The 140,387-nt window shown below is 34.5% G+C and overlaps 16 protein-coding genes and 1 pseudogene across 26 annotated transcripts; 7 read left to right on the top strand and 10 right to left on the bottom strand.

Moving 5' to 3' along the window:
* Positions 1-6,113: 6,113 nt before the first annotated feature.
* On the bottom strand, positions 6,114-8,724 carry LOC122297806 (bidirectional sugar transporter SWEET1). Its single transcript, XM_043107996.1, has 6 exons — positions 8,381-8,724; positions 8,184-8,220; positions 7,772-7,867; positions 7,144-7,423; positions 6,775-6,894; positions 6,114-6,603 (listed from the first exon to the last, which is right to left on the bottom strand). The coding sequence occupies exons 1-6, from the start codon at positions 8,412-8,414 to the stop codon at positions 6,406-6,408; spliced, it is 765 nt and encodes a 254-aa protein (XP_042963930.1). The 5' UTR covers positions 8,415-8,724; the 3' UTR covers positions 6,114-6,405.
* Positions 8,725-19,663: 10,939 nt separating this feature from the next.
* LOC122297235 (pentatricopeptide repeat-containing protein At3g29230-like) lies at positions 19,664-23,571 on the bottom strand. Its single transcript, XM_043107226.1, has one exon. It carries the CDS (start codon positions 22,174-22,176, stop codon positions 20,350-20,352), a length of 1,827 nt encoding a protein of 608 aa, XP_042963160.1. The 5' UTR covers positions 22,177-23,571; the 3' UTR covers positions 19,664-20,349.
* A 153-nt stretch (positions 23,572-23,724) lies between these two features.
* LOC122297236 (psbP domain-containing protein 4, chloroplastic) lies at positions 23,725-26,026 on the bottom strand. The gene is made up of 5 exons (XM_043107228.1): positions 25,561-26,026; positions 24,693-24,796; positions 24,426-24,537; positions 24,008-24,235; positions 23,725-23,931 (listed from the first exon to the last, which is right to left on the bottom strand). The coding sequence occupies exons 1-5, from the start codon at positions 25,880-25,882 to the stop codon at positions 23,867-23,869; spliced, it is 831 nt and encodes a 276-aa protein (XP_042963162.1). The 5' UTR covers positions 25,883-26,026; the 3' UTR covers positions 23,725-23,866.
* A 1,163-nt stretch (positions 26,027-27,189) lies between these two features.
* LOC122295399 (probable glucuronosyltransferase GUT1) lies at positions 27,190-31,166 on the bottom strand. Its single transcript, XM_043104407.1, has 8 exons — positions 30,715-31,166; positions 30,245-30,391; positions 30,067-30,131; positions 29,425-29,494; positions 28,674-28,892; positions 28,024-28,167; positions 27,766-27,901; positions 27,190-27,687 (listed from the first exon to the last, which is right to left on the bottom strand). Exons 1-8 carry the CDS (start codon positions 31,078-31,080, stop codon positions 27,458-27,460), a joined length of 1,377 nt encoding a protein of 458 aa, XP_042960341.1. The 5' UTR covers positions 31,081-31,166; the 3' UTR covers positions 27,190-27,457.
* A 981-nt stretch (positions 31,167-32,147) lies between these two features.
* On the bottom strand, positions 32,148-33,934 carry LOC122295741 (peroxidase 43-like). The gene is made up of 4 exons (XM_043104846.1): positions 33,553-33,934; positions 33,252-33,434; positions 32,932-33,097; positions 32,148-32,678 (listed from the first exon to the last, which is right to left on the bottom strand). Exons 1-4 carry the CDS (start codon positions 33,796-33,798, stop codon positions 32,254-32,256), a joined length of 1,020 nt encoding a protein of 339 aa, XP_042960780.1. The 5' UTR covers positions 33,799-33,934; the 3' UTR covers positions 32,148-32,253.
* A 5,391-nt stretch (positions 33,935-39,325) lies between these two features.
* Positions 39,326-45,092, top strand: LOC122295706 (auxin efflux carrier component 6-like). Its single transcript, XM_043104796.1, has 7 exons — positions 39,326-39,854; positions 40,278-40,906; positions 43,232-43,439; positions 43,582-43,667; positions 43,837-43,994; positions 44,253-44,329; positions 44,452-45,092. The coding sequence occupies exons 1-7, from the start codon at positions 39,427-39,429 to the stop codon at positions 44,516-44,518; spliced, it is 1,653 nt and encodes a 550-aa protein (XP_042960730.1). The 5' UTR covers positions 39,326-39,426; the 3' UTR covers positions 44,519-45,092.
* Positions 45,093-51,856: 6,764 nt separating this feature from the next.
* On the top strand, positions 51,857-55,528 carry LOC122295353 (alcohol dehydrogenase-like). The gene is made up of 10 exons (XM_043104359.1): positions 51,857-52,070; positions 53,050-53,186; positions 53,535-53,581; positions 53,729-54,054; positions 54,159-54,241; positions 54,332-54,407; positions 54,566-54,627; positions 54,725-54,820; positions 54,921-55,082; positions 55,176-55,528. The coding sequence occupies exons 1-10, from the start codon at positions 52,034-52,036 to the stop codon at positions 55,290-55,292; spliced, it is 1,143 nt and encodes a 380-aa protein (XP_042960293.1). The 5' UTR covers positions 51,857-52,033; the 3' UTR covers positions 55,293-55,528.
* Positions 55,529-62,059: 6,531 nt separating this feature from the next.
* On the top strand, positions 62,060-69,110 carry LOC122295349 (tRNA(His) guanylyltransferase 1-like). Of its 5 annotated transcripts, XM_043104350.1 has the most exons (13): positions 62,062-62,345; positions 62,610-62,741; positions 62,876-62,920; positions 63,365-63,534; positions 63,695-63,780; positions 64,228-64,335; positions 64,421-64,677; positions 65,387-65,518; positions 65,598-65,642; positions 65,869-66,038; positions 66,420-66,508; positions 67,600-67,707; positions 68,564-69,110. In XM_043104350.1, exons 1-13 carry the CDS (start codon positions 62,242-62,244, stop codon positions 68,705-68,707), a joined length of 1,590 nt encoding a protein of 529 aa, XP_042960284.1. In that variant the 5' UTR covers positions 62,062-62,241; the 3' UTR covers positions 68,708-69,110. The 5 variants fall into 5 exon arrangements, with proteins under 5 accessions (XP_042960287.1, XP_042960286.1, XP_042960288.1 ...); XM_043104353.1 differs by lacking the exon at positions 68,564-69,110 and having other exon boundaries at positions 62,060-62,345; positions 66,409-66,508; XM_043104352.1 differs by lacking the exon at positions 68,564-69,110 and having other exon boundaries at positions 62,060-62,345; positions 67,537-67,673.
* Positions 69,111-70,768: 1,658 nt separating this feature from the next.
* On the top strand, positions 70,769-73,687 carry LOC122295352 (alcohol dehydrogenase-like). The gene is made up of 10 exons (XM_043104358.1): positions 70,769-70,928; positions 71,386-71,522; positions 71,723-71,769; positions 71,917-72,242; positions 72,345-72,427; positions 72,537-72,612; positions 72,789-72,850; positions 72,948-73,043; positions 73,149-73,310; positions 73,407-73,687. The coding sequence occupies exons 1-10, from the start codon at positions 70,892-70,894 to the stop codon at positions 73,521-73,523; spliced, it is 1,143 nt and encodes a 380-aa protein (XP_042960292.1). The 5' UTR covers positions 70,769-70,891; the 3' UTR covers positions 73,524-73,687.
* A 3,335-nt stretch (positions 73,688-77,022) lies between these two features.
* On the top strand, positions 77,023-80,666 carry LOC122295351 (alcohol dehydrogenase-like). 3 transcript variants are annotated; one of them, XM_043104356.1, is made up of 11 exons: positions 77,023-77,501; positions 77,645-77,816; positions 78,256-78,392; positions 78,723-78,769; positions 78,909-79,234; positions 79,337-79,419; positions 79,515-79,590; positions 79,755-79,816; positions 79,914-80,009; positions 80,127-80,288; positions 80,387-80,666. In XM_043104356.1, the coding sequence occupies exons 1-11, from the start codon at positions 77,421-77,423 to the stop codon at positions 80,501-80,503; spliced, it is 1,359 nt and encodes a 452-aa protein (XP_042960290.1). In that variant the 5' UTR covers positions 77,023-77,420; the 3' UTR covers positions 80,504-80,666. The 3 variants fall into 3 exon arrangements, with proteins under 3 accessions (XP_042960290.1, XP_042960289.1, XP_042960291.1); XM_043104355.1 differs by having other exon boundaries at positions 77,024-77,479; positions 77,667-77,816; XM_043104357.1 differs by having other exon boundaries at positions 77,024-77,501; positions 77,667-77,816.
* A 1,888-nt stretch (positions 80,667-82,554) lies between these two features.
* LOC122295354 (alcohol dehydrogenase) lies at positions 82,555-85,709 on the top strand. Its single transcript, XM_043104360.1, has 10 exons — positions 82,555-82,851; positions 83,329-83,465; positions 83,772-83,818; positions 83,959-84,284; positions 84,396-84,478; positions 84,574-84,649; positions 84,814-84,875; positions 84,977-85,072; positions 85,174-85,335; positions 85,436-85,709. The coding sequence occupies exons 1-10, from the start codon at positions 82,815-82,817 to the stop codon at positions 85,550-85,552; spliced, it is 1,143 nt and encodes a 380-aa protein (XP_042960294.1). The 5' UTR covers positions 82,555-82,814; the 3' UTR covers positions 85,553-85,709.
* An 8,635-nt stretch (positions 85,710-94,344) lies between these two features.
* Positions 94,345-95,132, bottom strand: LOC122295777 (protein TRACHEARY ELEMENT DIFFERENTIATION-RELATED 6-like). The gene has a single exon (XM_043105013.1). It carries the CDS (start codon positions 95,083-95,085, stop codon positions 94,555-94,557), a length of 531 nt encoding a protein of 176 aa, XP_042960947.1. The 5' UTR covers positions 95,086-95,132; the 3' UTR covers positions 94,345-94,554.
* Positions 95,133-97,936: 2,804 nt separating this feature from the next.
* On the bottom strand, positions 97,937-101,961 carry LOC122297526 (protein trichome berefringence-like 7). The gene is made up of 4 exons (XM_043107620.1): positions 101,585-101,961; positions 100,671-101,507; positions 99,564-99,722; positions 97,937-98,388 (listed from the first exon to the last, which is right to left on the bottom strand). The coding sequence occupies exons 2-4, from the start codon at positions 101,483-101,485 to the stop codon at positions 98,085-98,087; spliced, it is 1,278 nt and encodes a 425-aa protein (XP_042963554.1). The 5' UTR covers positions 101,486-101,507; positions 101,585-101,961; the 3' UTR covers positions 97,937-98,084.
* Positions 101,962-103,853: 1,892 nt separating this feature from the next.
* LOC122296099 lies at positions 103,854-111,571 on the bottom strand (annotated as a pseudogene).
* A 2,393-nt stretch (positions 111,572-113,964) lies between these two features.
* Positions 113,965-118,801, bottom strand: LOC122297744 (serine carboxypeptidase-like 42). 2 transcript variants are annotated; one of them, XM_043107894.1, is made up of 11 exons: positions 118,783-118,801; positions 117,876-118,501; positions 116,899-117,006; positions 116,660-116,752; positions 116,297-116,389; positions 115,850-115,935; positions 115,404-115,682; positions 115,174-115,307; positions 114,651-114,743; positions 114,423-114,540; positions 113,965-114,322 (listed from the first exon to the last, which is right to left on the bottom strand). In XM_043107894.1, the coding sequence occupies exons 2-11, from the start codon at positions 118,120-118,122 to the stop codon at positions 114,155-114,157; spliced, it is 1,419 nt and encodes a 472-aa protein (XP_042963828.1). In that variant the 5' UTR covers positions 118,123-118,501; positions 118,783-118,801; the 3' UTR covers positions 113,965-114,154. The 2 variants fall into 2 exon arrangements, with proteins under 2 accessions (XP_042963828.1, XP_042963829.1); XM_043107895.1 differs by lacking the exon at positions 118,783-118,801 and having other exon boundaries at positions 117,876-118,186; positions 118,449-118,600.
* Positions 118,802-127,061: 8,260 nt separating this feature from the next.
* On the top strand, positions 127,062-133,873 carry LOC122297262 (vacuolar protein sorting-associated protein 45 homolog). Of its 3 annotated transcripts, none has more exons than XM_043107275.1 (13): positions 127,062-127,331; positions 128,213-128,414; positions 128,583-128,662; positions 129,028-129,255; positions 129,363-129,488; positions 129,606-129,686; positions 129,778-129,919; positions 130,036-130,226; positions 130,889-131,044; positions 131,183-131,290; positions 131,367-131,488; positions 132,037-132,147; positions 132,769-132,902. In XM_043107275.1, the coding sequence occupies exons 1-12, from the start codon at positions 127,242-127,244 to the stop codon at positions 132,119-132,121; spliced, it is 1,611 nt and encodes a 536-aa protein (XP_042963209.1). In that variant the 5' UTR covers positions 127,062-127,241; the 3' UTR covers positions 132,122-132,147; positions 132,769-132,902. The 3 variants fall into 3 exon arrangements, with proteins under 3 accessions (XP_042963209.1, XP_042963207.1, XP_042963208.1); XM_043107273.1 differs by lacking the exon at positions 132,037-132,147 and adding an exon at positions 133,463-133,873 and having other exon boundaries at positions 127,065-127,331; positions 132,769-132,900; XM_043107274.1 differs by lacking the exon at positions 132,037-132,147 and adding an exon at positions 133,463-133,873 and having other exon boundaries at positions 127,067-127,331; positions 130,036-130,214; positions 132,769-132,900.
* A 3,188-nt stretch (positions 133,874-137,061) lies between these two features.
* Positions 137,062-138,437, bottom strand: LOC122297488. Of its 2 annotated transcripts, none has more exons than XM_043107556.1 (3): positions 138,083-138,437; positions 137,705-137,897; positions 137,062-137,600 (listed from the first exon to the last, which is right to left on the bottom strand). In XM_043107556.1, the coding sequence occupies exons 1-3, from the start codon at positions 138,215-138,217 to the stop codon at positions 137,269-137,271; spliced, it is 660 nt and encodes a 219-aa protein (XP_042963490.1). In that variant the 5' UTR covers positions 138,218-138,437; the 3' UTR covers positions 137,062-137,268. The 2 variants fall into 2 exon arrangements, with proteins under 2 accessions (XP_042963490.1, XP_042963489.1); XM_043107555.1 differs by having other exon boundaries at positions 137,062-137,615; positions 138,083-138,434.
* Positions 138,438-140,387: the final 1,950 nt, after the last annotated feature.

The raw sequence follows: 140,387 nt of genomic DNA, 5'->3' as shown, positions 1-140,387 counted from the left end.
ATATTAACTAATATATATATATATATTTAATAGTATATGTATTACATGACTTGTTTAGTATATTTTTCATATTATATTACAGTTATAGGCTAATTAGATGACACTCTCTATTCTAGCACTATAAATGACACTATATATACTCAATTTTAGTTTTTGTATCATTATAATACACTCTAATTGCTAGTAGTATAGATGACACTATATATAATAGTAGATATCCTATTATTAAATAATATTATAATAATAATATAATATAATAAACACTATATATATGCATGTGATACATATAACCCTATGCTATGATACCATATATATGTTATATATAATAGGTTAATATATGTACTTGACTATAATACTAGATGTAATATGCTATTTTATACTATATATGTTACTAAACTATATAATATATGTTTGATTATATATTATATAGTTATATTACTCTATCTCTAAACTATATTATATTTACAAGTTATTATATTAAAAGGTATAGTGCAAAAAAAATACAATAAGCAACATTTTAATTTGATGTTTGAACAGTTTAAAATAACCGTTCAAACGTATAAGAAAACGTTCGAACGGTAATTTTCACGTTCGAACGTTTAATTAGAGGGGGAAAATTTTCCCGCTAATCTATTTGACGTTCGAACGTTCATTAAATAACCGTTCGAATGTCAATGTTCTATATTTACACGACAGAACCTCACAATCTCGCACTCATTCCAGTCGACTTCCAATCTCTCCCACGCTCATTTTCTTCCAACCAACGCCATTATTCTTCAATCCAGCCCTCAAATATTACTAATTTCTATCAATCTTTTATATTTTCGGATTAAGAGATTGTTTTTACCGTTTGGTGAAGAGTATTTAAGTTTTGGGCATTGGGTACGGGTGGATTTTCCGGTTTATCTCTCCAAATCAGGTATTCTCCTTAAATATATTCTCATTTTAGATTTTATATAAGTGTTTTCGTTTACTATAATGAGTTCGTCATATAGTTTGCTGTCTTTTGATGTAATTTGGACTGTAAATGTTGAGGTTTTCGGAGGTTGAAGACGACTGTAATCTGGAATTAATCCGTTCGAACGGTATTCGTGTTCCGTTCGAACGTATGTCCTTAGATCGAACGGTGACTAGAACCGTTTGAACGTTATGTTGGTCAGTGTTAAAATAATTAATACTTTAAATGCAGGAATTGAATTAAAAATTAATTATTTATAATCTACATTTAATAATACTTAAATACTTAAAAGATTAAAGTAATCAAATGAGAATGAATTAAATTACAAATCATCTAAGATTTAATAATACTTAAATATTTAATAGTTGAATTATTCAACTATAGGTTAATACAAATAGTTTTATTTTAATAACACAAAAATACTTAATCTTTGAATTAATAAAATGAATTTTAAATAAAATACAAATAATCTAGATTTAATAATACTTAAATACTTAAAAGTTAAAAGTAATCAAATAAATTTGAATTAAAATATAAATTCTGAATTATAATTAGTAAAATGAATGTTAATTACAATACAAATAGTTATAATTATTAACTAGAATGTTAATTACAATACAAATAGTTATAATTATTAACTAAAATCTTAATTAAAATACAAATAGTTATAATTAATAAAATATTTTGAAAGATGTAAAACAACTATCTAATTATTTAATAATATAAATACTTAATTAACATATCTTGCATTATTTGTTTGATACATGTTATATTGAAGAATTGGTTGCAAAACAACAAGAGTTAGAGGCTCAATTGGCAAGACAAGGAGACATGGAAATTCGCCTCAAACAACATGAAGAAGAACAAGCAGAGTTCAGGAGAGATATGCAACTCCAAATGCAACATCTTATGCAACTCCAAATGCAACAGCTTATGCAACAGTACAGGTCTCCAACCAACTAATGGTTTTTTACGTCTAGCTTATGACATTATCTAATTATGTATGAACAATGCTAGTATCATGGTTATTTATTTCTTCGCACTTATGATAAAACTTTTGTGAGTAATTAAACAGATCCTAATTTATGTTTTTCAAATATTATGGATGTCTATTTAGTTTTTTTTTTTTTTTTATAATTATTGATTTTAATAAAAATAATATCAGTTCGAACGACCATGTCATGTTCGAACATTAATGGGTAGGCCGTTCAAACGATAATGTACCGTTCAAACATTAATGACCAAACCGTTCGAACGATACCAGATGTTCAAAAAAACGTTCAAACGCAGGTCATTACCATAGCGTTCGAACGTTGATCAGCACCGTTCGATCTCTTCTACCGTTCGATCTGTTCCTTTAACGTTCGAACGTAATTCTATTGATCGTTTGAACGTATCTTGATAACCGTTCAAAAGATATATTAACGTTCGAACGGTAACTGAGAAGCATTCGAAAGCCATTCTGGAACGAATTTTAACCGTAACAAAAAAGGTCATCGTTCGAACAGTATCGAACGGTCAATTTCAAAATCGTTCCAAAAGATATATTTTGGGACGAAATTGTGATTTTCATCCCAATATATCTTTTGGGACAGTGATGTTGGGACGACCTTGGGACGAAATTTTTTCGTCTCAAAAAATCTTTCAGAACGAAATCTATATATTTTGAGACGAAAATTTTCATCCCAAAAAATGTTTTTTGTTGTAGTGTCTTAAATATAACCAGCTGCTAGCTAGCTAGGTTAACGTACGGTGTGTTCTCCTTATCCATAGAAAATCAAAAGAGTGCAATTGCTCACTACCTTTTATTTTTTTGAATTTTTATTTTTGAGAATTACTTGATGGTTTATTAATTAAATTATGTCCCATAATACGATTATAAAATCAAAACCGGTATATATATAACAATGATAATTATATGTAATATGCTATCTGTTAATTTGGTCAATAACTACTTTTATTTTTCATCCTTTGGTTCGCACTTTTAGTTTTACATGAACTTTCCTAACAACCGATAATTTCGTAGATTAATTTTCTACTCATAATTTGTAGGTTATTTCCAAAGATAAATATAACCTACCACACTTTTATAACCTACCAAAGACAAATATAACCTACCACACTTTCACATTTTTATTACCACATTTATGATTAGTATTGCTTAATTGGTTAGATTAGTATGAGCTGTTAATGCTACTAAGGTCCTATTTGGATGTTGGGCTGTATTGAGATGGATTGTGTTTGTTATGAATAGTAATGAATTGAGATAATGGAGTGAGCACGTTTTATGAGACTCACTTAAGATAAGTTTAGATATGTTTATATGTTAATAAGATGAATTTAGGTGTATTTAAGAGAAGTTGAATAAGGCTGTAGGTCCAGAGTGTAAATATGTATTAAGTTGAAAAAGTTGTGAATTCCACGTGTAAAGAGATTTTGAATTGAGATGATGTTGACCAGATGACTAACACAAGAGGGGGGTAAATTGGATTATATTTAAAAAATTAACAATTATAAATCAAGTATACAATATAAAATATAAATAAAATAGGAAGCATCAATAAATATAAAGAGTAAAGGTAAGAGAGACGCAAACTCAATATGTTAACGAGGTTCGACCTCACTGCCTACGTTCTCACCTCAAGTTACCTTTTGAGAATTTTCAAATTTACTATTCAACCTCTTTCAGGTGGAGATATAAATCTATTACATATTTAAACAACACTGCTACAAAGGATCTGTGTAGAATACCCTCTACACTTACAATCACCTTACACGTGGTAATTCAACTATCCTCTGTGTATAACTCTTCCTCTGTGTAAAACACTTTCTACACATATAAGAGTTATACACATCCTTTTACTGATACAATAGCTGATGGTGGGTAGGTTATTAGAAAATACTCTTCAATGAGTGAAATAAGAACAATACAGCGCAAACTATATCTCTCTGAAAATGAACAAGATTTAAGGCTCAATGCTTAGAGAAGAAAAAATGAAAACTTTGAATGAATACTGTATGCTCTTGGTGTTGTAAATTTGAAGTTCTCAAATGATCTATTTATAAACATATGAGACTTCATATTCAAATTTAAAAAGATTCACATGTCAAAGACAACATCATTCACTTTTCAAAAAATTCAAATAAAAGTTTTTTTTTTTCATTTGTCAAAGATAACATTATTCACTTTTCAAAAATTTCAAATCTAATTTTTTTACTTTTCGCATATGATAAAAGGAGTACACTTTACTTTTCAAATTTTTCAAACAAAATCATCTACCTTTTGCATAAGTAAAAAAGAACATTAATTACTTTTAAAAATATTCAAATAAAGTATGCACATGTGAAAGATGACAATCGATTATTTTTAATATTTTCAAAATTTTCAAACAAAATCATCTACCTTTTGCATAAGTCAAAAAGTACACCAATCACTTTTAAAAATATTCAAATAAAGCATGCAAATGTGAAAGATGACAATTTTTCAAAATTTTCAAATTTAATTTTAAAAATATTCATGCACATGTGGAAAATGTATTTTAATATTTTATGATAAAATATTAATTTTGACCCTTAATCCAAATTTTAAATTTTTAAGAGATTTACAACATCACTCTATGAGTTTTAATGTGAATTTTTTTTTTCTTACTCATGCTTGGTTCCTTGATATGCCTGACTTCATTGTGTAGATAACTTGAACTTGAGACTCCTCTATTCTTTGAATTCATTTGTTATCATCAAAATCCATGTGTAGATATATAATTACACGAAACTTGAAACTTTGGGTTCAACAGATGAGTTTAGTGATTTTAAAAATTGGGTGTTTGGAAGTTAAATTTAGCTTAAAATCAGATTAAACTGAGATCAAGTTTAGAACTTCCAAACAGGGCTTAAAGGGGCTCTAATTGTAATTTTGACTAGTATTTTTCTGAAATATATCGAGATGTTGCGCGTAATTAAGCTTTCTTTGAGTGGTTAGGAACGAATCGGAGTCAAAGTGTCGAGTACTTTAAATTGTGCCAAGGATATTCGATAAAGGAATAATCTGACCAAGACATCATAGATTTAAGAGGGGATTAATTATAATACCTATATATGAGGTGGTCATGAATACGATCCAAATTGTTTGAGAGACAGAAATTCTTGTCCTTTATAATTATGATTTCAAGGAGCTCCAATTATAACAATAAATAGCTAGTCCTTTCAACCAAGCTAAGGGTTTGCTCTCGCCACAAAGGCTAATTATCCGACTTGGGGCAAAATTTCCAACATTAATAGATGTAGACACCATTAGAAGGAGATACTTTTTTTAGAAGAACCCAGATTTTTCATTTGAAGAACCGGATCATATGCCATCAAGCCATCAAACTCTTGGCATAGAGCAAAGAATCGAAGATGGGAAGATGGTAGTGTTAGCTGAATAACTTTGATACCATCTAATTAAGTCTTGTGTGAAAACTCTTGTTAAACGTGTGTTGTTTTTCATGCTCAAAATGTAATGAGTTAGGGAATGGAAATAAATTACAAGCTGTAAAAGACAGAGTACTTTGCAGCAATGTGCATGATGATCACTATCATGTAGGACTTACTTGAAGGCTCCTTGTGTTGAAGGTTTTACTTTTTTTGGTTTGGAGACAAAAGGCTACTTGACAACGTACCCTTGTGTTGTTGATTTTCCTTTATTGATTTACAAGTACCGTTACTTGACGACAGCTCTTCTTGTTGTTTTGCATTTCTGGTTCAAAAATTGAGCTCAATTTTTGAGTTTTTGCATTCACATCTGACATATATATAGCATACAACAGCTGAAATTATCAACAGTTTCAGGACTTTTACAAAAATTCCTTGCTTTTTTTTTTTTTAAGACCACAAATCTTCATGTGCTGACAAACCTAACGCATTCCTAATGGTACATCAGAAAATACAAATGGCAAGCTTTTCGATTATTTTAATTATTATTATTATTAATTCCCTCTACCAAGTACCAAGCCTTTCCAAACACTTCCTACGGTTACATCGATGAGACCTTTCATGAAAGGTCCATACATGCCGATCATCATCATCGTCATCATTACTGTCCACCATTCACAAGTGCACCGAATTAAGGACTCCTTTTCCACATATTTCACGCAAGGAAAAGACACAGTTTCTCAGATTAGTGCAGTAATATGTGCACTTGTGATTCAAACACTAATTGGAACATATATTTAAGCATGTAATATCCAACTTCTAGAGCAAAATCAGCAAGAGGCAGAGGTCTAAATGTTTAAGCAAGCCACCGAAAGTTCCCTTACATGATTGAAGCAGTACTAGATCACGCAGAAGTGAAATTTGATATTAAAAAGTTAAAAACTGAAAAATAGGATCATTGAAAATGATCAAGGTGGTTGTCCAATCCAAGCTAGGGGCTGGCTTGAACCTTGTACGCCATGTTGCATGCATGTGTCTTAGACATCATGTTCTGACTGAGCTAATGATCCGTTTGTGTTGGATTTCTTTTCTTGGTTTGGTTTTGGGAGCCCCATTTCCAAAGAATCTTCTACACTAGTACTGGATGGTTTCTTGGTCCCCCCCTTTTTGTTTCTGTATATGAAATACAAGATCAGCTGCGCGGTCCCCAGACCACAACCGAAGCCATTGGGCACCTGCACCAGCACCAGCATTTGAACATTTCCATCAAACTAGGCCATTTCGAAATGCACGCACAGAACTAAGAAATGAAAAGCATACATATGAACTTGACACTGAAGTTGGAATCAAAAAATTCCAAATGCTGCTGCTACCATAAAACAAAATTCAGAGAATTAGGTACTCACATAAACGAAAGGGTCACCGCCGAGGAGACCATAGACAAACCAAGAGGTGCCACACAAGAACACAAACAGTGACAGGAAGAATGGCATGAATTCAACACTCTTAGTCTTGATCACAGTCCTCTGCATGTATGTACATGTTAAAACAAAATCAATATATCATCTGAATTATTAAAAATTATTAACTGACCTGCTGATATTTTAAGTAAAGATATCAAACCTAATCTTATGACTTAAAGTTACATTAATTAACCAAAAAATAAAGGTGAAAACTGCAACTCTGTGGAATTAATTGAATCTGGGACCACGAGACCATTCCTTCATTAAATAAATAACAAGGAAACAAAAAAAAGGTAGAAACAAATATCTTACCATAATTGATAGGGGTGAGGCATACATGATAATGGAGAATATGGTGGTACCAAAGCCACAGAAGACCTTCCTGTTATTTTCATGCAGGGCCAAGAGAGACACCAGCGCCACCAACGCGAACACCGCCAGCACGAACATCAGCAACCCGAAAATCTTAGCTTTCTCCCTCTTTGGCGCAAATATGAGGAAGATGATCACATATATAAACTCGATTGCCGAACCGGTGCCATTGATTGTTGCCACCAAAAGATTGTCAGTGGACACAAAGGGAAGGCCATACCTATTGTTGTAACATATTTGATTTGGAGTAGAAATTCAGTAACAAGACTTGAAACGTGACGAAAACTCCAAAAACACAATAAAATAAAAAAATATTGACAGATTTTGGAGAGAAAAAAAGGGGGGGCGGGGGCAAATATGTCATTCAGTCTAATTTGCTAACTTCCAAACCTCCATCACAGGAATCCTGGATTACATGAATTTAACGTGAATTAACAGTTAAACTTCATCACTACTGTTAAACACGCACGTAATCCATGATATAAACAGACAAGCGAATAAGGTCAAAAAAAAAAGAGCAAAAGAAGGAAGGAAACACACAAAGAAACACTTGAATAAATAAGCTTACCAGGCGGCAAGGAGGCAGTTAAGCAAGGTCATCACGTAAGGAATGCCTGAAAATTCCTCTGTGGACTTGTTCTGTATGATCCTCTTGAATGTAATTCTACCACACGTACACAGATTATTCACAATCCATTCACACAAATTAAAAGAAGAAAATTAGCATTTTTTCTGAGATTATACGCCACAGAATAAGCAGATGATTAGACACATAACGCCAAATGGTTTCAAGAGAAGAGTAGGAGGAAAAAGAATCGTATAAACTTGTCCAAGAATGAAAAAGAACTGCACGAAAAACTCAGAATGATATGTAATATCAGTACACTTGTGGAGAAATAAGATAAGAAGACAAAATAGGACAGTTTACAGGCTAAAAGGGATTTCCATAAGGTAGAGACATGGTTGTCAATGACACATACGTTGGGGACAAGAAGAGGAACAGAGCAGTAGCGTTTCCTGTAGCCAGAGACAGAGAAAGAGAGAAATTAATCACGATCAGTCTAATACGCCAGGAATATAAACCTTCAACAGATAGAATGTGATAATGCTTTTCATGGGCGTCACATAATAAAATGAAAAGAAAAGAGTCCAATTTTAGGAGAAACTGGAAACCCACCAAAGATCCCGAACAAGAAATGAGCAATAGCCATTGTCTTCAATATTTTCTCCACCAAATCTTGAAAGGAGAAAGAGAACCCAGATTAGGATGGCCCTGAAAGAGTCAGATATCTCTTTTTTCTTTCTTGGTTGCTTGGCAGGAGTTTATGGGTAAGGAGAGATATAGCAGGCACTAGGCAGCAGAGTAAGCAGAGCAGCAAGTGGGTACCGAGGCGCAGGTCTCTTTGCAAACGGCAAATATGGGATTCTGAGCGGTGCAAAGCCAGAAGCAAGTGGGTGTTTATATAGCAAAATATTAACAGGTCTGTACTTGCAACTTTTGGGCTGTAAATCTGGATTATTGAATTTGGTCTTATCCGTACGTATGCTTGAGTGAGAAAATCTGTCTACTTCTCTCTCTCTCTCTCTCAGGTACGTTTGCCAACTAACATGAACGTACTTACGTGTGGATACGTATAAGGTGACGCTGTGAAAACGAAATGAGAAGGGTTAAGAGAGGTAGACGTAGATACGTACCCACCCAGAAGTGAAAAAGAAGTGTTAATTTGAACTCAAAAACGGTTTTTTTTTTTTTTTTTTTTTTTCTTTGAGGATAAGGTCGGTGTAGTTTTATTGAGATCCATGGAATCCATTGAAGGTTGGACAAGTGTTTGTTTCGTAACAGGATCATATCCTCCCTCGTTTAAAGGATTCAGTTTCGATACCAAAGCGAATTCCACGTTTGAATTCCCAACGTTAGTACGTTTTGTGTGTAATTTCATAATTAATTAATTGCTTCACAGCTAATTTTTGAAAAATATCATTTTGCTGGTATAAATCAGATGAATATAGGATGAACAACAACATGCAAACAGTGTGATATTCGTACGTAGGATCTATCTTAAAACCTAGTTTTAAGGTTTTGAACTGTGTTAATCCATGGCGGACATGATGGGGGTATATCTATATATGATCCCTATCAATGGAGTTCAAATAAAGGACAGGGAATTTTTTTTTAATTTAACCTTGAAGGTTAGATCCAACAGTACTGCTAAAATTCCTTAATTAGATATTTGTTTTGGCAATGATTGAAAAGGATCAAAATATGATATTCTTACAGCCTTTTTAAATGATCATGTCGTAGAATATTATTTAGATATTCTAAATAGAATTGTCGCATGGAATTGAGATTAAAAAACAACCCTTTATTATATAATTTATTGATTCTATCACATGATGTACTGTAATGATATCAGATGTTAGATCAATATTGCATGTGCCATGTATTATAAAATAATAAAAATTTTATATATAATTATTTTTACTGCATATTTTTTTATATATTTCACTAATATGATTGGTTGTGTTAATTATTTTTAATATAAAATAACTATTAATTTAATAAATCTCATTAATAAAATGCATAAAAAAAATATAAAAATAACTATATATAATACAATTAAAATAAATTTATAAGAAGGTTACAAATTAATCCGAGGTATGGGATTTAACAAAAATTTCTGCTACTTATCATTTTGTTTTTTTAAATTCTTAAAATCTCATGAACCCGTGATCTATTCTTTTAAATAACCTGGAAAAAGTAGATGATGAGGCTGGCAGGTACTTCAAAATTATCATCGCCCCTTGTGATAGGATATTATATAGTACGTACTTCAAAATCATCGATCGATTTCAAAAAGGAGATCAGGGACAGTTTAAATCGGTATATAAATGGAGAAATATTTTCACTATAAAGAAATTATATAATTTTTTTGTTTATAAATTAATATAGTTTAATGTAATATATCATATTATAAATTAATTATTTTTAATATAAAGTAAATCTAATGTTGGATCACCAAAAAAATAAAAAAAAACTGATCAAATGAAGTGCATGTTTGGAATTATCGTGAAAAATATTGCTTTTAACTTAAGGCTAATTATAACTTAGAGTTTAACGTAATAATCTCTACTATTAAAAAGTTATTTATTGTTTGAGATCTGTATGTTTAAAGTATTTTCAAACATATAAATTTATTTAGAAACAAATTAAAAAATTACTTTTTGATATAGAAATGATATAAAAAGGTATATATTTGATAAAAATCAAATCTTATAATAAAAGAGTAATGTTACATATAGTCGTGGAATGTATAAATACCACGCAATCGCTTTAAAAAAGAGTGGGGCTCACAATTAAAAAATTTAGTTTTTTTTTTCATGTAGGTCCCGTATTAATTCATTTTTTTCAAATATACTGTGTGGCGCTTGCACAACCACGACTGTAAATATTATTTCTCATAATAAAATAATAACAAAAATAGTCTAATAGATTTTTCAGTAATTATAATAAAAAAGAAAATCTCTTCAATGATGCATAAGTGATAGGAGAAGAATGAAAAATATTGATGGATAAAATCTTGAGTAGATTATACGAGAATAATGAAAAATATAGATAGACAAAGTTGTCATTGTGTTAAAATGATGAAGGTCATTTTGTAATGTATATAGTAAGGTAAAATATGGATTACTTTTTTTTAAGTGCTTTTGAAAAAAAATACCACTTTGATACTTTTGTTGAAACGTAATTTTCTATTTTTTTATTTTATTTAGAAGTACTTTGATGTAAAACTACTAAATGGACAAATTTTATCATTTAAGCACTTTAGATCTTTCTACCGCACTTTTTAGACCTCCCACCGCATTAATCCCAAATAGGCCCGAAACTATATCAGTTTGTAAGTTTATTTTTATATAATTTTTCTGTTGTATATAACAGTTCTTATATAAATGACATGAGCGCATGATATATATACGAATCATTAATTAATTAATCTGTTTTTATACATAATTTCATAGTCAATATATACAAATTGAAATAATAAATTTAAAAGCCTGAAAGTATATTTCCAAACGGATGCATGACGGTTTTGGAGGGTTGATTATAATTTCTAAGAATGAAAGAAATTGATAATAATAATAAAATAAAAATTCCTAATTAAAATATAGTATGTATGAACTTAAATGACTAATTAATAACGATATATAAGTACGTGGAATATTATTTAATGTCGTTTCAAAATTAATATTAATTCATTTACCTAATTATTAATCTTCACTAGCTACTACTGCTAATTGATAATGAGAAGTGTAGGAATCAAAATCCCTCGTACTTTAGTGTGGATTATAAGTTTTTGGTTGGCTTCATGTGCCGAAAGTGTTTAGACCCAATTAATGCAGCTGATCATGATCTTTCGTCATAATTAAGTCAGACAACGTTAAAAATCCACAAAAACCAACAATATATTTGTTAATATATATATATATTAGAGAATATTAATATGGAATTATTCTATCCTTAAGTCACTTGACAGAGCACATGCACCATCCATCCAGCCACTTAAATAGTAATATTTAATATGTAAAATTCAAGTTTTAAATTTATTTTTTAAATTAAATTATATATATATTATGTAAATACTTTAATGAGTGTGCTCTACACACAGAGAATAGAATTTTTCATTAATGTTTTTTAAATTTGAAAATAATTAGCATTTGAAAAGAATTAAGTACTGCTTTCTTCCCTGATCTCTTGTAAGAGGGTAGTGAATGAAAGAATTCTATGGCGTTGTGAATCCATATTCCATCGTTTAAAGTCAAAAAGTTGGGATCATGCAACTCAATCAAACTTAATTAAAAGGTTTATAAAATTCTAAAGAAAATGATAGGTTGCCTCTAGGTTTGACCGCTAGTGTATTTTAATTTTTTTAATAGTTAAGGAAGTAATTACTAATAAATTTGTATATTTTTTTAAAAATATATAAAAAATGTTTAAAAGAAAAAGAAAAAAAGAAGTGCAATTGTAGGCACACCCAACTGTACATATTGGATGGCAGAGTTGAGTAGTATGATCCAAATTCTAGGTTAGGTTTGAAAGTTTTTCAAACTAAAAATTCTAATATCATCTCATCTTATCATTATAAATTTTTTAAATTCTCAAGTAAAATATAATAAACAATTCAACATTTTCAAATCTTAAAATAAAAATAATATTAAAAATAATATTTTATTCAATTTTTAACTTTTATCTCAAACTAAAATTTCTCATCTCAACATTAAAGTAATTAACCTAAATGATAAGTACCTCTTATACGTTTTGATAGAACTGAGGGTTCTAAAGAGATATGGGTTTTACATCATCCATTGGGTTTTATAGAGTTACTTATCATTTAACAATTTCCAAACTTTTAATTGAGTTTGATTGATTGAATAGTTGTATGATCCAACCCTTTTTTTTTTTTTTTTGGTTTTGAACGATTGATTCACAAGAATAATAGTTATTTTATATGATAATTAACATTTTCCTCAATTTCTTCAAGGAAAACGTTTTTATTTCTCCTATTCTATTGTCGATCTTTACTGGTTTTACTCATGATTTTCAGCCATAAAATGGGGACATGCATTATATTTTTAAATACAAAAATTTTATGTGTAGTTATTTTTATATATTTTTTGTATATTTCATTATTGTGATTAACTGCATCATTTTTTGTAATATAAAAGAATTGTTTTGACTTATTATATAAATGAAATACGTAAAAAAAATATGTAAAATTAACCGTACCTACGTAGCAAAACTATATATATATTTACTTACATTTTCAAAAATATTTACATAACTGATGACAAAACTTAATTAATTATATAAAGTATCAAATTTGCAATTAGTCAATGGATTGATCGAGAAGCCGCCGTACGTAGTGGCGAATGAATCTGACAAGTTGTTCTCATGAGAAGATGGCGAATGATGATCTCAAATATTAGTTGGTGATGAACATCTTTTAAAGAACATACAATTAATGGAAATCAACATCTAGAAATTAGTTGGTTTACCAAGAATTTGGTTTACTTAAGAGGGCGTTACCTAATTGTCAAAACCGATCGACCTGGACTAGCTAGTAAGTATATATATATATATATATATATATATTCAAAATGATAAAAATGAGTTTTGATACCAATCTAATTACTTGAAGATCATCAAGCTAGCTAGGTTAATTAGAAAAAATAGGTGTTGTGCATTCATTTCAATAGAAATATTGATTATACTAATTAGGATTTTATGAAATTTAATTTGTCACCTCTATTTTCGATCTATCAGCTTATAAAATTTTTAGAATATTTGATGATTTAACACAATGTTGAAACTCAGGGTTGCATGGTATGTTTTTCCCCCATTTTTGATCAGTACTCAAAACATATGGTTAGCCTTTTTGCTTTGGATCGTATAGGTATTAATTCCTGGTTTCCATCATTAATTTGTAATGTTTTTAACTTTAAGCTTCAATATATTATATTGTATTTTCTGAGGTGTTTTTCAATAATATTTTTCATAAAAGCTTAGTTTTCTATATTTTTTGTAACCTCATTGCTCTTTTTGTATAAGGTATTCTTCTATAAAAATAAGGGTTTATCAATAAAGTTAGGGTACCTTCATCCTCATTTATTAAAAAAAAAAACAATGTTAAAACTGATTAAATTCAATTGGATTTATAAGGTTTTCATTTCATACCCTGACATGCTAAGATTAGTAATTTGATATATATAGATCTATATATGCACATATGGATTTATATATATGAGATGCAATTTGCATGCATGCCTAAAGTCATTAATTTCATTAACTAGCTTTCTTCGTATGGCTTTTTCCCCCTCACTATTACATAAAAAAAAAAAAAAAAAAAAAAAAAGAGTATTTGTGACTAATATTTTGTAACTAAAAAGACTATTTCTGATGAAAATTACGGGTTATAAATATCCGTTTTTCTTATAATGTCTGGCTTAAATATATTAATTATGAGGAGTTACGAGGAAAAATAATTAGCAGATGCTTAGAGAGGTGTACATGGAAGGCCAGAATTCATTACAAGGGAATTTTTTTTACTCTACCGCGACCAAGCTAGCTAGGTTAATTATATATGATGAGTTCATGAGTGGATGCAACATGGAATTTCTATGTGGCATTGTTGTTTGTGAGTGGACAACGATCAAGATCATGAAAGTCCCCTGGCTAGCTAGCTTGATCGAGAATGTACGTCCGGTGATCCTCGTGTCTTTCAGAGATCAGGAGTCATTATCCAATATATATATATATATATATATATAATTGATCGATATATTTGGCTATACTACGTGGCGATAATGACTCTAGGCTTTAAAACTAATCTACGTGAATATCATGGTCATCCTGGAAATTGGCCGCCACAGTATTATATATTATATCATATTGCAGTTGAGCATGACTTCTTGCCCATATCTTATGTTTGGATGATGAGAAAACTTGGATGATTAATTTGAACTAGTCATGCTAATTAATCTATATATAGCATTAGCATCCCATATCTATGTAGGGTTTCAGATCATTCGACTGTACTGATCATCATGACATGACTCATGTTTCACTTGTATATAACTATATTCTTTAAACTCTCAAAAATTTCAAGCTGCATGCTTTTAAATTTTCATGTACTTAACAACAATTAGCTGGTCTCCGTCGGTCGCGCGGGCTATTATATATAATATCCAGGCAGAAACTTTTGAAATGAGAAAAGCTACCTTTCTACTGTCATCAACACGATTATATATACGTACCCTAAATATTTACTATATATATATGTGTGTAGAGAGAGAAGGAATAAAAAAAAACAAATAAATTAAATTGACATGACTTGAGATGTAATATGTTAGATTATAAAATTACTTTTATTAATATAAATTAGATCTAACGTCATATCATGATAAAAATTTATGAGTTTATTTTTATGAAATTTATTTGTAACTGTAGTACTTTTCAGTTCAATTTGGGGTATATATATATATATCATGTATGGATGCATATGAAATAGTTATACATGCATGAAAATAATTAATTAAATTACCATTGTTATATATATAACTACATGATTGATTGTTTAGAAGAAAATGAATAATACTAATAATTAATTGCAACCTCAAAAGCAACCCTTCTAGCTAGCTAGCCTAAGCGCGCATTATCTTAACATGATGCGGTTCTTAATTTAGGATGATGATCATGATTTCTTTCTGCTAATGACCCATTAATTTCTATTATTAATAAAATACCCATTAATTTCTCAATCATTCGCATGAGTGTGCATGCATGGTAAAAGGGTATATATGCATGCGTGCAGATCGATCATAGATGATATATTATATAGAATTATCAATTAATGAATTAGTTTTAGAATATATAATGCAAATAATTAATAATTAAGGGTGAGACAACTATAATAATGGATATCAGATGCATGCTGCATATATATAATTATATTATATACTGGCTCGATCATGACATATAGCTTTTAGTTCTTTTTTTTTTTTTGGAATATAGCTTTAATTAAGTTCTTCCTCTAGGTGTTACGATTTAAGACTAGAGGATCACCTTATATTCTTAGAATAATGTCATAGTATTCCTAGCTAGCTTGCTGGAATTACTTTAGGCCATTCATGCATATTATTTTTTACTTATGTCTTGATAGCACTACTGAAAAAGTATTATTTATTTATAACCAATTATTTCCTATTAAAATGACTATTTTTTGTTAAAATGAGTTTATATATTCTTATCACAAATAGTCGTATTTGTATCTCTTAGATTATAATTTATTGAATAATACATGAGTTTTATAACTCCCACAAATATCTCTCTCTTTTAACAAGTCGATGATCACCGAGCTATTGCAAAAAAAATAAAATATTGTTAGATTATTTTAAGATTTGAAAAAATTGAATTGAAATTTGAAAAAATTAAATTGTTTATTATATTTTATGTGAAAATTTAAAAAAATTGTAAAAATGATATAAGATGAGATGAACCACTCTCTAAATCTAAACGAGTTCTAATTAGTCCTTCGATTGAGGGGCCGGGAATAACAACAAATTCATGCAACCATCCCAAATTGTTAGGACCATGACCTGAATGAGTGAGTTGGTTTTCAATGTACAAAAATCATGAGATATAATTAAATTCTTTTGTTTTTTCCTGAAAAAAATGTAAAAGACAAATTTATAAAGAGAATATGTTTTCATGTACGTGGACCATTTTAACTTGACATTAGATAGACTCACATAATTGGACCTATCAAAATCAAACATTGATGAGGGATAGAGAAGTGAAGGTTTTATTTTCCTCCCTCAAGCAGGCTAAGTTGCCTTCGCAGGGAGGACTCTTGAGCATGCAGATGCTTAATGGCTGAAAGTGCACCGCAGCTTGCTGTTGATATCCTTGCCAAAGGTTGGGCCACATATAAGAACATCAAGCATTTATAATATGCAATATCGGATAGGACAAGTTCACCTCCAAACCCAATTGATTGTAAATTAACCATATAGCTGGATTTAAAATAAAATAAAAAAAGAAATTGTGGACGCAACTTCAACTATCATAAATGAGCTTTTCTTTGTCCTTTGTTCTTTTAATTTGGTCAGTTTTTAGGTACCCTATGAGCCAGGTAATTAGACTGCATTGATAACAAGATTGAAACGAGATAGCTAGCCAAAAATTTCTTTCTTTCTTCTTCTTCTTGATCTTCTTCCTTCTTTTTGGTTCTTCTTTTCGGAATAAAAAAATCACGCACTTGATGGAAAATGATCTACTTCTTAAATATTCATGCTTGCATGTGAAAGGTTGACATAGATGATGGAAACAGATGAGATTGTAATTCGCTTTGAATGATTGAATCTTGAGGGCCTGCAAACAGACAACTAGACGAGTCAAATGTGATTTCATGAGATTTTTCCTCTCTCTCTCTCTCTTCTTGACTGATGATCTCTTTTTGTGCATGTTTAGGATTATGATGGAAAATATAACTTACAGATTTAAGACTTATAGTTTATAACTTAAATAATAAATAATATATTTCAAAAGTTATTTACTGTTTGATAAACATGTATCTAAAATACTTTTAAAATTAGTTATATTAATTTTTTAAAAATATACAGTTATTTGCAAGAGCTTTTCGATAAAAGGTTCAATTTAGTACTTTTTAGAAAACTAGACTTTCAATTTTTTTTTTAAAGTGATTAAAGTATTTTTTTATAAATTTAATAAATATATTTTTTTTTCTTTGAAAAAATTTTTAAAACAGTTAAAAGCATTTTTTAAGTTTTCAAACTCAATCCCAAACCTTCCCTTATAATTTCTCTGCCCTCCCGTCTCTTTCAATTGAAATTCTCTTCCTTAAACCCATGTGAAGAAGAAGATCAAAAGAAAAGGAGAGAAGAGAAGAGGAGAAGAGAAGATAAAACTGTACGTATCTGCCTCGTATTCAAATTATAGAGCCTAGCTAGAAAGGTCTTAGATCGATATTACCGTCAAAATACATGATTTTGGAGCTTAATTAAAAACAATGAAGCAAGATTGCCAAACTTGGCCAGCAAAAAAAGGTTTGCCTCCCTCTCTTTATTCACTTCGATCATTATCCAGAATCAGTTTTCAGGTAGGCGCGCATAAGTCTCGTGGATTTTATGCATGAAAAGTGAAAACAGCAACCTTTTGTGTATGATCTGCAGTATCATCCCTTACGAAAAGTAGTATTCTTTTTTTATTATACTGTTCCAGGTTTAGGAGGCCATGCCTCCGACCATCTCAGCTTGTCCATAGGATAACGAACATATATAAATAATATCATGATAAAGTAAAAAAGAGCAGAAGGTGCAAAAACTTTGTTGCACAACATTTGGAATATATTTATTAATTTCTATGATATTGACATTGATCCTTTCCCAACTCATATTTCCAATACATTCCGCGGCTGAATTTGGTCAGATATGTCGGTTTTTATTGGCATCAAAGTAATGAGCATCAGATACAAGTAATCAGAAGAAGATCGCATCATATACAAGTAGACATCTCTTTCTATCCATTTATAACTGACGCTTGTCAATATGTCCCCCATTACTTGCTCAATATGCCTTGTGCTTGATTGATTGATTGATTGATTTAACAAACTTCTGAGAAGCAAAGCCAAGAGAGAATATCAAGAAAAAGGACAAGATAGGTTGGTATTGCAGGCCTTCCGTATCTTCAACATTTATTAGTAAATTGCTAGACAAAATTAGAGAATGTGATTACAGTTTTCCTCAATGCAGGAATGGTGTGTTCTTAATATATAAGAGCCAGAAAATCATAGTTTTTGGCTTAGATTGGCTTCCTTGCAGAGAATTATATACTATCCATTATTTTTTGTTCATTGGTAATGCTATACGTACTCTGTTTCATGGGAACTGCTCCTTTCGTCTGTGCTGGTTTTTTAACCTCCCAGAAAGGTGTGAGAATTACAGAAATCTTCCATCTTTTTTGTCTGTTCTTTCCTCTTTTCACGATCTGGTTGCGTGGCTGTACATCTGATATAATTCCTCTGCCACAAATTAGCTAGACAAAGAAAAAGGAATCATTATCTTAAATTAAATTAATGTATCTTGTAGCATCAACCACAGCATGCATATAAGCCAGTGTTTATAGACATTGAGGCCAGAAAATGCCAAACTATAAATGATAACGCACCAACCGGTAACATTATTGCCATATACACGTCTAATTCTTCTAGAATTTCACAACTGAAATATGTGATTCGGAGCAAGATTTATTAATAAAAGCACTTGCTGATATGTCAAGAATTTAGACTATCATAACAAAAAAATTAAAGCAACTCTGGTTGCACAGTGATGGCATAGCTATGGCTGCCATTCTGGTTTTAACAGTCAGTGTGAGAAAAAGTCTAAATGTGAACGGAACCAGAATCCTAACGCAAAACCTCAAATGGCACCTAGAGCCCTGAAAGCCACTTCTCTAGGGCATCCAAAAGAATGAAGTCTCTCATTATCCCTGCTTATTAGATCGAAGTTGAAGCATAGGCATGGCACCTTTGTATCAGTATAATCTTAATATATCAAGAAACCGTTTTTATGATATGAAAAATGAAAAAGAAAGGGTTTTTTTTTTTATGGTTGGGGGGTTGTTAAACAAGATGCAGAATTCACAAACGGGAATCTTTTCTCTACTGAGGATCAGCAGTTTCCAGAAAAGGGCATGGCTCTGGTGGTATTTAGAACATAGTAGATTGGGGTTATGGTTCTTCATCCAGAATTAACACAAGCTAGTAGCTTCAATTCCAACTGTTGCTTAGATCCCATACAAATGGTTTTGAATTCTTTTTTTGATAAAGTAAAATAAAATTTTATTAAAACAAATAACAAGGCATAGCACAAATAGACAGGAAATATATGAGAGAGAACACCATGTTAAAAGATTTTGATTTCTAATCACAAGAGCCGGTGAAATTAAGTCATCTAGACCATTATAAGTTTGATTGCCATCCATAAATTCACAGCTTTGTAAGTCTCAATATTAACATCCTTTTATTTCTGTTGAACATGACAGAACAAAGTTCAAATGCTTTGTGCGGTTCCAATTCTTCTTCTTGTCCTGCAACTCTGACTCTGCTGATGTGAATGGCCACCAAGCAGCCACAACTTTACTGTTTCATTTCACGAAAGATAGTCTCAACAGCCATAATTGCCCTGGCAATAGTTCTTAACCTTGTCAGATTGCCACCTTTTCACCAGTAGATGTTTCAGCATTGATTTTAAGAGTCATGTCTGCCCACAGTTTTCTGTTGCTTAATTCTATGAGACACAGGACATTTAATTTAGGTTTTTTTTCCAATTCAACCTCCCCCCAAATTTTGAGCAACTATAACCTCAGTTACCTTCTCATATTCTGGCTCATAAAAGATGAGGTTTTCTTGGAAGTGATCACGACCCAGATTTTAAAGTAAATTTTCTATGATGCGAAAGTAAAAACTCATCCAAGATACTTGATTTTCTCATTGTTCATTCTTCCTAAGCCATCCACCGGGAAACGACTCTTTTTAGTGCCATGAACCATGGGATTTTCTAACGAATCATAATTCATGCAGACACTGCTTTCAAGTGTCCATTTAAACAGTATAAAACCCCATAAATGTCCTTTCTTTGCTTATGACTCGTATCTTTGGCTAGAAACTCATGGACCTTATCGCCTACTTGAATTGAGCTACAACCAGGAACTTTTTCCACGCCTTGCCGTCTCATTGCCACCCGAGATATCAAAGTATCTTTCCACTGTCCAATTGAGGCGCTCATATTGCAAATAAGCGCCAAATAGCTAGGATTTGAAGGTTCCAGCTCCATAATCTTTCTCGTTACAGATTCTAATATATCCCCTTTTCCATGAATCTTACAAGAACCTAGTAGAGTGGCCCAAATGACAGCATTTGGCTTTAAATGCATGCCTTCAATGAATTCTTTCGCTTCTTCCAACCTCCCTGCCCGACCCAGAAGGTCAACCATGCAACCATAATGCTCAATTCGGGGTACAATATCAAACTCCCCCACCATCTGGCCAAATACCCTTTTACCTTCTACCACCAACCCTCCATGAGTGCAGGCTGATAGAACAGCAATGAAAATTACATCATCTGGCTGAACTCCTTCGACATGCATCCTATCGAAGAGTGCTAGAGCTTCTTTACAATGACCATTAACAGCTAGACCCAAAATCATTGTTGTCCATGTAATTACACATCTTTTTGCCATCTTATTAAAAACTGCTTTTGCATTTTCCACATCTCCACATTTTGCAAAAAAGTCTATTAGAGCATTGCCTAAAGGAATGGTCACGTCGAACTTGTTTCTCTTTATATAAGAATCAATCCATTTGCCATGTTCTAGAGATCCCAAGTGAGAACAGGCAGAGAGTATGCTGACCAAAGTTGTCTGATCAGGCCTGCACTTGCCATCAATTAACATCTGATGAAAAACATAAAGAGCTTGAACAAACTCATGGTTATGAACATAACCAGCAATCAAAGCATTCCAAGAGATGGTGTTCTTAACTGGCATCCGATGAAAAATGTTCCTTGCAGATTCAAGATCTCCAATCATAGTGTATCCTGAGATCATAACCGTCCAAGAAACTACAGTTCTCTTTGACATCTGATCAAAAATACACTCTGCAGACTCTACATCACCCAGCCGTACGTAGCCAGAAATCATGGAATTCCAGGAAACCTCATTTTTTTCTGGCATTCTATCGAAGACAGAGCGAGCCAATTCCATATTTCCAGCCTTAGAAAGCCCCGAAACAACAGAATTCCATGACACAACGTTCCTCTCAGGCATTGAATCAAACAACCCAATAGCAGATTCTACTTTCTCATGTGCCAAGTACGCACCAATCATTGAATTCCATGAAACAACATCTCTTGTAGGCATTTCTCCAAACACCCGACTAGCCCAATCCAAATTCCGGCCACATTTAGCGTAGAAATCCAAAAGAGTATTCTGAACAAAAACACTTGAACCGAATCCTAGCTTCACAATATCACCATGAACCACTCTACCATCTTCTAGAGCTTCAAACGGTTCAAAACACCTCAGAAGAAAAGTAAAGGTAAAACTATTCGGTGCAATGGTAAACACCTTCATTTGATCGTAGACACGCCATGCGCCCTTATGGGTCTTTCCAATACAGCATTTGATCATAGTGTTAGCTGAAACTACATTCGGATACTCAGAATACTGAAATATCCTAACCGCGTAATCAAGCGAAACAAGTTCCGAGGCAAGTGCAATAAGCTTAGGCAGTACAAAACCACTACCATGGAGGCCATTCATGAGAACCTGAAGATGTGTTTGCTTCAATTCTCTGATAGTTTTACAGTTTCGCAAGAGTTTCAGCATTCTCATCTCCATCATTCCTCAAAAGACCATAATTCTAGACTCTAGTTGCTTCATAGAAAGAAAAACTGGGGAGAGGGGCATTTAAGTTATTAGGTTAAGTGTATGGGTGGTCTTGAAGAGCTTCAAAACGATATAATACTGATGATCGTTGCGGGAATCAAAGGTTGGCAGCGCGAAAAAGATGAAACTTTGAAATGACAATAACTTTGTCCCAAAACCAACAAGTAATTACAGATTACCCAGTACTTTACCATCAATCGCAAACCTACTGGAAGAAGGAACGCTACCTGGGAAATTGTTGAACAGGGTTCCTACTGCGTTGAAGAATGTGGTGACTTGGACTGTGATGGTTGATGGGCACGCCGGAAATGGGGAGATGAAGGCTGCAAGGGAAGTTTTTATGGAGATTTCTTTGTTTGGTCATCAATGGTTTCTGGGTACTGCATGCCGCATGGTCATGTCCGGGTATGCGCAGAGTGGGTTTGCGAGGAAGCTGATCTTGAAGCATTTGGCAAAATGCTAGATGAAGGAGTTTAGTCTGAAGAAGTGATTATTGCTAGTGTTCTACACCCTTTAAGGTGTATCACACGGTTGATTTCTCTTAGAGAAATGATTTAGAAAGTCGTTTAAAAAGTGTTCCCCAGTTTAAAAAAGCGTAAAAAAAATTACTTCTTATTAATGCAACTCACTTTTTTACAAAAAAAAAAAAAAAAAACACTTATATGATACTTGTACCTAGCATAACTCTTTCTTTTATGCTACCCTCGTGCTTGACAGTCACTCCCTCTAGCCAAGCTAACCACAACATTCTAATTGAAATATCCCTAATCCACCACCTCTACACCTGGCCAGACTGATCACTAATTCTCCCATGTTGATGAAGTTGGCAGTTGAAAACCTTTAGGCTCCAACTCTGGCATCAAAACAAAACCACCCACTGAGAACCATTGGAAGACTCTGCCTGCGGACTACTTCTCTGATGTTGCTGTTCGGAAAGACCAACTCCCTAGCAGATGCACTCTGATGAAACTCTTCAGGCACTATGCTATTTACATGGACTCAACAAACCTATCCACCAACTTCACCACAGTATAAGTCTTTGCTGCTCTTCTAGGAGTCACTGAAGCACATAAGCTACAACTAAAAAACCCGAAGAACGCATCCCTCAACTGTGACTGGCAATTCTTTCTCATCATTTAACAGGTCCGATCCAATCTTCAAAACTCCTCGAATACAACACAAGCAATGTTCCAAGAAGCATCAATGAAGTATCACACAACTTGGTAGTTTCAAATATAACATGCCAAAACTGACCCACTTTCCAAACATGTAGTCCTTCATTTGCTCACACACACACACACACACAGAGGTGTTCAGTATCTGCCTATCAAATTTCATGATTATCAAAAAGTTTAATTGTGAAGCATCTGAGCCTTGAAGGTTAGCGCATTGTTGCATATGCAGAGCTCTTTAGGGTTTCCTTCAATATCTGCTTTTCTACTTCAAACTACTGCCAAATAATTGCAAGAGAGCTTTAGACGAGAATTTGATATGCACCAAAGCTATACACAAGTGGAACTCAATTTTCCAACAACACATTTAACTTTTAGTTAATTTTGAATCTTTTCTTTCTCCTGTCATTGTTGTAAACTTTACAGATACTCCAACAATAGTTTTACGCAATCACTGTTCACAAAATTTTCAATTAGACAACACGAAAAGAGTCGGATATCCTCTTCAAATCACTGTAGTGCCTCTTCCACTGAAGACCTGCAAAAGTAAAACATATGAATAATTTTGCCTTGGGTCATTGAAAATCGTCTTGCATTAGGATCAATATCCATACCACTTGCAGTTACGTTGAACAAGTAGAGGCGATTTCCTGCTGCAGTTGCAGTAATAAGAGCATGAGGTGGCTCTAATTCATATTGATAATATGTTCTCCCTGAGTGTTCTGCTACATTCATACTTATAACCTTTCCTTCCACATTTTCCCCAATCACTTCTGGTCCAAATGCATCAATCACTTTTTCCGGAGGGCCAATTAGTTCGATTTTAGCATTCTCTCCAAGACCTATACAAAGACGTGAGCATCAAAATTCTTTAACCAAGAGCAAGGAAAATTCTTCCCAGAAAGGCACAACCAGTCAAAGTTCATAAAGCACACAAGCATTGGGCATTCTTACAACTGCAGAATGCTACTTCGAAAAAAAGAGTTATGGGAACCTTTTTTTTTTTTAAGTAAAAGAGTAATGGGAACTAACCATCTGCAAATCTAAGAACAGGAGCAACAATAACAAATATGCGTCCTTCCTTTGAGCTAGCAAATCTCAAATCAATTTCAGTGCCACCAAGATCTGCGATCGATACTGGAACCTGGTTTACAGTTTGTATTGATGAATCCATAGAAATAAGAATAGGTAAACCAAAAATGAGAGGGAGACTTTCTAGAAACAAAACAACTTGAATTGCGATTCAAATGCAAGTTCAAACAAACAATTAAGCCTCAGGTTTTGGTTGTATATTATCACCTCTTCCCAATCCTGAGGGACAGAAAATGCGTACGGGATGATCGGACTCCATCCAACACCATGCCCTCCAGACTTCTCATCTGGCCTGCGATATGTCCTCCAACCTGGCTGAGCATATGTTTTCCTAGTGAACTTGACAATACCGATAAACAAAACAAAAAAGGAAAAAAGACAAAGGATGTGTAGCTTGAATGGATCCAGAATCTTCAACCCTATACAATTTAGTTCCATAACGGGATTCTATACACTTGACAGTGGAAACTACAGAAAGCATTCCAATGTGTAGAACAAGTGAAAATCTTGCACGATCGAAGATTGAATAAAATGTTTATGTGCCATGCATTAATTTATAATCGATCAGGTTATAAAGGGTTATCTCTGGGACGTCCTTTTTCTATTTACTTTCTGCCTTTTCCTCGCAATTGTTAGGAGCAAATAATATTTGGAGCTGCAGCTTTCATATATGGATGGAGAAGAAGGGTAAATGGATCATTTTCTTCCCTCTTAAGTACTTCGCCCACATCTTAACTGACAAATTAGAAACAAATGGTGCTAGTCTGCTAGATCGATAAAACGATCTTTAGATGTAAACTTAGTCACTGAGAAGTATGAAGATACTACGAAGCAATTGGAGATACAACTATTAACATTATTGCAGCTTTCTTTCAAGTTGTGTACAAAATAAATACTGTTTTGTTCCTTGACTGTAAGACATAAATAATGAGTAATAATTTTCTTTCCTCGGAAAATTTTCCACTCTTGCAAGGTGAATATCATCACCTTTATGCATAAATTAGGACACAATTAAAACGACAGGGCAATTAGAATGCAGGCGAGCATGAGAATATGAAAAACTACGAAAACCAACCTTGTTCATCTGGTTCGGACAGGCCAGGTATCCGCCCAGCAAGAAGACCTTGTTTGACCACAGCCAGCCCCTCTCTTGCAGAACCCAAAATTGCCGAGGAGATTAAAGAAGTCCCAGAAACCAAAACTGATCTTCTGTTCATAAATCCGGAGCCTTTCTCAACTTCTTCAACAACCAATCCACTCTCTCCTGAACAAGCAGCAACTTTTGCTCTAGAAATCCCATTTTCCAGTGCAGAATGTGCAAGCAAATTATTAGAGGGAACTATCTGCTGGTGATATCTCCAAGAAAAGCTGCAACTACTATATAAAATTGTTCCCATGTTCTCCAACACAGATTTTAACCTTAAAAATGAAGCTTGTTCTGTTATTTGGTCTCAGGAGAGTTCGGACGAGTAGCTCCCAAACTTGGTGGATGGTATCTTGTAGAAGTTGAGGTTGGGGTTTGGTTATGTGTGGACGTGGTATCAAAACTGTGCGCAATCCGAATTTTGTGTGATTAAAACATAATTTTTTAGCCTGACGCGTGGCACGTTTCTGGGACATACCCTTTTGGTCTTTATTGCCGTCCACCCCAAATTGAAAAGGCTGGCTCAGGGTGCTTGCCTATCTTTTAACTTCTTCTTTAGTTTCTCTAGAATTTTCGTTCTATGGGTTATATTTAGGTGAACTTTCGTCACAACACTTGTGTTATTATGCTTTTCTTTAGTTGACTAGTAAACTAAAAATATATAAAATCAATTCATTTAGATCTCGTTTGTATTTAGAAATGAAATAAAATAAGATAAATTTTTTTAAGATATATTAAAATGAAATGAGATAAAATAAGATTAGATGAAATATATATTTATTTATAAAAATGAGATTAAATTAATTTAACTTTATTATAATTAATAATATGATGAGATGTACAAGTACTTGTAATACTTTTTATAATATTTTATTTGTTTATTTATTTACTAATAGTACAATTTTTTTCTGCCTTTTTTTTTTTAACCATTTGGTCAATTTTTTTTTCTTTTAATAAAGTATTTTGTTGCGTGTTTGGTACAATTTTTACTTTTTTTTTTAGTATATATTCATGTCAATATACTGTTTATTTAAAATATATTATTGGAGAGAATATTATTAAAATAAGATGAGATCCAGAAAGATGAAAATTTGAGAATAAACTTCAAATCTTTTAAGAGAAAAATTGGTAGATCAAAAATGATAGATCAAAGTGTTACGGTAAATAACATTACCATTCCCGTCATACAAAATTGTCGTCCTCTCTCTCTCTCTCTCTCTCTCTCTCTCTTTCCTTTAATATATATATATTTTTTCCCTTGGGAAGATGTCCCCAATCCAAATCAGAGAAAGCGAAGGATGCACAGAGAGAGAGAGACAGAGAGGAACTGGCTAGATCATTGACCAAACCAGGAAAATCAGCCCCCAAAAGTGTTGAAGGGCATTCCATATTTAGAACCCAAACTTTAATCTACGTAACAGGTATTGATAATCTCAATATAGCTTCAGCCACAAGCATCCAAGTTCATCATATCATCCTCCACTATTTCAAGAGCATGGTAATGACAGGGCAGAACAGACACAAGTACAAAAAGAGAAACTTGCAATGGAACTCTAAAGATTGTTTGAACTTGGGGTTACAGTGCTTATCATTGAGAATTAGATTCTTAAAAGTGTATTCGTGATGTCTATGCATAATGAACAGATTACAGAAAAAATGGGGAGGGGGCAGCACCGTCTTTCCCATTCTATTCGGGAGGAATAGATCTAACCTAAGAAATCATGTGCACGAGAGAGAGGCCTAAAACTAACGAAACAAATCAAATAAAATGCGGACTGGTATGAAAAAAAAATATACATGCAAGCAAAGGGATCATCTCTAACCATGATCAAGGCAAAGGCAAGGGAGGTTTCCAGTTAGAGAATTCAACTAAGTTTCTATTTACAATAGATCCGTTGTGCAGCCAGAATGTCTCAGCTGACTGGTGAAATTGCCTTACTTTCCTCTGAAGTTCCCACATAATGCCGTGCAATGCTGAGCATGATACCGATTCGGGAGCATAAACCCACAGGCACCTTACATGTTTACCATGGGCAATCATCTTCTCTATATGTTCATCTGAAAACCCAAAAACAGAAGCCATAACATGTTAATGGAAACTGTATGAAAACCAAGATATAATGAAGTGTCGAATACCTGGTATAGATTCTAGGTAGTCCAAAAGTTGGGGACCAATTTGAGTGGATGGCCATTTTATTGATATCTGGGTGTAGTCAATGGCATTCTGGAAAGGCAATTCTATTTGATCCGATAAGATGACTGGGATGCACTCCTGTTTAGCAGAAACACGCATTATTTTAACTGGTCCACCCTATTTCGTGTATGTGAAAACAGGGAGAGAGAGAGAGAGAGAGAGAGAGAGAGAGAGAGAGAGAGAGAGAGAGAGAGAGAGACCACAAAGTAAGACTCATAATATCTGAGAGACCAAGATGACTCCCCACGAGGAGCAAGGCAGAACTTTGCATTTCGAAGGTGTTCAAAATACTCTATCCTTCCCAATTTTTCAGGGCCACTGAACTTTAGCTCTGGAGATTCCAACTGTTTACAGAGTCAATACGCATACTTTATTAGAAAAAGAACACAAAGTAAATGTAGTCAAGATTTAGCACTTTCAGACGGAACGCACCCCCACACAAGGTGGGATTTCAAAGGATCTTGTACAACCACCGCCAGAAAATAGTTGGCACCATCGCTACTCGTGCTGTGAAAGTATAACTTTTGCCTTTCTATACGCCATCTAGCGCTTGAATAATACTAGTGAATGTTATTAACCAATAAACAATTGCATAAGCCTTTTTGTGCTTCATACAAGTCATGAGATTCTTTTATATATATATATATATATAGGTTTCGAACAATTCATGAGAATTGATCCTATCACTTTTTGCCCTGCTTAGACCGGCAAAAATTTCCTGATGCAAATGACCAAAAATATGTTTGTAGTTCAACCAAAATTCACAGTCGAATCTAGGTTACTGAATACAAAATTGAGCAAACCCGATATTTCATTTAAGGTGATAAAAAGGTATTAGATGATGACATACCTTTTCTGGAAATTTCTTGGCAAGCTCTACCAACTGAAGACGGCCAACCTTTCCTTGTGCACGACCTAAATAGTTTGCCAAATACTTCCGCTTTGATAGAGGCAAAGGCTGGACAAGGGTAGCCCCAGTTCCAGTCATCCTGTCATCAACATTTCCAGGAATTATGATATCTTTCCATGTATTAAAAGAACTTGTGTCTTTCTTATCCGTCCGGTCCCCCTGCACTAACACATAAATAAACATTAGGACCAATGATCTGATAGTCACAGAGAACCCACCCCAAAAATCATTGAAAAAAATTGCAGAAATAGACCAAGCAAATACAAAAAATTGTACATTCAAATCCAGCAACATGGAAAGAACGGACCATGAATTCAATCAGTGTCATACTAAGACATTTCAGTGGGTTGTTCATGAGCCAGGTTAACATATTAATACTGCTCAATCCGCACCACACAACACGCGAGTAATTTTTCTCTTTCAAGTAATGTCCCTCCACATTCAATTTCCATAATTCTTACACTTTCTTATATATAAGACATACATGTCATCGCATTTGAACAGAATAACATACTGCCTATGATAATTATAAAATGTCAAAAATGCCTGAAAATTTTTATACAAGGCATTTGAGCAATGTCTCCGACCAGCAGCAGAAAACAATAGTTGAAGATTACAATCTGTCAGTTTATCCCTGACTGGAATCCATTAAATGAACCTTATAACATGTCTTGGGAAGTAAGCACGGTACCTCAGGAGTCAGAATGACTGAACGATTTATGTATGTTGCCCAAGATTTAAATAAGTGAGCTCCACCACCGCTGCAATTGAGAGAAAGTAACATCATTCACATTTCAATACTAATAGTGAAGATATGTGCAAGCTCAAAATTATTTCTCTTTGCCATAACTATTATCAGAGACTTGGTTTCATTATGTGCACAGTTTGCTAGCTAAGAAAAAAGAAACAAAAAAACAGAGGTAAAAGAATTGAAGGGGTTACAAAAGGGTTGAAATGGTTACTTCAATTGGTAATTTTAACTGAGAGGAACAGGTATCATGACTTGTTGCCAAGTGTATTATTTTCTTGCCCTAACAACCCAACTAAAAGAAATATGCTAACAATAATTTTTATTTCTTTCATGACTTGTTGCTAAATGTATTATAGGCCAATTGGAAAGGCCTATAATGATCTGAACTATGAAGTCATATCTCGCTCTTACAAACTACTTTTAAGCAATGCTCCAGATATGCCATCCTTGTTTCTTCTGAGAATTTCTATCAATTACTATGTTTAAACAGTGTTATCAATCTTCGCTTACAATGACTGCCGATAGTCATCAACATGATCTTTTGGCAAAGAAGAAATAACCCAGAATCGATTCAAATTTTACCTCGGAAAAACAAATATGTGGTCACGACCTCCGGACCGCCTAAAATGTGGCATTTGACTTATGACCTGTAAAAATAGGAGCAAAATGACTGTAACGGAGGTATAGGGTGTTTTTTTTTTTTTTTTAATGTAATGAAGGATATAATATCAAGTAAACAAAGATACCCAAAAGATTATACCTTTACATAGGTCTGGTCAATCTCTTTATCATTAAGACCACCCATTATCCGAACACATTTAGCATATGCCGGCACAAAGAACAGATCCGCTTCCTCTTTCTTTGTCGTCCGATACCTAGACTTCAGAAGCAGCTTGTGTATTTTAACCTACATAATTAATCAATAAAACTATAAAAACAGAAGAGTAATGACTGCATTTTCATAAGTTTTTCATCTGAGGTTAATTTTATTTCATTTCGCTTAAGAAATCAAACTGGAAACCGATTATTTTACACTAAATTAAAAATTTGGAAACTTTTACTCGTTCTCCATGCCTATCTTTCCTAATAAGTAGCCAAATGAAACAACGCACTAAACTCTATCAAACCCAACCACAAAAAGCATCAGTTTCCTACTCGAAAGCTTCAATTTCTTTACATCAATTTTCCCAAGATTTTGCATAAATATGCTGAATTGAAGACTGAATTTACCTGAGTCCCCCACTGGCCCTTCAAGCAAGCCTCGGTGGTGATCGTACCGTCTCTCCCATACATCAGCGACTTGAGTCCATCAATCTCATCCTCGTCATAGACGTAGATCTTGAGGGAGAGGTGGGACCCGTAACCTCGCTCAGGCCAAAAGAGGGACCCACCTCCGGTAAATACGACGTGGCTCTGAGCCGTCGGGACGTGATGGTGGCGGGATAAGTCGGGGCAGGAAGGAAATGAGCGCTCGAGAAGGCGGGTGAGGAAGAAGGTGGCAAAGACTAGGAGGAGGGATCCGATTCGGTGGGTGCGGGTGCAGAGAGGGGCTTGGTGGGCCGCCAATGGCCTGCCTTTGTTGCGTATGCTTCCCATTGCTGCAAGGTTCCGAGTCGGTATGTTCGCACTTCGCAGTGGACGAAGATGATGAGCAGAGGCCAGAGACACAGAAGTTAGAACAAAAAGGAACGACGTCGTTTGGAAAAAACCCAAATGGTCTTCTCTCTGAAAAATTCGACAATTTTTTTTTTAATTTTTTTATAAGTAAATTTGGGGGAAATTTATTTATAAGCTTTATTTTTAGCAAACCCAACACAATGGTAACGTGAAAGTTTTTCTATATGAGAAATGATTTTTAGTGCATAGATACGTTGCATAATCATTTTGAAAAAAGTGAATAAATATAAGATTCACGTGAAAAATTTAATTTTTTAATAATAAACTCTATTATTTTAAAAAAAAATTATATTATACTTGTATATTCTACGACTATATATAATATTACCCAAACTTTATTATTAAGTCAGTGTGTAGAACATATTGAGTAAAGTACTTATATAATATAATATAATTTAAAAAATAAATTTTAAAATTTAAATATTACAAATCAAAATTTACTATTTACGTGTCGTGAATGATATACCATATATACCAACTTAATGATAGAATAACTAATCGAGTTTTAAATCTTATTTATTTATTTATTTTTTTTTGATAGGTTAAATCTTATTTATTTGGAGCATGTGAAAGATACCCTTTTTAACCAAGAGGAATTTGCCATGCTTCCGCAATCTTCTTTTATCATAACCCCCTCATCATTTCATGATAATTTTATACCAATCATTTGATATGACATCAATAAATATTAATGGGATGATAGTTAAAAAATGATAAATAAATATTCTTATTTAGGAAAAATACACGTGTCTTTCACATATTTAAATAATTAATTAATAATTTAATTGAGAGAAATACTACTTATCATTCTTATCAATACACTATTATATAATTTATATTTTTTATCATTTTATTTAAATATATATATATTTACATATCAATATATATTTGTTTAAATCAATTAAAAAAAAACCATATATTTGTGTAAATTGGAAATCGTACGTTATTTTCTTGAACAATGGACAATTATTTGGGAGATACGCATGTTGTAAAGTATCCGACTATTCCAATTATTTAAAACTGCTGCAAACTCGAATCAGACAGAATTCCATGTCCAAGAAATATTAAGCGAGGTAAAATACTCTCATCAAACTAATTAAAACTGCCGCAAACTCGCCTAATCTCTCCCTGCAATCCTGTCTTGACTCCAATATTACCCATCTTCACCATTGCTTTAGTAAAATCTGACTTGAAAGATGGCACAGATCTGCCAGTACTACTCCCATTATTGATGTAGGACTCGAGTACTTGGCTGGTATTCTTGTCATCATTGAGCCTAGCATCAGACGACAAGACAGCAAACCCATCCCTTATGTTGCGAAAGATTTGTTCATCAAATGTGGATTCTGTCACAGCATCCAGAGGTATACGGTCGTCGACGTTTCCAGGTGGGCACAGGGCCTTGAGTTTCGGTAGAAATTGAGGGTTGATTGCTGGGTCAGAGCTATTGCCCATGGTGAAGTCGTACAATCGCTTCTGCAGAAAGAAGCACGCAGTTGTCCCAATGGTGTGTGCACCTGCAATGACAATACATGTGATAATTTTGTGAGCAAAACCATGAAAACGCTGAGAATGTAATACTTTTAATCATGATTACATAGTTAATAGATAATGTGTCGGATCGTGAGTTGTCAATCCATTTAAAATCAATTGGTATCGGAAACTTCTCGACGTCATACCGAACCAAAAGCATAATATAATAATGTAAGAAAACTTTAGGATAAAACATTGGCAAAAGTAATATTAATGTGCATATATATATATATATACCAGAACTAAGAAGGACTAAGTCTTTATGTGAAAGTCCCTTCTGCCTGAACTTGGACTTCAGAAGTCGAATTGAGTCATCCACGTCCGGTAAGTTGGCAGCAAAAGATATATCTGAAACTCGACCGTCTCTCCGGCCGGTTGGCACCTCATAGAATGGCACGCCTATCTGCAGCACGTACGACAAATATTCACATGTTTCTCAACTTGGGTTTCGAAGTAATTATAAACATCATGTGCTCGATCAGATCGAATTTCAGGAGTAATTAACACTGAGCATATCATGCCGACAGACAAGCAAAGCTTCAAATATAAAATGTTACCAAGGATACTGCATCTCTGGCGGCCAAAGCCACGATATCTGCGCAAGAAACCGTACCGTTGCAGACGCTTTCCAGTCTTGCTTTGGCATTCTCTATCACTTCGAAACCCTCCAGGCCTACGTGTCCAGGTGCATTTCTTTCAGAGTTGAAGCCATGGTCGATCAAAACAGACGCATCGCAACCCTGTTTGAAAACAGATGAAATCAAGAAAAAAAGATATATATATATATATAAATACCTGGGAAGTTTAATTTTCTGTGTCTATATGCATGAGCTAGAGAGCTAGAGGATAGAAACGAACCTGAACAAAGCAGTCGTGGAAATGGAGCCTAAGCAGAATTGGAGCATTCCTGGGATTAGTTTGAATGGCATCTCGAACGACTGAGCGAACAATTGATTCAGCTTCTGAGCATGTCTGGGAGTAGAATCCAACTCGAAGTTGCGCTTGTGACATACATGTAAGCTGACAAAACATTAGGAAAGCCAAGACCAAGACCATAATTGGAAAGCTGTGAATGAACATTTGGAGAGATGGGAGTAATGTCATATCTATCAGATTGAAGAGGATGTGTGGAGGAAGATGAAAACTAGGACAATATAAGGTGTATATATATATAGATGATTAAGATGGGATTGGGATCCTGCTGATCATATTGTCTTTGATAAAGCTGTTTCTAGCGTCTACACGAGTTGGCCCTTTGTTTTCTTGATTTCCCCCTTTTCTGCCTATAATTATTACCAAATTTCTTCTTTTTTTTTGTTTTTTTTTTGGCATGTTGCCTCTCTTCTTAGTTAAAAAAATGGCAAAAATGAAAAATGGGAAGGAAAGAGCTGATAGTTCTGAGTAATTATTAGAAAGTATTGAAATACGTATACGTCCCATTCCATAATCGGATGTCATGTGACATGTCAGTTTAAAATTGACATTTATGCAAACAATATTATTTAATTATTACATAACAAGCAATAAAAATATATGTTCCCTAAAAATTTTCTTATGTTCCTAGCTAGATACAAAGGATCCCTCAAATACTAATAAGAATGTGATCAACTTAGCTTGTCATCTTTTGCCATGTTCACTCTCAACATTTGAGCATTTAGTATCTATTCGAGGAAGGTAAAGTTACAACTTGCATATATACAGTGTTGAATCATGTGACACTCAATTTACAAAAGTTAGAATAAAAAGATATAGGTGGCTATATAAAAATAATATACTTAAAGCTGCCTCATTTGCAAAAAAAATTAATAATGGCTTACATGATTGTAATATATATGGGTAGTACTACGTATGACTTGGTAGAGGAAAAGATAGAAGACATACAAAATTGAACAAATTAATGAAGGAAATTGCAAACCGAAACTTCAATATATAGTCATTATCCACATATGAAATCCATAAAAGACAGAGATCAGCTAGACTTGCGTGGCATTATAAAGATATAAAGGTTCAAAGGAGTGAGTGGTTAAAACCAAATTAAGAAGATAGCGATCATGACAGCTGACCGGAAAACTAGCTAGTTAGCTATATGATGATCGATTCACGTGGAATGGATCGATAACGCTGCATTTCTGATCACCTTTATTAGATGGCAAAGAAAAAGCGGTAAAAATTAATGCATATATAATAAGGATTGACAACATATCACACGATCAATCAATCTAAAAAAATAAATATAACTCAATCTATTAAGACATGATTTAAAATTTAATCAATCTATTTAATAATATAAAATTAACTTGTTTTAATGCGGGTGACAATATGCATGTGACACGATCTATGAATCTAACATGAATATGATACGAAATTAATGAATTTCAATTTAATATTAATGGGTTCATATTAAAATGGGTTGACTAAGACACGATATAAAAATGGCTCAACCTGCTATATAATCTGAAATTAACTTGCTTTAATCCGTTTAGATTTTATTTTAAAATCATTATTTTATTATTGTTAAGTTGTAATATTGATTTTTTTACTATATTAATATTTTTCTTGTCGAAATTGTAATTCCTGGCCTATACTCATATTTGTTATTATAGGATTTGTAATTTTAGTTTTATTATATGTTAAAATTTGAAAAATATTGATTTTTTTATTAGTAAATACGTAGTTTTATTTTATTTAAGATATTATGGTTTCTAATAAATATACATTTTAAGTTTTATATAAAATTATATTAATCAAGTCAAATGGATTACGCGTGTTAGTTCAACGACTCATTTACATGATGAGTTTAAATGAGTCATGTTATGTTGACCCATATTATATAAAATAAATAATAAAATCTATCTCTTCTCGTATTTTCACAACATGATCCTATTCAAAAATCTGGTTGAATTGAATTTTGGAACTATTTAACCCCCATAATGATCAATATTTACGAAAGCTAGATACATATTATGAGCCAGATGTATGGAGATTTCAAGAATCTCTAGGAAAAAAAATATATATATATATATATATTATGAGCCAGATGTTCAATATATAGCATGCATGGGGCATTTGGTTTATAAGAGATTCATGCCTTCATATATTAATTAATGGCAATATTCACTCCATGGAACCAAGCTCGATCGGCTGCACTACTTAACATATAAGAGGTCTCTAATTAATGCAAGTTAACCGGCAAGTACGAGAATACATGACAGTACTTATATAATAATAATCATAGCAATCAGTTCAAATTACATGAAGAGGAAATTCTGAGATCGATCGAAACATCCTCCAATTGGTGTAATACGTGCTGCTAATTATTAGAATCAACGTCGATATATGGTTCTCTTTATTTTTATACACGCGCATGCAAAACTCTGCACGGTAAGGGATCTATTAGCAGCTCTGATATTTACCTGATCATTGGGCCCTGTAGTACTGTTCATGTGGACGATTACCAAGAGCAATGCTGTACATGATTATCTCATAGGAGAGGCAGAGACAGAAGAGAAAGGGAGCTAACTAGGCAAAATGCAGCAGAAGTTATGAAAAAATCTACTTTTAATTCTACGTACGTATCTCCCCCCACCCCCTTTTTTTTTTTTTTTTTAAGTTGAATTACATGGGAGCTGAAAGCCTAAAACTTAAATTTCGGATTTTTATTTATATTTTTTTGTGGGGGAGGGGGTTGTTTCTGATCTAGCCCATGCGGCCAGCAGTACAGAAAAGGGACTGAGCTGGGGGCGTACGTCGCAGACAAGGCATGCGCTGCTGACATGCACGGGATCACGGATCAGAGAGGTGGGACTAGATAGCTAGCAAAAACCACATGGATGTCGTTTCGCTATCAAAACAACCCAAAGGAAGCAATACAAAGAGTACAATTATTGCTGTCCTGGCCGGTTTTTAGAGGCAACCACTTTACTCAGTATATATGTAGTACTACACCCTATCTTGATCCCTTCCCTTCGATCTCCTCATGTCTTGTCCCATCACCTTTGCACTTGCTGTTGCTGCTGGCGCTGCATCAGCGCCTTATAATTTGAATGAATTCTAATTATTATGTGAATATGTTTAAACATGCCTACCTAGCTATCTGCATCATCTCTGGACTCCACGTACGTCAACTACTTTTTCAATCCGTTTAGTGAAATATTAGCTTCTGCATGCGCTTCCATCAACTTTTCCTTTTAATGAATGAGCAACAAAAACGAAAGACCACATGATGCATTGAGCAGTAGATCCTAACAAAGTTTCCTTCGAAAAATGTGGATTGTAGATATTCAATGATATTATATATCCTTAAAAGTCAAAGCCCTGGCTGGATATGATATATATATCCTTGACAAGCAGATCTATTCCCTTTAGGTCGATTCAACTGGCAGTTTAAGTATGTACGTACGTACCTTCTATGTTAAAATTGGCTGATATTTGAACTTCGAGACAGAGCAACTGATATCAAGTGAAGGATAGCTCGGGTATCCGGAATTAATTTGCAGACATGTACGTACAAATTACATGGTGATGGCTTAAACTCGGAAGCTGTAAACATACTATGTTTGTCTGTGGAACATACGCAGCTTCTTGTTGGCTGCAGATCAGATTTGAACTATTCTGACAGAAGTGTAAAATACTTAATTCATTGAATTTTAAAAGCAAGTAAACTTTATGAGAAGCAACAGACATTTTTATGATAAATAGTACTCGAAAAGGTGGGTTAAACTTTCTTCCTCACTTTTTACAGTGGGTCTCCAAACCAACCCCAAAGTTTTACTTTTATCAAGCTCTAAAAAAATGAGCTTTTACCAGAAAGGAACAATGAGAAAGGGAAGAGAAAACAGATTAGAGCAAAAGCCCATTGATGTACATATATACAAGTAAACTATATACAAGCAAGCATGGGACCCTTGGGAATTAGATCGATCATTAACATCGGATTTGAAGATTTATTTCTAGATTCTCAATGATCGATCACTTAACACGAGGAAAGAAGTAGAATTCCATACATAGTCTATGTGTGAGAGCAAAAGAGGTTTTGAAGGTCGCCAGGACACATGATTTTAGGGTTAGCTTGCTTCACTACTGCTCTGCATGATCAGGGTCAAATCAAGTACAAAACCCCCTTTTCTTTCGAATGGTAGCTTTGCATATGGGCCGGTGGTTTGTCACTTTAAAGTTCGAAACACTTTTGAGTACTTTGGCTCCTGTCTACTGTTTATATTTTTCTTTTTCTACTTTTGAAAAAAAAATTACTTACTCGAACATGATATTTGCTGCATTATGAAATTCATTCATAGGTGATGTTATTATTAGTTTTTTAATTTTTTTTTTCTTTTTTTTTATGTATACTCACGTGTATCCACGATATCGTTTCATGTTATCGCTATGAAAGTATACATAGGAATAGGAGTGGAAAAACATATTTTTAGATTGTGTTTGTGTCGTGTCAAGTCATGAATATTTAATTTTATAGGTCAATCCAAACGTAACATGTTAAGCTAAATACGTCAAACTTTCAAATCTTAATCTAACTCATTTAGATAACGGGTCATGTCTTGTCACCAAATTAAAAATATATTAATACGACACGACTTATTTAAACCCGTTTGTTTCATATAAATTGGTTAATCTACAATGTATAATTTATTTGAACTGATTAACATAATTTTACATAAAAGTTAAAATCTATATTTATTAATAACCACAATATCTTAAAAAATATGTATCAATATTTTTCAAATTGTAACATATAATAAAACCAATATTATAAATTATACAATAACAAATATGAGAATAGATATAAAATTACAATCCCAACAATAAAAACAATAAAAATATAAGTATACTAAAAAATATCAATATTACAATTTAACAATAATAAAATTTTAATTTTAAAATAATTTATAGATGAGTTTATTTTGTATTAAGCAGGTTGGCCCGTTTATAACTTGTGTCTTAACGGGTTAACTCTTTTTAATCTGAAGTTGTTAATATCAAACACAAACATATTGTCACCCCTACATAGGAAGTACGATGTCATATTAGTAACTCGACAATCCGACAAGCCCTATTTTAAACTTATTCTACAACTGTTTTTAGTACATTTATTATAACTAAATGTTGTGTACATATACATCTTTTATAGATAATCCAACTCTTTTGTTTGGAAAAATTTGTACATATCACTCTCATATCACATCTATATATCCTACCATATTGATACAGAATTACTCATGATTATAAATCCTTGAGACGTAAAATGAAGTGTACTTCTTCTAAACATTAATTATATGATAGGAAAAAAAAAAAAAACATCATGGATAACCCTCGTTGACCTAGTATGTATCATGATAAAATTATCTTAATCAGTAAAAACGTTGTAGCTGGTGCCTCACTCATTAGCTCGTTAGTACTTTAAAATGGCAATTTCTATGTCTCCAACTACCGAGAGGAACATGATACACAGAATAGATTTTCATATTTGCCACGTGGAAATTGAGAAACCTTTTTCTTTTACATTAATAAATGTGACAATAAATTAATATATATATCTCATTAAGCTCAGTTCTAAAGTATCTCCAAAGTGAAGATACAATTCATAGAAGGGCATTCTTGTCCATAAATATCCTATATAAATGCTGACTTCCTTCTGCATTTTACTATAATGTAATCCTCGGACCACAGAAAAAAACACACTCAGAACGACCCAAAAAAATTGAGAGATCAGTTGGAGAGATGATAACTGGGAATGATTTCTACAAGGTCATGTGTGCAATGGTTCCTCTATATTTCGCAATGATGGTAGCATATAGCTCAGTGAAATGGTGGAAGATATTCACTCCCGAGCAGTGCTCAGGGATCAACCGGTTCGTGGCCGTCTTTGCGGTTCCGGTGCTGTCCTTCCACTTCATATCTCTGAACAATCCCTACCAAATGGACACCAAGTTCATACTGGCCGACACTCTCTCTAAGGTTGTGGTCCTTGTCTTGCTCTCACTGTGGGCTATCTTCTTCAATGGCAGCTTGGATTGGCTCATCACTCTGTTCTCTGTGGCTACTTTGCCTAACACACTCGTCATGGGAATTCCTTTACTCAAAGCCATGTATGGAGATTTCACTCAGAGCCTCATGGTGCAGGTGGTTGTGCTTCAATGCATCATATGGTACAGCACTGCAAACTAACATTTTCTCTTTTTTTTTTTTTTTTTTTTCTTTTTTCTTTACTAGTCACATCTTGATTCTTGTGAAAGCTTGATTTATGGGTCTCTTTCTTGATACTGCTCTCTCTGTGATCACTTTCTCTTAGTTTTAGGTGATAGTAACTTAGCTAGACCTTTCGGAGAAAGGAAGCCGAAAAGTTGGAAAAACACAAAATTAATGTCAGTCCCATCTCATAGACTCGTACCATATATTTAAAGCAGATTCTCTAACCGCAAAAGTTTATGTTAATCAGCTTAGGTTTAGCACGTAAAAGTCTTTGTTTTAGCAGTAATTCAGATACAAATCAGATGTGGTACTTAGGTAGTGTAATTCTGTCTCATATGAACGTGTGTGTCTGCATTATAACTGAGTTCTAATGCTTATAGGTACACACTCTTGCTATTCCTCTTCGAATACCGAGCCGCTACCCTGCTGATCCAATCCAAGTTTCCGGGCTCCGCCGCCGCCTCGATAACCAAATTCGAGCTTGATAATGACGTGATATCACTCGACGGCCGAGACCCTCTCCGTACCGAGTCTGAACTTGACGACAATGGCCGCACCATCCGCGTTCGCATCCGACGGTCTACATCCTCCGCGCCCGATCAGTCCACTCTGTCCCCCTCCATAGCCATCACCCCCAGAGCTTCCAACCTCTCCAACGCCGAAATCTTCTCTATCAACACCCCGGTACAACTACTACCGCACGATGCCTCATTCGGGCACGCGGACCTCGCTATTGGGTACCGCTCCGTGAGTCCCCGGTTATCTGGATACGCGTCGTCTGACGCCTACTCGCTCCAGCCGACGCCACGGGCCTCGAATTTCAACGAGCTGGAGACAACGACAGCGACCACGGCTGCGAACACTCCTGTATGGACGAGGTCCCCCGTTGCCGGTAGGATTTTCCGGCAGACTTCTCCGACGTTCTCCGGCGTGAAGCTGATGTGGGATTCACCAGGGAAGTCATGTACGCAGGGGGAGAGACAAGGGTACAAAGATGTCGTGGTTGCAGGTACGTACCCAGTACTCTACTGGTGTGTGTGCTGCTGTCGTTTCTATTTACGTGAGAAAAATCAAGCAGACATGAAACGCTTTTCAGATGGGGTACTGCACGTTTTGTCTCCGGAGGCCATGAATGTTTTCTGCATAAACCTGACAGATCAAGCTGGTCTGAGGTTGATACATCTGATAACGAATTAACTGGTTGTCTTTGTCAATTATGGAACTAAAAACACTTGCATTTTCCATGGATTTGGCTTGCATCCTGTGCCAGGACATCTCCTGTTAAAGATTAATGGTCATGATTGTTTGTTAATAATCCTACTTAATAACTTTCATCTTTTACACGTCCAACACATTTCATCCTCTCTAAATATTTATTCATTATACATATTTATTCATTAAATATAATAGTTTGTATCAAATATATTTATATATTTTGATTTTATAATATTTACAATAAATAATATATTATATACCAGAAGGAAATAAATAACCTAATAAATGTAAGTGCATTCTCATTAATATTTTTAAATTTATTTTTAAGAAAATTTTGACAAAACATTTATACGAGTAATGCTAGGTATATTTTAAAGTATATAAATTTTACATTTTAAAAAATAAAAAATAAAAACGAGTTTTAAATTAAAAATATAATTTTTTAAATAAATCTCAAATTTATTACTTTTGCTTTAAAAAAAATGCAATATTTATCCATCCTAAAATTAAAATTGTAAATATCATTTTTAAAGTTAGAGGAGATGAAAAATAAGTACAAGTACACACTAAGAAAAAAGAAAATAGAAAAAAATTTGAAAGACTACGATTATTTAGTGGTAGCCAATCATAACCATTAATTTCTTAACAGTAGATTTCCTGTTATTTTTACACAGGAAGCAAACCAGATCCTTTCCTAATCTAGAGGGAGATTTCTCTCAGTAGTGTTGGGTAGTAGGGGTCGGATGGACCATGCATGCATCTCTGCATCTTTTGGCGTTTGTTTTTTTTCCTTTTTGTCCTCAGAAATTGATGAGATCGTTGTCGTGTGGCATTTCTCACCTTCCATGAGAGGAAGGGTTTGTCCATTCGATTCAAAAATACATAGAGACACTGTTTTGTAAGTCAAAACTGATCACCTCCACGCCAAAAAAAAACAAGAGGCATGAACAGTTTAGGCACTACTGTACTTAGAACAGTGTTACTGTTCATGCAGCCTTCATTTCTCCACCTAACTCTCATAGTACCGATCGACCTCTCCTTTAATTTTGTTACCTGAAATAAGAAATCCATTGTCCAACTTTCCACAAAATAAGTCGACATTAATGATATGACCGAGAGTAGTCGTCCATGCAGTAGTAATACCAGTACTAGCTCATCAGATTGATCATGGTGAGAAAACTCAGACAAGACTCCAACATAACTTTATGTATTTTGTCTATTAATTTATTTTCCATTTTCCATTTTCTTTTATTTTTGTTTTATTAATTTGTCCACTGGTATTGAGTGCTCCTGACATGATTAGATTGAATAAAAAGATGTGGCCCCGTGCGTCCACGCTTCACCAATATTAGCAAATCAATATATAAAAATAAAACCAGCCCAAGGTGTCGAAAGGTCTCTTGAGTTATTTTTCCATCCAAACACATATATTAAACATGTTAAAAATAGAAGAGAAATAATCTAAATATATAAATCTCGTATAAATTCTTGTAAACCAGTAGATTTTACCTAAAAATGGTATAAAAAAAATTATTATTTATTAATAGAATTTACTTTTTTATAAAAAATTTATATCAGACTGATCTACTTGAGACTTATACCTAACATTACTTATAATATAATATCTTTTTATTCATCTAACATTTTGTAACAAGGGTTTGATTTTATATGGTATGAAAATACAATATATCTTGAATTCATATAATATATATATAAGACTTAGTCAGAATCTTACTTGATAGGCGCCATCATTTGCTCAAGGCACGTGTGTAATGATAGAGGGCAGCCTACTTGATTGCCTAATTGGTACTCATGAGCATTTTAGTTAAAAGAACCATTATTGAAACAGCACCCACAAAGTTCTCATTTCCTAATTATCATGATGTCTAATTAATTACATGTGTCGTCTCAAAATCAGTACTTTTCTTTCTTTCTTTTTTTCTTGAAGAGATTAACATATATATATATATAATATTATAATTAGATCTCACTACTTCTGTCATCTAAGTACTGATCTAATTGCATGTTGACCTTGCGATCGAGTTGTTAGTGTATTTGACATGGGTATTAAGTTTTTAACTACATTAATTTAAGTGACTTTCATGACTCTATATATTAGGGAAAGAAATTAGCTTCAGAGAAAGCACCAAAATTGAAATGCCGGAGGAAGAAGCTGATACCAAAGGCGCCGCACCGACAGTTCAAGAAATGCCACATGCTTTTGTCATGATGAGACTTATACTCATCGTTGTTGGAAGGAAGATTTCTCGAAACCCAAACACATACTCAAGTATATTAGGGCTCCTGTGGTCTCTAATCTCATTCAAGTGAGTTACTCATGAATATATATGTGTGTATATATATATATTATACACACACACATGAACTTTATATTTTTGAATAAGTAATTATGCATGCATGTATTTTGTGCTAGTTTATGACAACAAGCTTCCATGGATATATATACAGATGGAATATAGGGATGCCCAATTTGGTGAAATACTCGATAAAAATAATCTCAGATGCAGGTCTTGGGATGGCCATGTTCAGTTTAGGTATATTATCTTCCTTTCACGTGTGTGTGTGGATATATATTTATATTTATATATATGCATTTGTCATCTATTTTTTAGCTCATGCTTTCACGCACATTGGTACGTTAGACCAGGGATAACTGCACTTCTGAATTAATATGACATATATAATTAATGCTACATGTTGCAGGGCTGTTCATGGCTCTGCAGCCCCGGATTATCGCCTGTGGAAAGAAAAGGGCGACCATGGGGATGGCGATTCGCTTCCTTTCGGGCCCCATTATAATGTCGGCCACGTCGGTTGCTGTTGGATTAAGAGGTGTAGAACTACATGCTGCCATTGTACAGGTACAAATGTAGAAGGTTTAATTAATTATATTGTTTGCATGATTGCATTTTGTACGTACGTACGTACATGCAGATTCATTATCTCTGTATGTTGCTGCATGCCTTTTTCTTTCGGGATAAAAAACCAGCTAGATCAGGCACATATATAGCGAGATATATAGGGCAGAATATATATGTATATATCTGCATTTTGATTAGAAAACTCTGCTCTGCTGAAGTTAATTTGAAATAATGTTATAATTTGGTGCTGAATCACAGGCAGCTCTTCCACAAGGGATTGTGCCATTTGTCTTCGCAAGGGAATATGGATTGCACCCCGACATCTTGAGCACAGGGTACGTACGTAAGACTGATTTAATGATCATCTATCTTTGACCTTGATTTACATCGATCCAAAAACACATTGGATTATTAAAACTAATCTACACTTAAAGAAATACTTGATCTCCTTTTGCAGGGTTATCTTTGGGATGCTAGTTTCATTACCTGTAACTCTCCTCTACTACATATTTCTAGGTCTATGAAGGGGATTCGGAGGATTAAAATCATGATCAAGTTGGTACGTTTTCAATAATTAAAGCATGAGGAGGAGCATCCAATTAGGTATTGTGCTCATAGCAATTAGTAGCATGAAGTTGTTCAGCAACGTAACGTTTAAGTACTGTCTCTCTACAATTTCATCATATATATATATGGTCGACCATTCGTGTCCATGGTTGGCCGGCCATGATGTTGGATCGATCTGGCCAACATATTCATGACATGTCATTAACGAGATCAATGCAGGGTTCTTAGGCTTTCCATTATTGTAAAACGCTGTTAAAAATTGACGTTGCTTAGGGTGCAATATTATTAATATCAAAAGCCAATTAGAGATTAGGGTCAAAATTAGAATGTGACAGGTTGATGATCTTAAATGCCGAAAGGGAAGAAAAAAGGAACATCATGTGTGTACGTATGATGATTTAGGTAGGACTAGCTATCTAGGAGCCTTATTTTCGTGTTGGATGGTGGGTGAAGTACTTGTGCAACGTCCAAGTATGCTTTGATGACTCGACAACAAAGAAAATTATGTCATTTCCACTTGTACGTGTATTATTTTGTCTTTCAGCATCCAAATGAATCGTCACAAATCACAGTACAGTTTATTTATGGAACAAAGAAAAACTTGCCATAAAATTTTCTAAAGTTGTGTCCAAGAGGATCCTCCTCGATTATTCCTCTTGTTGCCAATACATCCAAAAAGCAAGGAGGCATTCGGATTACATGATCGGCAGCTTGCCCCTTCACACAAGAACATTCTTTTTAAAGGAGATAAATGATCGGCAGCTTGCCCCTTCACACAAGAACATTCTTTTTAAAGGAGATAAACTTTCTCGATGATCAGGCACAAGTCGTCCAACATAATAATGTTTGTTTTGTATAGAAAGTATCTTTCCTTTCAGGATGGACCATTTGTCAATCGTTCATGCCGCCTCCAAATTGGACCTATATGTAAGGATATACATGATGCTCCAATGCAATGAATATGATCAGTATCCTTAATTTTTATAAGATTATTTCCAAAGGAAAGTGTGATAACTGATAACTGATACCCATGTAGCATTGATTAGTGATAAGGGTACATAGGTGTATAAGATCCTACCTTATTTGAGAATGAGAAGTTCTTATTTCTTATAATGATCTGATAGAGCTCTAAATGTACTATTTACTAGTTTTTTTAGAGTATAGACTACCAGATACGGATTGTGCTCTCTTGGGTCATAACAAGAATTAAGTGCTTTCGTTTTAAAAGTTCTTATCATATCATTAGTGTAAGGGAATTTTTTTCCTCGGGCCAAAGGCCTAGAAGACAAGCCTTAACGCAATGAATATGAACAATATCCTTAATTCTTATAAGATTATTTTCAAAGGAAATTGTGATAATTGATACCTATGCAGTATTGATCAATGATAAGGGTACCTAGTTGTATAAGATCTCACATTATTTGAGAAGAATAAGTTCTTATAGGTCGTTACAGGAATTAAGTGTGCACTAGCATGGAGACTGTCATGACAAGTCCACCTTCATGCTTCAAATGAATATTTACTTGATCGTTCATGAGGAATTTGCTTGTTAGAATATTATATCATTGAAATGAAGGTAAAGTGATCAAGATTAAAACTAAGTAGGACGACTAATTAGATATAAAACATCATGTTAAACATTCACCAATTATCATAAAAAAAATTAAATTAAATTTGAGTTTGATCATTTAAGTTTTATTATAACACTTAGGTGTATGAATTTAGCTTGCATATATAAGAGTTATCTCTGGGGAGATCTTAATTTTAAGCTGCAAGAAGTTTTCCACCAAAATTAAACTTCAGGATTAAGTAATTAATGAGCTGTATTCTGCTTATAATTTGTAGGCAACTAGAAAGAAGAAGAAAATCCTTTTAAATGTTTGATTAATACTCTCTCTCTCTCTCTCTCTCTCTCTCTCTCTCTCTCTCTCTCTCTCTCTCTCTCTCTCTCTCTCTCTCTCTCTCTCTCTATAAACCCGGCCCATTTGATCAACTAGAACGAGAGGATATAAAAAGCTGTCGATTCCCCCGAAAAGCTTGAATGTCCAAGGAGAGCCCAATAATATGCCGGGACAAGCCTCTAGTTTTGAACTTAGTTACTGTACATATTAAGTTACCCACTTACATTTGTGGCAATACTTGTCCGGTCTTTCCTTGGGTCATCCCATCAAGAGTGCCCGTTTTTGCATAATATGTGTTGAATGCAACTATATGTTAGATTATAAAATTCTTTAATTTTAAAATAAATATAATGTATCACATATCACAAATGACATTAATTTCACGTCAATTTGGAAAATTTATTTTGTAAGTTCTATACATTTATAGTAATTCAACTTGACACTACTAGTGGTTGGACTAGCATTATTCTTTAATCACATTTAAAAAATAATTCTTTAATCATAAAGAAAAAGAAAAAAAATTCCCAACGGAAACTACTAGCGGTTGGACTAGCATTATTCATATTTATGGAGTTTGGGATATTAAAGCATTGTTATTGGATTATGCATATAATGTAAAGGATACTTTTGATGAATGTAAGATGAATTTAGATTTTGGTTATTCTATTCACATAAATTTTTATATTGGAATAGCTATTTTTTCATTATATAACAATAAAATAATATGAGATGAGTTTGACTTTGACTATTCTCGTCAAATTTTCACATTGAATTATCTATTTATTCATTATATATTAATGAATAATTAATAATTACAAAAATATTTAATTTTTTTAATCAATAATTTATTTTATTTTATCATATTTTACTATTCTACCTATTATATATTAATCATATTTTAATTAAATTACGGGTTAAAAAATTATATTTTTCAATTTTATATACTCTATTTTCCAATTCATCTATATTTTATTTTACCAAACGTTTTGAAAATATTCAGAGGAGAGAGGAAGAGTAATAGAAAAATAATAAAATAATTATTTGCTCATTTTACAGTAATTATCAAATTTGATTATAATTTTACATTTATTATAGCTAAAAGTTAAAGAATTTGGAATTGACTAATCTAATATAAACTCCTTTTCTTCCAACAATAATTTGCATATTTAAGGAATCAAAATCACGTATTCTAAACAACAAGAGGGAGATTAGGAACCGGATGTGGTGTTAGGAGAAGATTTTACACCCTTCAATAGTCACACAACATATCCCACCGTCTCAAGCCAAACAATGCTCTTTGCTCTCTCTCTCTCTCTCTCTCTCTGCCCTTCATACGATGTGATGTAGACATTGCAGACGCTTTTGCTTAGAGCTGATTGGACAAAGTCTCCTACACAATTGAAGGACATGAGATGGCTCTGTAAGAAGGTTCTTACGTGCCGTAAATGCACCTGTGAAACAACCGTGGCCTTTCCAAAACCTTCTGAATTTTATTCAACTAAAACCTCTTTTAGGAGGCGAAAATCCATACAAACTCCCAAAACAAGCAAAACAGAGAAACGCCACTCTAACAAACATAACAATAATTAGCCTTTAATAAGCGGTAGACCAAGTAGATAGGATCATCTCCAACAAGTCTCAACAAAACACCACCTCTGACTTTCGAGCCAAATAATCTGCCGCCTTATATTAGCTTCTCGGAATTGATGCGAAACAGAGAACGTAAGCTAAGAAAACATAGACTACAATTCATCCCAAAAATCCTCAAATCACATAATTTTTATTTTAAAATAATTATTTAATAATATAATTAAAGTCTCAATAAAATATTATAAAAAACAATAATTTTTTCTTTTAAAGTGAAATCTCACAAAGCAGCAATTATTTTGGGAAAATGCTTAGGTGGCTCCCGCTGGGGCCAATGGTGGTTTTTTTTCTTTTATTTAATGATTAAGAAATTTTTTTTAATATTATTATAAATTTTTTATATTTTTTAAATATTTAAAAATATTAAAAAATAATTTTAAAACAAATTGTTAGGTGACCCAGCGATTGCTTTAGCATGATCCATAACAGATGGTCTCTGATTTTTGTCCAACACCCAAATTGTCAAAGGTAACGTGATTAATGGTGCCTGTAATGATGATGATATATAGCTACTAGCTTCACTTTTTTAATATTATTATTTATTTTTGTGTCCTTTTATTCATTCTTAATTTTGAACTTTTGTAATTTGGCCTTTACACGTGTTAGCAGAATTGAACCTGATCTGCATACATATCAAAGTTGCACGTCACACTGTCTGAATATTAATGCTGGAGATCGATACCAAAACTACAATCCATGCATGTCAACATGTTACGTATTTCAATTGCTGATGATCATCATGTTGGTATATTTATTTTAATAAAAAATAATCATAATTTTGACAGAAAATAATTTACAGCTTTTTTATAATGTTGAATATTATAAGTAGAGATCATAACGTCTAGGCGTACGTGTGGTGAACAAAGACTCTTGGAACAACGACCTAGATTTGTAAAAAGTAAAAACAAGAAAAATGAAGAAAAAGTGGCAGAAAATATGGAGAATGGTTAGGCAGAGGGAAAACCACGTATTAATAAAAAATTAATAATAATTTGATTTAAGTTGAAAATACATAAAATAATAAAAAGTTCGAGATTTGAGTTTAGAGATAACTCTGTCAAACATTTAAATAAAAATTTTACGTAGAGTTATTTTTATGTACTTTTTTACATATTCTACTAATGTGATTGATTACGTATTAAAAAAAATTAATCGTATTAATTATATCAGTGGAGTACATAAAAAATATATAAAATTGACTATATATAACATTGCTCATTAATTTTTATATATTATTTGAAAAATCTCCTAAATATGCCACCCTTTTAATTTCCAACTATATGAAATTAATTTCCAGCTCCAATATTACTTGATTTATCTCGCATCAATTATGAAATTAATTCTCTATTAATAACGGCTTAATTTAGTAATTATTAATCCATTTTCCATTTAATTTTCAACTGCTTAATTACAAAATCAATTTATCTGTAAGTAACCATTTTAACAAATATTAATTACTTTTTATTTAATATCCCGCCTCATTAATTAGAAATACTAATTTCTCTATTAGGTAATTGTTTTTTACAAAATATTAGTCACTTTTTAATATTGATATGTTTTATATACACTACAAGAATAAAGCCTTTTTCCAGCAATTAAAAGTTTGATGGAAATAAAATTGTTGCAAAAAACCTTTATTTGCAACAATTTAAAGATTGATGCAAAGTTTTTTACATCAAAATTCGAAATTAGTCTTTTGCAACAATGTTTCACTTTTTACGACAGTTGCAGTTTGCTGCAATATTAAAAATGGTACTTCCGGCTCATTTTTTACTTGTTGCAACAAAATAATAACTGTAATAAAAAAAAATACTTTTGCAGCTATGTAAATTTCGACCCAAAAAGAACGTTTTCTTATACTCACTTTTTCCCACTTTTTTCTCTCCCCTTTCTCTTCCCCCCCCCCCCCCCCCGCAGTGAGTCCGTGACTTTCTTCTTCGTCGATCTGCAGAAATTTCCCTCTCTCGGCTTCTCGATCTCCCTCATCTTCTGCTGATCGATCTCGCTCAATCTCCTCACCGTATTAAACGCCGCTGTCGACCCACCGATGCCGTCCACCTCCTCAGTCGCTGGTCCCTCTCACGTGGCTTCTCTCTGTCCCAGGTAATCTCCCTCTCTCTTCACCCACAAACCCACAAATCTCTGCCTTCCTCCACGGCGCAGCTCCACCGCCACCCCCATGCTCCACCTCCAGCTACGACAGTTGCAGAGCCCCGATCCAAGCTCTCCGTCTCTCTCCCCGTTGATCTACTCTCCCCTACACGGATCTGGCTCAAGCCGTGTGTACAAGCCACGCAGCTGCCTTCCTCCACGGCGCAGCTCCACCGCCTCCCCTTCAATGCCGCCCACAAACCCAGAAACCCAGTAGAACTTGGGGTTGACGGGCTGCCGATGTGCAGCGGTTTGATATATTGTGCCAAATAAATTCCGTTCTTAGTAGAACTTGTGCCAAATAAATTTAAAAAGTCGTTGAGAAACCTGATATATTGCAGCGGCTTCCCATCAATATTGCAACGTTACTAATCGACCCAAGAACGGAACTGCAGCGATTAGAAATGGTACTCCTCCACGGCAGTTGCAGCGGACATGCTCTGTTTTTCACATCAGTAGAAAACGATGGAAAACCTCTGTTTTCCCAACGATTCACGTCCATAGCTGAGTTCCCTTAGTTGCAACGAAACTAAGGCGTCCAACGTGCGACCAACCCAGAATAGTTGGTACAGTCCAACTGCTGCGATTTATAGGATGAATTCCGAAGGATGCTATTGCTGAAACAGGGCAGTTTTGTTGTAGTGATATATAAAAATTATATATCACTCTTCATAAATTGAGCACATTAACGTTCATTTCTTTAGTATTATTCGCTAGGTTTCATGATTTTTAATCTTTTTAATAACGACATGTGAATCATATATTATGTAGTATATAAGCAATCATAAAACCTTGGAGAATTGATTCCTTAAACCAAACTTCAAAATTCAACTTAAATCTAAATAGTTATGTAAAAATCTAGTTACAAGCACAAATGCACATTAATATGTACACCAATCTATTGTGACTGATCAAAGAGTAGACTTTATTAAAAACAGTACTAATTTAAATTTTGAATATGAATAAATCAATATTAGTATACAGATTAGTACGTGACTTTACTTGTACATAACAAAACTCAATAGTTATACACAAAGATCATGACATACAAAGTTCAATTTAATTAGTCATACATAAAGATAATTTGCAAGCCGGATTAGTCTAATAATATATTGGTGGAGTTCTAAATGGTTGATATCAAAATATTCTTGCACGTAGATGTAAGTTATTTTTGATAAATAAATGATGATATTTTTTTTAATAAAATAAAATAATATCAAATAATTATTAGATAATTTCAAAATAAGGATATACAATATCCCGATTATTATGACGTGTCATGTTACTAATTGTAATGATATAACATTTTATGTTAGGGTAAGATGAAAGTACCACATTATTCATATTTTAAAAATATTTAATAATTTCTCAGAGTTTTTTAATAAAAATATCTCAATCCTACCCCACTAAAATCTTATCCTAAATTCATAACCATGGTTACATTTTTTTTTCAAACTGAGCTTAGAATAATACACAGTCAAAAAGAATTTTAAGCTTGTTCTGACTAATCATTTAGTAACTGTCAAATACTAAGAATAGCTAGCCATGCAGCAAAACCTTGAACCAGCAGGCGCCGTGGGATACTACAAGTGGTTTTGACACCGCGACAACCTTTTAGAATAGTATTGTAGTATTCTGGTATTCTTATCGGTTCTCTCCTCCTTTACCGGGCACTTGACACCTATATATAATACCTCCTCAGACACTGTCAGGGCACACATCTGACAACCAAAACAAAGCGAGCGATCCTTATAAGCATTAGCAGAGATAGTCATGTCGGGCACAGTCGGTCAGGTTATTAAGTGCAAAGGTGATCCGTCACCACCACCGCTAATCTCTCTTTTCCGCTATTTGTCAAATGCGATCTCAGTGTATTGGGTCGTGTTGGTGTTCAGTTGCCATTGATTCTACTGGTTTTTATTTTCGCTTTGTTTTTAGTTATTGACCAGTGGCCGGGTTTCTTTATGTGACAGAAAAGTATTGTCTTTTAGTTTGATTTTGATCTGTTTGGCAGAAACTCCTTGTGATACTGTTGTTTATGGGGGGATGAATTTGGGATTTGGTTATTGTACAGTATGCGTACAATCTAACCGATCACCGTTGGTTCTTCTTATTGAACTTTCGTTTTCCTTACCTTATTTCTAGTTGTTGGGGATACGATATAAGAGACATTTTCTCCCTCTATGCATGATACAAGGATCTGGTTTTCCTTATTCCTTGTTTTCGGATTAATCTTAAGCTTTTTCGATATTTCAGCAAATTTTGCCCTGGGGCTGCGATCTGCTTTAAAGATATTACTTTTAGAAAAATAATTTCTGTTCTTTTTGGTAGCCTGTCACTGCCCATTAATTACTTACAAGTTTCAAAGGATTTGAAATTTTTTATATTCTTATTATTTTTTTAAGTATTTTTTAACATCTTTAATTACTAAGAAAAAATTAAAAAAATATATAATTTTATTAATAATCATTTCTTTAATTATTAAGTAAAATAAAAAATTAAAAAAAATCAAATAAAAAAAAGTAATAAATAGATAGTAGGATGGTTGTAACTCAAATCATTTTCCTTTCTTTTTCCTGGTTAACGCAGTTCTGAAATTTCTAGATAAAGTCTTCTATATGCATCTCTCTTAATTTTTTTTTTTGTTTTTCCAAATCTTACTTACACAGGCTGATGCCCTTTTCCTTGTATCATTCTTGACAATTTGTTTTCCTTGTATCATTCTTGACAATTTGAAATCTTGATGTTATGTTGGGGTATCTGCTAACTGGGTGATGTGTTTAATGTAGCCGCGGTGGCATGGGAGGCTGGGAAGCCGCTGGTGATTGAAGAAGTGGAAGTGGCACCCCCTCAGGCAAATGAAGTCCGCGTGAAGATCCTTTTCACCTCCCTTTGTCACACTGATGTTTACTTTTGGGAAGCCAAGGTAACAGATTTGAGATACTATCTATTGCATGCATCTCAAATTAAATCTCTTGTGATTATGGGGTCAATACCTTAACATAAAGCAATGGAGGTAGTGGCATTTTAATTACTACTATCCATATTATGCAAATGGTGTTGTAACGTACTGGATTAGTGTAAAATCCTCGAAGTTTTGCCCCATTTGATTGCTTCTTTCGGCTCTCCCCCGTTTCCTTGTTATTATGGTACCGGGTTTGATACAAACATGTGCATAACAATCAGAAAACTTTGTTCATAACTGAGTTTGATCGGTTTAATTGAGGATGTATTCACTTTCTAGTTGAAACTTATATGGTCCTTTATATTTCAGGGCCAGACACCGCTGTTTCCTCGCATATTTGGTCATGAGGCAGGAGGGTACGTATATTTCTAGATTTCTAGCGGTTCTGTTTATTCAGCTCATGAGACTTCGAGTAATTATTATAGAGCTCTCATTTAAAGAAAAATACAACTATTTTTTAGTTATGTGAAAAAGTACTCATTGTTTGCTTTGCTTCTGTCCAGAATTGTGGAGAGTGTAGGTGAGGGTGTTGCTGATCTCCAACCAGGAGACCATGTCCTCCCTATCTTCACTGGCGAGTGCAAGGAATGTCGCCATTGTAAATCAGAGGAAAGCAATATGTGTGACCTTCTCAGGATTAACACTGACAGGGGTGTTATGCTTAGCGATGGCAAGACAAGGTTCTCCAAAAATGGACAGCCCATTTACCATTTTGTTGGCACCTCTACATTTAGTGAATACACTGTTATCCATGTTGGCTGCCTTGCCAAGATCAACCCTGCAGCCCCACTTGATAAAGTTTGTGTTCTTAGTTGCGGAATATCCACAGGTTCAGAGCCGTTCCTTCCATTTGAAGAATTGTAAACTGATAGCAGTGAGAATACTCTTAAAATCTTGCAGTTTCCAATGATCTATTTGGTTTTGTGGTTGAAGGTCTTGGTGCCACTTTGAATGTTGCAAAACCCAAGAAGGGTCAATCTGTGGCTGTCTTTGGAATGGGTGCCGTCGGCCTTGCTGTAAGTTTTTCTTAAATGTTTTATTGGTTTTTCCAACTGCAAAAAGATTGTGATGATTTTTCTGAATCTTTTCCCCCCCCTGATATTTAGGCTGCTGAAGGGGCAAGGATTGCTGGGGCTTCAAGAATCATTGGTATTGATCTGAACTCCAGTCGTTTCGAGGAAGGTGAGTTGATCAATTGCGCAAAAGCATTTATATACTTTTTTTATAATAGATACATTTTTCCTAAAGATTCGATTTTTATAAGTAATACTTTGTCACTATTGATATTGAGGTTGTATTTATGTACTGATGATGGCTTATATTATTGATCTCTTTGACAGCCAAGAAATTTGGCGTCACTGAATTTGTGAATCCAAAAGATCACGATAAGCCTGTTCAAGAGGTTACTTGGAATACCATGACCGTTTCTATTTTGTAACTAGTAAATTCTGATTCCAGACACCTTGTCTTTGTTTTAACAATGGAGTCTTGATTAATAGGTGATTGCTGAGATGACTGATGGAGGGGTGGATAGGGCTGTTGAATGTACTGGAAGCATCCAGGCCATGATCTCAGCTTTTGAATGCGTTCATGATGTAATGACTACATACATTTTTTAGCCTGTTTTATTATTAGAGATCAGATAAGTAGTTCAAATTTCCAACTATGTTACACTAAAATTTGCTTCTTTGTCAGGGTTGGGGTGTTGCAGTGCTTGTTGGAGTACCAAATAAAGATGATTCATTCAAGACTCATCCTATGAACCTGCTGAATGAGAGGACTCTTAAGGGTACCTTCTTTGGCAACTACAAGCCCCGCACTGATATTCCTGGTGTCGTGGAAAAGTACATGAACAAGGTAAGCTTTTCTTGTTAATTTGACATAACAAGGCAGGGCTAATCTTGTGTTCAATACTTTTGTGACTGATACCATCTCTTGTTGCTGGTATAGGAGCTTGAAGTTGAGAAATTTATCACTCACTCAGTCACTTTCTCGGAGATCAACAAAGCGTTCGATTACATGCTGCATGGGAAGGCTATCCGGTGCATTATCCGCATGGATGCTTAGAGAACACCAGGCGTGAAGTGATGGAATTACATAATATAATAGTTGCATGGGAAGGCTATCCGGTGCATTATCCGCATGGATGCTTAGAACACCAGGCGTGAAGTGATGGAATTACATAAGATAATAGTAATAATGTTTATGTTTTTTGGCAGAGAGAACGACTAGTATATGTTACATGTCCGTGGTTTTGGCGAATATTACCCATAAATATAAATTTACTTATGTTTTCCTTTGCATATGGTGATATATTCATCCTGTTTGTTCATGGTGGCCTGGTATCTTTATTTTTTCTGTTTCCCGGTAATGAAATTTGCTTACTGATCTGTATCCACTTGGGATAGAGATGCAGAGAACACCCTATTCTTCCTTTGCTTCTTCTGTTCTCCTTTAAACTGTTCCTAAATTCCTGCTCACTGGGGTTTTAGGCAATTAAAAAAACGAAATGCAGCTATGCGTTTTTTCAAGGCTCCATTGATGTAGACTCGATCAAGCTTAGGCTGAAATGTGTAAATGGTGGTTGAGACTCTGATGCTGCAGCCTTCACATGGCATGTTTTAAGTTTCATTGCAATTTGTTGCTTTCAAACAGACCTCCCAATACATAATAGAATTTTCTTTCCATTGCAAAAAATATATTAACATTACTTTAAAAAAAGAAAAAGACAAAAAAAAGAGTTCTTTGCAGTGGAGGGGAAGTAACTGAAAACAGGCCGCTGTAAAAGTTTTTATGAATTTTCAATTTATTGAACTCATTGCAACCAGTGTTTTAAATTTCGTATTGAAACGATCGATATAGTCGGTATATGCCGTACTGGCCATTAATCCGGTATAGAAATTGTACATGTTTTGTACTAGTTTAAATACCGGCCGTACCGGCTGATATTTCGGCCTATACCGACCTATGTACCAGCCCGTACCGGTCGGTCTTTACTTTTTTTTGTTTTTTTAAACTATAAGCTCATTTTTTAAATTAGGCTATTTATAATTTATATATATGTATTTATGTATAATTTATTCATATATAGATTATTATTTTAAAATATAATTAATATATATTTATATATAATTTATTCACATATCGACTATTTCGAAACGGTACAAGATACGGTACCAGTATCGAAATATTTAGTTCTAGCACCTTGACAGGTACGATATCCAATACGATATTCAAAACATTATTGCTAACACCAATCTTAGTGGAAATTAGTAGTTGTTTGAGTGAAATTTTCAGATTGAATTTAGCCTGGTAATAAATATTATAGGATTCATTTAATTTATTTATCTATTTTTTACTTTAAAATCTAAATCTCAGACAAAAATATGATTTGGATACAAGAATTTTAAATTTAGTTCGAATTTAGATTTAGATTTCAAAGCAACTATGATTTCAAATCCAAGTGTTGCCCAGATGACTAATACAAGAGGGGTGTGAATTGAATTGTATTAAAAAAATAATAATTATAAATTAAATATATAATATAAAATATAAACAAAATATGAAATAACAATAAATATAAAGAGTAAGGGTAAGAGAGAAGCAAACTCAGTATGTTAACGAGGTTCGGCCCCACTACCTACGTCCTCGCCTCAAGCTATCCCTTGAGGATTCTCAAATTCACTATTCAACCTCCTTCAGGTGGAGATAGAAACCTATTACACCTTTGAACAACACCACTACAAAGGATCCGTGTAGAACACCCTCTATACTTGCAATCACCTCACACGTAGTAATTCAACTATTCCCCGTGTAGAATACTTTCTACACGCACAAGGGTTATACACACCTTTTTTCTGATACAAAAACTGATAGTGGGTAGGTTATCAAAAAACACTCCTCAATGAGTGAAATAAGAACAATACAGCGCAAACTATATCTCTCAAAATGAATAAGGATTAAGACTCAATGCTTAGAGAAGAGAGAATGAAAGTTTTGAATGAATGTTGTATGCTTTTGGTGTTGTGAATGTGAAGCCTTCAAATGATCTATTTATAGGCATATGAGACTTCATATTCAAATTTAAAAAGATTCACATGTCAAAGACAACATCATTCACTTTTTCAAAAAATTCAAATAAAAGGTTATTCTTTTTCAATTGTCAAAGACAACATCATTCAATTTTTCAAAAAAATCAAACATAATATTTTACTTTTGGCATATGACAAAAGGAGCACACTTTCATTTTTAAAAAATTCAAACTTAATCTTTTACTTTTTGCATATGACAAAAGGAGCACACTTTCCTTTTTAAAAAATTCAAATCTAATCTTTTACTTTTTATATATGACAAAAGGAGCACACTTTACTTTTCAAATTTTTCAAACAAAATCATCTACCTTTTGTATAAGTCTAAAAAAACATCAATCACTTTTGAAAATATTCAAATAAAACATACACATGTGAAAGATGACAATTAATCATCTTTAATATTTTTAAAGTTCAACCCAATCAAGGCATGCACATGTAAAAGATGACAATCAATAATCTTTCAAAATTTTCAAATTTAATTTTCAAAAATATTCATGCACATGTGGAAAATGTATTTTAATGCTTTATGATAAAATATTAATTTTGAATATTAATCCTAATTTCGAATTTTAAGAGATTTACAACATTACTCTATGACTTTAATGTGAACTTGTTTCCTTCTTGCTCATGTTTGGTTCTTTGATGTGCTTGACTCAATTGTGTGGACAACTTGAGCTTGAAACTCCTTCATTCTTTGAATTCATTTGTTATCATCAAAATCCATGTGTAGATTTATAATCACATGAAATTTGAAACCTTGGGTTCAACACCAAGATTTTAAAAAGCTTCAAAACTTGTTTGGCTTTAGTAAAAATCCAACTCCAAATTTTCAATAATATCCAAATAAGAGATTGAAATTTTAATGATACAAATCCGAATCATCTTTCTAAAGAAGTGGCGTTAGGGCCACAGAAAATTCTACACCTTTTGTCCATTGCATAGTATAAATTTATTATTATTATTATTATTGTTTCTATTTTTTCAAATATTTTTAAAACCAACCCAAAAAATTATTAAAAAATATTTTTTTATTCATTAAATATGTTTTTATTTAAAAAATTCGTTACAAAATAAGCACACACTCTTTCGATTTTCTCTTTTTCTAAATCCATATGTCAAGCTTGTGATATTTTAATAGAATACATGAGAATCTTAAAATATTTTTAAATTAGACAAGAAATGGTGTTCTTGCAACTTTTACTTATATTATTAAGAGCAAAAAAGACAGCAGGAAAAATAAACTTTAATGTGGATGGAAACTTAAAAAAAAAAAAAAAATTGGGTGGCAAAGTTAATTTTCAAAAAGTTGTTATTTCTTTTCTTTTCTTTTTTAATTTTTAAAATTTTTGGGAGCTTTACCAGATGCCAATGGGAAGAAGTCCAGAACAAGGCCATGAACCACCAGGTAATGGGAGAAATGGCTCATCCCCTCTCTCTCTCTCTAGTTGTTAGCCACTTTTCCTCTAATGATCAAAACTTCGTTGCCTTGTGGCCCCCGTCTTCATCACTCTATATTTCTTCACTAGTCATACGGATATCCTCTTCATCGTTGATGTCAAGAACCTAATGTTAGTTTCTCTACATTTCACTCAGCATTTCTCTATTTGTTGATTTGGATTTGTTTTGATAAGAATGTTTGGATGGATGTGGAAATAATAAAATATCTTTATCTCATATGCCATCTTAGGCCTAGCCCAAAGGGTACGTTTCATTAGAAAGGAAGTGAGAGAGGAGGATTGGAGGACAAGCATGCAGGATAGGTTTCATTAGAAAGGAAGTGAGAGAGGAGAATTGGAGGACAAAGATGCAACAAGAGATAGGAGGAAGTTAGAGGGAAAGGGAGAATTGAAGGAAAAAAGGGGGAAAAGATAGAGAAATGGGGTTAGGCTTACAAAAGAGGACAATGAAGTAACATAAAACCGAATTTATCACCTATCACTGTCAGATGCTAATAAAAGGAATTAGATCGACTGAGAGATGAGGACTTCTAGGTGACTAGACGCAAGAGCTACTTCAACATCTAGATAGAAGCTTTAGTTTGATTATTTTCTCCATGCAGTAGGGGTCACTGACTTCATTTGTATAGTGAATTACGAGAGACCATAAGAAACTATAAAATACTTCTATTTAGAGTAGATTTATCCTTCAAATGACTCGTGGGCATAAAGTATGTGCCAAATCTTGTAAATCTATTTGTCTTATTCTCTATTTATATTTGTTGTATTTATTTTCTATTTATTGCAAGAGATGAACATACAGACACCGTATCATCGCTTTGGACCACCCTCGTGAACTTTAATTGACACCAACCAAGGCCTGAGTCACCGTGGGTCATGTATGACTCTTTACACCTTTGTAGCCTAATGATTACAAAACACACATTAACTTTTTCTCTGCTTGGTTCTCACCGTGCAAGGTCTAGGGGCCAACGAGAGCAATCTCGTCGACCACCTGGGAGCTGGAAATGCAACCAGCAGCCACCACAAGGGTTGCCGACGGTGTCTATCTCTGGCATGGTAACCCTCTTTCCAAACTACCATGGCAATTAAAGCACCCACAAAAGTCATCCGATGCACACCACGAATATACTAAGATGCATGTAGTTGCAAGCATGCAAGCCTGCCACCTTCCTCAGGGGGTATGGCAAGGTCCCAGTTGTCATGCCCAACGCCCAAATGGAGCTAACGGGAGTTCTCCCACCTTTTACTTGTTGTCAAGAACCTAACCCGCCAACTGCCCATGACCTACTAAGGCTACTAAAAGCCACAATTGGACACATCGGCCTTTTTTGTCACCAGCGTGATGGTCCCTTGCAATAAAAAGTGCCGGTGAGACCTTCTACACCTATCACACAACAGCAAACATCAAATCCCGACCACAGAGCAAGTTGCTTAGCCATGGAACTCACCACAAGCTCCCCACCACACTTGTGGGCACCATCTTGCCTGTGCCTTCCTTGCCCACCTAAACGATCTCGCACTAACTCTTCAGCCATGACAAGCAGCTACACCCTTGCCCAGTTTTTGATGGGCAACTATAGTTGCTTGAACAAGAGGTGGTTGAGGTGCTTCACAACCATGGAAGGCCCTCATCACACTATCTCGCTACCCTCCCTCGGTCACATCATGCTTACTCACCATGACAACCATTTCCTCACCTCATCACGGCAGGCCAGCTCCTTGCTTGCCCAGTGGACTCCATTACCATGAGCATCCATGCACAATGGTCCAATACACTGCATTGGAACAAGACAACGGTCATTAGGGGTGTGCAAAAACTGTTAAAACATATTGGAATGGACCCGGACTGACTGTCGGAGTATAACAAGCCAAAATCGATAGAGAACCAATCGGTTGGTGGTAGAAATAGGCTGCAATCGATGTTTGCCAGTTCAATTCAGGTTTGAACCTGGTTCAAACTACTAAATCAACTAATTATATATATACATTTATAAGATACAAGTACAAATGACGCCATTTCACTTAAGTAAGTGAAACAACATCATTTTAAACCTATTGTTTTGAAAAAAAAAAAAAAAACGGCACTGTTTGGTTTAATATACCAAATGGAGCTGTTTTGAGTTAGGTAACCCTGACACCCCCTTCCCCTCTATCATTTTTGCTATGCCATTTCCCTCTTATCTCCCTCTTAGGCTCTCAACTCTCTCAAATCTTTCATCTCTCTCTCAGCTTTGTCTCTTATCTCCCTCTCAGCTTTGTCTCTCGTCTCCCTTTTAGATCTCTCATCTCCCTCTTAGCTCTGAAGGGCTACCTCTCTTTCTAATTTATTTTTCTATTTTTTGTTGTGATCTTTGATTATTTGTTGTAAGATTTGCTAATATATGTTATGAGATCTCAAATTTGTGAATTTTTTTTTTTTTTTTTTTTAATTTTTACATGGGAGTGAAACCAACGGGGACACTAATATATCGATGGTAATTGGCCGAAACTAAACCGGCTGGTTTTACCCCACTTTTTTGGCTAGTTTCAGTCAATAGCACTCCTAAAAAACATGTCGGTGCGGTTTTCACCCCTAGCAATCTTCACACTCATGCAATGGCCATGCATGAGGGGTTGTACTGCAATGCGCCTAGGGCTCACAAGGAGCAAGTCCGGGCTGCCCTGCATGTTGCATCGCCCATTTATTTGGACTCAAATTCATTCTATTTGTGTTGCTCGTTTATTGGATTTTCCCAAGCTGAGTGAATTTCTTTGAAAAATTGGAGCTCCATATTTTGCTTTAGAGAGAAGGCATAATATTGCAAATAATAATATTAGTATATTTATTATTTTATTATTATTCAATCGCGTATTAATCTGTATATAATTTATATTAGTATTATTTTTAATAAAATTTATTTTTTGACTAATCACATTAGATTGGTACAGATATTAGTGCATAATTAGATTTTTTCTATTACTTTTCACATAATTTTTATTACTATTAATTACTTTTTATTATTATTTAATATTCTATTATTATTTTTCACCTATTTTGTTAATCTTATTTATGATATACATCAACATTTCTGAATGGGTAATGATAGAGTTGTCACTATTCTACCACCATTTATCACTTGTAATGTTTTTTTTAAAGTATTTTTTAATACATTTAATCATTAAAAAAATTTTAAAAATATATAATTTTATTAATAGTCAATTAAGTAAATTTTTTTTTTTAAAAAAGTTAAAAAATTAAAAAAAAATGATAAAGTGGTAGAATAGTGGTCTTTATGAATTACCCAAACTCAATCAAAGACACTGACAGACGCGATCAAGCCGTACTTAAATATAGAGGCCTTGCTGGGCTGCTTCTGCTGGCGCAACAGGTGTTTGATCATTGTTCTGTGAGACTAAGCTAGAAAGAAGGCTTTCCCTCTTTTTTTCTTCCCTTTTTCTTTTTGTCTGTTTTTCTCTGGAGCTGTGATGGCAAACAGCAAGTACGAGTATGTGAAGTCATTCGAGGTTGAAGACGAGGTCATGCTGCCCAATTTGATCGTTGTACGAATCGATGGCCGCGATTTTCGAAGGTAAAACAGCTTACTCAGTTTCCATGCATTAGGGCAATCTATAGTCTTGTGCTGCAATGGTTTTGTGACCATTTAGTCTAAAAGGTGACGCTAAACTAGAAATTGGAAGCAACATATAATAACATGCCCAATGTGGACACTGTACAAACGACTCACTGGCTACACCCGCATACCGTTTCGTGCTGTCTCTGCAATAAATTAGGAATTCTGATAATACGAATGCAGGAATGCTGCATGGAGCTCAGGTTTTTAATTATGTGATAGGTTTTCGGAAGTTCATGAGTTTGAGAAGCCAGATGATGAAAGAGCTTTGAATTTGATGAACTCGTGTGCAACTGCCATTTTGGAGGAGTATCCTGACATAGCATTCTCCTATGGATTCAGTGATGAGTACAGGTAGTACATTTTGATAGTTATAGTGTTTTCTCTACATGCATCACTCATCTTGTTATATGCCTACGATATTATAATATGACATCATTAACTTCCCTATGCGGAGCTTCATGGTTTATCGGTGATATGAGTTGCAGTTTTGTTTTCAAGAAGACATCCAAGTTCTACCAGCGGCGTGCCAGGTTTTTAATCTGAACTTACTTCTGTATCTTCTGTGGTCCTTTTTTTTGTTCGCGCCTTCTATGGTCTTTGATGTGTGTAAGTTATCATTTGTTGGGGACTGTGATGTCAGGGTGTGAATAGAGAGGCCTTTTGCCTGCCAGTTTTAGCTTATGCACACAGCCCTAAAAGAAGAGTACACTATTATCAGTATATAACAAAAAATATAGCATTCAAGGACCATAGTAATTGAAACAGCATGAGAAGTATTAACGAATCCAACAGCTAAAATAAAATAGCACAGGCAGCTATGCATACACTGGTCTTAGCATTGAGATGTGACTGCTCTGGATCCCTACCAAAGTTTGTATTTTGTAACAGTCACGTTTTTTTGCAAGTTCAATAAACAAGATCCTAATTGTATATTTATTCTCAGTGTTCACTTGCTATCTAAATTGACTCTGCAGCAAGCTACTATCTCTCCTTGTCTCCTTATTCTCCTCTGTATATGTCACCAAATGGAAAGAATTCTTCCCTGAGAAAGAGTTGAAATATCCCCCATCATATCATTCGCGTGTAATAAGTTGTGCATCAATAGAAGTTCTTCAAGCATATCTTGCATGGAGACAAAACGATTGTAAGTACTTGACCACTGGTATTAAATATCATTCAACAACTTTGAACATTTCTGTAATGAGTTTCTTGTTTGGATTTGGATTTAACTACTTCTGAGACTTTAGAGAAAATCGACAACATGGTTAGGTCTTACAATTCACATTTATCTGTTCTTTTTACAGGTCATCTCAATAACCTGCATGATACTTGTCTCTGGATGTTGGTTAAAGGTGGTGAGACTGAAAATAAAGCACACGAGTTTTTAAAGGTGCTAATTTGTATGAATCTGTCTTTCATATCTTTTTCCATGCATATACCTATAAAAAGATGTTTTACATGCATATCTTGTCAAAAGAAAATATGCATTTTACGTGTATATAAGTCTGTGTGAAAAGGTTTGCTAGCTTTTGGATTTCCAAGATTAAATGGTACTTCTTTTGTTTTAACTTTTACTTCCATTGTTTTAAGTGACTTTTGTGTCATCATTTTCTTTATTAACTTTATAATCTCGGAATTTTATTGTTAAATCCTTCAACAGAGTCCAATTTCCAGTCTAACTATATTTAACCTAATTTTTAATTCATGTATTTTTGCTTTGATTCTTGTCCGGCACTTTGCATCCAAATAAATATTTTGGTTTCCAATGTTGGCATGCATAATGACTTAAAAATATCCCCTTGTTATTCATGGCCGTGTTGTATCTTTAAACTTTCAGGGCACCCAAAAACAACAGAAAAATGAGTTGCTTTTTCAAAAGTTCCACATCAATTACAAGAACCTTCCTGCCATTTACCGTCAAGGATCCTGCATTTTCAAAACAAAGGTAATCATGTTTATCCCTAATTGCTCTTTTCTACATTGCCTTGGATATTGCTTCTAACATGTTAAGCCGGTCTGACATTGTTTAGGTGGAAGAAAATGTCAAGTACAGTGAGAATGGTGCCCCTGTTAAAAGACATAGGAGAAAGGCTAGAATTTTCCATGCTGAGAATATAGCTGGAAGAAGTTTTTGGAATGAACATCCAAGTCTTTTGAAGGAGGTGGGTGGTTTTACGGAGGATGCGGACAAAATAAAATTGGAGTATGTTAGGTTCTTCCAATTTGAGAACAAATTGATGCCCTCTACATGGATTGTAATCAGAATTGATGGCTGCCATTTTCATAGGTAAAGTTAAAATATGCATGGAAACATAGTGTCATTGTCGCTAGAACTGGGACTGCCAATTTCTTTTCCCTTTCCTGGTTCTCATTGTTGCTAATCAAATGAAGTTGGAAGCATTGTAGGGTGGGCTCCGCTCAGTTTTCAAAATGTTAGAAAACCCTGGTCACTGTATGTTTAAATATTCCGATAAATACATGAAGACCATTAGGCATGCAACCATGCATTGATGACATGGAACCTCACCAAGTTAGGGCCCTTTGGACCCACCCCTGGGTGTAAACTCCAACTGACAAAAAAAAAAAGTTCAGATGCACAATCCTACTCGTCAAAATTCGGTATCAATTAATCTAGGAGGACTCTTAGTGAGGACTCTCAAATCCACCCTTTGACCACTAGGTTGCACCTTGAAGAGGAAGCTTTCACAATTTAGGGCACATGCAAAAGTGCTGATATGTCTTATGGTCATTTGTTGTCACAAGTATAAAACAGCTTGTAGAATAGAACGGATGTGAAAATTTTTGGGTCATTCAAAATCCTACTTTGAGAAACGTCTAATCAATTAAAATGATTTTTTCTCTTAAGTGAAGAAATTATAGAGGACTCCTGCTGACCTATATGTTCCTAATCTGTGATGCATGGAATTTTGTTGCTTGGTTTTCCCGCTAAGATACTGCAAATGAGGCTCAGGGTTCAGTTGTCTGTATTGTGGTAGATTTTCTGAAGTTCATCAATTTGAGAAGCCAAACGACAAACAAGCTCTGAACCTTATGAATTCATGTGCAGTGGCTGTGTTACAAGAGATTCCAGATATAATATTTGCCTATGGTGTCAGTGATGAGTACAGGTATGGCATTATTTCATATTTTATAGTTCTAGACTTGATACTTGTAGCTGTTTCTAATCACATATTTGGTGTTATCCAGCTTCGTTTTTAAGAAGGATTCTCATTTCTATCAACGTAGAGCAAGGTCTTTCTCCTACCTTTATTGTTTTAGTTCCAAACGCTATAGTTTTTGTGGGATAATATCGTGTTGGGATGGGAGACAGGAAGGAATGCTCTCTCCTTGCCTGTTTGGTAACACTGAGGCCTATGTGGGGAAATTTGAATGTTCAATTTGCCTGAGGGAGACTTCTAGTATTTAATGTATACCTGAGCATTCAGTATTAAAACCACTTTGATTATCACCTTTGCAGTGAAATGGTGTCTGTCACTGTATCATTCTTCTCTTCCATGTACGTAATGAAATGGAAAGAATTCTTTCCACTGAAAGAATTGAAGTACCCTCCTTCTTTTGATGGACGTGCTGTATGCTATCCATCAGATGAGATTTGTCGAGACTATCTAGCATGGAGACAAGTTGATTGTGAGTATTAAGTGCATTTTACAAATTATAATAACATTGTTAATGATATTATGGTAGCGGACAAAAAAATTGGAGAGAAAAAGACCTTGAACTTTTGGGCCTAGTTTGTTTTCACAACCATCTCATCTCATCTTATCTAATCATTACAACTTTCCCAAACTCCTAAACAAAATACAAAAAACAATTCAACTTTTTCAAATCTCAAAACAAAAATTATTCTAACAATATTTTATACAATGTTTGACTTTCATCTCATCTCATCTATGTAACTAAACGAAACTGGTTTTTTAACATTTAAAGCCAAATTAATTACTTTTGCAGACAGTGTATAAACTTCTTCTGTTTTAGGGCATCGTTGTTAATTCTGTAGACATATTGCAGGCCACATTAATAATCAGTATAATACTTGTTTCTGGATGCTTGTAAACAAGAAAGGAAAAGGCAAAAGTGAAGCTCAAGATTATCTGAAGGTGCGTGCTAAGATCTGTTCACCCTCTCCAAGGATTGTTCCTTCAGTCTTGTTAGATTACTTCCTTTGTATTCGTCTTGTTCTTTAGTTTTTCTTGTCTCTTCTTTTTCTTGGTTTTCTTTCTTTTCTTATGATGTGTATTCATGTTCTAATGGAATTTTTTATGCTGCGTAAGTAGATCATATATTTTCCATATTTAGATGGGATCCTCCACAAGAAATTTAGAGCAAGGGACTCCACTATGAGAGAGAGCATATTGTTGACATATTATCATCATTTCAAACTCTTTTTGGAGAGTTTTGTTGTTTTAGTTTCTTGGTCTGCTGTAACTTAATCCCTTGCTGAAGATTTTTGTTTTAGTGCTCAGAGCTTGCAGATTTTAAACCTTTCAAGCAGTTAAAAGGTTGATTTTCCAGAGCCTTGTGGTTTAAGCTTCTTTAATTGTAAACATTAATCAACATTTTTCCCTTGCTTAATATATGTTGCTTGCATATACCGGAGCAGAGACTCCTAAAAGCATGTATGCATACACAAAAACAGTCACAATCATGCAGATTTCCACCATTGTGAGAAATATTTAAGAAGTTTCATTGAATCCTAGTGGGATTATTGAGTTTTGAGGATCATGGTCTGTATACCTTCTATGGTTTGGTCTATCAAACACCCCTAAATGACAGACTACTAAATCATGTATATTTCTTATCATTTTATATCTTCCATGTACTTCTACTCTTCTAATCATTTTATCTATCTGTTCCTGTTATACCTATAAAAAATAAAAATAAGAAATAAAAAAAAATTATCTGTTTCTGTTATGATTCTTTTGCTATTGTCTAAAGGTCATAGGAGCTCGCCCCTGGTACTTTCTCAAGTACATGGATTGTTGCCTATTCTTTTGCTGTTGCCTTCTTTTATTTTCTACACACTTGCACTATTGTCATATATGCCCATGCTATACTTTATTATCCAGTCCGTGACATTTATAAAAATGCAAATTTAGTCTGTATCATTTTGAAATCTATGTTATAGGGAGAGAAGGTATCCATGTGAATATCAGCTGTTAATGTTGCTGTCAGAATATTAATTTTCCAGGGTACTCAAGCAAGAGAGAAAAATGAACTACTTATCAAGGAATTCCATATTGAGTACAATGAATTAGAACCCATGTTCCGCCAAGGATCCTTAGCTTTCTGGGAGAAGGTAATCTTTATCTCCTTACCAGAGGTGAATTCTTCATACTACTTTCAATGCAACTTCTTCCAGATTATCTTGAACTTGTATCACAGTCCACTAAGAGATGTTGCACTGTGACGATTTGGGGTGCATGATGAAATGTGGATATGAATTGGTTCGAGTTGTTTTTGATGCTCAATCACCTAGACCGATTATCTCAGCCTGGCTTTTGAGCTCATCTGGTGAATGCTTATCTGTTTGAAGGTGATGCCACTCTAGGACAAAGTTGGCGACCACTCTTCAGAGAATGTGGACTCCATTGTGCTTGCATCAATATGGTTAAATAAATTTCTTGATGACAAATTGTTTGGCTGATAGTTGGACCTTCCAGATTAATCTACATGTAGATAGCTTTGCTGTGTGTGTAAGCATGCCATTTGGCATCTAACCTGAGCAGTTAATGATGATGGTTCTCTCTCATCACTTGTTCCACTTTAGAAGCTTACAATATTCTTCTCCGGTCCTTATTTAGGTAGATATATGTCCTTTTGCCTGTAAGCAACCAGCACTCCACACATTTTCTTGTGATTTTATTGGAAAACAACAAAAAAGATAAATAACTGTCATATAAAAGAAACTTTTGAATTTTAAAGAAAGCCCCCCAAAATTCTGTTGTATGGTACCAAATTTTCCTTTTTTCAGAATTGACCACTAGGTAGTGTTGATAGCTGAGGGAAAATTGGGACACACTGTTTGGTTGGCTTCCTTCAACTTCAATGGTTGTGTTTTACAACATCCTGTGTGTCAGTCATTTTCCAATCTTCTTTTCCAATCTTCCTTGATGGTGTATCTTCTGAAGCTCAGATTTTTGTTTTGTATACAGGAAGACATAACTTTAACTGATGAGAATGGAGCACCCGTTGCAAATTCTCACAAGAAAGTTACTGTAGAACATTGTGACATTATCAAGCCGAACTTTTGGGAAGCACACTCGAGCATCCTTGGTGAGACAACACCAAAACTTTGAAGTATTTGGTTCACAGTTTTCTTATCAACATGAATCTCCTGCAAAAGTTCCTTTGCCATTATGTTGTATTCCCTATACGTATGAGGTTACCATGCATCTGCTTTTCTATGTTCTGGGAAAGTTGGAAGTTGAAAATATCACCAAGAGAAACTTCTCCTAAACCCTAAACCCTAAACCGTTCTGAAAATATCACCAAGAGAAACTTCTCATATGCAGTTGAGCTACGTGATGTTGTGAGGTTTTTAAGTTGTAAGAGCTTGGACGTTTGAGGAGATGGTACCTGGATATATTTTAACTGATAGTTTAGACATCTTTGATTTCCATCTGGCTACTCAATTTTGTAGATACTTGTGCAAAACTTCTTTATTTTGATGGATTACAACTATCCAAACTTCATTATGAATTGTGAAGTGTTAATTCTTAACTTCCATTTTAATCATGCAAATTTCAACTGGCTCCCACGTTTTATTCCACACATCTCCAAAGCAGAAATTGAAGATAGCTGATCTTCAAGTTCTAGGGAGATCTTATACAGAGGGCAGTGCTCGTTATTCCTGATTCATACAATTGTTAAATTCCCTGAGTCTCAATATTCCCCAATAGGGGAGAATCTGTGGATGAACAATTATACTCTATACAGCTCCTAATCTCTCTAATTTCAAGCTTCTCCGGAGCAAAAGCCAATGACCTCCTTTCCTCAGCTGTAAGAAAATTCAACATAGAAAAAGCATTCATATTTTATAGACATCTGAATTGTCTTCCCTTCAATGCTTTCTATTGATGTCATATTTTTGACGCTATGATAAAAACTTGAGGCCTATGTCCGAAAATTCATGGTAAAAACTTGTATACAAAACTCACTTGTCTTCTATTTCCTTTTTTTAAAACAAGATGAGGAAGGATAGAGAAGAAGAAGAAGGTTAAAGTGAAAGAGGAAGATAAACTCCTTTCAGACAATACTTTAGGAAGCCATTCATTTTACATGTTACAATTGTTTTTCTTTATCAGTAGACGTGAATGTCTTCTCTTTAATAAAATAAAATGTTAGCGAAATGGGATTCGTGTACATAAACTGTGATCATATCATGATCTTTTATAAAAGAGTAATGTTAGAGATAGTCTTCAAATATGCAAGTCATGTGTATTCTTTTTTAGAAATGATAGGGTCTATTATTAAAAAAATAAATTCTTTTATATAAGTTTCATATATATTCACTTTTTTCGAAAGGGATGTATGGAGTTTACATCTCTTTTAAGACTATAAATATAATTTTTCTTTATAAAATATAATAATAACTTATAACTATAATGTTTCTAGGGTGATAGTTGTATGTGACTCAATAATTTTGGAGAAATGATATTTGCAGCTGTAAATATATAAGTATTATATAATTATTTTGAAAAAAAAAAATAAATGAAAATTAATTTTTTAATAATAAATTTTATTCGTTTTTAAATCGACTATATGGTATTTACACATTTCCTAATTATATGTAGGATTACTCGTAATCTTTACCTTAAGAGTTTTTCGCATGAAACCATCCCCTATGAATCCAAAAACGCAGTAAACGGGGATTTTCAATCAAATACATCCGGTCTCATTAAAATACAGTTAATTGAGGATGTCTTGTGTGATGGTAGCAGGGTGACAACTTGGCAAAGAGTACTGCCATCCATGTTGTCATTGAATAATCATATTGGTTCAACTATTTCCTTCAAGTTTATCCATGTATTTGCTTATTATTAAGATTTAAATTTATATAATTTAAAAATTAGAGCTTTCATTGATATAATTTTATATAATTTATATATATTGTAAATTGAATCCTAATTAATTAATTAATTAAGAGGACTATCCGAAAACTACAGCACCAAAACCATATGCCGAACTTCGATTTTATTTTTCAGGATATGTATGATTTTGAACTTAGAATAATATAATGTAAAAAAGTATTAATATTATAATTATTAATCAAACCAGCAGGCGCAGTGGAATACCACTATTGGTTTTGACACACAGTGACAATGCAATTTGCTTGTTTGGCATAGTGGTATTCTTAACGGTTTTCTCTTCTATCACAAGCATTGACACTATATATACCCCCCCACACAGAGTCGGAGACACATCTCACAATCAAAACAAAGCAATCGATCGATCCATCACCATCATCATCCGAGGTAGCCATGTCAAGCACAACCGGTCAGGTTATTAAGTGCAAAGGTGAGCCGCCACCAATACCACATTTCTGCTATTTTTCAAATACGATCTCATCTTATTCGGTGATCTGTTTTTCGGTGTTGGTGATTAGATGTCGCTGCTTCTGTAATTTTTTCTGCTTCATTTTTAGTTATTGACAAATGGGTTTGATTTTATAACAAAAAAGGATCTTCTTTTATTTATTTTAGTTAGATTTTACCTGTCTGACAGAAATTCTTCTCTTTTGTTAAACTTTTTCCCCTTATTTCTAGTTCTTGCGCATGCTAGCGATGAGAGACATGGTTTGGTGCTTGATTTTTATTTTATTTTATTTTTTGTTGTCCTCAAGTTGCTTCGATATTTCCGGAAATTATGTTTTGGGGCTGTAGGTTGATTATTCTTTCTTGCATTATTTTTGAAAATTAGAAATTTTGATGTTATCTTGGAATTATCTGCTAACTGGGTTATGTGTTTAATGTAGCCGCGGTGGCATGGGAAGCTGGTAAGCCACTGGTGATTGAAGAAGTGGAAGTGGCACCACCTCAGGCAAACGAAGTCCGAGTGAAGATCCTTTTCACCTCCCTTTGTCATACTGATGTTTACTTCTGGGAAGCGAAGGTAACAGATTTGATATAATATAATACAGGCATCTCTGATTAATCTCTTAATGAGAGCAGTAGACGTAAATGGCATAGATTTTTATTAATAAATTCCATATTATGCAAATGGCATATATTGATCATAACTGAATTCGATCGGTTTAGTTGAGGTTGTATTCACTTTTGTAGTGGAAACTCAAAAGGTCCTTTATATTTCAGGGCCAGACACCGCTATTTCCTCGCATATTTGGTCATGAAGCTGGAGGGTATGTACATTTCTAAATTTGTAACAGTTGTATTTTCAGCACATGGGTCTTGAGTAATTGATGTAACGTTTTCTAGGTATTAAAAAATAAAAAACTGGTTTTTAGTTATGTGAAAGAGAACTTATTATTTGCTTTGCTTTTGTTTAGAATTGTGGAAAGTGTAGGCGAGGGTGTTACTGATCTCAAACCAGGAGACCATGTTCTCCCTGTATTCACTGGGGAGTGCAAGGAATGTCGCCATTGTAAGTCAGAGGAGAGTAATATGTGTGACCTTCTTAGGATTAACACCGACAGGGGTGTTATGCTTAGTGACGGCAAGACGAGATTCTCTAAAAATGGACAGCCAATTTACCATTTTGTTGGCACCTCTACATTTAGTGAATACACTGTTATCCATGTTGGCTGCCTTGCCAAGATCAATCCTGCAGCCCCGCTAGACAAAGTTTGTGTTCTTAGTTGCGGAATATCCACAGGTGCAGAGCAGTTCCTTGCATTTGAAGAATAGTATTGATAGCATTGAGAATGTTCTTACAATCTTGCAGTTTCCAATGATCTTTTTGGTTTTGTGGTTGAAGGTCTTGGTGCCACTTTGAATGTTGCGAAACCCAAGAAGGGTCAATCTGTAGCTGTCTTTGGATTGGGTGCCGTCGGCCTTGCTGTAAGTTTTTCTTTTTAATGTTTTGTTTCTTTTGGCAACTGCAAAGAGATTGCTGTAAGTTTCTTTTTAATTTTTCTCAATTTATCACTCTTCTTTTGCTGATATTTAGGCTGCTGAAGGCGCAAGGATTGCTGGGGCTTCAAGAATCATTGGTGTTGACCTGAACTCCAGTCGTTTTGAGGAAGGTTAGTTAATTGATTGCTTAATTGATTGCACAAATGAACATATAAATACATTCAAGGTATTTGGTAGATAAAATGATCCTAATGTTTTCTTTTTGATAAGTAGGACTTTGTTCCTATGGTTGTTGATTTGGTATATATGTATTGGTGATGGCTTATATTATCAATCTCTTTGACAGCCAAGAAATTTGGTGTCACTGAATTTGTGAATCCAAAAGATCATGACAAGCCCGTTCAACAGGTTACTTTGAACACCATGACCTTTTTTATTTTGTGACCAGTAAGTTCCGATTCCAGACACATTGTCATTGTTTTAACGTTGGAGTTTTGATTAATAGGTACTTGCTGAGATGACTGACGGAGGGGTGGATCGGGCTGTTGAATGTACTGGAAGCATCCAGGCCATGATCTCAGCTTTTGAATGCGTTCATGATGTAATGACTAAATAATTTTTTTTATCCCGTTCAGTTATCAGAGATCAGAGAAATAGTTCTTCAAGTATCTAATCATGTTGAAACTAAAATTTGCTTCTTTGTCAGGGTTGGGGTGTTGCAGTGCTTGTTGGAGTACCAAATAAAGATGATTCATTCAAGACTCATCCCATGAACCTGCTGAATGAGAGGACTCTTAAGGGTACCTTCTTTGGCAACTACAAGCCCCGCACCGATATTCCAGATGTCGTGGAAAAGTACATGAACAAGGTAAGATTTTCTTCCTGCGGAAGAACTTTTGCAGTTTTCATCAGATTCAACTGTGTTCTATACCCTTGTGAATGACACCATCTTCTGTTGTTGTAGGAGCTAGAACTTGATAAATTTCTCACTCACGCTGTCACGTTTTCGGAGATCAACAAAGCGTTTGAGTACATGCTGCATGGGAAGTCTATCCGGTGCATTATCCGCATGGATGCTTAAAACTCTACATTTGTTCTGTGCATTCTTGTAATCAGAACAAGATCTTAAGTAAGTATTCATGTGATTATGCAGAGAAAACAATCAGTTTTTCGTTACTTTTATGTGGTATTGTCGAACAGTACTTGGGAATAAAATTTAAATATGTTTTCCTTTGCCTGTGTTAATATATTCCTGTTCGTTCAGAATGAGTTATCTTTATATAAATTGTTTTTCTAGCAATGAAATTTGCTTATCGATATACATTCAGCCTCTTTTTTCTTTTTATTATATTTCTTTTGTTCTCGAACTGTTCCTAAATCCTTGCGCACAAGTCAATTGATTCAAGACACCATCAAGTCAACGTGTAAACGGTGCTTGGGACACTCATGTTCCAGCTTCCCACACAACATATGTTTAATTTTCCATTGAAATTCGACTTTTCAACGTGCCTACTAATAGATGAGTAGTAGGCGAGCTGTGCAATGGTTCTTTGCCAGGTGTTAAATTATAATATAAATAATAACAATACCGCTACGGGCAACCGAGCGGCGGACCTTTGTTCAATCGGCTAACGTGCAATGCCGATTTATTAAAGAAAAAAAAAAATAAAAGAAAGAAAAGCTAACACAGATGAAAGGAAATGTGGGAAACTTTCAGATTTCAGAAACAGAAATCTAAAAGAATGAAGAAGGAAGAACTGATAGTAGTCATCGGCAAACAGGCCACTCAACATAAATGGTATGGTAGAAAAATAAGCAATTTAGGCCTACTTTAAATTATCAAAGGCAGATAGGCCAAATTGTCACGAACAACAGAACAATATGTAAACTTCGTGGTTTCAAAATGTAAATTCTTGATTTTAATCTAGTCTGTTCAACTACAATAACAATCAAAAGTAACATTAATGAGGCTCCAAATCAAACCGTTTGATTTTCTACAATATCCCTATCCAACACTTTAAGTACTATCAGTAACCATATATATCCTCGATTTCGGTTAGGGTTAGGGCTAGTGTTAGAGTTTTAGGATTTTGTGGGAAGGAAATTTCAGATCTGGGTGGAGAAGACGAAGGGGGGCTTCGTAGAGAAGACAAAGAAGAAGACGATGACAGTGGCTTCGCGGGTGTTTGTGGAGAAGACGTAATTAGCTTTTGTGGGATGTGGTTTCGTCGTCGTTGGCAACTGTGGGGATAAGGGTTTCAATGGAGAAGACAATAAAAGCATAGGAACAGGAGAAGACTCAGACGAAAACTTCTATCTTCATGGGCATGGGGATGGAGGCCTTTGTTTGGGTTTGGCTATGATAAGAGAAATGACGTAGTTTCTAATTATACCATGTCGGATGCAATGCTGTGAGGGTGTCTTAGGTCGGTTGCGAGTAGAGTTTTTCAAATAATAAATTTATTATTTTATATCCTTCAAGCTTTTAAAACTAAGGAGCTAGTTTGGATAGTGGAGTGTTTTGAGAATATTTTATTACAATTTATTATTTTATTATTATTTTTCACATATTTTTTATTATTTTATATTATTATTCATTATTATTTATTATTTTATTATTATTTTTTCACTATTACTCACATAATATCTTAGATCACTTTACTATTTAAAAATAACTTAGAGATATTTCAAATCTTGATATGAGAATGGCTTTGTGAGAGATTGCGGATGAAATTGGTTCACGGTTCACAGCAATAGAATTCTCTTAAGAATGAAAAATCTTAAAAAGGAATCTTTTAAACTTTGGAAAAATATAATTGCAAGCATAATTATGCACTAATCTGTATACCAATATGATATGATTGATCAAAAAATAGATTTTATTGAAATAATGTTAATTTAAATTTTAAGTATGAATAAATCAGTATTGATACACAGATTAGCATGTAACTGTACTTGTATATAGCAAAATTCTTTTAACTTTCTTATAAACATTCAACTGATCTTGCCCACACTCCGATTCCTTCGGGATGCTCCTTTACCCCCACTTAATATTTTAATAGAATATATGAGTCTCAAAAGATTTTTAAACTAAGAACAAAGAGGACAGGACGGAAAAATAAACTTTAATGTTGGGGTGAAACTATAAAACAAACAAACAAAAAACATCTTTTTTTGGGTAACAAAGTTAATTTTCATAGAATTTTTAATATATATTTTTTAATTTCGTGGATTTTTAAGGAGTTTCAAACTTAAGGTAGATGCCAATGGGAGGAAAGGCTTCTCCCCAATCAATTTCTTGATAGGAGTTATTTCATTATTTTTTGGCTACACCAATCAATTTTATAGATGTTGCAAAAGGTAATAATAAAAATTAGCATAAAAAATAAGTATAAGAAATTCAACAAAGAAAAGTAATTATATTGAGGTTTACTTTTTTACAAAGACTTATATGAAATTAGTATAAATTATTTCTCTAACTATACTGCATAACTATGGTTGTATGTTGCTTAATAACCTTTGCAAGGGCGTCTTCTTCTCCTACTCACCTTCAACTGCATAAGGAATAACTTGGCCAATTTTTTTAAACTGTTTATGGAGCCAGGTGCCAGGAATCCAAATCATACTCTCGTCAGTCCCTTCAAAGTTAATTAGAAGGCTCTACAAACAACTTTACGGAGAAATTGTGTAAAATTATGTGTGCCTTAAAGGTTTTGAAGTGCTTGAACGAGTCCCAGGTCTCATCATACATTGGTTGTATACTTTGATTATTAGCTTGAGGAAAAGCTTTAAAAATACATACTAACTTCTATTGGTTTAATACGTAAAAATGAAGGCTTAAATATAATTAAAACAAATAGAGTAGGAAGTAGAGCTAAAATGATAGCGGAATTTTTATTTATTTTTTAATAAAAATTGTACAGATCTTGATTTCTTCTATAAAAAAATAAGAAAAAAAGTGAATCAAAAGCGATTTCTCTCTTTCTCAATTCCAAGAGAAAGAGAGAACTTTCACTATGGCCAGAAATCTAAAAATTTCCTATATAAATATAGTTATGCTACATATAATTATTTTCATATATTTTTTATATATTTTATTAATATAATTTGTTAAATAACTATTTTATATTAAAAAAATTAATTCAACCAATTACCATAATTGGGTATATAAAAAATATATAAAAGTCACTTTACATAAATTTTTTTATAAATATCGCGGCGGAATTGAGAGACAAAAGTGAATAAAAACAAGGGGCAAAAACGTAAATATGCAAATAAAAACGAGGGACAAAAATGGGAGGGAAAAATGGTCGAGAAGTCAATGTTCAAGGAACTGAGGGGTAAAAAAGTAAAACTACCAATAAAACAAAAACAAACCGACGGACAAAAAGGGTAAACAAACAAAATAGAGGGGTAAAACTATAAATGCACGAACATAATCTTAAAAAAGCAGGAATAAAAAGGGAAAACAACTAAAAAAAGAAGGGCAAAACTGGAAAAAAATTGTGACACGAAAAATACCATCAGGAAAAGGACATTGACTATGCAGTATGCTTCCTTAAACCAGCAGGCGCAGTGGAATGCTACTACTGGTTTTGACACAGTGAGAACCTTTGAACTTGGAACCAACTTTGCTTGTTTGGCATGGTGATGTTCTTAGAGCACTGGCATAGTGGTATTTTCCTCCTTTTCTCTCACACCGAAAGAGAGCTCCCCCCATTTTCGTCTTCCTTCTTTCCGTCGACGTACCCTCTCCTTACTCAAAAACCAGACTTCAAAATAAGCAGACAGACCTGCAAACGACCACGCGCATGGTCATGGCCTCGGCAATCTGCGCTCCCACGTTTTTATCAACACCCGTCTCTTCTACAAAATCATCCATTTACACCACATCTTCTTCTCTAGCGTCACAATCTAAAACCCCGAAACTTCATCTCCCCAAAGCGGCTCCTCCACTGGGCCCCAGTCTTTTCTCTCCATGGAGTGGTTTGAAGCATCTGGGTATAATCTCAATCACGCCGAAGTCTCTCAATTCAGGTTCTTCTTCTCATCTTGGTTGGTGGGTATTTTATCTTTTGGACATTCATTATTCATTTTCTTTTTAGTCTGTTGAATCTAGCTGGAATGTGATTCCTTGCATGTTATCTTTCTTTCGTTTTAGTCAAATTTGGGACTTGGCAATAGTCTTGCCAATGCTCTTAGCGGGTTTCTCCTTTTCTTACAGGCATTGACACTAGATATACCTCCCCACGCACAGTCGGAGACACATATCTCAAAATCAAAACAAAGCAATCGATTGATCGATCATCTACATCATCATCATCATCCGTGGTAGCCATGTCAAGCACAGCCGGTCAGGTTATTAAGTGCAAAGGTGAGCCGCCAGCATTACCACTTTTCTGCTATTTTTCAAATACGATCTTATCTTATTCGGTGCTCTGTTTTTTGGTGTTGGTGATCAGTTGTCGCTGCTTCTGTAATTTTTTCTGCTTCATTTTTAGTTATTGACCAATGGGTTTGTTTTTATAACAAAAAAGGATCTTCTTTTATTGATTTTAGTTAGATTATCTGTCTGACATAAATTATTCTCTTTCGTTAACCTTTTCCCCCTTATTTCTAGTTCCTGCGCATGCTAGCTACGAGAGACATGGTTTGGTGTTCGATTTTTATTTTTAATTTTTGTTGTCTTCGAGTTGTTTTGATTATGTTTTGTGGCTGTAGATTGATGAATCTTTCTTTTATAATTCTTCAAAATTTGAGATTTTGATGTTATGTTGGAATCATCTGCTAACTGGGTTATGTGTTTAATGTAGCCGCGGTGGCATGGGAAGCTGGTAAGCCACTGGTGATTGAAGAAGTGGAAGTGGCACCACCTCAGGCAAACGAAGCCCGAGTGAAGATCCTTTTCACCTCCCTTTGTCACACTGATGTTTACTTCTGGGAAGCGAAGGTAACAGATTTGAGATAATATAATGCAGGCATCTCTGATTAATCTCTTAATGAGAGCAGTAGACGTAAATGGCATAGATTTTTTTATCAATAAATTCCGTATTATGCAAATGATTTTCTAGCATACCAATACCCAACATCTTGGTTTTCTATTTTTTTTTTTTTGGGGGGGGGGGGGGGGGGAAGTTTTGCACCTTTTTTGGCTCTCCCCTCTGTTTCGTGCAATACTTACATAGCAATTACGAACTTTGATCATAACTGAATTTGATCAGTTTAGTTGAGGATGTATTCACTTTTGTAGTGGAAACTCAAAAGGTCCTTTATATTTCAGGGGCAGACACCGCTGTTTCCTCGCATATTTGGGCATGAAGCTGGAGGGTATGTATATTTCTAAATTTTTAACAGTTGTATTTCCAGAACATGGGTCTTGAGTATAATTACCGTTTTCTAGGTATTACAAAAAACTGATTTTTAGTTATGCGAAAGAGTACCTATTGTTTGCTTTGCTTTTGTTTAGAATTGTGGAGAGTGTAGGCGAGGGTGTTACTGATCTCAAACCAGGGGACCATGTTCTCCCTGTATTCACTGGTGAGTGCAAGGAATGTCGCCACTGTAAGTCAGAGGAGAGTAATATGTGTGACCTCCTTAGGATTAACACCGACAGGGGTGTTATGCTTAGCGATGGCAAGACGAGATTCTCCAAAAATGGACAGCCAATTTACCATTTTGTTGGCACCTCTACATTTAGTGAATACACTGTTGTCCATGTTGGCTGCCTTATCAAGATCAACCCTGCAGCCCCACTAGACAAAGTTTGTGTTCTTAGTTGCGGAATATCCACAGGTTCAGAGCAGTTCCTTGCATTTGAAGAATATTACTGATAGCGTTGAGAATGTTCTTACAATCTAGTAGTTTCCAATAATCTATTTGGTTTCGTGCTTGTAGGTCTCGGTGCCACTTTGAATGTTGCAAAACCCAAGAAGGGTCAATCTGTAGCTGTCTTTGGATTGGGTGCTGTCGGCCTTGCTGTAGGTTTTTCTTTTTAATGTTTTGTTTCTCTTGGCAACTGCAAAGAGATTGTGATTATTTTTCTCAATTGATCTCTTCTTTTGCTGATATTTAGGCTGCTGAAGGCGCAAGAATTGCTGGGGCTTCAAGAATCATTGGTGTTGACCTGAACTCCAGTCGTTTCGAGGAAGGTTAGTTAATTGATTGCACAAATGAACATATAAATACATTCAAGGTATTTGGTAGATAAAATGATCCTAATGTTTTCTTTTTGATAAGTAGTACTTTGTTCCCATGGTTGTTGAGTTGGTATTTATGTATTGGTGATGGCTTATATTATCGATCTCTTTAACAGCCAAGAAATTTGGTGTCACTGAATTTGTGAATCCAAAAGATCATGACAAGCCCATTCAACAGGTTACTTTTAACACCATGACCTTTATTATTTTGTGAGCAGTAAGTTCTGATTCTGGACACATCGTCATTGTTTTAACATTGGAATTTTGATTAATAGGTGCTTGCTGAGATGACTGACGGAGGGGTGGATCGGGCTGTTGAATGTACTGGAAGCATCCAGGCCATGATCTCAGCTTTTGAATGCGTTCATGATGTAATGACTAAATAAATCGACTAAATAAATCTTTTATCCCGTTCAGTTATTAGAGATCAGAGAAATAGTTCTTCAAGTATCTAATCATGTTGAAACTAAAATTTGCCTCTTTTTCAGGGTTGGGGTGTTGCAGTGCTTGTTGGAGTCCCAAATAGAGACGACTTATTCAAGACTCATCCTATAAACGTGCTGAATGAGAGGACTCTTAAGGGCACCTTCTTTGGCAACTACAAGCCCCGCACCGATATTCCGGATGTCGTTGAAAAATACATGAACAAGGTACCTTTTCTTTCTGTGGAAGAACTTTAGCAGTGTTCATCAGATTCAATTGTGTTCTATACTCTTGTGAATGAGACAATCTTCTGTTGTTGTTGTAGGAGCTAGAACTTGATAAATTTATCACTCATTCCGTCACTTTTCCGGAGATCAACAAAGCGTTTGAGTACCTGCTGCATGCGAAGTCTATCCGGTGCATTATTCGCATGGATGCTTAAAACTCTTAACAGTTTTTCTGTGCATTGTTGTAATTAGAATAAGATCTTAAGTAATGTTCATGTGATTATGCAGAGAGAACAGTCAGTTTTTCGTTACTTTTATGTGGTATTGACGAATGTTACTTGGGAATAAAATTTACGTATGTTTTCCTTTGCCTGTTAATATATTCCCTTTAAAAAAAAAAAATTAGAAAGAGGATAGAATCTTAATTTTATTGATTACCCTCACTTGTAACAGAGGAAAATCGTAATTACAATAAGATACTTAGGGGTTACAAATGATCAAAAAATCTAAACCCAAGCATAAAAACAAAAAAACAAAATGTTATAGAACATCCTAATACAATGCCATAGAAAGAACCCTTAAGGAACGTAAATACCTGCAAGAAGAAACACGTGCAAAAAAAGGAATATTAGAAGAATTAATACCAAAAGAACGACTTACCCGGCAAGGTCTTACGAAAGTCACAATCAAGGGAGACCCAACTTGTCCACTAGGCCTTCAGCACCCCCTCTTAATATATTCCTGTTCGTTCATAATGAGTTCCTGGAAATGAAATCTGGAGCACAAACTTTAAAAAATCATGATATGAGGAGGGCTTTGTGGCGGAGATTGTGGATGAAATTAGTAATAGCTGTCAAGCTTGGTGATGTAATGGAGGCATGTTGACAATTTCTAGTGCTTGCTGATATTCCTACAAAGCTTAGAGGTTCATTGGTGATAGAAAAAGCTTGTCTGCAAATAGTATTTATATTATTTGTTAGTTTGTATGGTTGTTCTAGGATAGGATAAGCTTATTCTTTTGTGATATGATATGTCTTGTACTGAAGTTTGGTTTACAGTTCACAGCCATAGAATTCTCTTTTGGATGTTTATACAGAGAAAGTTGAATGTTCAACTTTCTCTGTATTAACATTCAACTCTTGTCCTCACCTTTGGCCCCCCACCCCAATTTCTTTGGGGATGCTCCTTTACCCCCACTTAATTTAATAAAAATTAGCATTAAAAAATAATTAGAAGAAAATTCAACATAGAAAAGCATTCATATTGATCTATAAACATCTTAACTTTCTTCAATTAATAGCTGGCAGCAGGGTGACAACTTGCAAGACCCCTCTCCATGATACCATTATCTTAAGATTGTAGTTCTGCATATTATCATAGTATATTCATTGAATAATTTTATTGCTTAAATTATTTCCTTGAAGTTTGTCTATGTATTTGTTTAGAAAAAATCTAGTTGCAAGCACATCCTAAAAAATAAAGCGGAAGTACCGCAGATGGTTTTGGTGCTGTAGTTTTGGGATAGCCCTCTCAATTAATTAATTAGGATTGAATTAAAATATATATATATATATATATATGTATATATATATAGCAACTTGTATAATCTCTTTAGGATTCAACTAGTCTAAGTTTAGGAGTAATAAACAAATACAAATATTTAAGTCATACAAAAACTCCAAAAAATAAAAAAAATAAAAAATTGACGTGATTTAACGTAGTATGTTAAATTATAAAATTATTTTTATTGTAAAGTAGATTTAACGTATCATATAAATAATCTCAATTTATAAATTTACTTTTATAAAATTTATTTATTACAGTAGCACATCTCATAAACAAATGAGTTTTGCTATATACAAGCAAAGTCGCATACTAATCTGCATATCAATACTGATTTCTCTATATTTAAAATTTAAATTAGTATTATTTTTAATAAAATTTATTTTTTGATCAATTATATTAAATTTATGCATATATTAGTACACTTTTATACTTATAATTAGATTTTTTTCGAATAATATAAAACAAAAAAGTATTAAATATTGTAGTTAAATCATAAAATATCATCATATCCCCCATCTTCAAAATTGAGTGGTTATGGTACTTTGACCCCTCCTCTAATGTATAAAGATATGATAAAATATTAGTTAAATGTTAAGAAAAGATGGCTCAACGGCGACTCGTGCCTCGTGGGTCCTGAGAAGCATAATATATATATTTATATTTTTAATATTTAAAAAAATTAAAATTCACAATAGAAATAGTCGTCTCTCCCAAAGGCAATGACCCATTGACCATGCAATATGTGTCCTTAAACCAGTAGGCGCAGCGGAATACTACTACTGGTTTTGAACTTGGAACAAACTTCGCTTGTTTGGCATAGTGGTATTCTTAGCGGTTTTATCCATCTCTCATAGGCATTGACACTATATATACCTCCACATACACAGTTGGAGACTCATATCTTACAATCAAAACAAAGCAATCGATTAATCATCCTTATCATCATCATCCGAGGTAGTCATGTCGAGCACAGTCGGTCAGGTTATTAAGTGCAGAGGTGAGCCGCCACTATTTCTTCTTTTCTGCTATTTGTCGATTACGATCGTAGGTTATTCGATAATCTGTTTTCTGGTGTTGGTGATCAGTTGTCCCTGCTTCTGTTATTTTTGTCTGCTTCATTTTTAATTATTGACCAATGGGTTTGTTTTTATAACGAAAAAAGATCTTCTTTTATTAATTTTAGTTTGATTTTATCTGTCTGGCAGAAATTCTTCTCTTTTGTTTTACTTTTTTCCCTTGTTTCTAGTTGTTGCGCATGCTAGCTATGAGAGACATGGTTTGGTGTTTGCTTTTTTGGTCTTCAAGTTGTTTCGATATTTCGGGAAATGTTTGATTTTTTGGTCTTCAAGTTGTTTCGATATTTCGGGAAATTATGTTTTGGGGCTGTAGGCTGATGACTCTTTCTTGTATCGTTATTGAAAATTTGATGTTATATTGGGGTCATCTGCTAATTGGAGTCATGTGTTTAATGTAGCCGCGGTGGCATGGGAAGCTGGTAAGCCACTGGTGATTGAAGAAGTGGAAGTGGCACCACCTCAGGCGAACGAAGTCCGAGTGAAGATCCTGTTCACCTCCCTTTGCCACACTGATGTTTACTTCTGGGAAGCGAAGGTAACAGATTTGGATAATATACTGCAGGCATCTCTGATTAATCTCTTAATGAGAGCCGTAGACGTAATGGCATAGATTTTTTTTTATCAATAAATTCCATGTTAGAGCAAAATAGCCAACTGGTTTTTGCGCGGGGGGGAATCCTCATAGTTTTGCCCCGTTTTATTGCGCTTTTTGGCTCTCCCCTCTGTTTCGTGTAAGATTTACATAACAAGTACCAACTTTGATCATAACTGAATTTGATCAGTTTAGTTGACGATGTATTCACTTTTGTTGTGGAAACTCAAAAGGTCCTTTATATTTCAGGGACAGACACCGCTGTTTCCTCGCATATTTGGTCATGAAGCTGGAGGGTATGTATATTTCTAAATTTTAAGAGTCTACTTTCAGCACATGGGTCTCGAGTTATTGATATACCGTTTACTGGGCATTAAAACAAACTGGTTTTTAGTTATGTGATAGAGTAATTATTGTTTGCTTTGCTTTTGTTTAGAATTGTGGAGAGTGTAGGCGAGGGTGTAACTGATCTCAAACCAGGAGACCATGTTCTCCCTGTATTCACTGGGGAGTGCAAGGAATGTCGCCATTGTAAGTCAGAGGAGAGTAATATGTGTGACCTCCTTAGGATTAACACTGACAGGGGTGTTATGCTTAGCGACGGCAAGACAAGATTCTCCAAAAATGGACAGCCAATTTACCATTTTGTTGGCACCTCTACATTTAGTGAATACACTGTTGTCCATGTTGGCTGCCTTGCCAAGATCAACCCTGCAGCCCCACTAGACAAAGTTTGTGTTCTTAGTTGCGGAATATCCACAGGTGCGATATCTTAGTTTGTGTTCCTTGCATTTGAAGAATAGTACTGATAGCATCGAGAATGTTCTTACAATCTAGTAGTTTCCAATGATCTATTTGGTTTCGTGCTTGAAGGTCTCGGTGCCACTTTGAATGTTGCAAAACCCAAGAAGGGTCAATCTGTAGCTGTCTTTGGATTGGGTGCAGTCGGCCTTGCTGTAAGTTCTTCTTTTTAATGTTTTGTTTCTTTTGGCCACTGCAAAAAGATTGTAATTATTTTTCTCAATTGATCTCTATTTTTGCTGATATTTAGGCTGCTGAAGGGGCAAGGATTGCTGGGGCTTCAAGAATCATTGGTGTTGACCTGAACTCCAGTCGCTTCGAGGAAGGTTAGTTAATTGATTGCACAAATGAACATATAAATACATGCAAGGTATCTAATAGATACAATGTTCCTAATGTTTTCTTTTTGATAAGTAATACGTTGTCCCAATGGTCATTGAGTTGGTAGTTATGTATTGATGATGGCTTATATTATTAATCTCTTTGATAGCCAAGAAATTTGGTGTTACTGAATTTGTGAATCCAAAAGATCATGACAAGCCCGTTCATCAGGTTACTTCGAACACCATGGTCTTTTTTTTTTTTTTTTGTGACCTAAAGTTCTGATTCCATACACATTGTCATTGTTTTAACATTGGAATTTTGATTAATAGGTGCTTGCTGAGATGACTGACGGAGGGGTGGATAGGGCTGTTGAATGTACTGGAAGCATCCAGGCCATGATCTCAGCTTTTGAATGCGTTCATGATGTATGACTTCAATAAATTTTGTAGCCCGTTCAGTTATTAGAGATCAGAGAAACAGATCAAGTATCTAATCATGTTGAAACTAAAATTTGCCTCTTTTTCAGGGTTGGGGTGTTGCAGTGCTTGTTGGAGTACCAAATAAAGATGATTCATTCAAGACTCATCCTATAAACCTGCTGAATGAAAGGACTCTTAAGGGTACCTTCTTTGGCAACTACAAGCCCCGCACTGATATTCCGGATGTCGTGGAAAAGTACATGAACAAGGTAAGATTTTCTTCCTGTGGAAGAACTTTTGCAGTTTTCATCAGATTCAACTGTGTTCTATACTTTTTGTGAATGACACCATCTTCTGTTGTTGTTGTAGGAGCTAGAACTTGATAAATTTATCACTCATGCTATCACTTTTTCGGAGATCAACAAAGCGTTTGAGTACATGCTGCATGGGAAGTCTATCCGGTGCATTATTCGCATGGATGCTTAAAACTCTTATACTTTTTCCGTGCATCGTTGTAATTAGAATAAGATCCAAAGTACTGTTCTTATGATTGTGCGGAGAGAACAATCAGTTTTTCGTTACTTTTATGTGGTATTGACGAATATTACTTTGGGAATAAAATTTACATATGTTTTCCTTTGCCTATGTTAATATATTCCTGTTCATTCATAATGAATTATAAATTTATGTTGTTTTTCTGGCCATGAAATTTGCTTATTGTTATGTATTCACGGCCCAGGGTTAGAGATTCTGCCTCGTCTTTCTTATATTTCTTTTGCTCTCGAACTGTTCCTAAGTCCTTGAGCACAAGTCAATTGATTCAAGACACTATCAAGATTCAAGCTAAGACTGAATGTGTAAACGGTGCTTGGGACGCTCATGTTCCAGCTTCCACATGGAATATGTTTAATTTTCCATTGCAATTTGTGACTTTCCAACATGCCTCCCAATACATGTTGGAGCACAAAGTCTAAAAAATCTTGACATGAAGAGGGATGTGTGAGGGAGAATGTGGATGAAATTAGTACTAGCTGTCATGCTTGGTGATGTAATGGTGGCATCTTGAGACTTTCTAGTGCTTACTGATATTCCTAAAAAGAGACGTTTATTGGTGATAGAAAAAGCTTGTCTGCAAACAGTGTTTATATTATTTGTTAGTTTGTAACTTTGTATGGTTGTTTTTGGATAGGATAAGCATATTCTTTTGTGCTTAAGTTTTGTACAAAAGTTCCGTTCGCAGCGATGAAATTCTCTTAAAAGGGAAAAACATTAATTGTAACGACCCGGTTGGGTTGGAGAGTTACTTCTTGACAATAAAACTAACATTTTAACAATATCATTATAGACTTCAAATTTCCAATATCATAAAGAAATCTTGATTCAAACTAATTTTCTCAATATAATAAATTTTTCAAAATGCTAAGTCATTAGAATACAATAAAATTTCTTAATAAATTTTGTGAAAACTCATATAGAAACCCTCCAAGCTTAAACTACCATTCTTAAATCATCTCACCTAATGCTTCATAATCTGATCCTCAACTGAAATGTCTAAAATCATCTAAAAAATATTATGGAGATAATGGATGAGTTATCAATAACTCAGTAAGCAGAGATCATATACTGTGTACAAACATGAGCATTTACAGAATTCAAAATGCAAAACATAACAAAAATAGAAACAGAATGTCATGCCAGAAGTTTTCAAAAATTACATTATATCATATCAAAGAACAAAACATTGTCAGAACATAACAGAATCAGATCACAAAAAAATATGATTTATGCTCTCTTTTGCACAGTTCAAAAATAAAATACCAAAATAGCTTATGTTTATACCAGTCATGCCAGAAAGTACCTTATTCTTATACAAAATTTCATGAGTAATGCAAAAATAAATAACTGAGGTGTTTTAAAATTATTTTCATAACAAAACATACATATTTTTCAAAATCAACCTCAATTCATTTCTTTTATGCAAAATTTAGTATATGACTCCCGTTTACCTAAACTCTTAATCTTTCAGAAATTCCTCGTAACAGTGTCAAAAGAATAATCAATAGTCACCTATAAAAAATCATATAACTTGAATAAACCTTTAATTGATCACATAACTTATAATCGCACCTAAATTACTCAAATTACCTATTTTAATTCCTCAAAAAAAAAAAAACTTAAATTTCTCTTAATCCAAAAATATGATTAAGTCCTAATTCTTCAATATCCACAAAATGTTTACTAGAAATAGTTTCTGTAAAAAAAAAAAATTGTAACCTGACCTAAACTGATTTTAACACCTAAGTCCCAATTAAAACTAATCTCAGCTCACAAGGGAAACAGCCCACAAAAAAAAAAAAAATCAGTGCAAATCATAAAGTCCGAAAAAGACATTTAAGGGTAAATATTACATAAATACTCTAGAAGTTCCTTAAAGAGGATTTACGAAAGCATTCCAAAACAAGGCTTTTGTACGGACAATTGCGTAAAACCAATAAAAAGGTATGGCTTTTAAGAAAAGGCAAAAATATAATAAATAAAAGCACAACCTAAAACTACTGGCATCCCAACGCAGAACACATAAATCTAAAATCATAGAGTTGTGTGGCTGTGCTTACCGTGAGGAAGAAGGAGATGTGTGGCAACTTACCCAACGAGCAAAGAAAATGCGCACACCATGCTGAAAAAAAGAAGGTCACCGTGCAGTGGTTTTTGGCTCACAGTGGGGGATTAAAAACTCTGTTTTCAGAGTGCAAAAACAGAGGTGGCGCTGCTGTTTGGCTTTGGCTGGGCAGGGGTTATCGGCAAGGGAAAAAAAAAACTCAAGCTCACTAAGAGAAGTGGTTGTGTGTGGAGAAGCCAGGAGCTAGACGTACGTGAAGGGCTGTTGGTGTGTGCATGCGGGACTGCGCCGTAGAGTTGAGCAACTCTTGCTTTTGGTTGAGGATGATGAACATGAATATATATAAATATCTCTCGGAAACAGATAAAATCCTAGAGAAAGCAGGGAGGAGAGACGTGCACGAGGGAAACGATCCGCTTGACGTGGGGTCAGAAGGAAAATCTCATGTAATTGGGCTTTTTCCTTAGTTTTGGGTTTCGAACCTCTAAAATAAATAACTTGCTCCTCAAATCTCGACCCATAAAAAGATTCTACCCAGACCAAAATAATTAAAGATTTATGTTGTAAAATAATATTGTTGTAAAATAAACTGTATGACCATTTTGAACTAGCCGTTAAGTGCATAGTGCATAGTACTAGCATAGTGAGTTGGCCGACATATGCATAGTGCTAGCATAGTGAGTAAGCATAGTCCCATTTGTACGCCTATATATATCGTTGAATTCTTTAAAAAATTCATAAGTTTCATAACTTCTCTGAGCTCTATCTCTCTCTCTCTCTCTCTCTCTCTCTCTCCTTTCGATAGTTTCATAACATGTTATCAGCACGAAAGTTCTGACGATCTTGAAGCTAATAGTCCTCTACTTCAAGTAAGTTTTTCAATATATTTTTGTAGTTTTCAAAATAAATATGAAATGTTAAACATACTTATGTTCCTGATTTATATATGTAGAAAATGTCAAATCTTACAAAATTGGAATTCGTTGCTCTTGACATTTCTGAAAAAAATTATTTATCTTGGATCCTTGATGCTGAGATCCATCTGGATGCAATGAACCTGAGAGATACAATTAAAGAAGGAAATCAAGGGTCCCTGCAGGACCGTGCTAAGGCAATGATTTTCCTTCGGCACCATCTTCATGAAGAATTAAAAACTGAGTATCTAACGGTGAAAGATCCACTTATTTTGTGGAATGATTTAAGGGAGAGATATGAACACCAGAAAACTGTAATCCTCCCAAAAGCTCGTCATGATTGGATGCACCTAAGGTTGCAAGACTTCAAGAGTGTTAATGAGTATAACTCTGCACTCTTTAAAATTAGCTCGCTATTGAAATTATGTGGTGAAAAAGTCACTGATGATGACTTGTTAGAGAAGACATATACTACTTTTCATGCCTCGAATGTGCTCCTGCAGCAGCAGTATCGAGAGCGAAAGTTCAAGAAATATTCTGAACTTATATCTTGTCTTCTATTAGCTTAGCAAAATAATGAGCTTTTATTAAGAAATCACCAGTCACGTCCTACTGGTTCTATATCATTCCCTGAAGTGAATGGTACTAGATTTATATCATTCCCAGTAGCGAATGGTGCATCTTTTCAAAGAAAAAGAGGGCGTGAACGTGGTAAGAAAAACTATAGAAGTGGAGGTCCTAGAAGTGACCACACTAAAAGGGATAATAATAGATATACACCGTACCACCAGAAGTGGTTCAACTCAGAGAAGGGCAAAGGTCTTCAAAACAAATTTTTAAAGAAAAATGAAAATGGATGCCATAGATGTGGTATAACTGGACATTGGGCTCGTACCTGTCGTACAGTTAAGCACTTGGTTGACTTATACCAATTTTCTATAAAAGAAAAAACAAAGAAATTTGAAACAAATTTTGCTGAACCATCATATGCTTTAAATTCTATAGATGGAGAAGACATTACAAGCCTTGATGTTTCTGATTTCTTTGAGGATTCTAGTGGTAGAGTTGATAATGAAAGTGTTCATTTTTAATTAATGTATTTCCTTTATATTATTGTAAAATATTTTTATTATGCAATGTTTTTTTAGTAATGAAAGTTTTATATATTTTGTAGGATCATGAGTCTTATTGATGAACTTTCTATCTCCGTGATGAATAATAAAGATGTATGTCTGGCTGACAGTGCTACAACTCACACAATTCTTAAGGATAAAAAATATTTTCAAAATCTAACATTGAATAAAGCCTATGTTTATACCATTTCCGGTTCATCAAATCTAATTGAAGGCTCCGGAAGAGCTTATATTGTGTTGCCTAATGACACCAAATTTTGTATTAATGATGCTTTATTTTCTTTACAATCCAGAAGAAATTTATTAAGTTTTAAAGATATACGTCGTAATGGTTGTCATATTGAAACCATTAACGAAGACAAGAAAGAGCATCTTTTCATTACTAAAATAATTTCGAGCCAGAAGCTCGTATTAGAAAAACTGTCTGCCATCTCATCTGGATTGTATTATACAGAAATGAGAACAATTAAATCACATGTTGTAATGCACCAGAAGTGCATTGATCCCAAAATATTTATGACTTGGCATGATCGCCTTGGACATTCGGAATCAATAATGATGAGACGAATAATTGATAATTCGTATGGGCATCCCCTAAAGAATCAGAAGATTATCTTACCCAATGAATATCCATGCTCTGCATATTCTCAAGGTAAATTGATTATCAAACCATCTATTTCAAAAGTTGTTTTTGAATCTCCATCCTTTTTACAAAGGATTCATGGGGATATATGTGGGCCTATTCAACTATCAAGTGGACCGTTCAGATATTTTATGATTTTAATTGATGCATCGAGTCGATGGTCACATGTTTGTCTACTTTCCACTAGAAATGTTGCATTTGCTAAACTTCTTGCACAAATAATTAAGCTACGAGCACAATTCCCTGACTATCCAATTAAAACTATTCGATTGGATAATGCAGGAGAATTTACATCTCAAGTTTTTGATAATTATTGCATGTCAATAGGAATAGATGTTGAACATCCAGTTGCCCACACACACACTCAAAATGGTTTAGCTGAATCATTGATTAAAAGGCTTCAGCTAATTGCTAGACCTTTACTCATGAAATCAAATCTTCCTATTTCTGCTTGGGGACATGCTATAATTCATGCAGCATCATTAATTCGAGTTAGGTCATCAGCATGTTACAAATATTCACCATTACATCTTGCATTTGGTCAGCAACCAAATATTTCTCATCTTCGTATTTTTGGATGTACTGTATATGTTCCAATTGCACCTTCACAACGTACAAAGATGGGCCCTCAACGTAGACTTGGGATATATGTTGGGTTTGATTCTCCATTTATTATCAGATACCTTGAGCCTCTTACAGGGGATATGTTTAAGGCACGTTTTGAGGATTGTCATTTTGACGAATCAATTTTTCCAACATTGGGTAATGAGAAGTCGGTGCCTGAAGCATGACAGGAAATTACTTGGGAAAATAAAACTCTTTCCCAATTTGATCCTCATACAAAAAAATGTAATCTAAAGGTTCAAAAGATTATTCATTTGCAAAGTGTTGCAAACCAATTACCGGATGTATTTACTGACACTAAAGGTGTGGTAAAATCATATATTCCTGCTGTTAATGTTCCAGCAAGGATTGCAGTCCCTGAAGAACAAGTTGCCAAAATAGCAATAGGCGAATCTAAGATACGTCTGAAGCGTGGACGGCCTATTGGTGCTAAGGACAAATTTCCTCGGAAGAGGAAAATGCAAAATGAATTTGGTACTCCTGAAGAGTCTATACCAACACAGGCCATAAGAGTAATTGATGCTCCTGAAGAGAGTAAATCTCCTGAGAAAGAACCTCCTGAAGAGGTATTTCATGAAATGTCTTCCCTTGAAGAGGGACAGGTACCTGAAAATAACGAGATCTCAATACATTTCATAAGTACAGGAGAAATTTTGAATAGAAATAAAACTGTTGTCGACAACATATTTTCATATAAAATGGCTCTTGACATTACCAGAAGTAATGAAGAAATTGAGCAAAAAACTGTCGAAGAATGTCGACGTAGAAATGACTGGCCAAAATGGAAATCAGCTATTGAAGCTGAATTAAACTCGCTAGCAAAGCGAGAGGTCTTTGGACCAATTATACAAACACCAAAGGGTGTAATGCCCGTTGGATATAAATGAGTATTTATACGTAAACGTAATGAAAGCAATGAAATTGTGCGATATAAAGCACGACTTGTTGCACAAGGTTTCCTGCAGAAACCGGGGATTGATTATGAGGAAACATACTCTCCTGTTATGGATGCAATCACATTCAAATATTTGATCAGTTTAGCAGTTATAAAAAGATTGAATATGCAATTGATGGATGTGGTCACTGCATATTTATATGGATCATTAGATCATGACATATATATGAAAATCCCTAAAGGATATAAAATGCCTGAAGCTTCTAATCTAAGTACATCCAGAAGTATGTATTCTATTAAGCTTCAAAGATATTTATATGAGTTAAAATAATCCAGACGCATGTGGTATAAACGCCTTAGCGAATATCTATTGAAAGAAAGATTTGAGAATAATCCAATATGCCCATGTGTTTTTATTAAGAAATCAGACTCCGGATTTGTTATTATTACAGTTTATGTTGATGATCTACATCTTGTTGGAACTCCTGAAGAGATCAGAAGAACTGCTACATATTTAAAGAATGAATTTGAAATGAAGGATCTTGGCAAAACGAAATTTTGTCTCAGCCTGCAGCTCGAGCATTTGTCAAATGGAATTCTCATTCATCAGTCAAATTATACAGAGAAAGTCTTGAAACACTTTTACATGGACAAAGCTCATCCCCTGAGTACTCCAATGGTTGTTCGATCACTTAATGTGCAGAATGATCCATTTTGTCCTTGTGAAGACAATGAAGGAATTCTTGGTCCTGAAATACCTTATCTCAGTGCAATTGGAGCCCTGATGTATCTTGGAAATTGCACTCGGCCTGATATTGCATTTTCAGTTAATTTACTTGCAAGATATAGTTCAGCACCAACTCGAAGATATTGGAATGGCATTAAACATATCCTTCGATACCTTCGAGGTACGGTTGATATGGGATTATTTTATCAACATGGTTCAAGTCCACAATTAGTTGGATATGCAGATGCAGGTTATCTATCAGATCCACACAGAGGTAGATCTCAAACTGGATATGTATTTACTTATGGAAATTCTGCTATATCATGGAGATCTGTCAAACAAACACTATCTGCTACCTCTTCAAATCACTCAGAGATCATTGCAATTCATCAAACAAGTCGAGAATGTATTTGGCTAAGATCAATGATCCAACATATTCAAGAAAAGTGTGGTCTTCCAGTGATTAATGATAGCCCAACAACTTTATACGAAGATAATGCTGCTTGTATTACTCAAATTAGAGGAGGATATATCAAAGATGATAGAACCAAACATATTTCACTTAAATTCTTTTATACTCATGAACTTCAAGAGAAATGTGAAATTAAAATCAAGCAGATACGATCAAGTGATAATCTGGCAGATTTATTCACAAAAGCATTACCAACTGCAACATATAAGAAGATTGTGCAGAATATTGGAATGCGGAGACTTGAATACCTTTTATCATGCACTTTTCAAGGGGAGTAATGTATTGAAGACTTATACTGATTGTACTCTTTTTCCTTCGCTAAGGTTTTATCCCACTGGGTTTTCCTTTGCAAGGTTTTAATGAGGCAATCTTAAAACATTTTACGGTACACATGAATATTGTACTCTTTTTCTTTCGCCATTGGTTTTTTTCCCACAGGGTTTTTCCTTGGCAAGGTTTTAACGAGGCATATTCATTATATGTGGTCATCCAAAGGGGGAGTGTTGTAAAATAACATTGTTGTAAAATAAATTGTATGACCACTTTGAGTTAGCCGTCAAATGCATAGTGCATAGTGCTAGCATAATACTAGCATAGTGAGTTGGCCGACATATGCATAATGCATAGTACTAGCATTGTGAGCAAGCATAGTCCCCTTTGTACGCTTATATATATCGTTGAATTCTTTAAGAAATTCATAAGTTTCATAACTTCTCTAAGCTCTATCTCTCTCTCTCATTTCGATAGTTTCATAACAATTTAAACTTACTTAGCAAACCTAATAAAATTATTCAAAAACTGTAGTTTTGCTACGTACAATATAGTCGAGTACTAATCTGTATATTAATATTGATTTATTCTTACTTAAAATTTAAATTAATACTATTTTCAATAAAATCTATTTTTTGATCAATCACATTATATTAATGCATAGATTAATGTATAATTATGCTTAGCAATTATATTTTTTCGCCAACAAATATTAAATTTTGGGCTTTTAGTCCAATCCAACAATACTCATAAATTCACGTGGACTTTTCATCCATATAAATCCAAAAATTTTAAACAAACAGTTACGTACTGGAATCGGACGTTACATTAATAAAAAGTAATCTTTTAACTTTCTTTGCATAAACGTTCCACTCTTATACTAGCCGTTAGCCCCACCTCTGTTTCTTTTGGGATGCGCCTTTGGCCCCACTTAATATTCATCCTAACCATTAGTATATATGCATATCAGAAATAACAAGTTCACACAAAATTATACATATTTTGATAATATATGAGTTCCTTAAAATATTTTACATTAGCCAAGAAATGGTGTTCTTGCAACTTCTTTTTTTATTTAGAGTAGAGAAGACTGAAGAGCACACCCAAAATAAAAATAAATGTATCACATAACTTGAAGTCCTTTCTTAGGATGATGAAGGACATTCATTATTCATGTAAAATGCTTGACATCAAGGCTTGCGTTTAAGTTGGGGATGATCAACACTAGAAGAAGATGCTCCTTCCTCATGGGGACCAGATATAACCTCTGCAGACTTGTCATGCAAACCTTCACCAACCTGCTCATTCTTCCTAATGATTTCATCGATATGGACATCATCCTCAATTGTCAATAAGACAGACTTTGAGCCAAACGGCCCTGGAACGATGGCCTCCTTGACCTTCCTTTCTTCATCGAAGTGAATAAGTTCGGTTTCTTGAACTGTCTTCTTCTTTCTCTTCTTAATGTAGCAACAGAGAGCAGCTGCGAGGAATGCAAGTAACAAAAGACCTCCGAATGAGATGAACACAATGACTATTACTGTCGGATGGTTGTCCGGTGATGGCGAAGGCCGTGGTGGTGGGTGCACATGATGAGGTGGTGGAGCAAAAGGTTGAGATGGTGGGGGCGGTGATGACTTTGAGGGACTAGGCGGCTTTGCTGATGGAGGTGGTGGAGGGAAGCGTGGGAAGTCGAAGTCATTGTTCTGTGAAGTGCCCATCTTGAAGTAGGTGAATAGAGATGGATTGAGTTGTGGAGAATTGGGTAGCATTGAACACCTATTTGTAGCAAGTATTTTGCCTCAGTTTTTTGGTTATAATTGTGTGCAAGTTTTTAGTGACTTGACTGCCATTCTAAGATTTAGGATGGTTTGTTTGCATTGGAAAACACTTCTCAAAGTTCCCTTTGTTTTTTGTTTGAAGCCTGTATTTTTCTTTCCTGCCAGACATTGAGATCACTTGATAGGTCTCTCGTTACCTTATTAATGTTACTGTCTGCTGTCTTTCCCTTTTATTGGTTAGCAATCTGTATAAACCATTAAAGTGAATCTACACTATATTCTTTTTAATAAATATATCTATACTATATTAAGCTGAATAAGTTGAGCATGCAAAATGTTCTCTCTATTTTTAGGCATGAAAAATAATGAAACTATAAAGATTTATATATATATACACACACACACTATACAAAACAAAACACAGAACCATTAAAACACCTTAATGAAACTATAAAGATTTTTATGAAATCAATCAAAGTATTTCATGTGTCTAAACTTATTTCATCATGTATTGACCTAGAACTTGCTTATGAAGTTGTGACAGTGAGACAGAGAAAACGACATGACTAAGACCTTTAGCCCCTAACTTGATAAGCAATCTGCTACTAAGTTACCTTCTCAAGAATACATGCTGCAATTGAATGTGCATAACTGAGCCAAAGTTTTGTATATTATATCCCAAGGCTAAAAATAAAATAAAATAATCTGAATAACCTCCACCCCATAGCACCACTAGCACAGCCACCTCGCCTGGCCAGCGGGCATCCCTCATGTAGGTGGACAAGGCCACCGCCAGAGGTGGCAGGGTTAGAGATCCCCTTTTGTTTAGTGTTTTTTTGTTTTTTAAATTATCATTAACATGGTAGTTGAACCATCGACCTGTTGCCATGGTTGAGAATACACGTCACGATTTATCTGTGGCAGGGTTGTGGATGGAAGGAATGTTTTTCTTTTTTTGGAAGGAGATTAATATATATTTTTTCTTTTTTCTTTTCTGATTCAAGAAACTTTTATTGCCACGCCAATTATAAGTACGTTTTTCTGGGTTCAGTTCGGGACCACAAAATTGCATAAAAGATTAACATGAAACATACTGTTTTTGAAGTGCTTTTGATTTGAAGTATGATTGTTGATGCTAACAACGCTCGCATCCTCATTTCTTTTGGGTGGGTCGTTTTTTGCTGCTTAAGATCTCATATTCCAATTCTTGATGACTTTCTTCCAAGTCCTTCATAAACCTGTCTTCATAAGACGGGGTAATTGGAGGGACCATAATAGCATCTTACCTATGAAGAACCAGAATCGGACAAAAGGAACCTACTGTGAGAAGCCGCAACCCGCAAGCACTCCCTCAAGTCAAGTTTGAGCCATAACTTAGAGACCCCAATCCCACTAAGAAATTCAATGAATTCTTAGACAGCTATTACTAATAGCTTATGCCTAGTACATGTCAAACCACTTGAAGAGTAACCCAAGGACTATTGAGCGGCCACCCTTATGGTCGTTGAACCAGCCTTAGATCAGATATAGTTCCATAGTTGAGTATAGCATCCTCAATTTATCCTTGTATAGCCAAATGATAGTGCTAGCCGCCCAGTGGTTACTGCTTTGCTGAATATGCAGCAATGTCAAAACAGAATTTTTGAATACTTGAAATTTGAATTGTAACGTCTCTTAAGAGAGTTTGTTGGATATCCTTGTAAAGCTAAATTCTTTTGTAACTACAACTCTATAAATATATGAATCTTTCAATAGGTAACGCATCAAATTTCAAAAACCTACTCCAATACAGTCAGTCTATCTGTGTATGCATTACTTTCTCTCATCTTACAAGGCATGCCGCTAGTGTATTTCAAATTTTATTTTTTCTTTCATTTTCTTTTCAATAATTTTTTTAATATCCTTAATCATTAAAAAAATACACAACTTCATTAATAATTACTTTCTTAACCATTAAGTAAAAAAAAAATTAAGAGCGATAATTTTGAGTGATAACTTTAAGAGACTCCACTAGCATTTTCCATAACCAAAATGGTTATCAATAGTTGTATCGGACTTTATGTTTTTTAAGGTGCGAAATTCATATGTAAATTAACTAATTACATGACTACAAAAGCACAAGAAACATGTTACCAGCAGACGAAAAAAAGGGAAGGATTTTAATGTCAGAAACAATCACTTCGAGCTAAAAGACAAGACTAAAGCAGGCTTGTACAAACAACCGACCTTCCAACATGAATTGCTGTTCTCATCATGTAAACCATTTTTCGTTATTTTTTTTCCCTCTTTTTTCTGTTTTGTTTGTGTTCTTAGCCTTGAATGGAAGAATTCAGTTGGGTTCATAACACTGTACTATAGATACAGGCCCTGATAACTGGCTACCAATTTGTCAGAAAGAAACCTCTTGTATAGCCCGGCAGAATACTCACAAAAATTGGACCACATACCCCTTTATCTACTGCTTGCAGAGTCTGAGCTGAACACAAAACATCCTGCCCAGGGAATACTTGATAGGGACTGGCAATTGAACCTGAACAACCCAAATACAACCTAATTATTGATTTTTAGTCAAATTTAGAAATTTTGTTGGTGCATTTAACGTTTCCAATTCTCAACTTGGTGAAAAACAAATTTTTTGTTTCCAGAGAAAGAAACATATATTTTACATGAAAATGCATGTTTGACAGTTCTTGTTATAATTGTTCCCACCATTTTCTTTTTCAGAAACAACCCAACATTTTGGTTGTATTAAATTTAAAATAAACAGAAATTATACAGATAATGCACATGATTTGGTAGTGGTGCACTGGGAAAATAACATTGTGAAATTACATATAATTTCTGTCCACCTTTTCACAGATACAAAGGAAGGAAAATCATACATATCTATATAAAAATTAAAATGCTTGAGGCAAGAGAAGGAAACCAACTCAGAACTTCTAGTGTTCATTGGTAGAGTCCCCATTCTTGGACAGCAGATTGGAGAAGATAATTTCATTCCATGTATCAGGAACACCAGGCAGACACCAATGGCTACAATCGGGTACAGATGGATTGTCACTCCAAGAACCCACATGTGCATCACTCCGGAATGCTCCCATCGGTGTAACATGCACTACTTTTACAGGAACTGTCATTTTCTCCACAACCTTGATTATGCTATCTGAAATTGGGCTTCGGTCCCTCCCATGAGATCTTGATGAGGGGTGACGACTCACTTTACAAGAATTCCGGTTTCTACCACTGGTGAAGATACATGAAATCATTTTCATCAGTCCAGTTTTCCAAAAAGTTACAAGTGGGTTAGTGTCAGTTTACAGTTCAGGCAAGCTGTTATAAGCAAAAGCATCAAATTCTAGATTAACGTCCTACATGAGCATGGCTCTTCTTTTTTTCATATTGGAAATTGACAGGCTACAGAGAAATCACCAAAATGTACATGCAATTTCCTGAATGCCTATAGCTAAAGCTAAAGTAACCCTGACTCACATTAGATATACCTAATTCTTTTTTCATATGCCAGATAATTTCTTTACCGTACTCAAGTATAACAGACAGTCCCCTATATTACTCTTACTCGATCTTTCATCAAGTAGAAATTTTCAACTGAAAACAAGCAACCTAATATACATTCATACACGTATGTAATTACATAGCTTGCATGCACAAATATATATTACTACAAAATGGGTGTCTTTCTTGTAGGTAAATATGGGCATATAAGTATGATATGTATAAATGTATATGCATCCCTGCTGCATGGGATAAGCATTAATTTAGTACAGCATCTTGCAATCTGCTCTCCGGAGTGTGTTTGTGGCATCTAGGACATTCTCAACCACTAAGTAATGCAGTAAGTTATTCATTCCTCCAAGCTTGTTCTATACATTAGTCCCTTCCCTAGTTTTGGGAAAGGGGCACAACTTCTAAAAAGTTACAGGACCATCTGCTGGTGCAGATATATACGTACATCATCCTTGTCTCAACTTTCTTGGAAGTGTTAGATCAGAAGATCAGAAAGGACCATACAGTGGAAAGCTTCCTCTTCATGAGGAACTCTATAAAAACTAACATCATAACTTTTGTGATCACCTAAAAAACACATTAAGTAACATTTACCAGAAAACAAGAAAAGGATTTTTAGGTCAATGGGTATGAGAAACCTTTTCTAACATCTTAGCAGGCAATTGAGTTCAGCACACAAGAATGGTAGCAATCACATTGAGCTGCAAGACTAGAGCAGACTGGTGGCAGAGTTATAGATCCACCAATTCTAAATCTAACTCAAATTTCTTCAGTAAACCTCAAGAAGATGTTAACCTTTTGTCTGCCAAAAAAACTAAAAAACGAAAAAATGGCAAAAACAAACCTATCAGCATAAAATCGGGGCAAACATATTGACTAACAACACAACACACCTCCAATGGGATGACTCAAAAGTCCGGAAGAATACACTTGTTCTATTTCTGTGTATCATAGTCTCAACCCAAGATGCCCATGTGTCTAATGCTCTCCTGAAGGCAATAGAGATTGGCATTCCAAGCTTCAGCGAGTCTCCTACCTGAAAATAGCAGCCCCTGTCTGGAAACATGTTAGGACTATTCACTTTTGCAACTATAGAGAGAACAATCTTTACTGCAAAAGCTTGAGCTAAAAGTCCCATAATTACAAACTCGAGAAAGCCTAATGGAGATCCAATGATATGTTAAAAAATCATATAACATTCCTAAATATCAAGTTCATAAATCACAAGTTCAGAGATACTGATTGAACCAAAGTGTATTGGCTGCAAAAGATTCTAACATTCATTAAGCCATATGCAGAGATACTGGTTAAAAGATATGCACTGAAGGGAAAACTATGATTAAAATCCCTGGGATATTGACATAACAAATGCTTGCCTGATGTTATAATAAACCTTGTTTTCCAAAGAATATGCGAGCACACACGTAAACACCTTTCTCTCACTTCTACCACCCCAGTACACATTTTTTAAACTACTGTAATTTTACTATAACCTTTTAAAAATTTGCCTATATCTAGCAAATTTCCGTAGTCGACGTTCAAATCCATGATCTGTGAATCATGTTTACGAGAATATTCGACGACACAACAGCCAGCCCAAGTTAGTGCCCTCCAGGACATCGATGTTTTTACCCTCTCTAAATCTCACTCATGAATGTTACAATATATAATGCTATTACACACTCTGTTTACCCAAGAAAATACGCTAAAGATGAATATTGAATTCAAAATGCACTGCAAATTCTGTGTTATGATGTTACATAAAGGAGGGAGCAAGGTCAATGAGAAGTTAATAGAAATTGCAATTGAGAACAATTAGAACAATGATGAAAGGTCAATGTATTACATCATTATAGAATTGAAAAGCACATTCACTCACAATAGAGGCTTATATGTTTGCTGGCAGCATATTGCATACCAAAATCACAATTGAAAGACGTTTGTAAGTAGTAGAACACAACATGTATGGCAGTCAATGCTGAAGAGAGTAGGTAACTTACATTTCAAAGAGCTTAGTCCGTGTCCACCAGTGTCCCGAATTAAAAATCAGAACATCAGAATTAACCCACTCTTTGCTAATATCATCCAACTTATCGAGTCTTAGTGTAGCCTTCACCCTCTTTGGTGCACGCCTCGGCACTGGACCAGGTTGTACCAGGAAAACTGATCGATAATAGTCAATAGTAAGATCGAATGAACTAAACCATACACTCAAAAACCTGATACGTTTCGTGATCTTATGCCCATTGATTTCATATACACTCCTCTTATCCTCAATTCCCATCATGAGCAAACATATCAAAGACTCCCACTGTGTTCTACTCAATGAATCGCCTACAAAGACAATTCGTTTCCCACGAAGATTTTCAAGAATTGCACGTGCATTAAACCTTGGAATATCACAATCTTTAGGCTTCCACCTCCATTTGGTATAACCATTATCTTTCCGCCCATTAGCCAAGCAATTAAATCCACGCTCTGCAAACGGGCATCTTGAGGCATCATATAAAGGATAACTTTCATCACGGATCCAACTTCCATGAAAAACGTGGCATTTGCCATTAGACACATTGGACTCAGAAATCGCATAACTACGAAGAACTGGACTAGAAGTGGGAAACCAATACATATATCCAAATACCATGGCTGAAAGGAAGGATATCAATGAGCCCATGGCCACCAGTCCATTTAAAGATAGGAAGACCAGAATTTTACAATGGCCATTTGCCATTCTCTCACCAAAATTGAAAACCCTGGCATAGTAAGGCCTGAGATGGCCAAATGTATCCCAATTAAACTTGGTAATAATCTCCATCTTTCGAACACGCCACCAAATACTCCAGCTTTCAACATAAATCAACCACAATATAGAAGAAAACCCACATAAAATCCATCCATATAGATCCAAAATACCCCCCACAAAGACGAAACTATAAAAGTGAAGTAAACACTTTAACTGGCAACTTAACCAGAACAAGATTAAATCAAGACGAAAGAGTAATTAGCAGTTGAGGACTCTTGAAACACGCTAACTTGAACAACAACCATATGATGCTCAAGAATTAAAAAAGTAATCTTACAGTTTCAGCAACTGGGAATCCATGAAAGAAAACAGTGGTGTAGATTGATGACGTTCGAGGGAGTTGGATGAGGAAAGTGGACTATAGGTACAGGTAAAAGGGCGTTCTGGTCTTCTGTCAGTGGCTTATAATACACGCTCGCTTCAGCCAGACATTGATTTCTTAACTAACTGACAGTCCGAAACACGTTTTATAGTAATGTGAAAGATTCTTAGCTGTATGGAGTAGTTGAATTTTGTCGGTGGCGTTCTGGAGAGGGAACCGAAAGATGGGTGTAATCAGATGTGTTGGTATTTTTTAATAAATAATTTTTGTCATTACCGTTCTTTTTGTCATTAAGCTTCCTTCAGTTTTTTTCTTCTTATATTCTTGAAGATAACTGTTACAACATCTTTTACATTGTTTTACCGTTCGATTTTTGTCTAAAGATTCTTTTAAGGCAATAAAGAAAAGAAAGCGGTTCGTATCAGTTTTTATTTTTTAAGTTTACGTTTACAGCTTTAAAGGCCTGCAATCAAGAGTGTAGTAAAAAAATTTCCTACGTTTAGCTTTTAATAGGAAGTTGGGTACTAGTTGTTTTGATTGCCTACTGTCGTTAGCTTCTAGTACTCAATTTTGATGTGGCCTTTTCACATGAGATAGAGAAAAATAACAGAAAGTGTGTAAATAATTTTGGGAGTATTTTTCAAATAAAAGAGAAGGGTTTCTTTGAGTCGAGCTTTGGATTTAACTATTTGTGTAGAGTTAGTTCGAGTTATACGATGATCAGTTAGGTTGTTGTATTTTAGAGAAGTTAAGTCAAGAGAAGTTCTGTTACACTTATTAATTTAAAACTTTGTACACCGTAAAGGACTTAAATCTTCTTAAAGAAGTTGAGGTTTCAATACCTTAGTCCAAACTAGTTTTGTTTAAATGTTAATTTTATTGTAATTTTTATTATATTATTGTGTATTTTACCAACAAAATGGAGTCGACGCTCCGTGAGACTTTCTTTTTTAATAGTAAAATATCATTCTTTTATTCATAATGTACGTTACAAACTGACCAGAGTCATATAGAATACAAGTCAACAAACACTTTTAAGGCTCTCCAGTATACTGACATAGTCTTGTCCCTTGTTATAACTCTTTACAGATAAACCGTCTGAAGGATAACACTTTGTTCTAAAACAGAATTTACAAGCGCCCACTCTGTCTAAAAACAGAGCTTACAACCCCCCTATCTAAGACAAGATTGGGGACACACTCTAGGAACAAAAGACCCAGAGACAAGGTGTGTGTGTGTGTGTTTTTTTAATACTAAACCTAAAACAAAGTAAATAATGTAAAACATAAAACACAACGAAAATACAAGGAAAAATATACGTGGGAAAACATAAAAAACAAAGCAAAAACCAAACAAAAAAACTGTCGTGGCATGTTCGAAAGATGGAGATTACTTCAGGCACACCTAATAAATTTATTAGAAAAATTTTATATATTTATTCTCATCTCACTTTCATCTTATTATATTATGATAAAATAGTATTACCTATCAACCTTTAAATTCTTATTTTAAAAAATACATAATGATTTAATGATAATAAACGATACATTTTACATAATGGAATGGGAGTATGATTTGTTGTATTACTTGTTTTTACAATAATATTAGTAAAAAATAAATACTACTAGATAGTCTTCAAGCAATAGAAAAAAAAAAAATATTAGAGAATGGATACATATATCCACCTTATTAGAGGATGTTATATTAAGACCATGTCATGTTATTGAAAGTTAATGATAACGTGTAAAGAATGAGTTATTCTATTATTAAGCTGGTGTATTATTTATATGGTAAGATTTGATTTGTAAGATTTAATTTTTAAAATTTATCTTCTAAATCAAATTATGTTATGTAAGCATTTTATTAAATGTGATGTATACACAAGTTTGAGAATGTAGTTTTTCATAAGGAATTTAAATAATATGAGATATTGTAATAGAAGGACAACACAACATTACATAGTTCTTTTGATCTCTTTATTTTTTGAGCTCATAATTATATTATTGATAATGGTAATATAGACAAGTATATAAATGCAGTAATGGCAGGGAAGTCGGATTAATATCGGGGCAGCAGAAATGAGAAAAGAAGTTCATTCCATGTTTCTAGTACACTAGGCAGACACCAATGGCTGCAATCAGGTTTGGATGGATTGTCACTCCACCTTCCCACATGTCCATCACCATGGAATGCAGACATCTTCATAACATGCAGAAGTGTCACAGGAATTCTCATTTTTTTCACAACCTCCACTATGATGTCTGAAATCTCGCTTTTCTCTCTGTCATTCGTGTCTGATGAAGGTCGAGCAGTCACTTCCCAAGTATTCCAATTTTTACCATTGTTTTGCATGCATGGCATAGATTCAAGCAAGAATCATCATCATCAGTCAAGTTTAGAATATGATGCTTATTTGTAGATTAACCTAAAGTGCTTATCTGTAATGGGAAAGACGGCTATTTGTAAAATTATCACTTGTCCCAAAAGTTTAAGGGGCTGTAAAGTAGATTTTATTATATAATTTATATCAAACTCCCGCTCATGTGTGGACTAGCCTCTCTTTCAATAAGTGAGCTCAACACGTGGAATATTTAATTAAATAGAATAGAGTGAAAAGTTAGTATTCGAACTCATTACATCTGCTCTGATATTTTGTGGATTACCATGTATCCCAAAAGCATAAACTAATGAGAAGAGATTGATTTAATTATTTGTATTATATTCTTAATACGATTAACTAGCAATGATAAGCTGGTGGGAAATGTATTGACTATATATTTAAACAACACACTTCCAATGGTTTGCTTCAGTCTTGAAGAATACTCTTGTCCTAGTTGTGTTGATCATAGTCTCTGCCCAAGATGCCCAAGTGTGTAATGCTCTTCTATACCCAGCAGGGACTGGCATTCCCATATCCAATGAATTACCTATCTCAAAATAGCAGCCCCTGTCAGCTAATATGTTAGGAGCTTTCTGCAGAAATATTTGTGAAAATCTACTTCAAATGTTGGCAAAGGCATAATATTTTTATTCACAATTCAAGCAAACTGCCTAAATTCTATTTCCTATTAATTGATCACCAACCTAACAGACTCATCTAAATATGACTTTTGAGATTGGATATTAAATTCATGATCTGCCGAACATGTTTATGAGAACATGAGGACAGCCAATACCAAAGCCAGAAGCATTCACTCTGTTCATGAAATTCACAAAATGCAGGATGAAATCTAAACGCAGTGCAAATTGTTAAGAGAAAAAGGGACGTGTCTGAATAATACAATATATTGATCTTTAGGTATTCGGCTTTACAAAATATATAAGTGTACAATGGGACTAATTATGGAAATCTACATAAAAGGAAAAAAAAATATTATCGTAACATATGCCTAAAAATAAGAAATCCTCGATTGTGTGCAATCCATAAGTATGGAAAGATTGATTCTGTCAATACTCCCCATCAAGTTGGTGCATGGAGATCCGTAATGCCTAACTTACAAGAGAAGTGATGGAAAAGATCCTAGCCTAAAGCTTTGGTGAAGATATCTGCAATTTTCTCATGTGAAGAAGTGTGAATTGCTTTGAGGAGGTCGGAGCGAATTTTGTTGCGAATGATATGGCAATCGATCTCAATGTGTTTAGTGCGATCATAGAAGACTGGATTATGAGCAATGTGAAGTGTAGATTGGTTGTCACAGTAGAGGTGGAAAGGCTCAGGATGAGGAATGCCAAGATCAGTGAGAAGTTGCTTGATCCAGATGAGTTCACAGGTGGTGACAGCCATGGCGCGGTATTCAACTTCAGCAGAAGAACGAGTAACAATAGTTTGTTTTTTTGTACGCCATGAGATCGGACTAGTGTCGAGCTGGATGAAGTAACCCGTGGTGGAACGATGGGTGGTGGGACAACTGGCCCAATCAGAATCAGTATAAGCCATCACTTAAGTGGTGCTGGAAGAAGAGAAAAAAATGCCTTGGCCAGGGCTTCCTTTGGTGTAGCAGAGAACATGCGTGGCAGCAATCATATGAGGAGCTCGAGGGGCATGCATAACTTGACTAAGAATGTTGACGACATAAACAATGTCAGGTCGAGTGATGGTCAAGTATATGAGACGTCCAACGAGACGACGATAAATGCTAGGATCAGGAAGAAGGGATCCATCTTCATTAAAAAGTTTCAAATGTTGTTCCAGGCGGTCCGGGCACCAAGGTTACCACTATCAGAAAGTATATCAAGAGCATACTTTCGCTGATTCAAAACAATGCCTGCAGAAGAGCGTGCAACTTTGAGACCAAGAAAGAACTTCAAAGAGCCAAGATCTTTGGTTTTGAAGTTAGTGGAGAGAAGGTTCTTGAAAAATTCAATTTTGGAAAGAGAGTTGCCAGCAACTAATATGTCGTCAACATAAACCAGAACAAGAGTGATGGTGGTATGAGTGACAAGAGTAAATAAGGAGTGATCAGCCTGAGATTGATGGAAACCTGCATCAAGAAGCACAATAGTTAATTTGGAAAACCAGTTGCGGGAGGCTTGCTTGAGACCATAGAGGAATTTTCTGAGTCAACAAACACGGGTCTCCCCCTTAATGCAATAGCCAGGAGGGGGGTGCATGTAGACTTCTTCATCAAGATCACCGTGCAAGAAGACATTGTTAACATAAAGCTGATGAATGATCCAATTTTTTGTAGTAGCAACGGCTAATAAGCAGCGGATAGTAGTCATTTTGGCTACCAGAGCAAAGGTTTCATGGTAGTCAAGACCTTCAACTTGAGTATAGCCATTGGCAACTAGTCGGGCCTTGTATCTCTCAATGGATCCATCAACTTTGAGTTTAGTTTGAAAACCCATTTACAGCCAATGGGTTTTTTTCCAGGGGAAAGATGATCAAGAGTCCAAGTGGAGTTAGCTTCTAAAGCCTGGAGCTCGGCAGACATTGCCTCTTGCCAATGAGAATGTTTGAGAGCATCAGAATAGCATGAGGGTTCAACACAAGAGGTGAGAGCATTTAAATAAGTAATATGTGAGGGAGAAAAACAAGAATAGGAAAGAAAAGCAGATAAAGGATGAGCAGTACCTGAAGCCGGTGTAGCAAATGAAGACGCCATGGGCTCTGTGGGTAAGGTAGGACATATATAGTCATGAAGATAGAGAGGCCGTGTAGTGTGGCGGCGAGGACGAGAGACAGGTGGAGGGGAAGATGGTGGAGGTTGAGAAGGTGAAGGTGGGGAGGGTGGATTTGGAGGAGGATTTAAAGGTGTGTGAGAAGTAGGTAAAATGGGTTCGGGGACAAGAAGGGGAATAATTGGAGATGAAGAGGGGAAAAAAAAAGGTGTATGGAGTATCCTGAAAAGGGAATTGTTGTTCATGGAAGGTGACATCACGAGAATAGAAAATGGAACGTGTATCAAGATTGTAAAGTTTGTATGCTTTGCGAGTGCTGGGATAGCCGAGAAAGACACATTTAGTAGCACGAGCAGAAAATTTATCATGATGAGCACAAAGAGTTTGTGCATAACAGAGGCACCCAAACACACGAAGGTGATCGTAGTTGGGTGTTTTGTGGAAGAGAAACTCAAAAAGTGATTTATTCTGAAGAGTACAACTGGGAGTGCGATTGATAAGGTAAGCAGCAGTGAGAATACAATCTCCCCAAAAAGGAAGGGGTAAGTGGGCTTGAAAACGAAGACTGCGGGCAACATTAAGAAGGTGCCGATGTTTATGCATCCGCAATACCATTTTGTTGAGGAGTTTCAACACAAGTACGTTCGTGAATAATGTTGTGGTCAAGAAGATAAGTTTGAAATTGATGAGAGAGAAATTCTTGCCCATTATCGGTTCGAATGATTTTAACATTGGTGTTAAATTGATTTTTGACGAGAGCAAAAAAATGCATCAAGTGAGTGTAAGCTTCAGATTTAAAACGCATTAAATATATCCAAGTAGTACAGAAAAAATCATCTACAATGGTAAGGAAATAATGTGCTCCTGATAAAGAGGAAGTATGATATCCACCCCAAATATCACAAAAAATTCTATTAAAAGCAAAAAGACTTTTAGTAGCAACAGTTGGAAAGGATAATCTAGTGTGCGTAGAACGAGCACAAACATCACAATCAGAAAGAGTACAAGGAGAATAAAAAATAGTAGGAATAATAAAACGAGAGGGATGACCTAGATGTTGATGCCATAGGGTCTTATTGGTAGTGGATTGAGTAGCAAAAACCATGGGGGGGTCGGGACGGTACACGTAAAGCCCATTGCATAGTTCACCCGCTCCAATCGGTTTCATCAACTGTTGGTCTTGAAATAAGCAGTTATTAGAAGAAAAAGTAACAATGCAAGAATTGTGAAGGGTAATTTGGAAAACAGATAGTAAATTGAAGGTTAAAAGAGGAACGAAATAAACTTGAGTGAGGGTTAGAGATGGAGATAAAATGCAGGTGTCGAGACCTTAGGCAGGGACATCTTGATCCGTGGGAAGCCGTATACAATGGGGGTTTGCAAGAGGATGAAGATCGGCAAAAGCATCCTTGTGGTGGCAAATATGGTGGCTGGCGCCACTGTCTACCACCCAATGGAGGCGCCGATTGAGAGAGAAATCAAGAGAAGGGGAGAAGAGATTACCAATGAAGTTGACAGAGGGCTCAATCGGAGAGGGAGTTGGCGCAAGCAAGCCAAGTAGTTTCTGGTAGAGCTCCGGTGACAAGCCAGGAACCGGACTGGAGTCCAACGGGGCCACGGAAACATGTTTTACGCTAGACAGTGGCTGACCGAGAATAGAGGGCTGGGTTTTGGGTCTCGGGTTGCGGCCAGGGGGATAACCCACGAGAGTCCAGCAACGGTCTCTAGTGTGTCCATCTTTGCCGCAAGCCGTGCACTTGAAGATGGGTTTCGGACGCCCACTGGATCGAACAACCATGGCCATGGTTTCCGATGAAGGGGGATGAAGGTTGAGCAACCTTTGTTGTTCTTCTTGAAATAAAATAGAGAAGACTTTGATGATGGGTGGAAGGGGATCCATGGCCAAGATTAGAGTATGGAGAGAAGCGAAGGAATCGTTGAGGCTGAGAAGAAACTGAAACGCCCCTTCATTATTGGCTTGCTGCTGCAATGCTTTGTTGGAGATGACTGAGTTCATCCCAAATTTGTTTGATTTGGTTGTAGTAATCATGAACTGAATTTGTGGTTTGGTGTAGAGAAGAGAGAGTCCGTTTGAGTTGATAAATTCTGGCATTATTGCCATGACAGAAACGAGAGGAAAGATCAACCCAAACATCACGTGGGTTGGTATGATATTCAAGAGAGTTGGCAAGAGAGGGGCTAATAGAGTTGAGAATCCAAGTAAGAACCATATCCTTCGTTTGGTTCCATTGAGTGTATTCGAGTGTGTTGGGGGCAGGAGGGGTGAGGGTACCATCAACAAAACTAAGTTTGTTTTTGGCATTGAGAGCTCTGGTCATGACCTTTTGCCATTTGGGATAGTTGTCGCCGGTGAGAAGTCCATTGACAAGAATTAAGTTTGGGGAATCTGAGGGGTGGAGGAGGTAAGGGGAAGGGGGGGAAGGGGGGGTTGGGTTGGATGAATCTGTCATGATATTGCAAGACCGTGTCTAGCCTGATACCATGTTAAGAGAAAAAGGGACGTGTTTGAATAATACAATATATTGATCTTTTGGTATTCGGCTTTACAAAATATATAAGTGTACAATGGGACTAATTATGGAAATTTACATAAAAGGAAAAAATATTATCGTAACATATGCCTAAAAATAAGAAATCCCTGATTGTGTGCAATCCATAAGTATGGAAAGATTGATTCTATCAATACAAATCATGTTGCATGCATTAGTCCACGTGCAAAACCTGAAAAATGGAGCAAGATGCCTCAAACATGATAAGAGATAAAATTGAAGAATTAAAACTAGAACATAAATTAAATCTCTATTTACCCTGTTCATGTAGAATCATACAGCAAACTCCTCAAAGTAAAAATTAAGAGTGTCAAATCGTGTTAACGGGTCGTATTCGTGTCGTTTCAAAACATATATATTATACTATATAGCTCAACCCTAACCCGACCCGTTAAGTTTATTGTATCAAAATCTCAAATCCTAACACGACCCATTAACATAACGGGTCGGGTCGGGTCGGGTTAACCCGTTTTGACCCATTATTGAATATTATGAAATAGGTTAACAAGACATAATACGACACGTTTCAAACTATTTATGTAAATGAGTTAAATATGTTCAAAATTAACCTGTTTGACCTAATTCAATTTAACATAATTTTATATAAATTTTAAAATCACAATATTTATAAAAATTAGAAAACTAACTACAAGTCTAAAATTACAATCCAAATAATAAAAATATTGAAATTGAAATTTTAACAATTTTACTTTTAGGTATAAGGATATAATTGTAATTTTAACTTTCTTAACTGTCATAACGGGTTGATCCGTTAAGCAATCGTGTCTTAACGGATCAACCTGTTTAGACTCAAATCCATTAAAATCAAACCTTAACCAGCTATTATCATGTAGTGTTCGTATTGAATTAACGAATTATATAATATACTGTCATTCCTAATAAAAACTACCAGGAATTTGAATACATACCAAAATTATAACTAGATAAGAATTTCAATCGGTGCACAAAACATACTCAAGCCTGAGACAACATAGAAACTCACATTTTGTTAAATAGCCTATTTTTTGTCCACCAACCGCCTGAGTTAAACATGAGAATATCATAATCAATCCATTCTTTGCTAATGTCATCCATCACGTCTACTCTAAGCATTCTCTTGACCCACTTTGGTGCGTTCCTAGGCACAAGACCATGTTGCACCAATAAAACTGATTGATAAAAGTCAATACTAAGATTAAAGGAATTGAAGCGTACACCTAAAAACCTAATCAAACTTACTTGTTTGGTTAACCAAAATTAAAAATCTCATCTCATCTCATCTTAATTCATCATTACAACTTTTTTAAATCCTCATACAAAATATAATAAATAATCTAACTTTTTCAAATCTCAATACAAAATTAATATTCAAAAATTATATTATAATAATATTTTATTCATTACTATTTAAAATATCTTATCTCATCTGTATGACCAAACGGAAAAGTGATCTTATGCCCACTGACTTCAAATACACTCTTCTTATCCTCCACCCCTGCCATAAGCAGGCATATAAAAGACTCCCACTATGCTCTACCCAATGAATCACCCACAAAAGCTACTCTTTTTCCACAAAACTTCTCAAGGAATGCACGCGCATTGAAGATCACAATCCTGAGGCTTCCACCTCCATTTTGCATAATCTCTATCTTTCTGCCCATTTAGCCCAGCAATTCCACCCGGGTTCTGCAAATGGATAGTTCGAGGCATTGTATAAAGGGTTACTTTCACCACAGATCCAACTTCCGTCAAAGACATTACATGTGCCATTAGACTCAATGTATCGTGTTTAGTTTGGTCCAAAAAAATTCTCATCTCAAACTTAAAATTCTTATATCATCATTACAATTTTTTTAAATCCTCATACAAAATATAATAAATAATTCAACCTTTTCTTAATTTTTACAAATCCCAAAACAATAATAATATTAAAATATAATATTTTAATATATCATCTTAAAATTCAAAATTCTCATCTCAAAATTCTCACTTACCAAACCATGGAATCCCAGAAGTTTGTATGACTGGAAACAAATACAAATATCACAATGCCATAGCTAGAAGGAAATATATCAGTGAGGCAAATGTGAGCAGTCAGTTGCCACTTGCACACAGAGGCCTGAACTGGCTATATATGTCCCAATTGAACCTACTCATCTTCTCCATCTTTTGAACTAGCCACAACAAACAAGAACAATTGTCAACATGTATGAACCACGATAATTTAGCAAACCCACATTAAGGCCATTAAGACTAGTCCAAAATACCAACACTGATAAGCAAAGGAAAGTGAACACTTAAATAAAACAAGATTAACATTTAAAGTTAAGTACTTAAACGCATCTAAATAACGGGTGATGTTATAACAGTGGCCTGTAATACCTGTTTCGTAATTAAACATTGATTCTAACTGAAAAAGCTTTTAACTGTATTGGTTGACGCTGATAGAAAGAGCACCGTTCAAATTGCATTTACGTAATAGAAGTAAAATAAATTGTTTTTACACTGACAAAAAAAAGTAACTGAAGAATCCCGCTAGTGTTTTGATATGTCAAGCTGCTATGCATTAAATACTCCTCGAGGAATCGTTTCAAATGAAAAGAAAGCATTGTTAAATCAGCTTTGTTACATACAGTCGGTATGCAGTCAGTTGTACGGAATGATTATATTTAAGGGAACCTACATGAATTATAAAAAGTTATAAAAATATTTTTTTTTTTTTTTTATGTAAGTCCCGTATTAATTTTTTTTTACAGCCGACTGCACGCCGATTGCATCTCCCGACTGCAAAAAGTATTTCTCTTGTTAAATTAGCTACAGAGAGGCATCAAATTCTTTTTCTATATCAACTCTTTCAATTAAGAAGTCGATTACAGAGTCAATTACTCAATGGCAACGTTAGTTCAATTATAATCTACAATATTGGATCAGGACTATGTACTAATGGTCTTAGGGAGGCCTTGCTATAGTTGGGTGCTTGGTAATTAATGCGTTCGGCCTCAAAACAGTTTCAAAGTTATAGCAGCCTTTTTTTCTTTTTCTCGTTCTTTTTTTTTCCCCCCATTTTCTAGTTTAACTTACCATAGAGAGTTTTTTCTTCTTCTTTTTCTTTCTTTCTTTCTTTCTTTTTATGATTGTACTCACTAGCAGTACGCACGCAGCACACACCAATTATCTCTCCAAATAAGGCATCAGGGCTCCATCGCTGGATGGAACTTAGAAGACTGGAGGTAGAAACAAGCTGTGGAATGGTAACGCTTCCAGTGTTGGAGATGGCTCATTCGGCCAATTTGTGCACACAAAAGTGTTACTAATATGAAATTTTTAATGTCCAAGTTGAGGCTTTTGCTACAAGACAATTGGCTTGTCTGAGAAGTGAGATAAGATGAGAATTTTGTGAATAGTAGTAAGATAATTTGAGTTGAGTATTTTTTGAGTTTTGAGAAATGAGAGAGAAAAAGTTGAATAAAAAATATTATTAGAATATAATATTATAATATTATTTTTGTTTGGAAATTTGAAAAAGTTGAATTATTTTTTATTTTTTATTTGAAAGTTTATGAAAGTTTTAATGATTAGTTTGAAAAGGTTGTAAAGATTATTTTGAAAATTTTGTATCTGAATTATGTTTGGGAATGAAATAAAATGAAATGAGATTGAGATAAAAATTTGAGATGAGACCTATTTCCAAGCAAGAATAAAAGACAGTTAAGAACAAAATTCTTAAAAGCTTGTTTTATAGTCTGCAAGAACCAATCAGAATTGCAAATGGATCTGAAGATGTGGAGTGTTCCTTCCAGGGAAGAGTCCAGAGCTCATTACCGTTTACCAAGCATATCTAACGAATAAGGAACGCTTGACCCAAAATACAAAAACTGGGGTAGAAACCTAGTTGTTGTTCAAAAACTCATTTCTTTTTTTTCTTTCTTTTTTTTTTTCTTTTTTTTTTTGTCTTTTTTAAGAAAATGGAAGGTATCCCATAATTTTTATCGTCCAAAACTCGAAATTGGGAGGCCTTGTACAATGCTGTCTCAGACATATATACCTCTAGGCACCTATAAATATAAATATTGTAAAATATTTGTAGTAATTTCAGAAAGTTAAGACACGTTTTCCCCACTAATCCGGACTGTAGTTTCCTCAACTTTCAAATGAAAATACTGTCATTACCAGAGCGTACAACTCCAAGCAGCCTGATAGACTTCTTATTATCTATGTATCATTGCACTAGTTTCAAGTGTAACTATGCCCAAAGCTTCTCCAGTGAATTCAGCACTGCAATCTATTCAACGTGCCTGACTGGAAAACATCCCTTGTTTCTATTTTTATGAAATTGATGGAGTGCCATGGCATTACCTGACTTATTTCATCTGATAACAGTTTGAATTGAGTCATCATTATTAAGTTCTTTCATCTCCATCAGAAATAAGTTGCAACCACAATGGAATGTATAGAAGTCCATCCAACAAAACAGAGAATGCAGAAACATTCTATATGAAATTACATTTGGAATCTGTTCCTTCAGCAAATAAATTTGAACTTGTTTCTTCTCTTCATTATTACCACTGAAAAACCAACTCCTATCTTATGCCTTTGAATGAAGAGATCTCAGAATGATGAAACAATTTGAAACTTTTGACAACAATGTAAATGATAGTTGAAACCTTATTAATCATCAATTGAAGGACGAGTTGTGTTTGGTAATCTCCGGCCGCGCACAAATGAACTGAATAGATGTAATGCCCTTGAGGGCTGTGCATATGGTACCATATGTGCAGCACCCCTTACTGTGGCAAAAGTTAATAAATTCCCATACTCAGTTGCCCAACCTCCCACCTATTCAAAATACAAACAAAAGGCAGCGGGGAATTATGACCGACCCAGATAGAAGCACTATAGGAAGAACTCTAAAAAAATATTGGAGTGCATTAAGTACCTGGCCCTTGTGAAACCAAGCTCCATATGGGACTGTAATCTTGAAATTCAAATCATGAGCCAATTCTCGGATGAGTGTCCGGGATCCCAGTAACGGCACAACAGAATCTTGATCCCCACTAGAATTGGTTCAATCAACAACGGTATTATATATAGCAATCAAATTATTGATCAAACTATGCTAGCTTAAAATTAGCATGTCTGCTCGTATATCTTTTCTTCAAATTACCTGAAAACCCAGACTGGAATGTGATTTTGGATTATTCTTTTGAGCAAGGGAAGAATGTTAATGTTACCATCAGTATCACTGTAATCCAGAACACTGCACAATAAAAAAGTGAAAATATCAGTTAGACCATGTTAGCAAATTGCAATTGTTTAGAATATATTGTTATTGTCAACCCTAAAAAGGAGCTTGTATGACAAACAAGACCACCAAAAATGTTGAAAATCAAGTTAGAGGAAAAATAAGTCCACGTGAACTTATGTATAGTTTCCACATAGTTTAGTCATAACTTTGTATAACTGAGCAAGTTCTTTGTTCTTTTTACATTTGATTAAAATTAAGGAGTTATAGCCTCTTCTTGACAGAAGTTGAAAATGACCATTAGATGTTGAAAGATAAATAAGCAGTTAAATTGCAACATACTTCCACTTCCACACAGGATACATTTGTATAGCTTACAGCATATAGAAGTCTCTTATTTTTAACTTCCAAAGTTGGTAGGAAGCAAACTGCACGAAATACTTACGAACTGCACATGGACCAGCCATAAGGTAATCTGGTACGATTTGCATGAAGAGCCTTCTGAACTTCAGGAAGGTTGAAATAGAATCGTCTTTCATAGGTTATACAAACATCAACCCCAACACTAATCTTAGTAGCCTGCAGAAAAGAGATGGAAAGGCAAATTTGACCATTAAATAATACAACAGCATAAGAATACATAAGCGGAAAAAAATTAATTAATACAAGCTATACCAGTTTCCGCAAGTTGAGCTCTTGCTCTACTAGAGATGGATAACAAATATCAAGGATCACATCATAATTGTTTATATATTCCCCAACGACAATGTTTGCGCTATTGATGGCATTTTCACATGACTCAGTCACATTGTGAGGACTTGCAAAGGCATAATCATTGAAATCACACTCGTTCATGATTGCAAGGCCAATTTCATCAGAAATCATTCCATGAGACCAAAAGAATTCATACGTTGCTGCAACATCTCGATCAAGTCTTAAAAGGGGATTCCCAATCTAAACAGAGAAGAATAGGTGAACAGATTAGATAAAATGCACAACATGAGCAAGATACCAAGGAAAATCTTTAAAAAATACATATATATATATACACACATAAAGTGAAGAACTTAGGTTATGAATGAATTGTGGGGTATCAATAAAAATGTTTAATGTTTTCTTACAGCAACCCCTTTGATGTTGAACTTGAGACCAGTTGAATATGCATTATGGTCAAGCAGAGCAATTGCCAATTGTGGTATGTAATGCCCTATATAGAGACATTTACACATATAAGGAACCTATAGAAACTTGGAAAGCATGAGGTGAAAGAGGCAAAACAGGGAAAATATAAGCTTTTATAATTGAACCAGCCCTGCTCATGTATTGTTCAGTAAATTAAACTGTTGAAGAAAAACAGATTAAGTTAAATTGCTCTAAGAATTAAAGCAATAAATTTTCCATATGCGCCATGGCACATAAATTGACAATCAGAAACTCCTGAAATAGTAAATCCTGTTCTTTTCTCTTCTCAGTTCAAATCAACAGATAAATCTAGAAATGTTGTACTGTAGGGGTTGCAAGAAAACAATCCAGATATCAAATGAAACTTCTATTATTGTTTGTCTAACCCGCATAGCTTTCTCCAGTGAGAAACAGTCCTCTGGATTTGAATTCTGGAAACTTCTCATACCATTTCATCATAAATATATGCATATCCCTAGCTGCAAAGAATAAGAGCATTAGCTTGGAACAATCCGAGTGGAACCAGTTTTTAACACACAATAGTTTTGTTGTGTGTGTGTGTGTATGCACATCCCTAGCTGAAAAAAATAAGAGCTTGAGCTTGGAACAAATACAAGTGGAACCAATTTTTTAGAAGCCAACAAATCTGAAGTTTTGTTGTGTGTGTTGTTCTTAGAGTGAACACTCTAGAACAAACAAACGCTAAAAATCAATTTAAAAGGAGAAATGGTTTGAGCTATTCTCTTTACCAGTGGAGGCATCTCCACAAGTATAATCTGAACTTGTATTCGAGTATGACCATCCTACTCCAGCAGGAGACTCAACAAAGAGGAGATTTGATGCTACAAAACGAAAAGATCAGGAATAAGATCTATGGAATGAATTAGTACCAGAACTTAAAAATTAAGCAAAGAAAAAATATTAAGTCCCCACTACATGCTCCCAACCAAATAAAACAAAATCCCACATTACATGCTATGTGACATACCTCGATTCCATGACATTGAATTTCTTCGAAGGCCTCGACCATCACCTTTGGGATAGAATGGGCCCAACTCTGTAAAGGCACCTCCACCGATAGAGGAACAACCAGGACCTGAATACAAGAGGCTCTTATCATTAATTTGGTGCCTAAGAGACGACACCCCCCCCCCCCCCCCCCCCCCTCCCCCCCTTCTCCTTTTCCCTCTTATACTATCTCTCTCTCGAGCAGATAAATTTTATTTAGTGTTTATAACTTTTCTTAGTAATTTTATTTCAGTGTGGGAGCTCATGGGACAACAAGATTAAAACTCTTCCTATCTCACTGCTAAAAAGGGGCAAAAACTCAGCAAACAGTAATTTAGAAGGCGACGTTCATCCTCTAGATCATAAAAGAACATTATGTATGTTTAATAACTCTGTTTACTAGGAACAACCAAGCAACACAACCAAGAGTTGCTAAAGGCCTTAAAGTCTAAATATACCTTTTTCATTCTCAGAAATTCTAATATTTTACAATTGCCAAAAGGTTGGAGAAGAAGTGACCGTTGTGAGAGTCCAAGTACAACACTTCACACTTAGAGAAAGTAGGAACTAAATTGCATTTCAAAAACTAAAAGCCGGGGAAAAAGAATAGTGCCAATAACAACGAACATGAGTGCACAGTGAACAAAATCCAACTACATAGGAAAGAACAAAATGAACACTACAAAAGAATTAAAAAGAGAAAAAAAAACTATCCACATAGTCACCGAGAGTAGACACAAGATCCAGAAGTACAATGAAGAAACATCTTCAAGTTTATAAAAAGAAACAAAGTAGAAGGAACCAATCGAACAAGTCAGAAGAACAGTCCACACATACAAAAAGTAATAGAATTTACTTTTAAAAAAACATCACGTCATGAAAATGCCATTGAGATAGGAGTTCCATTGTTCACACATGATCAGCAGGTATAAATGAAAGGAGAGTATAAGAGCCAACCTCCATTGAGCCAGAGAGTGAGAGGCTTCTTGTCAGGCTCGTTGTCTGCCTCCACAAAATAGTAAAACAGGCTCCTCCCAGCCTTGACATCTACATCAACATACCCAGCATACTGCCTGAACCCAACCTTAGGCTGTCCAGGCAGCCTTACCACCAGATCCTCAACTGGGTAGCCTTCTACACGAATCCCAAACAACCACACCAACCCCACCACTACCAAAACCCCACCAAACCAACACTTACCCATCTCAGGAAATCCCGAGATCCTCACGGAAAGACCCACCCTTTTACCCGTTACCTACCGAATTTCCCTATAAAAGATATATTCCAGCGAAAAAGAGTATGAACCAAAAGATAAACCATAATATTAAAAAAGAAAATGTATCTTTTGTTACACGTTCAGATTCCGTATTACTTTATCCGCAAAACAAAAAGATCTGTTATAAAAGTCACGTGAATCCAGGGCTACATGAGCAAAAAGTGCCTCATTCAAAGTTCAAGATCCGATCTGTTGAAGTTGCTGTATGTGCACTGTACATAACACAGTTCCAAAGAGCAAGAGACGGACATTACCAGTTGCAGACTTGCAGGCTACAGCTGGGACAGTAATTTCCGTTTCAGATTGGCTGTTAAAGAGAACCGGAGAGAGAGAGGGAGAGAGACAGTAGGAGATAAGTTGGGAAGTATATAATATCCAAAGACTTGACAGTCAAAAAAGTCAAAACTCAGATGTTTAGCCGCTTCGTGAATATTTTTTATATTTCATGGATAGTACGAAAGAATCAGTATATTACTAAACAATTTAATAAAATAAGGAATTATTATAGTTTATTATATCATAATATGTCACGCAGAAGAAACGAACCAACCAGTGAGCAGAATGCAAAATAATCTGTTTGTAGCGAACCTCTCTCTTTTACCATAGAAAGAAGACAATTCGGCCGTCCTTTTTGCTTTTTCTGGGTAAGCCCGTCTGGCCGTCCTCACTCCGAACCTGTTGCTCTCCACCTCTGAAGCTTACATAGACTGGAGCCCACCGGAACTTTTTTAGAACAAAGAGCGGCAAGTTGGTCAAGCATAGACAGTTACGGACACAATAAATATTAGATAAAATAACTTATAAACTGTTATAATTTTATAAAATCTGTAAGATTTAATATACCATATAAAATCACGATAATTTATAAATTTACTTTTATATAATTTATTTATGATTAAAAGATTTTAACCTTATTAGGTATGTTTTTTACGAATAATTAATGGCCTGGTCCCTTCAAACCTGCATCAAATAATGTCTTCTTATTTTTTTTTAAGGATTGGTGTTTTTTTAATTATTATTTTTTTTTTTTTTAAGGATTGGTAATTTTTTAATCATAAACGGGTGGGAGGATTCCAACCTGATTGTCTGTTTTGGAGAACATGTTTCATGCTATTTGATCCAAAGAATCTTGATAAGATTGGTGTTTAGCTTATAATTTTCTACAATGGAATCGAAACTATAGGATTAGTATCATATTAGACATAAGTTTGAATTTACTTTTTCTGTCAATTCACGTGACTCGTGAGTTGATCAAATTAATTATTTTATTTTATTTATGCCCTACTTATACCCAAAAAAATTGGAAATGACTGATTCCCTTGCATATGTAAAAATGAATAATGCAATTTTTAATTTTATCGTCCTCTCATTTTTAATGTTTAAGCGTTTATTTTTGTCATAAATCAATATAAGGGCCCACAAAGCACAACCATGCCAGAGATTTCTGAAGAAGTTTGTAGAAATACAAGTCTAGAGATTTCTGAAGAAGTTTGTAGAAATTTTAGGTACTGTTTAGTCATCAAAATTTTTTATCTCAAATACAAAATTTTTATTTCATTATTATAATTTTTCTAAATTTTTATATAAAATATAATAAATAATTTAACTTTTTTCTTAAATTTTTCAAATTTTAAAATAATAATAATATTAAAATATAATATTTTAATATTTAATCTTAAAATTTAAAATTCTCATCTAAAAAATCTCAGTAGCCAAATAATAAATATATAAGTTTTTTAGACTTTTTTATAAAAACAAAATGTAAAAAACTCAATTTTCTTGATGGAGTTCTACTGTTTTACTAAAGTCCTCTCATTTTTAATGTTTGAGCGTTTATTTTTGTCATAAATCAATGTAAGGGCCCACAAAGCACAACCATGGCAGATATTTCTGAAGAGGTATGTAGAAATTCTAAATATACAGGTCTAGTGTGGGCCTTTTTAGACTTTTTTATAAATAAAAAAATGTAAAAAACTCAATTTTCTTGATGGAGTATACTGTTTTACTAAAGTCTTGCACAATGTTTATGCATTTGGGGCTTTTCCTGACGAACTTCTAAGCACTGTGAGAATCATTTGATGTTTGGAAACATTTTGACGGGTAATTCCCTTATTTGGGAATTGGTCTGTATTTGTTGTTTACTGTAAGTGTGTAATTCTTTTTAGATGAAGGCCTCGTTTAGAGAAAGAACAAGAGGTGGCCCAACAACACGTACAATGACTCTGGTAAATGGTCTGCCTTTTTGCAATTTTCATTGTTGGGATGTGGGATAAGCAGTGAGAAGCATAATGATGACAGCAATCATAAACTAATGACTACAAAGACACATAAAGTAAGAGCAAGTGGACCATTTGCATAATGAGTTCTTCTGTTGCAAGAGCATAAGAAGTGGGACAGTCGCCACATACATGGCATCAGCAAAATTACACCAGTTTCTGCAATATATTTACTGGACAATGATAGAAGCTCAGAGTAAGAATTCAAAGTTCCCTCTTGTTTGGTTAACATGTAATGGCTTCTGAAATCACTCCCTTATCCATTTAGAGGCTCCTCCCAACTTTACATTCACGGTCAAATGCGCATTGATGGTTGGGGGAAAGGATGACAAAAAAAAAAAGAAAGATCAGGAAGATGATGACTAATGTTCATATATGGTAAAAGTATGATCTTTCCAGTAAAACAAAACTAGAATTCATCATAAAATGTAAGTTGCATACGACAAGAAAGGATAATCGCTCCACTAAGAAAAGTAAACAAACCATTATGTCTAAAATATCATAATCACAGTCAAGTCAAACGAGGCAATCATCAGTTTCAAAGTGCAGTCCATCAATTTGCCTTGTGAGGTTGTTCAAAAGAATCATGGCATTGTAATTCTTTACTCTTATTAGCAGTCGCAGTATGCCTTATCACTGTGGCACTGTGCTATGGAGTTGTTGTTGAGCTTCTAACCTGTCCGAAAATCACACAAAATAATTTTAAAGTGGTTCAGCAAATTGCTTACGTCCACTGGAACCTATTTTATAGAATTTGTACAAGATTTTCAGAAAATCTACAAAATTCTATTTCTCTCTCTCACGTCCCTCTTCCTTTCCTCACTCCACTGCCCTTGATCTCTCACCGCAGTGAGGATTATTTTCTCTTCACAATTCATCTCCTTTTATAGGAGAAATTATGGGGGACAAAGCTCCCACGTTTCTTGACCAAGAGGGAGGTGTATTTCGGTGCAGCTTGATCAAGAGCTCTCTTGGTCCACATTTGCTGCAGAATTACGGTGCCTAATACGACAAAGAAAGAAACGGTGCACATGTGCAGCCCTTCATACTTGGGTTGATTCAACAGTTGTCACGCCCCCTGCTATCTATAGATACTTCAGCCAAATTGATAGTTAAGCTGCTAACAGATTTGATGTAACTTGATTTACACTGGAATTCTTGTGATGGGGCTTGTTTGGAATACACACAACATACACAGACGTTTCCTTTCTGTTTTCTCCCATTGACACATGCATCAATTATGTCATATTCCAAAATATGAAGATTGAAGTAGGTAAACATCAACATCAAGGGTGGATTCATGAGGTTTGTGGGGCAACATGGAGTAGGTCAAAGCTAAGCCATATCCATAGTGGAGAGCTGATGATCAATTTATATCTCAGACAGTGCAGAAGCATATCATATATATATATATATATAAATGCAGAGATGTGTAGCCAAGAGTGTATATTTCTAGTTTTGTTGAAGATTCAATTGAATGATGGAAGAAAGAGAGATAACAATCAACAAAAACTTGAAAACATACTATTCAAATGGTGATATAATATAGTGGATATTGAAACATAATGACAAGCAAGAAACTTCATTTTTATCACAGACACAACAGTCAAAAGTATCAAACAGAGATGCAAGACACCCAGATATGTAACAAAAGGCCTAACGACAAACTTGTATTCATAAACCATGAACTGCCCCAAGATTAGAATAAGAGCGCTTGGAAGTTGGTGTTAAAGAGGAAGAAGGAACTTTAACTTACTCTAGTTTCGACTATCATAATCACATTAAATTGATATAATGTTATCTATATGACTCAACTCAACTAAATCTTAACCCCATCTGAGTAAGCTCAACTACAAAAAATCTTCACCGTCAACAATAAATTCGATTAACCCGAAAAGATAAATTACGAATGTCTATGTCTGTGTGTATTCACTTAAACCCCTGAAATATGAAGAAAACTGAACGAGAGTACTAGAAAAAGCACCATTAATAGGAATTAAAATCTACAGATCGCATGATAACCATAACTGTGTAGCCCTGCACCACATATTATTCTATTAGGTTTTTGGTCAGCAGAGGTATGTCTCCACCATCAACAGCATAAGAAAGAACTAGGAAAACCTACCTCCAAATATATATTTTCAGGTATAGATTTATAGAGCTCTGGCTCATCCAAGCTTGCTCTATAGTTTGCTGAAAACGCTTCAATATCTTGCAAACTGGGGGAACCTGACCTGTAGAAGAAATATGTCAATCTCCTAATTTAGAGATAAGCCTCAATTCAATTTCAGAAGTTATATTGCCAAGAGTCCCTTTTCTCAATCCCACACAGCCGTTTGGAGGCTACTGGTATTTCTAAAACTAAATTAAGTCTAACCAACCATTCCAAAACCACAACTTCATCTAAATTCTTATATTAGCATATTGAAAATGATGAAACATGAAAATGTGGTAAAAGCAGCATGCATATTAAAACCTAAGACTTCTGTTCAGTGATTCAAGCCATACAGCATCATATCAACTTGTACACTGCTGATAAAAAAGAAATCATGTGAAATCATCACTTGTCCCAACCGTTTAAATTAATGGGACGAGGTAAATTTAATTATTTATGAGCTTAACAATAGTTAACAAGTTGTCATAATGTGAAGCCTTTTTTGTAATTCCTTGCATACGGATACAGAAAATACTAGTAAGGGCAACATCTTTCTTAATGTCAATGACAACTAGTGTGGGCACATCATTTAAAATTATGAAGCAGGAGAATTTTCCATGATGCTACAGTGCAAAGAAAAACGCAGAGAAAAGAGTTTCAACCTGAATGCATATAGTGGATCCAAAACATATTCGAGAGAATCCAACATAGAATCATCAAGACAACCCAACTTTTACAGTAGATGTAGCAGCTAAATATAAAGACATCTACATCAACTATATAAATCCCAAAAAAGAAAAATATAATTTTAAGATGAATACAACTCATGTTAACTAAGGCATTCTGATGCAAATTAGGAGGATGCTCTATAATTAGTGGAGATATTTTAATTGATAGTTATTTTTTCCTAATTTATTGTTTTCCTAGTTAGATTAGTATTCTATTTTGTTAGCTATTTAAGGATCAAGGAGGTACAATTAAAGGCACTTATTGAATGATTAATAAAATTGCATTTTGATCCTGAGATGGGACTAGTCTGGTGAGACACCAGAAACCTGTTAATTTATTTTCTTAGAGAGATTCTAACTTTAAAGAAAGAGATGTTGTGCTTTTCTCTTCTTGGCATCGACGTGAGGTCGAACCAAGAAGTTGGCACCAATTTTGGCATCAAAGCAAGGTTCCTTCCTTAAGGAACTTAGCACCCCATGCCTGTAACCTGTCACGGTACTTCGTACGCCATGGCAAACAACCAAAATCTGAACAATCAAGACACGGAATAGCCCAATTTGCAGCAACAAATCATTCAAATCGCCATAGTTTTAGAGCAACTCGCTCACTGATTAGATGCCATGGATGAGCGTCAAGCTCAAGATGAGTTTAGAACTTTCAATTGAAGAGGGCGTGGTCCAATTCGCGGGGAGGTGTTGGATGAAAGTGATAGAGATTTTCATGAAGATTAGGAAGATAAAGAAGACCAGGAGTTTGAGGATCTTCAGCATCGAATCCAACGTCATAGACAAAATTTTCGCTGAGGTCGTGGTGGACATGGTGCAGATTATCAACCTCTTGATGAACTGACTAAGAGAATGAAGGTTGATGTGCCGAATTTTTATGGGAAATTTGATCCCAATGCTTTTGAAGACTGGTTAAAGGCTATTAAGGATTATTTCGATTCGTTTGCTATATTGGAGGATCGAAAGGTTTGTTATATTCGAATGAAATTGAAGGGGCATGCACGAGCATGGTGGGAAAGTGTGGAAGAACAATTACGTCATAACCGACACTCATCGATAAGGAGCGACTGAAGAAAAAATATTTGCCCATTGATTATGAGCAAATGATGTTCGAAGAGATATTACAACTCAAGCAATGGTCATTGAGTGTTGATCAATTTACGGACCACTTCCACGAGCTGGCTGTTTGAAGCAAGATTGTGGAGACTGAACATCAAATTTTAGCTCAATACAACACTGGATTACGTAGCGATCTACGCAAGGAGATGCTAACTACACGTTTAATCAATGTAGAGGAGGCATATCAATTGGGACCAATTTTGGTATCAAAGCCAGGCTCCTGGTTCAACCTCACGTTGATGTCAAGAAGAGAAAAGCAAAAAATCTCTCTTTTTAAAGTTGGAATCTCTCCAATAAAATAAATTAACATGTTTATGGTGTCTCACCAGACTAGTTTCATCTCAAGATCAAACATGTAATTTCATTAATCATTCAAGAAGTGTTTTTAATTGTACATCTTTGATCCTTAAATAACAAACAAAATAGAATACTAATCTAGCAAGGAAATAACAATTGTAGATAGAATAAAACTAGAAAATACTAATCTAACTAGGAAATAACAATTGCAGATAGAATAAAATTAGGAAATACTAATCTAACAAGGAAAGCATTAAATTAGGAAAAGATAACTATCAATTAAAATATCTCCACTAATTATGGAGCATCCTCCTAATTTACATCACATTCAACCCCAAAATGCATAAAAAGTGTGCAAAAATTTATGCAGCTAGATGAGAAAAATGGTATAAATATACTTCGAAAAGAATGGTATAGAGTGAAGTACATGAAAGTCATCAAACTGGGTACAAAGCAAAAGGAAAGGGACTGCGTCACAAAGAAGAGAGAGATGTGGTAGTAACTACAGGTGGTGCTAGAGCCACAATATATACAACCCATGATTGTATCTAACATACTCATTATTTTCATCCTAGTGCCGTAACATACCCTCCCAAAAGCAGCAATCCTCAAAACATGTCCCCAAACACTTGTCTTTTATCTTAATTTTGCAATTGCCATGAGTGTAATTTCCTTTCTCAGCTTGCCTTCAATCCCACTCGATTGCTACCTTTTGCTTAGACCTTAGCAAACAAAACTCTTGCAAATTGTTCAGCATGGCATCATGGCCTTCCACTACTGTTTATGTGCAACATCATCAGTGATTGTTGTATGTATGAGCAGGAAATCAATATTTCTAAGTATCAGTTAATTCTATTATAAGTGCTATCATGTTTTGTAGGCCTGGGCAAAGTTCTAGCAACTCGGATCACTTGCAAACACAAAGAAAAAAGTGGGCTCGAGGTCATTCAGTGAGTTTCCGATGTCTAAGTTAGTCTCGTCATGTGTATTGTGATAGCTTCGGTATCTAGAGTTCAAAAAGAGTCCTTTGTACCTGGATGGGGAGCTTTTAAATTAAGTCTCCAGGGAACATTCTATGAGCCTCTGATGCCTAAGTTAATCTCCTCATGCATATTGTGATAGCTTCGATATTTAGAATTCAAAGAGAGTCATTTGTACTTGGGTGGGGAGCTTTTATATTAAGTCTTTAGGGAACATTTTTGTTCCTGGAGTCAAGGTCAAGTCGTCTCGCTTGTATTTTCTGAGCTTAAGCATTTAATGCAACGTGGCAATTTGGGTCAAGGCCATCAATGATGTGTGACTTTTGGTATGACGCTTTTAATGAGGTGTGGCTCCCAAGGCGAGTTCCTACAGTGGGTGAACAGTGTAGTCACTTTTGGTCCCCTCAGTCAGAGAATGGAGGATCATCCGCATCTTTTGTTTATTTTACCAACATAAGTCTTTAAAGCTAGATGTAACAAGGGATGTTAGAGTCAGTTGGTCTCATTTATCCCCTATGGATGGTTTCCCATGTTCCATACTCGTCTTCCTCTAGTGTGACTTTTAAGGGCTTGGGCCCTTTTGATGAATCTAGGATCTCGGGATAATGAGACCAAATCTAGACGCCTAACATTGGGCTTAGGCCCAATTATGCTGAGGTCGGGTGGGAAATACCCCTCTCAATAAGTATCCCGTCGTTAAATGAAGGAAAGTGCTAAATGTATTTTAGAAAAATTCACTTTTCTAGATGTCAATTATTGATATGCTGAAAATCATGAAATTTGAAATTTAAATTTTAACTTTAGAAAGAAATTAACAAAATGAGTCTTGTAAGTAAAAATATAAGTAAAATTGTAAATATATGTAGCACTACTCTTAAATGAATATAGTTTGATGTGATACAGTCTAACGTAGGACACCAAATCACGTCAATTTGTAGGTTACGTTTGTAAATCTCTTTGTAGCTAAAAGATTTTTCTTTTAGAATTTGACATACTACATTCATTATTTTTTTTTTCAAATTTTTATTGTTGTGAAAATAGAACTTATGATAATAAAAAACCTTCATTAATAAATTGTGTAAATATTTATATTTAAATATAATGATAAAATTGATAAATTACATATTAATGTGTGTGATGTAGAGATAATAAATAACATTTCTCGAAAACATTAAAAGAAATTAATATTGATTCTCCTCTTTTCAGATAATAAACTAATTGCTTTTTAAAAAATTGTGTCAGATTGGAAAGAAAAAGAAGAGGCAAAACGGTGTGTTTTATTGCCCCTGAAACGCTGCGTATTTTGCCACCCCGTCGCTCACGGTTCGCTCGTTGCAGATCTGACACGCATACTCTGTCTCTCTCTGACTTCGATAAGCTCCTCCTGAACCAATTACGCTGGCGATTCAGCTCTACAACCACCGTCGAGTCAGGTCATCATAATCATCAGAAGGAGATCATAGCCGTTGGATCTTAGTGGAAGAACATGGTGCTAGTATCGGCCGTGCGTGATTACATCAACCGGATGTTGCAGGACATCTCGGGCATGAAGGTCCTCATCCTCGATTCTCACACGGTATCTATCATTCCTTGCATATCATTTTTTTTCATTTCTTTATGTAATCAAATCCACCTTCTGCTTTGAAGTATCGGAGTTTACTGTTTTATGTTTGCTTGGAAATGGAGTGCTTCATTGAAATTTAGTTATACTAACTGAGTGATAGAATGCTAACTTGAAACATAGGGTATCTTTTTTTTTTTAATTTTTATTTATTTATTTATTTTGTTTGTTCATTACCGGGACTCATACAATATGAAATTTGAGATACAAATTCTCGACCGTGTTGCTCAGAGGATACTTTCTCGCTAGAGTAGCTGGTGATTCTGTCGAGTTTTATTCATCAGCTCACCAAGTCGGTGTTCGTAATGGAATGCCAGTCATAAAAATTCAATTTTCATGGAGAAAATCAACGGCTTGGGATGTGTTCGAATATCCTACGAAGATGAATATGAAATTCTTGATTTTATTACGAATTGGTCAGCGCGCGCTCGGGCTGGGACGTCTATGGATCTTTTCTCTCCAAGAGAGCAATTACAAGAACAAATGGCACCAAAGCCTCGCTCTCACTAACTTCAGCAAAATTATGTATAGCAATGTCTTCGAGTTTATTTCTATTAATAAAACCTTACTCCATGTTGAACTTTTAGCATGAATTTCTATTTGGTTTGTTCAATGTTCATGATGGGGAAAAACCAGTCTATGCCCCCTTTGTTGTGTTTCTGAAGCTCCTCCTTCAATCAATACTGTTTACATTTGATTTTGAGGTGGAATCTAGTCAATTTTTTAATTCAAGTCCTTCATTAAAAAAGTTAATTTCGCTTTACTTTATTGGATCGAGATCAGTTATAGTTGGTTAAGCAAGAAGTATACATCTGGGTCTTGATGATGATTTGCAGGTTAGTATAGTTAGTGTTGCATACTCCCAATCTGAGCTTCTTCAGAAAGAAGTGTTCTTAGTAGAGTTGGTAGATTCCATTTCCAAGTCAAACGAATCAATGTCCCATCTGAAGGCAGTTTTCTTCCTCCGGCCCACATCAGAGAATATCCAGCATTTGCGGCGCCAGCTAGCTAGTCCTAGATTTGGAGAGTACCACCTATGTAAGTTTCTTAAAACTTTGATGGAAGTTACAGAAATCTGCATTTGAAATTTCGAACTTTTAGATAGTTAGCTATTGATTTGGAGCTCCTCTTTTTTTTTTTTTTTTATTCCTTTCTTCTTCTTCTTCTTCTTCTTCTTCTTTTTTTATAATTCCAATCTTAGTACAGTTTTCTCCAACCTGTTGAAGGATACACAGATCCATATTTTAGCTGATTCAGATGAACAGGAAGTTGTCCAGCAGGTTCAGGTAATTCTTCTACTGGCTAATACTGTATTGCGTTTTTTTCATTTCAATTTTTTCAGTTTAGGTACTCAGAAAAAAACATGTTGAACAATAATTAGGAATTCTATCATAGTTATCTTCAAAATAACAGGAAGAAAAATTTGAAAAAAATAGGGTAAGCTTATCAACTCATCAGGATGTCATCATCATTGGCTTGCAAATATTGGATTGTTTTGAGCATAGTCACTGCGTGGTTATTCACTTATTTGTGGACTTTAGCTGTATAAATCATTCTCTGATGCTTGAGAATTTTTTTTCGCTTGACATGGTTGTCGTGTTACCTCATATTCGATTCCACCTAAAATATGATCCTTCTCTTGATCTTGCAGGAATTCTATGCGGACTTTGTAGCAATTGATACTTACCATTTCACTTTGAATGTGCCATCAAATCACATCTATATGCTCCCAGCTGTTGTAGATCCTTCAAATTTGCAGCACTTCTGTGATCGAGTTGTTGATGGTATTGCAGCTATTTTCTTGGCATTAAAAAGAAGACCTATTATTCGATATCAAAGGACCTCTGATATTGCAAAGAGGATAGCGCAAGAAACAGCAGTAAGTAAAGTAAACCCCAAGAAGTTATAGTGTGAGCTGTATATGAATGTTGTGCATTCTGTTTTCCATTTAGAAACCTAATTTGTATACATTTTGGGGTGTAACAGAAACTGATGTACCAGCAGGAAAGTGGGCTATTTGATTTCAGGCGAACAGAAATTTCTCCATTGTTGCTGGTAGTTGATAGGAGGGATGATCCTGTAACCCCGTTGCTGAATCAGTGGACATACCAGGTATAAGTGGTTCTGACTATAATCTTGCCATTTTAACAATAAACGCCTCATTTATTTTTATATAACTTGGATGGTTTTGATGTGTGTGCAACTCATTTATTCGATCATGTTCTATAGGCAATGGTTCATGAGTTGATAGGTATTCAAGACAACAAGGTGGATTTGAGAAACATTGGCAAATTGCCGCAGGATCAACAGGTTGAGTTGTATTTTCCTTTTGTAGTTCCCATATTTAATTCTATGTTTTGCATTACTAAGAAAATGGTCTTTGTTCAACTCATGCTTATAGGAGGTCGTGTTGTCATCAGAACAAGATGCCTTTTTCAAAGCTAACATGTATGAGAATTTTGGGGATATTGGAATGAATATCAAGCAATTGGTGGATGAATTTCAGCAGATTGCAAAGAGTAACCAGAACATTCAGACAATAGGTTCGAATGAGGCTTAATTATTTCAGAGTCACAGCATATTAAATTACTAAATTAATGTGAGATGCAGTGACTTGAGGTATAACGTGTTTTTTTTTTTTTTTATTGAATTTCTGCAGAAGACATGGCCAAATTTGTTGACAACTACCCTGAGTACAGAAAAATGCAAGGAAATGTTTCAAAGCATGTGACTTTGGTCACAGAAATGAGCAAGATAGTTGAAGAGCGGAAACTTATGTTAGTTTCGCAAACAGAACAGGATTTGGCTTGCAATGGTGGTCAAGTGACAGCTTTTGAGGTTTTCTCTAAAGTTTGTTTACGTTGACTTCATGTCCATCCATGAACCTACTAAGATCTACATGTTTTTTAGATAATTTTTTGGATCAGTAAATAATCATTTTATAGATAATAGAAAATGGGCATGGTCAAGTCCATGTGGCGTACACAAGAGCAATGCCTATACTTGGTGGGCTAGGGAAACAAGGAAGTCATAAATATTTATGGCATTGAAGTCTATTACAGTCGACCAATGAATTAAAGTGTTAAACAAAAACATTCTAAGCTCGTCCATTGACCGCTTGTGATCTTCAAAGCTTCTTTTTTTCCTTTTTTTTGGATAATTGTATTTTAAAATAATTAAAATACAATTATTATTTTACCAGTATATGATCATGAACAAACTGCAAGCACTAGATTTGCATAAGCTTACTTGTATGAGCTTTCATAGCTGATAGGAGGTATATAAAAGCAATGCCACGGAATTAATACAACATTATCATAAGAATGCTTTTCTACATTACTGAATTATAAGGTCTTAAGAAATGTTGTTGGTTTAGGTATCATGTTATGTTCCTTCAAGTTACTTTCTCAAACAAACTGTTCGATTACTGATACTGACTTGAAGGTAGGGTCAGAAACATATGGATAAGTTTCAACTGTTTAGCTGACCTTTCCTGTCAAACATTTTTGCAGGCAGTGACAAATCTTTTAAATAATGAGCGTATATCTGACATTGACCGGCTGCGATTAGTGATGCTTTATGCTTTGCGCTATGAGAAGGAAAGCCCTGTCCAATTGATGCAGCTCTTCAACAAACTGGCTTCTCAATCTCCCAAGTACAAACCAGGGGTAAAATAACCAAAACAAGTATCTTTTTGGCATAACTTGACTCTGCATTAGAGCAGCAAATTGGTTGAGAACTTCTGTTCCTTGCTGGTGACAAAATGATTCATGGCTTTTCATAACTTGGTCATTATGTTGTAACAGCTTGTCCAGTTCCTCTTGAAGCAAGCTGGAGTTGATAAACGAACTGGGGATCTTTATGGAAATCGGGATCTTCTGAATATTGCTCGTAACATGGCTCGCGGACTGAAGGTTTGTCAGGAAACTGTACTTTCTGCTAGTGGATGTGGTTAGATGCTTATACATCATTTTTCCCTGCATGCCGTAGGGGATCGAGAATGTGTACACCCAGCACCAACCTCTTTTGTTCCAAACCATGGAAAGTATTAGCAAGGGACGGTTGAAAGATGTGGACTACCCATTTGTTGGCAATCACTTTCAGCAGGGCAGGTTTGTTGCTTAAATAACTGTTTCTTTCCAGTGGGTTTAGCTTAGCTATTCCAATTGAGGAAGGGGATGTGGTCTCTTTTTTATTCACTATATCAGGGCAATGTTCTTAGAGGAGACCTTTGGTGGTAAAAGTTGCCGAGTTTTAACTTTGCTTCTAATCTTGGGGGAACTAGATGCTGAAATGCAACTAATATCTAATGTTGAGCTGCTGAAGTAATAAATGAATATATGCACAATTATAAAATATACAAAGTCAAGAAGCGTAGTGCCAAGATGATGGTGGTTATTTAACTAACTTTACTATTTAAGAATGAGAATGATTTATGAGGAAACACCGACTTCACAAGTGTTCGGAATCTTCTAAATGTACGATTAACAGTGTTGAAAGAAGTTATGTAGGGCCCTAGATGGCTCATTTGAAGCAAACAATGCTGTAATGTTACATGTATCATGTTGTATCCAATATTTTATGGTAGGTCTGACCCTCTGGACCATTGCAAAACTAGACATTTCCATGTCTTGGCAAGTTTGACTCGTGTGCATTTCAGCATAGATACTTCGCCCTGTCACTATGCTACTCATGGTGCCTGGAGCTGGACTCGGGGCACTTTACGTAAGACCATTGCTTGTTGATAGCCGCATTCTCAGGGGACTTGTGGGTATGTGGGAACCAAGGTGGCTGTGTTCCTTTAATTTGTTTTAAAGGCAGTGCATACAATATCTGCTTTACCCCCAAAACTTAGATTTTAGTTTCTGTAATGACATCTGTTACCATTGTCATTGCTCTTTCTCAGTTGTTTAAAGATTCCTCTACTCCAGTTCTGTAATAAGTAATAAATTTTACCAGAAAAAGAACGCGCCATGATACATTGTGGTGTACATGGGAAATGGTAAGTTGATAAAACAGGAAAGAAAAAGACTTAAAATCTAAAATTACAGAGGTCTATGCATTCTAAAAACAGAAGTAATAGGAAGCTACAAGTTTACATTAATGTCCAAGCCAGACGTGTATACATACAACTTTACTTTCAATTTTCTCTCCCATATGACTCAAGTTCTCCTCTCACCCCAACCCCCTTCATTTTTCTGATTTCATCCTGCAGTAATGGATTTACAAGCACGGATGGATCGTATTGTAGGATTAGGCATGAAGTTTGTCTTAGAAACGATATTTAATATGATCTTATTTAAGTGAAAGTTATGATACTCATAAGATAATTAAAAATGGCACAAGGTTTTGGGTAATATTGTTTTTATGAGCACACTTTTGCCTTGAGCAGGCCACAGGAAGTTGTCATATTCATTGTTGGAGGCACAACATATGAAGAATCACGATCTGTTGCTCTACAAAATGCCAGCAATTCTGGAATTCGTTTTATACTTGGTGGTTCTGTGGTTCTGAATTCTAAGAGGTATGATTTCCTATGATTTCGAATGATTCTTGTGATTTTTCTTCAATTGCACTTGGATCAAATAGGCATAACAGAAGTTTGTTCTTACTCAGCTCGCCCTCCATCATCCTTGCATGCTTGCATTAGCTTTAAATGCTAAGTTCTACCGTTTGCATCATTCTTGTGTCAGTTGCACAACTCAGAAAGTAGTTCTAGGTTGGCTTGCTAGCTAATTTTAACTTTGTGGAGCTATGTTCTCCTTGGGGTCCTGGGGATTTGGTTTGGCATCATTCATCCACTGTTGGTTTGCATGCATAGGCACCATGATTGGTAATTTTTAAAAGGAAGTCAAATGTTTAGAGTTCCGTTCAGGCAGATCCAATCCCAACTCAAGCATGGAGAACAGAAGGTTGTTATAAGTTGACGGCGAACATAAAATTTTAGTCGCACCTTACAGAATAAAACGCCTAATAGAAGTACTCATTAACTTTTGGTTATTGATTGCTTAAGGTGGTTTCATTCTATCGAAGTAGTTTATTTAAATGTTTGTCCGATCCAATAATCATTTTATCTTAAATTACAGGTTTCTGAAGGACTTGGAAGAAGCTCAGAGGATAGCTCGTTCTAGCCCTGCTGTGGTGTGAAGCCAGCCATATGTAGCACCTCGAGAACCATTTGGTGTAGCATACAGGAGTTTTGTCTGGCAGAGGTAAGATTGTTTTCATGAATATTGGAAAGAGAAGCTTGATGAGTTGCCACCAGAATCATCATATAGGTCCTTCACCAAGATATTCAATATTCATCAATCCATTAACAATTGGAATATGGGATCTGAACCAGCAAACCCCAACATCTACTCATTTTAACTTGTTAGAACGAGTGAAATCATTTACACTTTTATTCTTTTATATACATCGGTGTTAATATGACCATTGTGTAGTAAATACTTTGAAAGATACTGTGAAAAGGAGCAGCTGAGCATATGTTTGAGCCATGGTTTTTGTTTTGATTTATTACTGTTACTTAAAAAACATTTAAATAATTATTCATTACTTTTTTATAATTTGATCAAGAATATTCTCGATTGAATTGATAATAGATGGAGTTTCATCATTTTGATTAATAACTCGTCTTGTCTTATCGTAATTTTTCTCTTTTGGTTAGAATCGATTTTGAATTTATTTAACAAAAATTTGTAGTTACAACTATTTTATAATTTCTACACATTATTTTAATTAAAATTTATTTGAATTTTAATTTATTTGAATTTTGTCATGAATGTTTAGAAGACAATGATTAAAATCGAAGGACATGAAATAAAAAGATTGAACAATAAAAAATCTAGTGAGGTTTCAAATTCACAAATTTTTTATTTCATGTAAGTATCTAAAAGAGATTTATTCATGAAAAAAACAAAAAAAAACTCTATTTCTTTATACTACCTTTCACTTGTACACTTCTGGAAGCTCTGATATTTAATGTTATTTATTAAATTAAAAAAATACTCTTAGCCAGAGAGGACTTAACGAGATGCGAAAAAAAAAAAATTTATTCTTTGTTTGAGTTTTTTTATAGGCATTTTATTTTATATTTGTTTAGATAGGAGTAAAGAGTCCAGGGATTTTCGTCCTGTGAGGAATGCCTTGAGCCCCACAGAAGGCATCAAGAGAGAGAGATCTGACTCAATTGAATTGAATGCAATATTGAAGTATCATTGAGATGGAGCAGAAAACGGGCAAGCAAAAACCTGCAAAGCTTTCACGTCAACCAGTGGCCTCAATCCAGAAGATTTTTCAAAAGATGATATGATGAAAAACCCTCCCCTCTCTGTCTGATTACAGGAAGCAAGGCTGCCTCCCAAAAACTAGTAGGTCAAGTACTACAATATGTCATGCCACTCACTACTCCTCCTCCATTAATGGTTTGATTGCACAGCTTCAAACACATCCATCTCTCTCTCTGCCTCCAACCCAATGACAAGGACTGGATTTTTCTTTCAAAATATGATTCTTTCTTACTTCAGCTGCTGCTGCTGCTATAAAGTGAATTTGGATTGGACCTCAACTTTCTCACGTTGGAGAACGTATCCATCCCTCCAAACTCTTCTTTACATCTCTCTCTCTTTCTTTCTGTCTGTGATTCCTGAATTGTTGCAGAAAATCTGAAAGCTGTTGCACGTAAAGAGGAAACCACCACTAACGGGGAGTTACCAAAAAACCAACACAAAAACCTGTACATTGTATATTCCTGTGCAAATAATGACTATCTTTGTCACGTCTCTTTTACTAACCTCTTTTTTAATTTAGCTAATAAAAAATAAGGATGATGCTACGACTCCCTGCTCCTGTTTGTGTAATTTTTTATTTTCTCACTTTTTTTTAGAGTATTTTTTAACATTATTAAATATTTCAAAAAAAAAAAAATTCACAACATCATTTAAACACACTTTCTTAATTACTAAATAAAAAAATTACTTTTTATTTTTTTTGCAACGGTGGCTCCCAATGGGAGTTTTATAGCATTTTCTTAAAAATAATTTAGCTGCAAAATTTTATACAATTATATTTTTTAAAAATTATGTTTTTATTATTTTAAATATATATTTATAAATTTATGTAAATAAATATTATATATTAAATTTATTTTATAAAAAAATTAATTTTATAATTTAATATATCACATCAAATTACGTTAATTTATAAATTTATTTTTTTATTTTTCTTATATTTTTACATTATCATAAAATTAACATTTTGCATTCTTACTAAGATTAGGCCTTGTTTGGTTAATAAAAATAAAAAATCTCATCTCATCTCATCTCAATTTATTATTATAATTTTTTTAAATCTCCATATAAAATATAATAAACAATCTAACTTTTTCAAATCTCAATATAAAATTAATATTTAAAAATTATATTATAATAATATTTTATTTATTATTATTTAAAATATCTCGTCTCATTTATATAACCAAACGAGGTCTTAGTTGTCGAGATTGTACCATAATAATTATAAGTTAATTGTGTTACAAAGTGTTGACATTTTTGTAATTTATAGAAAAAGAGACTCCCAAAATCGATACCATCAATGTATACACAAACTTTAAATATGAAACTATATATATATATATAATCTGTATAAAAGCCTGCCCCTGTCTTATCGCATGCCTTACGAATATGCTAACTCATTATGAGTTTTGATGATATATGATCATTTTAAATATTTAAAATTAAAGTTAACTTTGTTCATTAAATCTCTCAAGGCGGCTGCAGTGAATGAGACTTTGACATCAGAAAGCTTTCTTGCAGTTAAAGCAGACTATACCTTATTTTTTGCACTTATTTTATTTAGTTTTTTTGCTTTTGAAATTTATTTATTTTTTCTTCTCATCTCATTTAAAATTATCATTAATCTTAAAATTCTAATTACAATATTAGAAAAAAAAATTCTAAAAAATATAATAAATTAAGATCGTTGAATATTATTTTTATGTAAAATTTTAAAATAATTATAATAATCAGAGAAAAAAGATGTGTTGCTATATTTTATTACGTTTTTAATTCTTTTATGTTGATCCTGTAATCCTTCAGTATATTTTCAATCAAGTGCCCGTTGGTTGGTGAGCAATGAGCATAAACATTTTAATTACTCAAAGTTAAATTATCTCCTTCATTTAATTATTATAATTTTTTAAAATTTTTATATAAAATATAATATTGAATTTAAATCTCGTTTAAGATGTTTGATTATACAATTTATATGAAATGAAATATTTTAAATAATAATAAATAAAATATTATTATAATATAATTTTTTAATATTAATTTTATATTAAAATTTAAAATATTAAATTATTTATTATATTTTATATAAAAATATAAAAATATTATAATGATTAAATGAGATTATTTAAATTTTAATAAGTAATCCAGACCTTAATCTTTTAAAATTTTAAAATAACAATAATATTAAATAATTATATTATAATAATATTTTATTTAAATTTCTACTAAACCAGACTAAACGGAAATTATGAAATAGTTTTGTAATAATTGTGAGAAAGATTTTGTGTTTTTCCAGCTTTAGGGTATGCGTCACGCAAATGATCATGGAGAGTGTCCAAAAATCATCATCCATTTTGGAGGTTGGCACGAAATCAGCAGCAAAACCATTTCCATCGTTACATGAACAGAAAGTTAAAATTAAATAGTGATTATTGAACACCAGGAATCCATGCATGCAGGATGGCCGGAAATATTAACAGTAGCCCAAAACCATGAAAAGTTAAAGGTCTCAGCCAACAAAATGGACACAAAAACTCATGAACAGAAGGTAAGAACCTTCCCCCAAAATCAGTAGCAATTTATATCCGGCCACTTCAAAGAACCTAATCCATGTTGGTGATTGGAACTGAGACTTTCTTGTAGTCCTTGGAAAGCCATTTGGACTGCATGTAGCTTGCTTTTCTCCAGGGAGGAATGTGGAGGCCCCTCTCTGTGAGTGATTCTTTTGCAGCTTTGCAAAGTAGAGAAATGATTTTCTTAAGCTTTTCTTCAGTCCCAACAAAGACAGAAGGAATGGCATCAGTTAGCTCCAAGTAGGTTGGTGTAGGCCTTACAACTTCAAAATGAGACCTAAAATCCATATCTACAATCAGCCTTTCCGGTTTGCCATCACCATTACTCTCTCCCACCATGACATCAATGTATTCGTAATCACCTGCATATTGCACAACTTAAACAAAGAGCTACATAAGTCAGAACTGAGAGAAAGAAAGAGAGAGAGCGAGAGAGAGAGAGAGAGCAAGATAGAGAGGGAGAGACCTTTGGAGCGACCGAGAGTGCAAACTGAACTGGTTATGCAGAGAGAAGCTTCATAGCCATCCATTTTCAGTCTTGCCACTAACCTTTTCTTCAGAAGATCAGTAGGTTCCCTTGCAATTCCCATTTCCTTTACGTGCACCAATATTTTTTCTAGGACGTCAACCTCAACCTTTGTAGCCCGTCGAATCATCTCCTAACACACCACAAAATGAAAGGGATATCAGACCCCAAAAACAAACAAAATAAGGTAAATTTCGAGTGAAAGAAGACTGAAAACAAGAAAGTAAAAATGTGTGTATGTGTGTGTGTGAGAGAGAGAGAGAGAGAGAGAGAGAGAGAGTGAGAGAGAGAGAGATGTGGAGCTGAGGATAGAGGTACCTGTAAGGTGAGATATGGGTGCTGATCATTGTGAGACATAGTATTTGAAGATGGAGGTGAGATAGGAGAGGCTGACTCTGATTCAATGAAATCTCTGACCATTTGAAGCAGTTCTTCTTCTGATATGCTACCCATATTCCTTCTGTTTCTTCCCAGGAGGTAAGAGACGTTGCGTATAACAAGGCAACAAGCTGCTTTTGTTGCTACTCACTCTCTCTCTCCCACCCTCTCTGCAATGGTATATATATAATCAATTCAGTATAGTGTGGACGAACGTACTGTGCATAAACAGCTTGACGTGGACGAAACGAACGGCCTGAACAAGAGATCTTCAATTGATGTGTGTACAGTGTTTCACTGTACACACTGCATGTACGATGATCTCACATCTTAATGGCATATACGACACCTTGGCCACAAACAATGACGGGGATCGAACTTTTTGATTTCTTGTTTTCACGAGATGGAATACGGCAACTGAGATAAGAAACTTATAAGAGGGATGCTTGAAACAGGACGAGAAATTTGTAAATAATAAGGTAAATGAGAAGGAGCGTCGTGTAATTATTTAAAAATAAATAAATAAATTAATTAATTAATTATTTAAATAAATTAATTTTTAATAAATAATTTTTTTTAAAATAATTATATAATATTTGTGTGCACTTCATAACTGTATAGCTAACATTACTTAAATAATAATGAAATAATATGTAAATAATAGTGAAATAATTTAAATTAATATAATTCATAAGGTTTAAAAAAATAAAAGAGAAAAAAATTGAATAAAAATATTATAAAATTAAGATCTTGTTAAAATATTATTTTTTATCTTATTTTTATTTTAGAATTTGAAAATATTGAATTGTATTTTATGTTTTATTTGAAAATTTAGAAAAACTATAATGATTAGTTAATTATTGAATAAAAAAATTAAAAGATTTCAAATTAAAAAATATTTGTGTTTGAAAAATATTTGAAAATGAAATAATAAGAAATTTTGAGATAAAATGAGATAAAATATGTTTCCTAAACAACTCCTAAGTAAAGTTCTTCTTGGTCAAGAGTGAATTTGTTTAAAAGTAATGCGAGATACAAGTCAATGAAGTCATAAATACATAAATTTTATACTGATCCTTTGGTAAAAAGTGAGTTTCATTTTTCATGGTGAGGTTCACTTCTTTACAAAAGAATTGTGTAAGATTTATCTATTTGAGATTCGTATATGATAATCATATTTATGTATCTTGCATTCAAATAATTAGATTCTAAAAGAAATCAGACTCGAATCTAATCTACGAACCACAAAATATCAATGCTGCCATACATATATAGCTTCGTGGATAAACTCCAAAATCAATAGGAAATCATTCAAGTTCACTAACCCAAATGTCTAGTCCTTTTCTTCTGGAATGGTAATTTACTTTTTCCTCAAAAGAGTGAGGAGGGGTGCAGTAAGTGTAGCTTTCTCTCCTTGGACATAACCATAAAGGTCCGTACTCACTGCAATATGTTTGGTTTAAGCCATAGCCACTAATTTTGGATAGAGCAACCTATCGCTGCAAGCCCACCAAGGTGTTAGTAGCAAAGGCTCCAAAGACTTCAATTCAAATGTTTTACTAAGGCAAGTCATTTCAAATTTGTGAGTTCAGGACAAGAGAGAAAAGAACGATCCCTTAATCTTTACTAACTAGACTACCACTATAGTAGTCTTTTGAGGATAGTAATTGATTAAGAGTTACTGGTATATATTGTGTACCATTGGTACCTAATTTTTGGCAGCCAACTATGACTAGGTGTAGTTAAGAAATGAGCTACTTTCCAAGCAACTTTAGAGTGACAAAAAATATTTTTTATTGAATAATTATATATTTGAAATTTTTTACATTAAACACAATTCATATAGTATAATTTGATTTTAAAAAAATACCATGAAATTAATACTTTCATTTTCTTAATTTTGGGCTTGAATCTCACCCATTTAGGCCATGTATCTTAGCTCTATAGCAATCAAATGATGTTAATGTCTTGATTTAGAGATACCAATTAATTATCATAAAGTAGCCATCATGCATGTGCAAAATGAGAAATAATTTCATTAGAAATGGGAGTTTTTCTCCTTAGCTTTGTAAAGATAAACAAACAAAAATGAGAAAAATAAAATCTGAATAAAATTTATGATAATGATAACAGTGATAATGATAATAATGATACTGATATATATTTATAATGAGTTTATAAATAAATAAACATTAGATTTGTCATCTTCGATCTCTTTATCTATTTATTCAATCCCATAATTAAA

This window comes from Carya illinoinensis, chromosome 15 (assembly GCF_018687715.1).
Source record: "Carya illinoinensis cultivar Pawnee chromosome 15, C.illinoinensisPawnee_v1, whole genome shotgun sequence".
Lineage (NCBI taxonomy): Eukaryota > Viridiplantae > Streptophyta > Magnoliopsida > Fagales > Juglandaceae > Carya > Carya illinoinensis.
This window is presented reverse-complemented; position numbering and strand designations above follow the sequence as displayed.

Excerpts from the sequence above, each read along its gene's own strand:
- LOC122297488 (XM_043107555.1), bottom strand. The coding sequence starts at position 138,217 with ATGGGTAGCATATCAGAAGAAGAACTGCTTCAAATGGTCAGAGATTTC. Across the intron at positions 137,898-138,082 it reads ACCCATATCTCACCTTACAG|GAGATGATTCGACGGGCTAC; the intron begins GTACCTCTATCC and ends GTGGTGTGTTAG. Across the intron at positions 137,616-137,704 it reads CACTCTCGGTCGCTCCAAAG|TTGTGCAATATGCAGGTGAT; the intron begins GTCTCTCCCTCT and ends TCTTTGTTTAAG.
- LOC122297235 (XM_043107226.1), bottom strand. The coding sequence starts at position 22,176 with ATGATGGAGATGAGAATGCTGAAACTCTTGCGAAACTGTAAAACTATC.
- LOC122295777 (XM_043105013.1), bottom strand. The coding sequence starts at position 95,085 with ATGGGCACTTCACAGAACAATGACTTCGACTTCCCACGCTTCCCTCCA.
- LOC122295349 (XM_043104350.1), top strand. The coding sequence starts at position 62,242 with ATGGCAAACAGCAAGTACGAGTATGTGAAGTCATTCGAGGTTGAAGAC. Across the intron at positions 62,346-62,609 it reads GATGGCCGCGATTTTCGAAG|GTTTTCGGAAGTTCATGAGT; the intron begins GTAAAACAGCTT and ends ATTATGTGATAG. Across the intron at positions 64,678-65,386 it reads GATGGCTGCCATTTTCATAG|ATTTTCTGAAGTTCATCAAT; the intron begins GTAAAGTTAAAA and ends GTATTGTGGTAG.
- LOC122295741 (XM_043104846.1), bottom strand. The coding sequence starts at position 33,798 with ATGACATTACTCCCATCTCTCCAAATGTTCATTCACAGCTTTCCAATT. Across the intron at positions 33,435-33,552 it reads TCCACGACTGCTTTGTTCAG|GGTTGCGATGCGTCTGTTTT; the intron begins GTTCGTTTCTAT and ends GTTTTCAAACAG. Across the intron at positions 33,098-33,251 it reads CCAGAGATGCAGTATCCTTG|ATAGGCGTGCCATTCTATGA; the intron begins GTAACATTTTAT and ends TACGTGCTGCAG.
- LOC122297806 (XM_043107996.1), bottom strand. The coding sequence starts at position 8,414 with ATGGCTATTGCTCATTTCTTGTTCGGGATCTTTG. Across the intron at positions 8,221-8,380 it reads TTTCTTGTTCGGGATCTTTG|GAAACGCTACTGCTCTGTTC; the intron begins GTGGGTTTCCAG and ends CTCTGGCTACAG. Across the intron at positions 7,424-7,771 it reads AACTGCCTCCTTGCCGCCTG|GTATGGCCTTCCCTTTGTGT; the intron begins GTAAGCTTATTT and ends TTACAACAATAG.
- LOC122295399 (XM_043104407.1), bottom strand. The coding sequence starts at position 31,080 with ATGGGAAGCATACGCAACAAAGGCAGGCCATTGGCGGCCCACCAAGCC. Across the intron at positions 28,893-29,424 it reads CAGTCATTCTGACTCCTGAG|GGGGACCGGACGGATAAGAA; the intron begins GTACCGTGCTTA and ends GTGTTAGTGCAG. Across the intron at positions 27,688-27,765 it reads CTACCTAGAATCTATACCAG|ATGAACATATAGAGAAGATG; the intron begins GTATTCGACACT and ends TTGGGTTTTCAG.
- LOC122295706 (XM_043104796.1), top strand. The coding sequence starts at position 39,427 with ATGATAACTGGGAATGATTTCTACAAGGTCATGTGTGCAATGGTTCCT. Across the intron at positions 43,995-44,252 it reads TACATGCTGCCATTGTACAG|GCAGCTCTTCCACAAGGGAT; the intron begins GTACAAATGTAG and ends GCTGAATCACAG. Across the intron at positions 44,330-44,451 it reads CCCGACATCTTGAGCACAGG|GGTTATCTTTGGGATGCTAG; the intron begins GTACGTACGTAA and ends CTCCTTTTGCAG.
- LOC122297526 (XM_043107620.1), bottom strand. The coding sequence starts at position 101,485 with ATGGAGATTATTACCAAGTTTAATTGGGATACATTTGGCCATCTCAGG. Across the intron at positions 99,723-100,670 it reads CGGACTAAGCTCTTTGAAAT|GGGCTGCTATTTTCAGGTAG; the intron begins GTAAGTTACCTA and ends GTTTCCAGACAG. Across the intron at positions 98,389-99,563 it reads TTTGAGTCATCCCATTGGAG|TGGTAGAAACCGGAATTCTT; the intron begins GTGTGTTGTGTT and ends TATCTTCACCAG.
- LOC122295352 (XM_043104358.1), top strand. The coding sequence starts at position 70,892 with ATGTCAAGCACAACCGGTCAGGTTATTAAGTGCAAAG. Across the intron at positions 71,523-71,722 it reads TTTACTTCTGGGAAGCGAAG|GGCCAGACACCGCTATTTCC; the intron begins GTAACAGATTTG and ends TTTATATTTCAG. Across the intron at positions 72,243-72,344 it reads TAGTTGCGGAATATCCACAG|GTCTTGGTGCCACTTTGAAT; the intron begins GTGCAGAGCAGT and ends TTGTGGTTGAAG.
- LOC122295353 (XM_043104359.1), top strand. The coding sequence starts at position 52,034 with ATGTCGGGCACAGTCGGTCAGGTTATTAAGTGCAAAG. Across the intron at positions 53,582-53,728 it reads TTTGGTCATGAGGCAGGAGG|AATTGTGGAGAGTGTAGGTG; the intron begins GTACGTATATTT and ends GCTTCTGTCCAG. Across the intron at positions 54,821-54,920 it reads CTTTTGAATGCGTTCATGAT|GGTTGGGGTGTTGCAGTGCT; the intron begins GTAATGACTACA and ends CTTCTTTGTCAG.
- LOC122297262 (XM_043107273.1), top strand. The coding sequence starts at position 127,242 with ATGGTGCTAGTATCGGCCGTGCGTGATTACATCAACCGGATGTTGCAG. Across the intron at positions 129,920-130,035 it reads CCAGAACATTCAGACAATAG|AAGACATGGCCAAATTTGTT; the intron begins GTTCGAATGAGG and ends GAATTTCTGCAG. Across the intron at positions 131,489-132,768 it reads AATCACTTTCAGCAGGGCAG|GCCACAGGAAGTTGTCATAT; the intron begins GTTTGTTGCTTA and ends TGCCTTGAGCAG.
- LOC122295354 (XM_043104360.1), top strand. The coding sequence starts at position 82,815 with ATGTCGAGCACAGTCGGTCAGGTTATTAAGTGCAGAG. Across the intron at positions 83,819-83,958 it reads TTTGGTCATGAAGCTGGAGG|AATTGTGGAGAGTGTAGGCG; the intron begins GTATGTATATTT and ends GCTTTTGTTTAG. Across the intron at positions 85,073-85,173 it reads CTTTTGAATGCGTTCATGAT|GGTTGGGGTGTTGCAGTGCT; the intron begins GTATGACTTCAA and ends CCTCTTTTTCAG.
- LOC122297744 (XM_043107894.1), bottom strand. The coding sequence starts at position 118,122 with ATGGGTAAGTGTTGGTTTGGTGGGGTTTTGGTAGTGGTGGGGTTGGTG. Across the intron at positions 115,936-116,296 it reads CACTGGAGAAAGCTATGCGG|GGCATTACATACCACAATTG; the intron begins GTTAGACAAACA and ends GTCTCTATATAG. Across the intron at positions 115,683-115,849 it reads TCAACATCAAAGGGGTTGCT|ATTGGGAATCCCCTTTTAAG; the intron begins GTAAGAAAACAT and ends TTCTCTGTTTAG.
- LOC122295351 (XM_043104355.1), top strand. The coding sequence starts at position 77,254 with ATGGTCATGGCCTCGGCAATCTGCGCTCCCACGTTTTTATCAACACCC. Across the intron at positions 79,591-79,754 it reads CTCCAGTCGTTTCGAGGAAG|CCAAGAAATTTGGTGTCACT; the intron begins GTTAGTTAATTG and ends TCTCTTTAACAG. Across the intron at positions 80,289-80,386 it reads TTGAAAAATACATGAACAAG|GAGCTAGAACTTGATAAATT; the intron begins GTACCTTTTCTT and ends TTGTTGTTGTAG.
- LOC122297236 (XM_043107228.1), bottom strand. The coding sequence starts at position 25,882 with ATGGGAACAATTTTATATAGTAGTTGCAGCTTTTCTTGGAGATATCAC. Across the intron at positions 24,236-24,425 it reads TGTTCTTAGATTTGCAGATG|GTCTTGGAGAGAATGCTAAA; the intron begins GTTAGTTCCCAT and ends GTCTTTGTATAG. Across the intron at positions 23,932-24,007 it reads GTTCAACGTAACTGCAAGTG|GTCTTCAGTGGAAGAGGCAC; the intron begins GTATGGATATTG and ends TTACTTTTGCAG.